This window comes from Ammospiza nelsoni, chromosome W, assembly GCF_027579445.1.
Source record: "Ammospiza nelsoni isolate bAmmNel1 chromosome W, bAmmNel1.pri, whole genome shotgun sequence".
NCBI classification, from domain to species: Eukaryota; Metazoa; Chordata; class Aves; order Passeriformes; family Passerellidae; genus Ammospiza; species Ammospiza nelsoni.
In genome coordinates, this window is record NC_080668.1 from 21,388,844 (window position 1) to 21,533,022 (window position 144,179).

Genomic DNA, 144,179 nt, shown 5'->3' on the forward strand with positions numbered 1-144,179 from the left:
TGAACCAATCACAGGAGCACCTGCTACATTTCACAGCAGCCGATAACAATTGTTTACATTCTTCTTCTGGGGCCTTTGCTTCCCAGAAGATGCACAAATCCCAAAGAAAGGATTTCTGTGAAAAAATGTCTGTGACAACTAGCCAATTGGGATTGAACGCACAGTTTTTGAAAACCATGTAAATATGAGCTGTGAACAATAAAGATAGCTATTGCTGCTTGAACCTTGGAGTGTTGTGTCTGTCTCTACTGTGGCAAGCAGGGGCTTCACCCCTCTGGAGACAGAGATAACTCCTTTACCAGACACATACCCAGCCTGGGTTAACTCATCCATCCATTCATGTGAGGGTGAGAATGCCTGAAACTATCGCACCAGCTGATGGACAGATAAGCTCTTTGTGGTAGGGGGAATGTTCTGCCACACTTACTAATTCCCTGAGCAGCCTGAAATGAGCTCTCCTCATGTCCAGAGCTGAGGTTTTGCTGAACCTTTTCTTCCTGTCACCAGAGATTTTAAACTCGATTGCTTCATGGTCACTGCAACCAAGATGGCCACCAATCACCACTTCACTCACAAGACCCTCTCCACTAACAAGAAACAAATCAAAGAGGGGCCTTTCCTAGTCAGCTCCTTTAGTGCCTGTACCACAAAGTTATCATCCAGGTGTTTTAGGAATCTTCTGGATCTGTTTGTGCCAGCTGTGTGGTGTTCCCACTTAACATCTGGTAAGTTTGAGTCCCCCATAAGCACAAAGGCAGTTTTGTAGGTGCCCCTTTGTTCCTTGAAGTAATGCCTTGAGAAGGCTGACCTAGAACAGAAGCTAGACAGAGTTAAAGAATAAAATAGGTATTTATTAAAAGGCCTTAATGGATACACTTTGGGCAGTACAAGAGCTTGGCCAGGGCTACACTCAAGATGAACCCAAAATGGGCACAAAATGGATGACTGGTCACAAGGTCTCTGTCAAGATCTGCTCATGCAAGCAGGGGGTCCTGATGGTTCCTTAACTGATCTCAGAGTGCAAAAACAACACGGAGGGGATTTCAGTATTGATCAAAAACAAATACACCTTTTATTGAATGACCACAGCAAATGCGATAGAAGGATTAGAAAAGAGATAAAAGATAAAGAGAGAGAGAGAGAGAAAGGGGGTATAGCTACCAAATGTAGAGACGAAATCCTCATGATCCAGGTCGATGGAAATTCGCCTTGTGACATGGGGGAGAATCTCAAAATCCTGGTTAACGCAGGGGTCTATTAGAGTCCTTCGCCAAGGGGGGAACAGGTAAAAGACAATAAAGAATAAGTCTCTTGAAATTTCTGAGGTGGAACAGGTATTGAAAATGGGTACAGACAGTCCATGTTCTCAGCAGTGAACGAGAGTCATTGTTTTCTTGGTCCAACAACCACACCTGGGCAAACATATCAGGCAAGTCCCCCCCTCCCCGCCCCGTTAGGATTATAGGGGTCTCAGTCTGAGTCCTTGGGAGGAGGCTTCAATCTCTGTCCGTCACAGTGGTTGTGAGGCAGATGAAGGATTTTCTGTGGGGGACCACCAAAGTTACCCCAGAAAGTTCATTTGGCCGAGAGGTTGGGAAATTCATGGGCCATTGTTGTGAAGCAGGTGCAAGCATATAGGGCAAGTCACTCCTTGGCAGACCCTGCTAGAAGCAGTAAACCATGGTGGCACTGTAAACACAGCTGCGAACAATCACTTGGCGAGCATCCACCTCAACCAGGCCAGAACTCCGATCAGGGTCCTCAGTGGTCCCGGTCTCTGTCCTTGCGACGGTCATGAGGCAAAAATGAGGGAAACTTTGGACGCTCTCTTACAGGTCTCAAACTTTTATAAGTTTTGGTCCATTTGCATACTGGGGTTAATTGTCCAATTACAGCTTCAGATTATGAAGCCCCATCCATCTTGTTTTCTCTCTTCAGTCCACTGCTGTTTATGCTCTTGAGCCTGAAACTTGCATCAGTTGTCCTTGGTCCCAAGCTAGAAAAGGAATTGTTTTGCCTACCTACTCAGTGAAAAGAGCTTACTAACAATTAAAATGAAGCTGAGAACTACACACTAAAGCAGCACAGAATCTGAAAAATATAAAAGCTAAAACTTAAGGCATCAGAAGAATAATTCAATGGCATCATCATCCTGGCTAGGTGGTTGTCCTGGTTCAGGGCAAATTTGGGAGAGAACCCCCAAAGGGCTTCCGCTAGAAAAGCAGATTCAATTGGCCCCTCCCCCCAACTGGTTCGGGAGATAATACCTCCTTGGAGAAAAGTGGAAAAAACTGTTTATTAAACAATAAAACCTCTTGCTGCTCCAAAAGAGATGACAAACTCAGAAAAGTTCCCTCCCCGAGTTGCAGCTTGGCTCACTCAGTCTCTTATCAGTCCCTCTGGTGCTGGAAATGTCACGGCCCAGGCCTGGCCCGGTGAGCCACAGGTGCGAGCTGCCAGTGCTCTTCTGGGTGGTCAGTCCAGAGCAGATTTAATCAGGTCCAAAAAAAAAAGGAAAAAAAACCAAACCACAGTTCAGGGAACGTTTTTGCCTCAGCTAGCTAAAACTAACTAAAACAAAGGAGAGTTCTGTGTCGCTGTCTGTCCATCCGCAGACAACACAGTCCAGGAGCAGGAATGTGGAGGAGTGTGTCCAGTGTCTGAAAAAAAACTGCACACTTCTCTCCCCCCTTCACTCTCTGGAACAAGTCTTAAAGGTGCAAAACTTATTATTCAGCATAAACAGAACAAGACAATTGTGGATAAAAGCATCATATAGTCAACCCAGGACAGCGGTCTATAGTAGACTCCCACAATGACACCCGCATTGTTTGTTCCTTAATCCTTACCCAGAGGCCCTCAACTGTGCCATCGCCAACTGCAAGCTCCATACATTCTAGCCCCTCCATTACATACAATTCCACCCTCCTTCCCTCTCTCTCTCCCTCCCTCCCTCCCTCCCTCCCACCTGTGGCAAGACCTTTCACCTCCTGCTATGGCAGAAACGTATCTCCCCGCCATATATGGCTAAGTCAGACCAGAATGATTTGCCATGTGATAAATAGTCCCAGCTGAAAACCTCCTTAGCCAGCAATACACATCCTGTCTTGGTGTGAGAAAGGAAAACCTAAAAATAGTGACCGCAGAATACAAGCACTTCTGCAACTATAGAAGACCACTAGGATTTTCATGAAATCAGAAATCTCTTATACATGTCTGAATGTGTAGAGAGTTCTCCTCGACATGAAGATGTTCATGTTGAGTTACTTCCCAAAGATTGAAAGGAATTAAGGAGATTCTCTGCACACCACTATCATTCATTGGTAAGTGACCTTGACTCCTAATCCATACTATTTCTTTGCTAGCTGTTACATAGGTACCTCTATCATGCACTGTATGTCATCCACTAGCAGTGTTTCTTTTGTTTTTCCTGTGTAGTAAGTCTGTTTAAGTCTTATGTTTGTTTCCTTGGCCTATTCAAATAAATAATTCATGTTGTAATAGGCCTGATTGGACATTTTTAAGAACTTGCCAGCGAGAATGGGTTTTGGGCTGCTGGCCACCTCAATAAAGCTGCTGTCTACTGCCAGAAAGGCAGGGCAAAGGCAGGGACTTGTCTAAGCTCTCCCCTCTCCATTTGTAACACCACCTCACCTGCCTTGCCTATCCCTCCTGAAAAGCCTGTAAGCATCCAACAGGGCATTCCAGCCACAGGACTCATCCCACCAGGTTTCACTTATGTCAGTGATATATTTCTGGGACTGGACCAAGGCTTCAAGCTCCTTTTGTATGTTCCTCATGCTGCATGTGTTGGTATAGAAACATTTCAAGTGTGGTTTGTTGTAGCTGACACCCTGGGGAGCAGATTGAGGGATGTCACTAGCACTCAGTTCCTCAAGTTTTGGCCTGACATTCCATTGCTTATCACTGGCAAGCCTGGTTTTGTCTCTTTCTCCCTTCCAATCTAGTTTAAAACTCTCCCAATTAGCCCTGCTAACTCCTGAGCTAAGATCCCTGTTCTCCTTTGAGACAAGTGAACCCTGTTTGTTGCCAGCAGTCTCACTGTTGTCTAAATGGACCCATGGTCAAAAAGCCCCAAAATTTTGCTGGTAAAACCAATTTCTGCATGATCTTCTGATGCAAACACTGGAGTCCTTAGCTAGCTCTTTTAGAATACCAGCAGCCATGCCAAGGTGCATGGAACAACTCTAGGATAAATTCACCAATAGCTGAACTTCAGAGCTGCAACTCTACAGTGGGATTAGCTTTACCAGCATCAGGGAGAAAAGTAAAAGAGTCAACAGATGCTCTCTGCCCAATATTCCAGAAAGTCTTTAATCCAGAGATTCAGAAGCGAAAGAGCTCAGCTCTGCAGTGGTTTATATACAGGCCAAAACTGGTGGGTGGGTACAAACAGCCAGCACACAGGATAACTTTAGGGGAGGAGTAAGGGGAGTGGTTTACAGCCAATGAGAGCAAAGGGGAGGGGTTTACATCAGGGGTGGATACAACTTAGGGAGAAACCAACTTGGAACAACATAGGGAGGGTTTTGGAAGCAACCATTATCAGAGAACCTGGATCACAAAACTGAAAACTGGGGTAACACAAACACTAACTGCAACAATCTTCCTGTTTCTTGCCCCATCATTCCCTGCAACTGGCAGGACAGAAAAGAACACAACTTGTGCTCCAGATCCTTTGACCAGTTGAACCAAGGCCCTGATTGTTTGCAGCCTTATTGTTGGGACTTCATTGGTACTCACCTGGAAAATCAGTCGAGGGTAATAATCAGTGGGCCATACCAAGCTGAGAAGTTTCTTTGTGATGTCCCTTACCTGGGCCCCTGGGAGGCAACACACCTCCCTATGAGTTGGGTCTGGTCAGCATATTGGGCTCTCCATTCCTCTCAAAAGGGAGTCACAAATGACTACTAGACTTCTTTTATTCTTAACTGAGGAGGTCATGATGCAGGTGCTAGGCTGCTCTGCCCTGGGTGTGAAAAACACCAATCACTTGTTTTAAAATTTTAAAAGTTTTATAGTAATAAAATAGTTATAAAATTAGTAATAAAAATTAGAGCATTAAGAATTTGGACAATCAGAGTTAGGACAATAAAAACAAAGAACTACGGACGTCCGGATGCTTCTTGGGCACTAAGCCCCAAAAAGCATGGCTCGCTAACAAAGGATGAACCTTTAAAAGCAATAGCCTGTTGCATAATCATATATTTCGTACAGAATTCAAAAATTCTTTTCAAACAAAGGGTGTTTTCTGCTTAACTTCAGCTTCCCCCCTCATCTTATAAATCAGTCTTCTCTGGTTCCTCAGAGTCTGGGCCTTCCCGATAAGGAGGCAATAATTATTTTCTTGGAATCCTGTTGTATCTCCATCCAGGGAGGATAATGAGAAGAATTTCTTGGTTATCTTTTCCATTCCTTGGATCAGTTACAAAAAGTATCTTACATCAGATAGTTTCTATTTTAATATTATGCTATAGCCTAAAAACTATATTTACTATACTACTTAAAAGAAATTAATACAACATAACTTTCCAACATAACACATATAGTATTGATTTTAATATTTGCAAAGAGCCAATCATATAATATGCATTTTTCACACTGGGTGACACTTATATCCCAGAAGAACCTTCATCCATGTTTCCCTGGTCCTCAGATTCCAGGGCTTCATACCTATCATATAAGGGTACCTGGGAAAGTGAGGTAGATTGGGAGTAGATTTGCCTGCCACCCCAAGCAGAAACCTGTTTCCATTCCCCTTCAGCTGTAAGGTCCCCTCCTTCCACCTGGTGGTGAGAGGGTAGGGGGATCCATTGCTTCCTGTGAAGTGGACAGCAGGTCCCTTTTTCTAAGGCATGGTAGAGTGCAGCTCCACCAGTCAATCTCCTCCTCAGAGTTCCTGATACTTTAGTCTTTCTACTTCATGTCTCATCTCTGCCACCAGGCTGACCAGATCGTCCACCTGATCACACCTCACACTGCTGTTCTCCTTGCTGTCCTCTGAGAGCAGCACCAGGCTCTGGCACTCCCTGCAGACTGAGACCTGGACCTCTGCATGCTTTCGTGGGTGGGTCACCATGTCCTTTCTGGTGTGCACAGAGGAAGCAACTTTTATCCAAGTGGACACCATATCTGAGCTTCCTCAGCAAGGGTGATGACTACCAGCTGAGCTAACTACTTGAGATGCAGCACCCTACCATGCCTTTGTTGGCCTGCTACATTCACCACATTCCAAGCCGCTCATGATCCCTGGGGGAGGGTTTTGTACGGGTGGGGGTGAGCACTGTCCCTGCTGACACTGCCCACACTGAGTCACAGTCACTTCTGAGTCACGGCTCCACCGCTTTCCCCTCGGGACAGGGGCTGGGGGGCCTTTCTCTGCTCTGGTATCAAGGTATTGTAGAGTAGGAAAGCTCTCCTCGCTCCCTCAGCGTGATCCTTGGCTCTAAAGCACCTCTGTTCGTGCAGTTCATCTTGGAGTCTTCGCTGAAATGGCTCTGGGAATCTTTCTCCTACCTCTGAAAAGGTAAACTGTCCACAGGGAAGAATTCAAAATATCCCACTACAGTTCTGGAACAAAATAGGAAAATCTAAGTGTTCAGCTTCAGAAAGTGGTCAGGGTTCACATAAAAATGGCAAGACACTCACCAGCCTGTGAGCATTCACTGTTGCACCCGTTAGGCAACCCCAGAGTTTTGGCTTGGTTACGCATCTCTGTCTGTGAGCTGACTACGCTGGTTCACCCTTCGGAAAAGGGTGCAAGAGCAAAACAGCAGAACTGATAAAGCTGCCTTGCTCCTAGGATAATACTAAAGCTACCTCTTCAGACTACTTTAAACAAGTTTATATTGGCTCAACAATTTGTATGATTGCCCTGGTTTTGTCTGGGATAGAGGTAATTTTCTTCTCAGCAGCTGCTACGGTGCTGTATTTTGGAATTCAGTATGAGAATAATGTTGATAACACACTGATGTTTTACTTGTTGCTAAGTAGTGCTCAACTTAAGTCAAGGACTTTTCAGTGACTCATGCTCTGCCAGTGAGGAGGTTTCCAAAAAGCTGGAAGGCAACATGGCCAGGACAGCCGACCTGAACTGGCCCAACAGATATTCCATACCATAGAATGTCGTGTTCAGTAGATAAACTGGGGGGAGTTGATAGGGAGTCACCAGTCACTGCTCAGGGATGGGCTGGGCATTGGTCTAGTGGGTGGTGAGCAACTGTATTGTGCATCACTTGTTTGTCTTGGGTTTTATTCCTCTCTCCTTTTCATTGCAATTATTATTGTTGTTATTATAATTGGCATTATTAGTATTATTATTGTAGATTACTTTGTTTCAATTATTAAACTGTTCTTATCTCAACCCACAAGTTTTAATTTTTTTCTGATTCTCCTCCCCACCGGGGTGGAGGGAGGGAGCATCTGCATCGTACTTAGTTGCCAGATGGAGTTAAAGCACAATAATGATGGAAACAAGAGATTGAGATTCAGCAATCAGCACACTGAAACTGGATTTATTATCTTGCAAAACCAGGGCTTCATTGATTGTAAGAAAGAGAAAGAAAGATTAAATAGGAGCCTGCACATAGCAGATTTTGAGAGTTCTGAATGCTGCTGTTATTTCTGCCATTTCTCCTATCTTCTCCACGCTTTTTTTCTTTTAAATTAAAGCAAAAAAAAAGATATTGGGGAATATTGTGGTTCACGACCTTTAAGTATTATATGGAAATGCCTGATTATCACACTTCTCTTTTTTCTCTCCTAAGTTAAAATATTTTCAACATTTTTCAAGTAAATCTGTCTGCTGTAGAACCTAGAAAAAATGTTCTAACTATTTTAAATTCTTCTAAGAGCTGTTGTCAAATAACTCTTCAGGTAGTTTTACCTAACAGACTAAGTGCCTTCTCCCTAAACTTTCAGGAAGACTTTAAATCCAGTATCTGCATATAATCTAATTTGAAGTTGTACCTTGCACTTACACTACCATGGAGTTTTCGTGCTTCTTTCTTCTACACGACTTTCTAGCAATTGGTCAATCTTCCATGCCATTCATTTTGCGTCACTTCTGTAACAGAACCTTAGATAAGTGCTCACATAGCAACATTGCACATTGACATTCTCCATCCCTCTTTATTCTAACAAGTATGCTTGCATTTGATACTGCATAGACTTCTCCATTTTAATGAAAGGAAACATTTTTTCAGAAGTTATTTGTTACAGCTTGGTTTTATTTTTTGAAGGTACATCCTCTGTAAAACTGTGATTTACTTGATTGGGACAGAGATATGTTCAAGACATCACTTGATTGCCTACTCAGCATTCAAGCATTTTGGATTGAGAAAAACCTGATGGATTTTCACAGAATCAAAGAATCACTAGGTTGGAAGAGACCTTCAAGATCATTGAGTCCATTTCCTCTCAGTTGATCTGAACACTCCTTACCACCACCTGAGGTTGGCATAAACATTGTAAATTCCACAAGTGATAGAAAATTGAGAGAACCAGGATTTGGCTTAAGTTTCCTCACACAAGATTTTTTATACACAAGCATACAAATACAGTACTTGCACAAGCACTTGAAATCTACTGTTTGTTGAAGTTTAAACTCTTCTTTCTGAGAAAATGCCCAATTCAGATTAAGACAATTTTGTTTGCTAAGAAGGCAATTATTTCCGAATTATTGAAAATCACTGAATGAAGCCAATTCTTTGAGGCTGGGTATTTTTTATTTAAACTCACCCATTCAATAGTGGAACTTATTTTTCAATGAACTTATTAGCATATTAAAAATCAAATGGATGTATTTATGAGCTATATCTTGTACAAAAATTAGAAATGGTTAATTGCAAGTAGGAAGTTCTTACCTAGCCCAAAAAGAGAAATTCTACTCTTTGGAAAGCAAGGTGTAGAAAGAACTTGTTGAGAGGAGACAGCCTGGGCTAATCATGTATCTTTTCTAATTGTGAAACTCCTCCTTGGGAGTTGGGCACCTGAATTGCTCCCACTGAAGTCACCGGATTACATGAGTCACTAGAGCTACGTATATAAGAGCTAAAACTCTTCCAACCTCTACTCTATCTTGCTCGCCCTGGGAGTGGGAGCTTTTTTCTCTTCCAGGGCGCTTCCGCTCCGCAATCTCGCTTCCGGTGCAGCCATTTTGTTCTTTGGCTTGTTGGGGTTGGACTTCGGTCGCAGCAGTTGGTGATAGCGGCTCCCCAGTGATTGTAGCGACCCGCTTGCGCCTGCCATGTCGGACTTCGACAACAATCCTTTTGCAGACCCGGACCTCAATAATCCTTTCAAGGTGAAGCAGCGGGGGACAGGGATGCCGTGAGCCTTCCTCAGTGCCGCGGCGGGAGCAGAACAAGCTGCGTGAAGCTACGGGTGTCCTAGAGGGGAGTGTTTTCGGCTCTGCTGTGTGCTGGGAGGTCGCTCTCAGCCGCGGTGGGTCAGGAAGGCGCAGCGCTGTGGGGTAGTGCTGGCCTCGGGAGGAGGGAACAGTTTTATATAATGAGATTATTTCTTTTCTTTACCTTTGAAGCTGCTTCGTGTGCTTGTGTAAAATCACAGATGGTGTGCAAAAAATTCACGTCGCTAGAGGTTAGTGTCCACAATCTCCCAGCAGATTGACACAATACGTTTGTAAAGACAGATTCATCTTATTCCTGTCATTAGTATGGCAGGGAAAGGAGAGGGGAGCATCATGTGGAAGAGTTATTGCCAAGGTCTAAAGATAGATGCAGTTTTTTTGTTTAATATTTTAGTTTTACTTATTTTTTGTGATCTACTTTGTGAGATTTCCGTGTCTATTCTCATGCCTTTTAATAAAAAGATTACAGCAGATATTCTTACTTGATGTTGAATCAAAAAATATGTTCTCTGGGAAGATAAAGCTTAAGCAGAAACCTCTAGTTTGCTCAGTATTTTGGGTAGTTAATTCTTTTGGAAGTCTAAAAGGAAATTATTTTTCAGTTTTGGTATCTCCTGAAAGTAAAAAAAATTAGTTGATAAAACAGAACTTCTTTTTTCAAGTATTTGCTGGCTTGGATTGATCATAAAATATTGTTGGTTTTGAGTCAGTGGCTATTTAATTTATCTCTCTTTTAACAATTATTATTATTCAGATGTGATACTTTTCACCACAGGCTGCAGGGGAATCTCAGCTCCGGCGCCTGGAACACCTCCTCCCCTTCCTTTTTCACTGACCTTGGTGTCTGCAGAGTTTCTCACATGTTCTCACTTATGGCTGCCCTTGCACAGCAGTTTGCCTCCCAGGCCCCCTTCTTAAATATGTTATCCCAGAGGCACTACCACCATTACTGATTGGGTTAGCCTTGGACAGCAGCGGGTCTGTATGCACTAGCATAGGAGACATTTTTAATAGTTCTATATGTTTGAGATATATGTGCTGTGGTTTTCTGGTTTTCTTTTGTTTGGTTTTGGGGTTTTTTTCTGACTTTTTTTTTTTTATGTAAACACTGGGGTGCTGCTTGTACCCGACTCCTCATTATACCAAGTGTGATACTAATCTTTGCTTTTGAGATTGATATTATGGGGAAGGGACTGCAAGGAGCAAATAAAATTAAAGATTAGATGGAAAATAATTAATTAGGTTGTGCTGATTTGTTAAAATTCCGGTCTCCTGAACTAATTCAGATCCTTAAAATGTCATCTGAAATGACTGTATGTGACTTCAGTGCACCAATAGCTACAATATCTGGTTATGAAAAATGGCCTATACTTAAATTATGCTCTGATTGGTAGGACTAATAATTAAATTAAAAGACCAGAAACTCAAGGTGCTGAATTGGCAGAAGCTTAGGAGAGATAAGGCTGGAGAAGGACTTGTGAACTGGAAGGAGTGAACAAGAAGTTGAGTGAGCAAGATGATAATTAGTGGGATCAACACTCTTAAGGAGCAGGGACTGGAAATGGCTAGGTGGCTGAAGACAACCAGGTTGTGGCAAGGAGTTAGTGCAAAGGCAGGTCCATTTCGGGTAGAAGTACTGGTCCACTAGGACATAGCATTCTCAGTCTCAGATTGGACAAGGCATTTTACAGTTGTTGCATTCAGCAGCTGACATCAGATATTTAAAATCTTTCTTAGAAATTCCCTATTTTCTGTATTTGCAGAGGGTAGCTGAATTTTTAATCACTTAAATCATGCAGCGGGTTGAGGTCTCTGGATATTTGGTGGTTCCAGCAATGCTGCAGCTTTGTGTTGGTGTCTGTATATTATCACCTATTGGAACTTGTATTTGTGGCATTTTTCTCTTTCTTTATATTCAAAAAAGCCGTAAAAAAAGAATGCATTTTAACTTTATTATCTAGGTGAAATATCAAATATGGAAAAATAAGTTATGCCAATGTACACTTACTTATTCCAATAGAATATCATAGTTATCACTTTTTTAACCACTAGGATACATGCCATGACATACAAATTTGATAGCATTCATTTAAATGCCACTTTTTCTTTGAGCATGTGGTCCTGCACAGCATTTGTTCTACATGTTCATTACTCACATCCTGATTAACTTATAAATTCAGTGTTTTATTATTCTGCAGCAATAAGTAGGAGTGCTTTGTAGTTATTCTTGCTGCATTTAGATGAGTTTGCATTGGCTCCATTTTTAAAGTGAGATGCAACGTGTGTAAGGTGAATGGTTCACAGTAATTCTGTGTATTCCTTGGGATATCAAGTCTAATTTTTTAGAAATATTTTAAGTAGTTTTGAATTATGAAGTGCAGTTCCTGTTGGCATCAGTTGTTCACTGATGTGTTCAGAACAATTCCAAGTCCAGCAGCCTACACCTGGACATCCAGGTAGTCTATCCATTCTTATGTTCTGAAGATGCAAACACCTTAAATTAAGCCACAGAAGCAATGTAGTGAAACCAGGCATCACGTGAAATAAGTACAATTTTTCTTCTTAGGAAGTTAGTGTGGTCTATGATAGTGGGTACTTTGGCTCTTCTGCAGAATCAAGCCAGCCTCTCTCTAGCACAGAAAAATATTTAATTCTTGAAGTTGTTTTCTCAAGCTAAACCTTAAGCATTTTTTTTTATTTTACTGTAGAGTTCATTGGAGGAAAAAATTACATCTTTTTGTTAATATTACCAGTTCAGGTAGAAGCTGAAGCAGAGGTGCTTTTGATATTATGGGACACTGTTTCCTCAGCTTCATTTTTCTGAAATCCTTTTCCTATTGCTGAAGGTGTTGGAGGTACTTCTGGGTAGGGAAACCAAGAGTTTACAGAAAACTTTTTTTTTGCTGTGTTCTTTGGATGTACAATTGTGGAGTCCAATGGTCAACAAAGAAAGACAGTTGTCTTCCCTTATTTGTTGAGAGCATTTTCCCCTTAAAAATCAAATGTATGACATGGTGTTTCTGTTAGACTGTGTTAATCTAGTTTTATAAGAATCATAGAGTCATTAAAATTGGAAAATCATTTTGTCCAACCTTTGACCAAATACCACCATACCCACTAAACCATAAAGTGAAGTGTCATTTCTATTCCTTTTTTGAACACTTCCAGGGATGGTGTTGGGGATTAAAATAAGTTTACTTATAGAATATTAGAAATTAATTGTGTAGGTTTAAGATGAATTGCTACTTGCTTACAGCTTAGCATGAGCATGCCCTACTCAGAAGTTAGCATAGGTGAACTCTAAATGAACTCTGTCAGCATGAATGGCTAAGCAGGGGAGGAAACAGAGAAAGACTGGATACCTTCAAATAAGGGTTGAGACCCTGGCCTCAAGGCTGGCCCAAGCTGGAAGATAAGAGCAGTTAATGGTCTGCCCACATGGACATGGAGAAAGAATCCAGTGAGGTGTTAGAAGATCCGAGACCTGAAATCGCTGTCGGACCAAGAGATGCATGCAGAGCGTGTGAAGATAGGGTGCACGGACTTTAAGGGCATCAAGGCCCAGGGATTTCTTTGTTCTGTTGCCCAGAAATAGAACAAACCTTCCCAAACAATGTTAGAATGATAATATAAAAGCAAACCTTTGCTTAAAAGCCTTCAAGTAGACAATATGGCAAAACCCACATGAGATACAGTATTTCTACAACTTTTATAAGGTTAGTTGATTAGTAAACCTATCATATATTGTCCAATTAGAAGTTTAGTATGTTTGGTAATATTTCCCCGGGTACTACCCCAATGAAATTGGTTCAGGGGCTTCTTTACTCCACTTTGTTATGTCTTTCCAGGTTCTGGTTGGAAAATAGAATGCCTTTGCACTTGGTTCTCTTCTTCAAAATAAGACAAAACAGTATTTTAGGAATGTGTTAGAAGGTTAGCTTATTGTTCCAAAATGTAAGGAAAAAGTGTAGGAAAAGTACTAGGAGCTACAACCATGCATTAGCAATCTACAAAGCTACAAATATATAATAAATATTAAAAAACTAAAAATCTTTGGATATCAGTTTAGGGTCCCTCTCTGAAGGCACCCAGCTCGAGCTGTAATAAACTGACTGCCTCAGAACCTAGGGTTCCAACTATTCCTTAACAGGTGGTGACTCTACCACTTCCCTGGGGAGCCTGTTTCAATGCTTTAACATTCTTTTAGTGAAGAAATTATTCCTAATATCCAACCTGAACCTCCCCTGGCACAACTTTAGGTCATTTTCCCTTTTCCCATTGCTAGTTGCCTGGGAGAAGAGGCCGACCTCCACTGTGCCACAGCCTCATTTCAGGTAGTTGTTGAGTGATTAGGTTTCCCCTGAGCCTCCTTTTCTCCAGGTTAAACAACCCCAGCTACCTCAGCTGCTCCTTCTAATACTTACGTTCCAGACCCTTCATCAGCTTTGTTGCCCTTCTTTGGACATGCTCCAGCACCTCAATGCCCTGTAGAGTGAGGGGCCCAGAACTGGACACAGTGTTCAAGGTGTGGCCTTACCTATATTGAGGACAGGGGAGCAATCACTTCCCTAGCCCTGCTGGTCACACTATTTCTGATACAAGCCAGGATGCCATTGGCCTTATTGGCCACCTGGGCACACGCTGGCTCACGTTCTGCTGGCTACCAATCAGCAGCCCCAGGGCCTTTTCTGCTGGGCAGCTTTCCAGCCACTCTTCCCCAAGCCTGTAGTGCTGCAGGGGGTTATTGTGACCCAAGTGCAGAACACAGCACTTGGCCTTGTTGAACTTCATACAATTGGTCTGGGCTCATTGATCCAACCTGTCTAGATCCTTCTGCCAGAGCCTTCCTACCCTCAAGCAGATCAGTATCCAACTTGGTGATGTCTGCAAACTTAGGGTAAGCTCAATCCCCTCATTCAGATTATGGATAAAGGTATTTAACAAGCTCAGGATGATGTAGTTTTGGAGACAGAGATGGATTTTTTTTTTTTTTGTGAAAATAAACTTTTTTAGAGTTTTATACGATATGATGATATCTGTTGACTTGTTGCTTGTATACATATGCATACATTTACAGAACTGTTTTCCCTTCTAGGATCCTTCTGTTACACAAGTGACAAGAAATGTTCCACCAGGACTAGATGAGTACAATCCTTTCTCTGATTCAAGTACAGTAAGCGCATTTATTTATTAATAATACCATTTATCTTTTTAGGTAAGATTTGTAGGATATTGTTTTAAGTGTTTGGGACTGATGTAAAACATCCAAACTGGGGGAAGAGAGGCCCTGTGGAAAGAGATCTGTAAGTTTGGATTGATGGCAAGTTGATTATGAGTCAACCATGTGCCCTGGCAACCAAAAGGGACAAGCGTGTCCTGAGGTGTATCAAGCACTGCATTTCTGTCTGGTTGAGGGAGATGATTGTCCCCCTTTACACTGCACTGGTGCAGCTTCACCTTGAGTACTTTGTGTCGCAGACATTTCTCCACAGAAATCCTTCCTTTCATATTTCTGTGTCTTCGGGAGCCAGAGGCCCCCGAAGAGAAGGTAAACAATTATTATCAGCTGCTGTGGAATGCAATAGGATTCACCTTGATTGGCTCATTTTCTATGTTTATAATTAAGAGCCAATCACCAGTTCAAGCCAGGGGACTGAGTCCTTGGCCACAACTTTGTTGTGGGTTCTTTTCTATCTCTTCCTAGCTTAGCTAGCTGCTCTGCAAACCTCTCTCTATATTCTTTTAGTATAATTATAATGTATTATATCATATCTTAATAAATTCAGCCTTCTGATCAAGAAACAAGATTCACCGTCTCTCTCTCACCAACTGCGACCCACACAGGTCGCGGTAATATCTGGTGACCCCTCGTGTAAGAGCAAAAATTAATCTGATAAGACCAGAGGAGCAAAATTGCTGCACTGGGTAAAAATCCTGTATGTGTAGCATTTGATGGTTGCTTTGAAGTGACCTCAGAAAGTGGATTCAAGCCAGGAGCTGAAGAACTGAAGATTTGGACAGAGTTCACAGCCAAGGCTGACCACAAAGAGAATCTTTCTTCTGGAAAATCATCAGGAAAGATGATGGAAAAGAGCAGCAGACCTGTGGAGCTGGCCAGAGCAAGCTGGACTCTTTCAAAAGGTACTGTTCACTTTTCTATCCCTGATGAACCAGCCCTTCGTAGCTTGTGGCTGTTCGTATGGCAGACCCATGCCTTGCCAGAAGAGATTCAATTCTCCTCTTCAGAGGAAAAGCTTATTGCCCTCTGGAACTATTGGTGCAGAGAAGATGGTTGTTTTTTGTCAAAAACAGATATCTATGGGTTCTTTCGATGGGCAAAGCTTTTTGGGTTCTTTACTGATATTCTGTATGCTTTGGATGTTTTTGTCTGGGAGTGCATGGACTCGATTATCCAGTGCGTCTACCTGGAGGGACGCGTGTTGCCTTCCATCTACCCAGCATTTATAAAGCTTTTCCCAGTCCTGAAGCGCAGAGCAGCTTGTTTTCAATGGATATCTAACTGTTATGGCCAAGCTCCGTTTCCACCACCCTTGGCAGAAGACCCGGTGGGGGAGGACTTTGGGTTTTTTCCCCCCCCCGCTTCGCGGCGGGGGGGGCCGAAACTTCGCGGCGCGAAGAAGTTTTTTTTACTCTTGCTCCGGAGCATGCTCAGATGGAGTGTTCTCCTTCCCCCCCTTCTCTCTCTCCGGGGGGATGGGAGCGGCCGCTCAAGCCAGCGCCGGCCTCTCAGACTCCGCCTTCAGAAACGGGGGCGGCACCGGTCTCCGAGGTTTCCTCCACAGCCCTGCTAGAGCCGTCACTCCAGGAGATCCCGTCTCCGCCTCTCCAGGAGGTCCCGCCCGCGGTTTCACCGGCCTCCCTGCCCCCGCCAGAGCCTGTGTCGGAGAAGGCCGAAGAGACAGCACTTCCGTCGATTGACCTGTTGCTAAGCAACGGCGACGCTCCGCTGTCTCTCCCAGCTCCGCTGCTGCCGGTTTGCACTGCGACGGCGACTGCGACTGCGCCTCCGCAGAGGACCCCGGAGTCAGCAGCAGAAAACGGAGTTGAACCTGCGGGACCCTCGAAGCAGCCCGCGGCTGATCCCACGCTCAGCGCGGTTCCCCCCCCGGTTCCGGCTCCCTCCCCGGTTCCGGCTCCGTCCCCGCTGCTTCCACCGGACGTCCCAGCAGCCGCCCTGGAGGCTGGTCTCTCCTTCAGTGGAGCAGGGGCTGCCCGCCAGCTCACTGTTGTGGCAGTCCGGCTGCCGGCTTTCAAGCTCGGCGGTTTGGGGGGTGGTTTTTCGGGGATTGTCCCATGGAGGCCGCCGCCTCTCTTGTGCCCTAGCGGCGAGGGGGAGGGGGCTCCCGAAAGTTTTGCCTTTGGTCCCCAGCCCAGTGGGGGTGGTGCCGTGATGCTGTGGGAAACAAACATTCCCAGACCCGAGATGAAGATTCTCGGGGCAGCTTCTATTTCCCTGCTGCTGGCATGCCTCAGTGGTTTAGGGGAAAGGAAGCGTCTCACTGCCCGTGCTGCCATTGTGCTAGCAGCAAAGTTCAGGCCTGCCGGAATGCGCAGCCTTCCTTATGGGTTTGGCCTGGGATGCTGGGCTCAGGAAATTCCTGGGCCGGGCCCACTGCGAGGCCTCTTGACGTTTTTGGGGATTCTGGTTTGTCCTACTGGTCCGGGTCCCCCTGTGTGAGCCAGTTTTGGGGTTCCTGGTCCAGTATGGGCCAGGGCCCCCAGGCAGGGCCTTTCCTTCTCTGGCATTGCTCTGCTCGGCTGCTGCTCTTTTGCTTTTTGATCAAAAAAAAAAAAAAAAAAAAAAAAAAAAAAGAGGGCAGCAGCTCTGAAGCACTGAAAGGCCAGAAAGGACATTTCAAAATTGTTCAAGTTGTTTCAAATTGTTTCAAATTGTATTAAGACTGTCAATGGTTTTTGATAACTATTGATGGAACTCCTTTTGCAGCAAGTTGTTTTCAGGACCAAAAAGGACTCTCAGATGTCCAAAAGAAACAACTTCAGCTGATGGACTGTTCCTGAAACTCAGCTGCATGGACTTGAATTCTCTTTGCATTGTTTCTTGCAATTTTCTTATACTGTAGGATTGTTTTAGTGAATTATTAGTATTCTATATTTTATAGGTGAAGGAATTTCCTGTTCATTCCACATCAGCATTTTTCTTTTATTTTTATACAATTTAGAAAGGTGAGATGTCGCAGACATTTCTCCACAGAAATCCTTCCTTTCATATTTCTGTGTCTTCGGGAGCCAGAGGCCCCCGAAGAGAAGGTAAACAATTATTATCAGCTGCTGTGGAATGCAATAGGATTCACCTTGATTGGCTCATTTTCTATGTTTATAATTAAGAGCCAATCACCAGTTCAAGCCAGGGGACTGAGTCCTTGGCCACAACTTTGTTGTGGGTTCTTTTCTATCTCTTCCTAGCTTAGCTAGCTGCTCTGTAAACCTCTCTCTATATTCTTTTAGTATAATTATAATGTATTATATCATATCTTAATAAATTCAGCCTTCTGATCAAGAAACAAGATTCACCGTCTCTCTCTCACCAACTGCGACCCACACAGGTCGCGGTAATAACTTTGTGCATTTTGGGGCACTTCAATATTAAGAAGGACATCAAACTATTAGACTGCATCCAGAAAAGGGCACCAAGATGGTAAGAGGTCTTGAGGGCAAGACTTATGAGGAACAGCTGAGGTCACTTGGTTTGTTCAGCTTGGAGAACAGAAGGCAGATGACCTTGTTGCAGTCTACAACTTCCTCAAGGTCAGGTAGCAAGGAAGAGGTGATCTCATCTCTGGTGACCAGTGATAGGATGCCTGGAAATGGAATGCATCTGTATGACAGGAAGTTCAGATTGGGCCTTAGGAAAAGGTTCTTCACTGAGGGGCTGGTTGATCCCTGGAACAGGCTCCCCAGGGAAGTGGTCACAGCACCAAGCCTGCCAGAGTTCAAGGAGCATCTGGACAATGCCCTCAAGTCATATGGTTTGGTTTTAGGTAGTCCTGTGAGGAGCAGAGAGTTGGACTTAATGATCCTTATGGATCCCTTCCAATTTGAGATAGTCTATGTTAAGAGCTACCTAGAGGTAATGGAAAATGTGTAAGGATAGATAGTCCCTTCAAGTATTTGGAGGATTCTTGGATAGGTTGATTTAAATGATCTTTGACCCTTACAGGAAAGGTGACTTGCTGAAAGGGGCCCAAAACAGAATTGAGTTTTGTCTTGCTGTGAATGGAATGATGCACTTCACTTAGAGAAGCAACAATAATTTTATTTATTGATATAAAACACTGAGTTAACGAGATTTAATGGTAAATGTGACTGGTTTGACAAGATTTGATGGCAAGGTACACTTGATTATTTACTGCATAGAGGACACAGTCAGATAAAGTGGTTGAGAAGACCCTTCCATTGAGTCATGAGGTTCAGAAAGGACTCCTTTGCTTTCTGAACTCCTCAGAGAGGAGTCTAGGTTCAGTGGAATCCAATCCTAGTCTCAGACTTGATCAACAGTTTATGTCTAAAGGATTATATGTGCAGAATCAGTCTTTTGTATCACTTAGCTAAGATTTCAAAGTTTAGCATGCTATTAATCACCAAGCATCTATTGTGGTAAGGTGTGGAAATCACATATCCTCTAAACAGAGAGAGACATAGCTCTCTCCCAGGGTTTTCCTGGGAAGCTGTGAGAAGATCAGAGAAAAGAATGAGAAACAATTCTTATCTTCACTTGCTGCACCTGTTGTTGTGCACATGTGGAATGTGTTATTGAGATTTGTTTACCAAAGGGTGATTTCTTAATTGGACACTGGTGATGGTATTTGGATTTGATTGACCAATCTGGTAGAAGTCTGTATCGGACTATCTGCAAGGGTGATGGTTTTTTTAATAGTATAGTAGAATAAAGCAATTTATCAGCTTTCTGTAATCATGGAGTCAATGCTCATTATTCCCAATTCAGGGGCTCGCTGCTACAATAGTAAGGAATCTTTCAACCTCAAGGAGTAACCTTGAAAGGTGTCCCTACTTAAGGGGAGATCCAGGTGTGCAGCCCGCTGCCATGCAGGAGAGCTCAATGGGCCATGGGCTGTCCACTATTTATTAAGTAAGATGATGGACTTATATGAAAGCACACTGTCACTGTGTGAGTTAATGCAGGCAGGCAGCTGGAACAACCACAAAACCACAGCTCATATGCAAAGAGTAATTTTATTTCATTACCTCGCTAGCTGGAGGAGACACACAAGCAGGAATGCAGGCAACTGTTAGACTCATTCCATGCTAGTGGGTGGCGGGGCTGCTGTTTGCACCCATTTATCAGGGGCCCACGCACATGTAGTTTTACCACCATGCTGTGATCTGTGCTTTGATCTCTCTCCCAAGACAGAGCTCAGGCATGTCCATGAGAGAGCTTCCAAGTCTCTCCAAACACCTATGTTATCCCTACACAGAGATTCTACTTCTCATAGCAGACATAGGATAAACAGCAGTAGGCATAATATATGGCGTTTCCTAGCTATTATTTCCAGGGTTTAGCATTCCCAGCTGCAAGGTCATTTGATTGAATCTACTGTCCTCTGCCATCCTTCTGGCCATTCTTCCACTTTTAACCCTTTCCTCCCAACAGTCATACTCCAACCCATGACTATAGTCAATTCATCTTGCCTTCACAGAATGGTCTTGCCTCTGTGCCATAAATTGTATAATTGATGGTTGTGGCAGCAGCTCTCTGGCCACAGAGAGCAACACACAACTTTCCCAGGCATTGTCCTGGGAAAGGCTGTGAGAAGATCAGAGAAAAGAATGAGAAACAATTCTTATCTTAACTTGCTGCACCTGATATTGTGAACATGTAGAATGTGTTATGGAGATTTGTTTACCAAAGAGTGGTTTCTTAATTAGCCAATGGTGATGGGTTTTGATTGAAGGACCAATCAATTCCACCTGTGTTGTAACTGTCTATAAAAGCAATGGGTTTCTTAATCAAGATGGTTTGATCAGCCTTCTGTGAATTGTGGAGTCAATGCTAATTATTACCCGTTCGGGGATGCCATGCAACGACAGATGGTTTGTGTAGTGATAGATCCATGGTAAGTAGATAGTGAAGCACTGTTATTTGTTATTCATTGATTTGTATGTTTTGGGTGGTTGAAGTTGTGTTATTTGTTTTATCATGTACTAAAGCTTTATATGCAATATAATTATAAGCAATATACATATCAGAGTTGGAGTCAGCAAAATCACAACTGAGTGACGTATAAGATTAAACACTCCTGTTGCTGTTGGTGACCATCCAAGAAGAGTTTCCCAACAAGGTGTTTTTCATCCTTCTTCACTCTTTCTAAAACATGGTGTATCCCTTCCATATCATGATAAACCATGATTAGAGTTTTGTGTCCATCGTTTTGGACATGTTCTAGCAGTTGACACGGGTCATCATGCTGTAGTAGTTTCTTCACCAATGTAAGATTCATTCTGATGGGAGTTGGCAATAAATCTTCGCTCAACATATAATTAGATTGTAACAATTGATAAGAACTAACAGGAGATGAGTCACATCCAATAACTTAACTAAAGTTACAAACGTGAGTCATTTGAGTGATTGTTTACATCTACAGTAATGTTATCCACAAAAATGAAATCACAAAGGGTTTTCATACAAACACATCCTTATCCAACATATATGAGTACAGTTTCAAGGGTTTCATCAGGATGTATTTCAAAATGACAAACATTTTGTTCAGTGTCAAGACAAATGTCTTGGGCTTTGGTGTTACTCTCACAAATAAATCCTTGTTGTCTTCATATAATGCATGCATTAACATCATTAGTTTGCCATTTATTTCTGTTTTGTTAGGCTCATGCTCTATGTTCTAATGGCTAGAACAGCTTCATGGTGATTTAATACTAGCACAATGATCAGGTATATGGTATATGCTAAAACATTGTGTATGGTTAAGACAAATGCTGTGGCCTTATTGTTGATGGGGTCATAAGTGAAATTTACTAAATACTACCAGAATTAGAATTCCCTTTCAAATTCAGCTGCATTATCCCAGATTTTCTTTCAAATTTCAGTGAGTAAGGTGCTTGCTTTACCTTTTCTTATAATTGATGGTACCATAGATTGCATCCACAGTTGAGCTTGGATTCAACTAAGAGCTAGCATTCACTTAGCTGGTGATCCTTTTTGTCAATCCTCTCCTGTTGAGGTAATATATCTGATAAGAGCCATTGGGTAGTTCCTAATGCTAGTAAGGAAGATTGTAATAGATGTTCCAATTGGTACAAATCACTTGTTACTGAGTTTATTTTGTTTGCTAGGACTTCAGCATCCATGCTATTACTCCTAATCCTGTCCTCAGGATACTGGTCACATCTCTCCTGGATCGTTTTGGAGAGGTGAGGGTCCATCCATGCAGCCATGCTGACCACCCTGCATAGGATGTAGAGAGGAGTGGTGAGCAGGCAGGTTTAATTGCAGAGATATTGATCTGTATTGACATTTCTACTCATTTGAGGGACCATGAAGGATTAAATAGCACTTATTGCTGGCCTGTATATTTGATGGCATAGGGTCCAATTTTAGAAATCTGTGGGGATAAGGTTTCGGTAGTCTTATTGGGGGTCTCAGAGGTAGCAAAATGCATTGTGGAGGCTAAGTTAGTTTTTGTTGTGCCGATATACATTATCCCAACTACAGTTGTGGCTATATTGCCACGTGTGTACTACTTCCTTTTCTATATTCTGTTTTAATATAACACTTATTGAACAGTTACTGGCCTTGTAACACCTATTCCATTTTTTGAAGGAGGTATTGAGAGGGATCAATCTGATTTTTGTTTATGCCTCAACATATGTTACACATGAAGTGGGAGATTCCTATAGGGACTGTGCATGTACTGGCAGTCCTGTACCCAGGGAGACTTTGCCTGGCAGCCAATCAGGGCAGAGAAAGCCTCCAGGATTGGACTGCGAGTGACCCCCTTACTTGCTGACAGGGAAAATGCCCGGATGCCCACGAAGAATGCATGCAAAAAGTGCCCACAAAAAATGCTCGAGAAGTTGGGCTATGGGAGGAGCCTTAGCACATAAAAGCAGCTAGCTGCAACACAACAGGAGCCATTTTTCTTTGGGTACCTTGGAGGGAGCAGGGGCTCACCTGTAGGGTCTGCTTGCCCCCCCTTGCTTTTTCCTCCCTGTGGTCCTGCTTTCCTGCCTGTACCTGCTTTGCCCTGCTTCACTCTTCCTGCAAACCAGCTTGTCATCGCAACGACCTCACGCTCCTCTGTCTCCCCGACAGTGGGTGCCACTGCAGCCAGCCACCTCTGCTGCGTTTCCCGTGCACAGCCACTGCCACTGTGTTTCCTGCGCTGCCTGCCGTACCAACCTGCTGTAGCAGTAACCGTAGCAACCAATTTGTCACTGCTGCTTGCACTCAGCTGTGCCTGCAGCCGCAGTGCCTCGACCCTGAGAACACACCGCTGCTCCAGGAGCGCACCCATGGCCACAGCAGCCTGTTCTCCCTGATGGAAGGAACACACAGCCTGCTGCTGTTTGGAAATAGCATCCAGCTCGCCATGGGAGCTATGCAGACATACCGCGGTTCACAGCACACATTTAGCCCATTCTTTCACTTCCTTACAGGAGAAATGTGCACCATTATCACTTTGGATGGTATCTGGGGTAGTCAAGCTTGAAAGCCAACAGCCTCCATACTGCATTTCATCCAAATGCCTTTTTTTTGGCCTTATGGCTCTTAGTTGCCATATGTAGGCTGGAGACCACTTTCACTCCTGTGAGGATGTATTGATATCCTGCAGATGGTTTGAATGGCCGGATAGAATCAATTTGCCGGGTAGACCACCTTTACTCTGTTCAGCAAAGTAAATTGCTTCTCTACCAAGTGTGACCTAATTTCTGATGCAGTCATTCTCCCAATTGATACCACTCAGAATTTAAGTGGTCCTCTTTTTATCTCACTGATATTAGTCAGTTCATCCACCTTTTGATTCCAATGTGTGACTGGTTTATCATTCTTGGCATAAACTTTCACCTATCCCATCTTGAATGGTGTTTTTCTGCCTATATATAGCACTAATTTCCAATCTTGAGTTCTTCAAACCAGAAATCTGTTTACATCCCAGTTCAGTGATTCCCATTGACAGAGTCACTGTGTGGTGCCAGCCCAAACAGCATAGGAGTCTACATACATCAGTTTTTCTCCGTTCTCAGCTGCAAGAACAACCATTTCTATTTCTCCTACTTGTGCATGTTGCAGAAAATGATCTGTTTGTCGGGGATGAGCTATTTGTTGGTGAGGGGAGACTCGGACACTCAATATGAGTGATAAGCAAGTTCTTTTTATTGAAGAGAGCATTAAACACTTATACAGCAAATAATAAGCTTATGAATATTCTGTAAGCTAAGCGATTTATTGGTTAACTATACTATCAACTCTTCTTCATTCTTTTGGGCTTACATACTCTATTTCTCACGTCTCTCTGTCTACTCATTATTATACTCAGCTAGGCTTAAGGATATGCTATCTTGCAGGTGCAAAAACTCAAACTAGTTGTGTTCGGTACTTTCTCAGCTCCTGGTCGGCTAACAAGCGAATGTCTACATGACTTCTGTCATGTAGCTATTTCTCTACATGTGCACTACCTTCACCTTCTTCTCTTACTTGTTTGCCTGTGTTAATGTTTAATGCAGTAGCCTTGTATTGGCATTTACCATTTATCCTACTTGCTGAGGCACCAGTGAAACAGATATCTAGATATCTCCTGCCAGTGTTTGTTAAAGGGAGGTGCATTTAAAATTGGTGAGGATTTGAAAGGTTGGTGTAATGCTAATGGGTCTGCATTTATAAGCATTTGAAATGTGGTTGTTTTAGCTTGTCCTTCAGTTAATTCTATTCCCTCTGCAATTCCTGTCAAGTAGGCATACTATTTCCTGCATGTAGATTTTTGTGCAATTCCTTCTAGGGGAGGACTACCCTTTAGGATTACTTCCAGCAAGTTAAAGGGTCCTCTGGTTTGCACAGGTTGTTCCTGATGCATTTTTTTCAGCTTGTATTACTGCTCAGACTAAAGATAAAAGCCCCTTTTCCCACTTGGAATATCTCTGTTCTGTTTCTTTAAAAGTAGTCAAACTGAACATTAAAGGTCTCTTGGGTCTATCTGGGCCGCTTTAAAACAGGTTACAGTAGGTACAATGCTCAACAAAATCCCAATCTTCTATAATGGGGTCCCGGAGATGTACTGGTCACAGCAACTGATAGATTCTTAATTCCTGTATTAGGGTTTTAACCGCCTCCTCATGTTCTGTATTCCACATCTACGGTTTTCCCTTTTGTAAAAGTGAATGGGGGGGGCACAATGATAAAAAATCCAGGTACATTCTTGTATTGGGTTTGCATGGCCTGGTTTTAGGTAGCAGGGGGGCTACAGGGGTGGCTCTTGTGAGGAACTGCTAGAAGCTTCCTCAGTGTCCAGCAGAGACAACCCCTGGTGGCTCCAAAGATGGACAGGCTGCTGGCCAAGGCTGGGCCAGTTAGAAGTGGTGGTAATGCCTCTGTGATAACGAATTTAAGAAGAAATCCAAACAAAAAGTTGGGGCGCAGTTTTAATTACGGCCAGAGAACAGCAGAGTGAGAACATGTGAGAAGAGCAACTCTGCAGACACCAAGGTCAGTGAAGAAGGAGGGGGAGGAGGTGCTCCAGGCACCAGAGTTGATTTCTTTGCAGGCTGTGGTGGGGGACCATGGTGAAGCAGCTGTCTCCCTGCAGCCCAAGGAGGGCCACAGGAATGCAGAGATCCACTGGGATGCAGCTTGTGGAGGAGCCTCATGCCGAAGCAAGTGAATGCCTGGAGGAGGCTGTGAGCCCATGGGAGACCCATGGAGAGAGGGTTCCTACTCCCATTCTGGAGCAGCCTGTCCTTGAAGGACTGCACCCCGTGGAAGAGTGACCCATGCCACAGCAGTTTGGAGAGAACTGCTGCCTGTGGGATGAACTCACATTGCAGCAGGTCGCAGAGAGCTGCTGCTCTTGAGATGGAGCATCATCCGAGAAGTGCGTGGAGAACTGTCTCCTGTGGGAGGGACCCCATGGTACAACAGGGGAACGACTCCTCTCCCTGAGCAGCAGGAGAAACCATGGTTGATGAACTGACCATAACCCCCATTCCCTGTTGTCACAGTTTGACATGGGAGGAATTCAGGGAAGTAAAGCAAAAACTTTTTGTGTAACTGACAATCTGTTAAACCACTAAGAAGCTGAACATGCTTCTGTGAAAGACACATGTTAAAGATGAAAAACCTGGAACTTCTCTCTTTCTTTTCCAGTCAGCAAAGAGGTACCAGGCCCAGGCCCTAGCCCCACCCGTCTCAGCCAGGCCAGGCTGGGCAGCCCTGCCCTGGGCCGGGTATTGAAGTGAAGGGAGACGACCATCCGATTGATGCATCGAACTCCGATTTATTGATCAATCAGCCACTTTATATAACAGTGTTAATTAACTTCATGCATATTGCAAAATCCAAGCTCACAATAGGTTAACAGAGAAAACTCTAACCCCTCCTTTTGTTTTACAATACCTATGATTGTTTATTAAAAACAGGACTAGCGTTCCCACTGTGATATGAAAAGTTCCCAAAACTTCCACATCTGTTCCCAGGGAGCTATCTTTTCCCAGAGAGCCCAAGGACAGAGTGTTTTGCCTGTTATGGGAAGACTGTCTGAGAACCTTATTGTTTATAAAGTGATGCTTGAGAGAGTCTAATTGTTTATAGAATCAAGCCTGGGAACTGCTTTACAACTACCTTTTACTTTTCCCTCAACTGTATGCCTTCATGGCCTTTTTCTTTAAGCCATGCTTAAACCAAACTCTCCACAGCCGGGCCCCTTTTCCTGGGCTGCCCGCTGCCCCCCCCCCCCCCATCGGCCCCCGTTCTGGCCAGGCCGGGCTCTCAGCAGCTTCCGGCAGGAAGGGGTGGGAGGCTGCAGAGCCCTAGCCAGAACAGGGCTTAATGCGGCCTTCACTGGGTTTTAGGGTATCCTCATCTGGCCGTTGCTGCTCTGGATAGCGCAGCCTTGTTCAGCACAGCTTGCCTGGGCTCCCAGGCAGTTCCCAGCCGCAGGCTACCTTAGCAAGCTTAGGTGATATCAGTTCTTTTGTGATTATCAGCTCATTTTGTGATTTCAGTTCTTTAGCTTGCTAAGTGCCTTAGGCAGACACAGGGAGATAGAGGAGAACGCTGCATGTGGTTCCACAAGAATGTCTTTATTGGCAGCCTCTGCGAAGGTCTCAGGGACAGTCTTCTGCTGAACTAGGCAAAAGTAGCTCTTTATATAGGGTATAGGAGTTTTAGAAATTGTCCAATAGTAAGGGTCAAAAGGAAAGTGACCTATAGTCTTACAGAGAGAGAAGCAAGGGTCTGAAGGCAGAAAAGGGGCTTCTTAGGTCCAATCATCATGACTAGGCATTTCCTATCTTAAACTGCTGATCACCAGGGAGGCCTTGCAGGCCCTGTGCCTGCTACAACTCCACTTTCTGTATTTAGAAAAAAGGTGTTCCCTGTAGTTCTTTTGAAACAATGAACAAGGCATGAGAACATAGCTAATACAATAACAACTACAAGGAGAACCCACAGCATTCCCTTAACCAAACATTCAACCCATCCTGTTAATCCCCATTGACTGAAAAGGTCATTGATCCAGTTTGGGTTGTTTTCTACTTTTAAGTCCTTCACAAGTTCCTTCAATTTCTGGATGTTTGCGTGGATGGATTCCAAGTGTGAAGAGAGATCGAAGCAGCACATCCCTTCAAAGTCTTGGCAGCTGTGTCCATGGGCAAGCAGCAGGAAGTCAGTTGGTGCTTGATTTTGAACTGATGCGTGTCTTGTGGTATCTTCTTCCTTTAAGAGATCGCTCAGGGCAGCCGATGTAGCGTTAGCTTGCTTACTGAGCCAGCACCCGAGGTGATTTATTTCACCAAGGGCTTTAACTGCAGCTACCCATGGTTAGAACAGGGAGACAGCAATCTTTATTGGTTTGTTCCAATCGTATAATTTGGGATCACAATTTTCATCAAATTCAGTGTAGGACTGTTTGTGGCGTTTTAATTCACGTTCTTTTTTCCAGTTATGTAACAGGGTGATATATGGAGTGAGGGTAGAAAGTTTTCCAAGGGTACAGGGACCTCCCTGGAGATGTGGGGGGATCCTAGCCCATACTCTGTCACCACAGATGAGAAACGTTCCCTTGGGTAATACTTTGGGGTGGAGAGAGGACACAGAGATCACACAAGCCGTGTAATTACATCAGTCGGGATAGTTATAGGCTTTGTTAATGGGCGATATGTCTTTTTGGTATGTATTTTTTGTCTGGTCAATTTCTGGCCAATTATTTTTCGAATGTCTAAAGTAAAATTTGACGCAGTATGTAGCCTTGGAGGACCCCAACAGGTCCAATTCTTGGGGTTCCTCTAGAGCATTGGGCAACATTTTTGTCCACTTGTCCCAAGTATCTACCAGGTTGGGTCTCTTACCTGTGGTGTGAAGGAGCTCTGAGTTATAGACAGGCCAGTCATCTGATACGAAGGGAATTCCTACTAGACATGTGGAAAGTGGGTTATCAGTGCTTCCCATGGACACGCACATGTTATCCTGCTTTAATGTCTTTGCTAAGGTTACTCAAACATTATGGCTAGGCTGTGGGCTAATCCAGCCGAAGGCATGCGGTACGGTGAAGAACATCCAGGTAGCAGTGAGGACAGCACCAACGGAGATATTTTTCATCTTTGGACAGGAATGGGGCTTCTGATAGGGAATATAAGCAAAACTTGTTATCTTTGTGATGGGAGGGGAGGGTTAGGGTTTTCTGCCTTGTTCCTTTCCTCCGTTTCTTCCCCCCCCCCCCGCCCCCAATCTCTGCTGGTCTGAGTGACTCTGAGATACATACAAGCCTCTTTTTCCCAGCCCGGCAGTCGAAGAAGCAGTCAGGATTTTTCTGTTCTCGTTCCCAAGTTTGTTTATTATTTCTTATCTATAACATTCTTTCTCTGACCCGCTGCAGGTCTGTCTGGCAGGTCGGGTTGAGGCACACTGGCTGCCCTCAGGGCAATGTTATCATTTTATACTAAAAACTACGTGTACATTATTTACCATAACTTCCCAATACCTATCACCTATGTTAGACAGTGAGTTTCGACCTTCTTAAACCAATCCAAAAGGGCCAGCATCACCCGGAACATGGAGGCTAGGAAGCAGAAAGAAGAAGGACAGGGCACGCCCAAATTCCTCCATTTTGGGACTCTGACCCCCGATTCTAAAAACCCCAAAAATCTATTTTTCACCCCGTGACAAACTAACCATTACTCTACTTAAATTCTCTTGACTTGTAATTCTTCATATAAAACTGGTGATTTGCTCCATGGGTCAAAGTAAAAGTCACCGGTGTCTTGGGCTCTGTGCCAAGGTCTCTGAGCCCCCTGGCAGGGTCTTGAGCCATCCAGAACAGCCAGAGGCATGTCCTGGGTCACGACACCCCCCCCTTTTTTATTTTCTAAGCTGAGGATGGGGGAGTGGGTATAAGGTTATGGGTTTTTGGTAAGAGTTGAGAAAGGGGAATAATACGTTTTTTTAGGGTAAAAAAGGGGTAATAAGATATAATTCAGAAAACAGTTTTGTGTTCTGGCTGTGTCTGGCTTATGGCTTGATGCAGCAGTATGTTGTTCAGCTTTCTATTTTGTCTGCTGTCGTGTGATGGGATGGTCTTTTCTGCATGTGGACATTCGGCGACCTCTTTGTCTCCAGGCAGAACTGGTTTGGTTTTGAGGAGGTCTTGTGTTTGACTCAGGGGAATTTTTGTCAGTATTTATAGGAGTAGTGTTTGCAGTGCCTGGGTATGGTTTTATGTTTTCTCCTGGGTACCATCTTGGACCAGATGGTAGTAGAACACACGCATACCCTCTTCCCCAAGTAATCAATTGGAAAGGCCCAGAAATTTGGTGTGTTTCTGGGTCCTTTACTAGCCCAGGTGGTTTCTCAGTGAGCTTTGCTTGGGTGGTATTTGCGAAGCGGCGAAGTACTGGGGGGTCAGGCTCTGATGTTGTACAATTAAGGAAGTTGATGACGTAGAGAGCCTTGCAAAGTCTTACAACTGGAGATATGGTTCTTGTTTCTCTGCGCTGCTGATTGAGGACTCTTTTGAGGGTTTGATGTGTCCTTTCTACGATGGATTGTCCTGTAGGATTTGCAGGTATGCCTGTCTTGTGTTCTATTCCCCACTCACTGAGGAACTCTTTTAACTTACGGGAGGTATAGGCAGGTCCATTATCTGTTTTGATCTCCTTTGGTACTCCTAGGGTAGTAAAGGCAAGGAGGAAGTGTTTAATGGTGTGCTGTGTAGTTTCTCTTGGATGTGATGATGCAAATACTGCTCCTGAAAATGTGTTGACTGATACGTGCACATATTTTGACCTCCCAAAAGGTGGGAAGTGAGTCACATCTGTCTGCCACGGCTGGCAGCTGTTCAGATCTCGGGGATTGACTCCCATCCCCATAGATGGCATCTGGTAGTTTTGACAGGTTGGACATGTGGTGACAATAGCTTTTGCTTGATCTTTCGAGAGCTTGAACATTCTGATAAGGGCAGGCACATTTTGATGAAAAAATGTGTGTGACAACTTTGCCTGGGCAAAGATGTTAGGAACATTAGCAGTTTCTACTGCCATGGCTAATGCATCCGCTTTCCTGTTCCCTTCTGTGATGATACCTGGGAGGTTAGTGTGTGACCTCATATGCATTATATGGTAAGGTTGCTTTCTTTGGGAGATTAGGTGTATTAATTTAGAAATCAATTGGTATAACTTTGGATTGGAAACCTCTTTGAAAGGAGCGTGTTCTGCTCTCATAGCTATACCAGCAACATAAGCTGAATCTGTGACCAGATTAAAGGGTTCTTCTTTGAATTTCCCAAAGGCTCTGACAACAGCTGCTAACTCTGCAATCTGTGGCGATCTCTCCACTATTTGGATGTCAGATTCTCATTTTTGGGTCTTAGGGTCTTTCCATGTCATTACAGACTTGTGGGAAGACCCTGAGCCATCTGTAAAGATGGTTAGAGCTTTGAGAGCTGTTTTACTTTGGACTACTTTTGGGGACAGATGAAAGGCTACATCACAATTAAAAAGTTTGTGTTGTGGGATATGAACTGAAATTTGGCCTGTATAGCTATCTAGGGCAAACTGGAGATTTTCATTGGTCTGGAGCAAATGCTCCAGGTCCCTAGTGGTCAGTGGCAAGTATATGCATGTGAACTCACACCCTGCAAGAGAGCGGAGGCAAATTCTAGCCTTTTTTATTAGATGTGCCATGATTTCCTGGAAGGTGGTAATTGTCTTTGAAGGTTGGTTGTTTGTAAAGATCCATTCCAGTATTAGTAAAGGGTCTCGAAGTTGAGTGTCCCATTGGAAAATCAGTCCATAGGATCGAGGTGCTTTTCCCAGAATGACAAACTGGAAAGGCAGGCTGGGCTCAAAGCGATGGGCTTTGCGTGAAGACAGGGCTTCTTGGACCTTGGTGATGGCATCTCGGGCTTCTGCTGTGAGAGTGCATGGAGAGTCCAGGTCTTCGTTGCCATGGAGAAGGTTGAACAGGGGAGCAAGGTTCTCTGTTGTAATTCCTAGCAGTGGACGTAGCCCGTTGATGGATCCGCACAGACTTTGTAAGTCTCTCAGCGTTTTTGGGTCATCTCGGATGGCAAGCTGCTGGGGTACAATGGTCCTTTCCCGGATATGGACTCCAAGGTAAGTCCATGGGTTGGTGTACTGTATTTTGTCCTCACGGATCTTGAATCCTGCCTTTTCTATGGTTTCAATGGTCTTTTTAAGCGCTTTGTCTAAGTAAGCTTTTTCTGATGCACAAACAGAATATCATCCATATAGTGGTGGATGATTGCATCTGGGAATAGGTTCCGAACAGGAGACAGGATGTGAGCAACGTAACACTGGCCTATAGTGGGACTGTTCTTTAGTCCTTGGGGAAGAAAATGCCAATGATATCTTTTGAGTGGAGCCTCTCTGCTTAGAGTGGGAACAGAGAAAGCAACTGTGGAGCGTCCTGGGGGTGCAGTGGAATGCTGAAGAAGCAGTCCTTAATATCTATGATAGCAAGTGTCCAGTCTCTAGGCAGCATCGATGGTGCAGATAGGCCAGGCTGGAGGGGCCCCATGTCCTCGATGACCTCGTTGATTTTGCGAAGGTCATGGAGGAGCCTTCACCTGTTCGTTCCAGGTTTTTGCAGTACGAAGACTGGAGAGTTCCAAGGGCTGGTAGTCTTGACGATGTGGCCTTTGGCAAACTGTTCTTCCACAAGGGCTTGTAGTACCTGCAGTTTGACTTTAGAGAGAGGCCACTGTTCGATCCAGATCAGGTCATGGTATTTCCAGGTGAGCTGAGGGGTATCTGGCAGTGCACGCTCCTCAGTGGCCCCGATTAGAAATCCCAACTGGGAATACGTAGGGAAGCTCCCCATTGGGATAGAATGTTCCTGCCCCAAAGGCTGATGGGGGCTCTTACCAGGAATGGGCGGATGGTTGCCAACTTTCCTTCAGGCCCTTCGACGAGGATGTTCTTGCTTTGCATGGATACTGTATCTCCACCAATCCCTGAAATCATGCCTGCTACAGGTTGTAGTTCCCAGTGTGCTGGCCATTCTCAGCGGGCGATGATGGGTCACGTCAGCACCCGTGTCCAGCATCCCCGGTAGGTGGATCTTCTCTCCTCTGCAGGTAAGACCACACTCGATGGTAGGCTTGCTTGGTCCCACAACTTGTGCCCGCATTGCTGTAAGGTTGAGAGGAATCTGTTCCCTGTGATTCTTTGGGAGTAGAAAGGCTGGTGCGATTGGAGTTCCCCTTGAAAGGAAAAATGGTAAGTCCGTGCAGTACATCTGGACAGAGATTTCTTGTCCCGAGTGCACTGTTTGTACTTCTGGAACAACGAAGATTTCCTTTGGGCTATGGAGAGTGTCACCTATAATTAAGATGTCAGAAGGACCACCTTTTGGCCCATATTTGCCTGTGGGAACACGAAAAACATTCTCATTATAAAGTCAATGAACAGAGCAGTTACCAGCTGGTACTGGGTTCCCATCTGTATCGCTCTGTGTCTTGGATCCTCTTCATGTGGTCCGGAATCTCCTGGGATGATGTGTGGTTGGATCGGGACGGCTTTTGATTTGTTGTCTTTGCGCGGGGCCTCACCGTGCTCCACTGGAAGTTTCCTGAACGCTGCTGGTAGTGCTGCTGATTCTGGGGTCTTTGATAGGTGTTACGGGGGTTTTGGGTAGGTGACCTGTCTGGACAGTCCTTTATAAAATGTCCAAAGTGTCCACAGTGAAAGCAGCGGATCTGGTCTTTAAAAGCCACTACTGCATATGCACCAGAAACTCCTTCAGCAATACCCTTAGCAACTGCTTGGGCCACTGTATTTTCAGTGGACAAATGACATGTGCAGCTTTCCAGCATTTTCTCTATGGTAGGTTCTGTATCCTAGGGTAGGGCCCTCAGAATTGTTTTACATTGTTCGTTCGAGTTACTCATGGCAAGTTTGCACAACAGTTCTTTTTTCCCTCTGTGCTCTCTACCTGTTTTTCCAGAGAATGCTTAATTCTGTCCACAAATTTGATAAATCTTTCATCTACTCCTTGTTTAATATTAGAAATGTGTTGGGCAGGAATAGAGTCATCTGGGGTAAGAAGTAAGGAGGTTTTTGCTGCAATAGCCAAGTCTTGTAGTGCTGCCTTAGGTAAGGTGTTCGCTTGGTCAGGGTGTTTCTGTAAATCCCCTTTCCCAGCCAGCTGTTTGACTGTAAAATCTGGCCTCTGTAGCATAGGTGTCTGATAATGTTTCTAATTGTCTTTTCCAATGCCTTTCCCATAATGTATATTCTGCTGGGGAAAGAAGGCTGTGGGCAATATTTTTAATATCGTGGGATACTAAAACATGTGCTGAGAACATAGTTTCTAGGAAATTTCTAAAAATATGTGAACTTCCACCATGTTCTTTGGCTATATTTCATAGTTGTATAAGTTCTTTATTTGTGTTAGGTTCCCATGTCTTTCTAGTAGTGGCCCCACCTCTTTTTCCCTTTATATAAGTTACTGGGAAGGCTGAAATTTTCTGAGCCATTTCCCAATCCCCTGCCTGAGTTGCTTCCATTTTTATTAGAGCCCATGGATCAATGTCCTCTGTATCAGAATCAGAGTCACTGTCACTGCTGTCCTTAGAGGAGGACTGGGAGTGACCAGGCAGTGCTGTATGCTTTTTATGGCATGTTGGAGCGAGATTTTGCAGGGGTGTATGGGACTGGTGGGAATTTGAAGAAGCACATGGCGGGGCTTGGCTAGAGGGAGGCAGCAGTGGAGCTGGAATGGCAGCACCATAAGTGGCACAGCATGCACAGGACTGGAGCATGTGGGGAAGTGGGTGCCACCGTGGGGACCCTTGGGGCTTCTGTTCGGGGGACACTGTGGGTGGATGGGTGGCTGCAGAGCCTGGGGATGGGGGCAAGAGAGAAGCGAGGGAGAGGAGGAGGTATTTTTAAGGGCTTATTTTAGTTCTCATTATCCTACTCTGATTTTGTTAGTAATAAATTCACTTCATATCTCTAATTAGAGCCTGTTTTGCACGTAATGCTATTCAATGAGCGATCTCTCCCAGTCCTTATCTCAACCAATGAACTCTTCATTAAATTTTCTCTCCTCCATCCAGCTGCAGAGAGGAGTGAGCGAGTAACTGTTTGGGTGCCTGGAATCCAGGTAGCATCAACCCACAACAGTGCTTTCTCCAGTATCCTAATGTTCCCACTAACTGTTGTAATTTCTTCCTAGATCGGGGCATCTGTAGCTGTTCTAATTTTTGTGTCTGGAGGAATCACCGCACTTCCTGCTATCCACCCAAAGACTTTATACTACTTTACTTGGCCCTTGATATTTCTCAGGGGTAACTCAACTCCTATTTCTTGAAGTGCTTGCTGTACTGCTGTTGCAGCTTTCCCTACTTTTTCAGGGGTGTCTCCTCCAAATAGAATGTCATCTATATTTTGATATTTATATAATTTTACATCTGGAGGAAGTGAGATTGCCTGTAAAAGTTTTGCAAGTGCAAACATGAGCAATCATGGGTGAATGGACTCCTTCTGAGGGAGTCTGTTAAAGGTGTACTGTACACCTTTCCAAGTAAAAGCAAATTTCTTTCTATCCGTTTCCTGTAAAGGAATTATAAAGAACTCATCTTTTAGATCTAGTGTTGCCATTCATTAGTGTGCAGCTGCTTGTATTGTGGCTATTAGGTTTGCGTTATTGGGTACTGCAGCTGTTAGTGAGGTTGTGTTGGTATTTAAATGATGGTGATGAACTGTTAATTGCCACCTCATGTCTGGTTTTTGGACTGGCCAAAACAATGAGTTATATGGTGTGGTGGGTTTAGTTTTAAACTGGGTGGAAATACTAATTTTGTGTAGTGATTTTGGTTTGTTAATTGGAGATTTTAAAACCTCTTGCACTTCTGAAGAGATGACAAACTCAGAAAGTTCATGTCGTGGGGTGTAGCTCCGCTCGCTCAGTCTCTTATCAGTTCTTCTTGCGCTGGAAAATGACGTGTTCCAGGCCCCAGTGGCCCACAGGTGTGAGCTACTGGTGTTTTTCTGAGTTTTCAGTCCAGAGCAGATTTGAACAGTTCCAAGAAGAAGAAAAGCCACCATCTAGAGAACTTCTCTGCCTCAGCTAGCTAAAAACTAACTAAAAAGCAAAGGAAAGCTCTCTCCCACTGTCCGTGCTGCAGACAACACAGTCTGTGTGAAGAGAAAAATGCAGGGGAACAAGTGCAGTTTCTGAAAACAAATTCTGTGCTTTTCTGTGTCTTGGTTTGAAAAGACAGGTGTCTTTTAAGGAAGGCAGGAACCTTCCTAGAAATGGAAAATGTAAACCCCCTCCTTCAAAATCATTATCATTTTTAAATTAAGGGGCTCTTAGGTAAAGATATGAGAATAGGAATAACAGTTCATTACTAGGAAAATTGAAAATACAAATGCAATAGTACAAAAAAAAGCAAAAAAAGAAAACAAACCACTGGCAGAGTCAGAATATGACCTGCCACCCTGTTGGTCAGGGTGTTGGTAACAATCCAATTAAATGGTGGCTGCAGTCCTCCTGGAGTGACAGATGTGGCTCTGTTGAAGCAGTGATCTTGTAAAAGGGTGTAGTTTCCTTCTGAAGATCCAGTGGTGGTGTAGATGGGCTTGGTCTTCCTCTGGGAATCTAGTGGAGAAAACAGCTGCTCCTCTGGGAATCTAGTGGGGAAAGGCTGCTGTGGTGTTCTAAATATCAGATTATATCCAGGTAGGGATGCTTGGCTCCTCCCCCTGGGTGGAGCATCTCACAATGGGATGATGTAATTTTATCAGTCATGCAGTGAGATTCCATGGCTTATTAACAGAAGATATCTCCCTGGAGGGAGGATTGGTTTGTGAAAGAGATAAAGAAAACTGTCTAATTAACAGAAGATAACTGCCCCACCTCTAACAGATAGGAATAGAATACACACCCCCATTTCCAACCTAAGTCACCGATAGCACTTGGACAGCAAACCAACACCCCATGGACAGACAGGTATGACAAAATGAGTGCCAAGTAATAGGTTGCAAGGGATCTCTGCAGGTTGTCTTTTTCAGTCCTTCCCTATTCAGAGTTGGTCACTAAGTCACATTGCTCAGCATCTTGTCCTAGTGAATTTTGAATATACCCAGGGATAGACATCCTGTGACATCATTGGGCTACCTGTTTGTGTTTGGCCATTCTTGCAGTGATTTTTTTCCTCCTAATATCTAATTAGCTTGCTGTATTCCAACAAGAATCATGCTGTGTAAGAAAAACAGCATCGTGTCCCACCAATCCCATATGTATACTGATCAATAAGGGACTCAAAATGTACCTGTTTTATTTCTTATACAAGGTAAATTATGTATAATTAGGGTAGAATTCTACAGCATTACCCTGATATGTGGATAAGACAGACTGTGCTTCGGTAAGTATGAGGTTAGAAAATGAAAGAATTCTTACAGGGTGACTGTGACATTTTTCTTGGGTAAAAAACATTGATCAAGTCTTGTTTTAAAAATTTAATTATGCCTGATCATGGAATCATTAAGGTTGGAAAATGCCTCCAAGATCATCAAGTCCAACTTTCAACCTAATACCACCAATGCCCACTAAACCATATGGCAAAGTGCCACAGCCATATGTTTTTTTGAACACTTCCAGGGATGGTGACTCCACCACTTTCCTGGGGAGCCTGTTCCAATGTTTAACCACTCTTTAAGTGAAGAAATTATTCCTAATATCCAACCTGAATCTCCCCTGATGTAACTTGAGGCCATTTCCTCTTGTGCTATTGCTGATTGCCTGGGAGAAGAAGCCAACCTCCACCTTGCCACAGTGTCGTTTCAAGTTGTTGTAGAAGGCAATAAAGTCTTCCCTGAGCCTCTTTTTCTCCAGATTAAACAACTGCAGCTCCCTCAGCTGCTCCTCATATGGCTTACTCTCTAGACCCTTCACCAGCTTCCTTGCCCTTCTCTTGAATACTCTCCAGCAGCTCAATGTCTTTCTTGTCATGAGGGACCCAAAACTGGACACAGGATTTGAAGTGCAGCCTCACCAGTGCTGAATATTGAGGGACCATTACTTCCCTGGTCCTGCTGGCCACACTATTCCTCATACAAGCCAGGATGCCATTGGCCTTCTTAGCCACCTGGGCACATGCTGGCTCATGTTCAGCCAGCTGTCAACCAGCATGCTGTTACGAATGGAGATGAGAGCTTAGACAAGTCCTGCCTTTGACTCAGATTTCTGACAGTAGCTCTGTTTGGGGCAGCCTGAACCCCAAATGTCTCTCGTTTGCAAGTTCTTAATAATGGCCAATTAGGTCTATTACAAAATGGATTATTTATTGAATGGACACAAGGTAAAACAGACATAAGACTTTAACAGGCTTACCTTACTACAAAGGATAAACAAAAGAAACACTACTAGTAGGTTTATAAGATGGTGAACAATAATAAAGGTACTTATGTTACAGCTAGCAAAGAAATAGTATAGATTAGGAGCCAATGTCACTTACCAACAAATGATAGTGTTGTACAGAAGTCTCCTTTCACTCAACTTCCAGAAGAGTAACTCAATACCAACATCTCCACTGTTGCCACATTTCTCCTCACAGAGAGGAGCAAGGCACAATTCTTCCCAAGAATATTTCTGGGTTTCACATTCTCTGAACCTCAGAGAAAGGAAAAACAATTCTTATCATTTGCTGTGCCTGTGTTTGTGTCAAAGTAGAATGCAATATGGAGATTGTTTACCCAAGGTGATGGTGTTTTGTTTCCTTGGCCTATCAGGGCCAAGTGTGTGTGTGTGTCAGGACTGTCGGCTGACAGTCATGAAGTTCTGTGCAGTTGTGTGCAGAGTTGAGTGCTTGGCAGATTCAGTTTAGATGTAATGTAATATAGTGTAATGTAATATAGTATAGGATAATATAGTATAATAAAGTAATTAGCCTTCTGATAAGATGGAGTCCTCCTCATCATTCTCCCCCTCGTCAGGGGTCGTCCTGCAAATTCTATACTCCACTTCGAGGAGAACCCCCCACACACACTGTGTGTAAGAGATTTCTGATTTTATGAAAATTATAGTGGTCTTTTATCGTTTGCAAAAGCGCTGTGTCTGTCAGTCACTGATTTTTGCTTATCCTTTCCCATGCATTCAGGACAGGATGTTTATTGCTGGCTAAGGATGTTTTTCAGCCATTGTTGGGAAAGCTGAAAGTTTGACAAGAAAGTTTCACAGATATATATGCTTGACAGAAAGATCTCTGAATGTAGAATCTGAGAACAGAATAGAAATGGAAGCAAGTTTTGATATAGAAGAACAATAGATATATAAATTGACAATTGCTGAGCCAGTCATTACTGGACAACTAAGAAAGCAAAGGTTAAGTCGAGTTGGAAGGAGGCTTTATGACTAGAATAAAGGATATGTTGACCACAATCAAAAAGATGCTTTTACCAAGCAGAAATAGGTCTTAGGAAAAGCAGAACGATACCATCGGCAAACAAGCATGCCACTGTGGAAGTAAAAAATGTCTAAGAATTTTCCACTGCAAGAAAACTGAAAAACAACTTTAAGCTTAAACCGTAACATACTAACTCATGTGATTGGATAGTATTGACCATAATATGGTAATGATAGTAGTTATGATAGGCTATAGGTAATAGTAAAGGTGTTGATTGGTTGTTATGTATTAAGATGCTCAGCAAAGAAAATATATAATGCAATGTAACCAAAACTAAAGCATCTTCAGGCTCGTCTATAGCTGCAGCTGACTGCTGTAGGTGTGGCTCTGTCACCCACGACTCAAGACTGCTATAAAATCTACGATACAATAAACAGCATTTTGAAGAGCTGCCTGGAGTCCCGCTCTTACTAGCCATGATAATTCACCACAAGGCAAACTATCCCAACTTGACTGAGCCATGGGGGTAAAACTAATAAGCTTTTGCTGTGTCAGGGGTGAAAGGTCTTGTCACACACACCCAGGTCCTTTTCTGCTGGGAGCTTTCCAGCTACTCTGTGTGGGGCCAAGTCTTCTATGTTCCAGAAGAATGGATTGAATTGTTAAATTTGAGGGGAGAAAGAAGAGTCTTGACTTCTGCTGCCCTAAAGACACCTTAGAAGCTTATGTCTACCCATCTACTTCTGAGACTGAAGAAGGCGCGGTAGTTTTTGGGATGCTGTGGTATAAACTGCATAAGAAATTCATCAAGATAAAGGAGTTACCTGACAAATGTCAGTCACTGTTTTATTTCAGAACTGTGTCAGGATTTTTACTTTCTAGAAATCCTATGTGTTGCATAATGAGGCCTTTGTCGGGGATGAGCCATTTGTTGGTGAGGAGAGACTCGGACACTCAATATGAGTGATAAGCAAGTTCCGTTTATTGAAGAGAGCATCAGACACTTATACAGCAAATAATAAGCTTATGAATATTCTGTAAGCCAAGCGATCTATTGGTCAAACTATACCATCAACTCTTCCTCATTCCTTTGGGCCTACATTCTCTATTTCCCACGTCTCTCTGTCCACTTGTTATCATACCCAGCTAGGCCCAAGGACACGCTATCTTGCAGGTGCAAAAACTCAAACTAGCTGTGTTCGGTACTTTCTCAGCTCCTGGTCGGCTAACAAGCGAATGTCTACATGACTTCTGTCATGTAGCCATTTCTCCACACCTATGTAAATAAACAACAGAGACACAAAAGTATACCAAACAATGTGAATTTCTGTTCAAAATATTTAATAGTTATGTATCTGTGTCTTTATGAAATGTCCATTACATCTCAAAACTAGTTCCTGTAGTTACCTAATTTGATACTTCCAGGATCTTAATAGTTATTGACCAAGTGTCTTTATTTCACTTGCATCTTTTATGCTGGTAAAATATTTGACGTGACCTTAGAAAGTGGATGTTTACTTTTGTTTGTAAATAGCAAATAGGTCCTATAACTAGCTGTAATCTGACCACTTGGTAATAGTCTTTCCTCAATAACATTTATACTTACTATATAGAATTTTTGTCTGTTTTAAATTTATTTCCCTTGCCAACCTCTTTAAAACAAATCTAAGCTATTGCTTTCCATAATGGTTTTAAAATACCTCAAATTTTAGACTTCTTGCATCTTGTAGAACAGCACTTATGTAATTTCACACAATTTTTCAATACAGCAGCTTGCAAATACTTTTCCATTTCAGATTGTAAAGAACCTACTATATGCTAACTAACATGCCAGTAAGGATTTATCTTTATGATTGTTTTGGAGTTTTTTATAAAATTATCTTAGTTCTTAATAATGGAGTTAGCTAAATTCCTAATTTACTTACTTGCTGGCTGGAATACCTTTGCAAATTCAGTCAGCTTTATCCGGAGCCTGGCTCAGAAGCCTATACACAAGTGCACATAGTATGGGGAAGAAATGAGGATTTAGAGACATGCACATACCTGCATGAATATGATATTAATAGCATCACGGACATGGTGGGATAGCTCCTATGACTGGAGCCTTGGAATGGAAGGTTATAGGCTTTTTAGGAATTACACACTAGGGAGATGAGGAGGGAGTGTAGCCAGCTGGCACAGGCTTGGTGATGTCCTCCGGCTAGCCCCCACCTCCTGGCTCGTGCCAAGAGTGGCTGCTCCCTATCTGCCCCTCGGGCCAGTCTGGGTGGCAGTAGAGCAGAGCTGCCTAACTCCCAGAGGCAGCAAAGCTGCTCTGTGCAGCTGCTGATAGGAATCCCGAGTCAAGGAAGCCAGAACAAAGGAGACAAGAGGAACCACTTGTATAAGTTCCCAAGAAAGTTTAATCTCCTAGAGGGTCCAGGGACAAGTGACAGCTCCAACAGGGTAACAGCAACTTAGGAACAGGGGAGGGTACTAGGGGAGGATACAAATCTTAACCAATAGTAGAACAGCAGGGGAAGAACATAGGGAGGGGATCAGATTCTAGGTAATCAATAGGGGATAACGTGGGAGGGGATCAGGCCTGGCAGACCAATGGAACTTTGAGGGAAGGGTGATAGACAAGGAAGGTTCTAGAGAAAGGGGTGGGATGGGGTTACATTTGATGAATAAAGGAAGAGGGCAGTACTTCCAGGATTGGCAGGGAAGGGTCGGGAAATCAGGGAAGTGCAAGGGAGATTGACATGGGGACTGAGATAAGATTAGGTGGGAAAATAGCAGTAAACAGCTTCAGGGCAAAACCATTGGGGAAACTGAACAGGGTATATGGAACAAACCACTATAAACTCACAATAAGGAACACCTTAAGATTACAACAGAAAAACAGTCTAACACAGCCCTCTATGTCAATGACCAGTTGGAATATATAGGAACGCTGCCTGGGGATGGATGAGGAGCTGACTGGGAGCTTGTGGGTCAAAATTAAAGGGAGGACAGGGACAGGGGATGTTATAGTGGGGGTCTGCTACAGGCCACACAATCAGGAGGTTAGAGTGGATGAAGCCCTATATAGACAGATTGGAGCAGCCTCGTGCTTGCAAGCCCTAGTCCTCATGGGGGATTCCAACTACTCCGATGTCTGTTGGAGGGACAACATGGCAGGGCACAAGCAATCCAGGAAGTTCCTCAAATGTGTTGATGACAACTTCCTCCAAGTGATAGAAGAGCCAACAAGGAGAAGTGCCATGCTGGACCTTGTGCTCACCATCAGGGAGGAACTGGTGGGTGTGTCAGTTTTGCACAGCCTGGTTCTTGGTAGCAGGGGGCCACAGAGGTGGCTTCTGTGAGAAGCTGCTGGAAGCTTCCATCATGTCCAGCAGAGCCAATCCCTGATGGGTCTCAGAATGGACATGCCACTGGTCAAGACTGGGGCAATTAGAGATGGTGGTAATTATTGGAATAAATCACATGAGACTCCATTTTCTTCATGGTGGAAAAAGCCCATTCTTTATTCACGTAACTTGTTTTTATACAGTTTTACAGACCTCGTGTGTGACTTCAATTGATAAGTAGCTTTCTTGACAAATACTTTATTGGTTTGTAAAAGGTATGTGACTTGTCTATCAAATCTCTCTACTCTTCAATTTTTTACATATTTTCTTCACTGGTTCTCTAGGATAGATTTAATGTTTATTCAGGTGCTAGTTGTTTTTCACCCAGGAATAGATTGTTATGTTAATGAACTGCTCACAACAGGATTGCTTTCACATGGGAACTTGAGGAAGCGAAGGGAGCCGACCCATCTTAATTGATCAGCATTGAACTCCGATTTATTGATCCAGTATGCACACTTTTATAACAGTGTTAATTAAGTTCATAGATATTGCAAAACCCGAGCTCATTAATGGCTACAGATTACACACCAACCCCTCCTCTTGTTTTCAATACCTGTGGTTTCTTATTGAGACCAAAACTTGTTTTTCTCATCCTGTTATTGACTGTTCTCAAGGCCTCCATGTTTGTCACTCTGCTTTCCCATCACTATCCAAGGACAAGGTATTTACTTGTTATTAAAAAACAAGCCTGAGAACTTTGCTGTTTACAGGAACGAGCCTGAGAACTTGCTGCTTACAGCTGCCTTTTACTTTTTAACCAGCTATATGTGATTATGGCATGTCTGAACAAAACTTTATAAGCCATGTCTGAACAAAATTCTCCAACAGGAACTTACAAAGTGCTAGCTTGACAAGGACAGCCATCTATCTAACAGAGCAGGCCTGATTTTATGAGTCCTTTCTTTTATAATTTTTCTACCTTACTGCAACAGGTAATGCCTCTGTGATAACATATTGTCATGGGTTAGCACTGGCACAGTGCCAGTGCACCCACGAAAATATGTTTTTCTCAAATGGCTACTGTGAGATGAGACCAGAAACAGAGCAGGGCAGGCTCAAGCTTAGAAATAAAGAAAAAAACTTTATTAACCTACACTATAAATAACAGGAACACACAAAATTCGGAATGAAAGCTTTCCAAAACATTCCTCCTCCCCCCACCCAATTTCCACCAAAGCACAGTGAGATAAAACCTTGGCTTCTCAGTGAAGTTATCACCTCTCAGATAATCAATTCTCAGTTCATCCAGGGAGAGAGGAGTCTCTCTTGTGCCATAGTCTTCCACAGGAAACACAATTGAAACCTATGTTTCCATGTCACACATGGCACCACCCGGAGAAAATCTGCCATCATGACATCCTCCTTCCGTGTACAGTGCTCTCACCACCGTCCATGGACCAAAACTGCTCATAGGGCTCCTTTTAAGGATGCTTTGCCAAGTACCAAAAACAACAGTTGCTCATTTTGGGACAACAGTCCCCCTCATTTTCACCTCCCCTGGGGCCGAGGGTCTTGAGAACAGAGATCTTCCCTGAAGACAGAGGGCACCAGCACACCCTCCTCATCTTTCTCTGTTCACTCCTGCACATGGCGTCACTGCAGCATGTCACTCTCTCTCCTGCATGGGCAATCACTACAGCAGTAGTCTCTTGGCTCAAACCACTGCATCCCCCTAAATGCAGTCTCTGTATTACAGGAAAATTGGTTCAGTCTATGGCTATTCAAGAAAAAGTCCAGCCAAAGGCCACTCCATCCTCTCTTCCCACCTAGGATTCTTTCCCATCTTTTTCTGACATCTCAGGTCCCAGGCTGTCTCTCTTCTCTTTCAGATCAAGGAGGATTAGTGTTTTGCAAAGTTTTCTTTGTCTAAGAAAGGGTTAAAATCTCAGGCTCTGCTGCCTGGGACTCCCACCCAGGACTCCCACGGCTGGGCACCTTCCCTCCCCTTCTCTTTCTCCTCTGCCTGTGTGCTGCCAGCACACGATTTCAAATTTCAAGGTGGCACAGGCTCTCTCTCCCTAGGAGGGAGGCGGGGGGGGCTGCCTGGGACATCCCAGTGTTTCTCCACCCCTCCATCCTGCAGGGGCCAGCCCAGTTCCATTCCCTTCACCCCCCTTTTCTGCCCGGGGCTTCTGGCCTACCTCAGCCTAGGCCACATGGCTTCCCCTCCCCCACCCAGCCTGTGGCTGGGTGGGTTAGGTCTGAACTCTTCACTGGAACAAAAAGAGAAAGTTCCTCTGGGAGTTCTCTGCTTTTAACCCCTTGTGTTCTCAGAGGCGTATCCATGTCTTCAGTGGTTACACCAGGTGTCAATATTCAAATCTGACCACTGATTGGTTTGGCTATAACTTCCCGAGAAAACTCACTTCCTTGTCAACCTGCAACACATATTTAAGAAGAAATCAAAACAAAGTTTGGGGAGCAGTTTTAATTCCAGATAGAACAGCTAGAAAAGAGGAGGAGGTGAGAACATGTGAGGGAAACAACATGGAGACACCAAGGTCTGTGGAGAAGGAAGGGGAGGAGGTGCTCCAGGCGTTGGAGCCGAGATTCCTCTGCAGGCCATGGTGATGACCATGGTGAAGCAGGTTGACCCCCTGCAGCCAATGGGATCCACAGGGGATGCAGAGATCCACTCAGCTCATGGGGGAGGTACCCACGCTGGAGTGGGTGGATGCCTGGAGGAGGCTGTGGACCAGTGGGAGACCTGTGGAGAGAGGGGGCCCTGCTCCCAGGCTGGGGCAGCCTGTCCTTAGAGGACTGCACCCTGTGGAAGAGTGACCCACACCACAGCAGTTTTGGGAGGACAGCTGCCCGTGTGAGATTGGTGCCATGTCAGAAAGGTTAGTGGAGAACTGTCTCCCATGGGAGGGACCCCCTCCCACAGTGCAGCAGGGGAGCAACTCCTCTCCCTGAGCAGTAGAAGGAAACCTTAGGTGACGAACTGACCAAAGCCCTGTCTCCCGTTGCTGTGGGTGGGAAGGAGGGAGGGGTTGGGGGAAAAAGAGGTATTTTTAAGGCCTTATTTTTGAAGCCCCAAAACAGATAGCCCTCAAGAAATAATGAGTTAAAACATAGAATGTGAGGCATTTGAAAAAGGCATAGTATTAGGAAACACATAGAGCAATTAATCAGCTAAAACATGAAACACAATGACAGGACAGATAGGGATAGGAGAAGTGATGGGCTAAGCATGATCAGAGCCAACAATGTCAAACTGACCCTAAGAACTTTGCCAAGCCATAGAGACCAAGCCAAGTACACCGGGAATTGACCAAATTAGGAAAGAAGTTCAAAAGTTTAAAGAGGAAGACTCATCAGGAGACCCCAGCCCATGATGAAGGCAACCGGAACGACCACCAAGAAGATCCTCAAAAGAAGTGTCCCCGCCCACACTCCGCCTGCGCCACGCCCCATATGAATATTCATGCAAAGATATGATTATGTATATGATCTGATGCAATCTTATATCCAAAACTGTATAAAAGCTTGCTTTTGTTACGGGAAACTCGGAAATCCACTTTGTGATTTCCCCAACGCGTCACAATAAAATACCTCCTGCTTATTAGACTTAAGCTGAGTCTCTTAGGCAGTTATTCTCGCCTTTTTGGGCAAAATTCGGCATCATTTCTGGCGACCCAGATGGGACCAGACAGGAGATCCAAGCTCTAAGAGGTCCTCCCGGGCCGAGTCTGGGGTCGGGACTCTCTGGGCGCCCTGACGAATTTTTGTCGGAAGAGACTCCCCCCCCCGGACCAGCGCTTTCGGTGGACGAAGGGTTCCCTGCATCTCCTGCTCCAATTAAGAGGTATTTTAATTGTTTATTGGTTTTGGGATAAAGCGCTTTGTTGGGAAACGGGGGTCAGACGTGACCGCCCGAAGGGAAAGCTGGGGGACGCCCCAGTAAAGAATCCCACGCAGGTTAAAGTCCTGCCACACTGGGTTAGAGTCCCGGTAATAGAAATGCAGGTTATTAGAGTCCCGGTAATAAAAACACAGGGTAAAAAAAAAAAAAAACCAAAAAAAAACCAAAAAAAAAAAAAAAACCAAAAAGAGAGAAAACGCAGGTTAAAGTCCTGCTGGAAGGAGTATTTGTTTGTCTTGGTATCTTTGGTTTGTTTTTATTGCGTGGGAAACTGTTTTAGCATTGTGTTTAATGTTTTAATACTATGAGTTAAGGGTTAAGAACTGAGACTGCTCTCCAAGAGGTCTGTCAGCCGGTGATCTTCTTGTGTTTGTTCTATGTGTCTGTTGCAAAATCTTACAGGAAACATCTTGCCGCTCTCTCTGTAATCTTTTAGAAGAGAATCAGTTGATAGACATCCGGAAGAAAATTGTCACCCCCTGCAATTGTTATACTGTCTACGGTTTCGATTGCATGAATCTGGCAAACCGGTATCTCACGGTGTGGTGGTTTGACCAGAAAGAAGGGGGAATTCTGGGATGTTGTGGTCAAACCAATGGGTGCTTGGATTTTGATATTGGCACCTGGGGTAGCCAGTGGGTTTTAGGACACACCTCCGAGAACACCCAGGGGTTAAAAGCAGAGCTTCGGCCCTGGGAGGCTCTCTTGGGACTTCAAGGGACGGAGGTCGGAGCTCTCCCCCGTTCAGCCGCTGCCGCTGGGCGGGGGAGGGGCAGCCATGCGGTAGGCCTGGGCCTGGACAGACATGGGAGTGAGGAGGCCCTGGAGGATGGAAGGGTGGAGGAAGAGCCCCAAGAGACATCAGACAGCCTTCTTCCCCCCCCCGGAGACAGATAGAGAGAGAGAGAGAGTGCAGACTGTGTTGTTACCTTGAAATTCAGTAAATATGTGCTGGCAGCAGGCAGCCCAGCTGAGGAGATGGGGGGGGGGTGCAGCCAGGAGTCCAGCCGCCTGGAGGAGTTTTTAACCCCTTTTGGACAATGAAAACCCTACAGAACATTAACCCTTCCTAGACGTGTGATAAGAGTGGAGGAGGACGAAGGAAATGAACGAGTGATGGGGGTCTGGACCAGAGAGAGAGAGAGTGAGAGATGTTGAAAGAAGGGAGAAGATGGAGTGGCATTTTATGCTGGACTCTTTTGTGTAGCCATGGACAGAGCCATGTTTCCGTGAGATACAGAGACTGAGTCCAGGGGGAGAAATGTCCCAGTGCCAGAGAAGATTCAGTGTGGGTACCCCTCGGCCCCAGGGGGTATATAAAATAGGGGGGGGACGGATGTCCCAAAGGTGAGAAGGTGAGATACTGTGTTTTTCTGGAACTGGACAAAGCATCCTTAAAAAAAGACAACCCTGGAAGCAGCCCTGATCCCTGTTCGGTGGTGAGAGCACCGGAACAAGGACGGAAGAGGCCACCATGACACACGGAAGGACTCCCTCTCCTCTTGAGGAGCTGAAAGTCTGAGCAATCTGAAGGGTGGTGTTGGACCTAGAATTGGTGATTTTGGAGGATGTATTGTATTGGGAATTTAGGGGGGAAGGAGGGGGAGAGTGTTTTTTTGTGAGGTTTTCATTTTCCTCGTGTTTTTTTTTTTTTCTTTCTTTCTTTCTTTCTTTCTTTCTTTCTTTCTTTCTTTCTTTCTTTCTTTCTTTCTTTCTTTCTTCTTTTGTGTGTAGTTTAGTAATTGTTTGTGTGTAGCTTAGTTAATAAAATTTTCTTTAAGTTTGGAGCCTGCTTTGCTTATTCCTGGTCACATCTCACAGCAGACACCGGGGAGAGGGTGTACTCATGGGGGCTCTGGCTTTGCCAGGCCCAAACCATAACACACGGTCTGTAGGCGACCTCTCGTGACCAAACCTGGTAAAACAGTCTGTTCTGATATAGACCATAAGGTAGGAATTATTTTATAAAGGTGTGTGGGTATGGCTGAGAGTGAATGAGACGCAGCATCGCTGCGAAGCGAGAGGGAGTCCCGCTCCGCATTTCCTGGACTTCGCGAGAAGCCAGGAAAAGGACAAAGCGACTGAAAATCGTGTGTGTGAAGCGTCACAATAAATTAGCATACAGTACTTGCGAGAAGGAGACTGATCGAGTTAAACCGACACAGGGGATAACTATGGGAGGTCAACAGAGTAAGGACGTAAATATGAAAACCCCCTTAGGATGTATCTTAAAGCACTGGAAGGACTTGGGAGGGATTCCAGGGGGAAACATAAATAAAAAGACACTCCTTAAATATTGTACACAGTGGTGGCCGTTGTATAAGTTAGATGACAATGAGAAATGGCCACCGGAGGGAACAATTAATTATAACACTATTTTACAACTGATGCTCTTCCTCCGCCGACTTAATAAATGGGATGAAGTGATGTATGCTGACATGTTCTTTACCCTAAGAAATGAACCAGAGTGGCAAAGAGAGTGCGGGGTAAACGTAGCACCTCAGGACCCCCTGGTACTCGCCCTGGAAAAGGATAGGAAAGGTTCAAAGCCTAAAGAACGTTGCTGTGATGCATGTAGCATTGGGCAACAATGTCTTAAATTAACAAGAAGGGATAGTGGAAAGGAGAGCGAAATAAGCCTGTGGGAATACCATCCATTCGCCCCAGGACGGGAAGGGCCTCTTCCCAGGCCAAAAGAGGAACAAGGGGATCCTAGCCCATTAAAGGAACTGGAACGATGGTGGAAATCCAGGTTTGGGCACAGTCCTCAGAGACTAGACAACAGTTGGGGGGAGGATAGCCCATTAAAATCGGGGATTGACAGGAGGGAAAGCAGCCCGCAGGGATCGGATAGTCCACAGGGGTCGGGGAGCTACAGGGATGCTGACAGCCCACCCAGACTAGAAGCTGAGAGGGAAGAAGGCAGTCCACATGGAGCAGAGAGCCGAGGGGAGACACGCAGCCTGCCCGAACTAAGCCCATGTGGGGATAGTAGCACACCTAGGAATGGGAGTCTAAGGAAATCAGGTTCCTGTAGAATAGAAATCAGCACGCTGAGGACTGGAGACAAAAGTAACTCACTGGGAGGCGGCGTCTCTAAGTTGAAATATAGTGAGAAGAATGACAATGAGACATGCGAAAGGGAGGCAGAGAACAACTCACAGAAGTTGAATATAGTAATTCAGATAGAGGATAAGAGAAATGGAAGGGGAACAGAAGATGAGGAGGACAGCAGCCCGGAACAGGATAGGCGCCGGCAGATGCGGGAAGAAAGGCGACAGATGCAGAGTGAGAGGCGGTTGGACTGTGTAAACCATGTTAGGGGAGTAGTAGGAAAAGAGTTAACAGAAATAGAAGATGAAGATGAAGAACAGGGAAAGAGAAAAGAGAAGAGAATGAATAGGGAAGACATTGAGGCACAGGAAGAAGATCCCAGGGAGGGGACCAGTCACTCGTATTATACCAGATCTGTAGCACGGAGGGAAGCAAAGCAAAGAGAGGAAGGGAACCATACAATAGCTCCTCTCTGACAACTCATGCCAATGGTAGGGGAAAGGACCAGGGTAAAGGTGCCGTTCTCCATGAGTGACCGGAACAATTGGAGGGATGAAGCAAGGAACTTCAGGAGGAATCCAGAGGGAGTAGCGAAGAGGTTTGAATTAATGGCAAGGAATTTAGATATTGATTGGGAAGATATAGAGGTAATGCTGTCAGAATTGACAGATACAGAAAGGGAACTCGTATTGGAGACAGGAAAACGACATGCTCAAGTATTATCAGGGAGACTAGAAGATAATTTCCCCAGCAGTAAACCAGAATGGGACCCGGGCAACGAAGAGCACTATCGGCGACTGGTGCAGTATAGAAAACTGATAGCGATGGGCTTGCGTAATGCGATCCCTAAGGCTATCAATTGGTCGATGCTATATGACATCAGGCAGGGAAAGGATGAGACCCCATCAGAGTTTTTGGATAGACTTAGGGCAGCCATGAGACAATACACACCCCTGGACCCAGCAACGGAAAAAGGGAAACAACACCTGTTAGGATTAATGATGGGACAGAGTAACCCAGACATCAGGAAGAAATTACAAAAGCTTGAACATCCAGAAAATAAAAACCTGGAGACGTTGCTGAATGAGGCATGGAAGGTATATAATAATAGAGAAGTTGAGGAGAAGAAAAAGGAAGACAGGAGGATAGCTCGAGTAGTGGCTGTGGCAGTGGCAGCTCAGAAGACAGGTTACTCGGAACCTGGAACCAGGGGAAGAGGTAGAGGCAACCCAGTAGGAGGGGGAGGGAGGTTCCAACCCCACCCAACTAGAGTAGGGCCAAATCAATGTGCGCATTGCCTACAGATAGGACACTGGAAGCGAGAATGCCCCCAACTAAGGGAAAAGCTAATGGCCACTACTACTACCACACATCAGGACAGTGAATGAGGGGGACCGGTGGGCCGTACCCTAGCAGACCCACTGGTTAAAATGGAGCTAGGGGAAGGTAAAAAGGAATTGGACTTTTTGATTGATACGGGAGCAACTTTTTCGGTTTTAAATCAGGAATTGGTACCTAAAAGTGATGAATTTGTACAAGTTGTGGGAGCAACAGGCCAACCAGAAAAGGCTTACTTTTTGAAACCCATTAAATACAAAATTGGGAAACAAATGGGAATTCATCAGTTCTTGTATTTACCAAATTCACCAAAACCCTTATTGGGAAGAGACCTATTGGAGAACTTGGGAGCCATAATAAAGTTCAACAAAGACAAATTGGAATTTCAAGTAAATGAGGAACGACTGATTACAGCCCTAAGCCTAACAATCAGTTGTGTGGAACCTAAACCTGAGAATCACAACTTCGAGCGAATCCTGAGCGAGACATACCCATTAGTGTAGGCTACTGATATACCTGGAAAATCAAAACAAGCAGCACCGATTGTTGTCGAACTTGAAATCGGGGCAAGACCGGTGGTAAGAAAACAATACCCTTTGAGGATAGAAGACAGGAAGGGGATTGAGCCCATAATCAAAAGGTTTCTGGAACTGGGGTTATTGGTAGAATGTGAATCGGATTTTAATACACCAATCCTGCCAGTAAAGAAACCTAATGGAGCTTATAGACTAGTTCAGGATCTGAGAGCAGTGAACGAAATAACCAAGACATTACATCCGGTAGTTGCTAATCCATACACACTTTTAACTAGACTGAAGGATAACTTGGCCTGGTTCACCGTATTAGACCTAAAGGATGCATTCTTCTGCCTTCCCTTGGCTCCCGAGAGTCAAAAGATTTTTGCCTTTGAGTGGGAATCTGTAGATAAAGGAAGAAAGACCCAACTTACCTGGACGGTATTGCCCCAAGGATGGACCAATTCTCCCACGATTTTTGGGAATCAGTTAGCCAAAGAATTAGAACAATGGGAAAGGCCGCTGGGAGATGGCACCCTTCTGCAGTACGTAGACGACCTCCTAATAGCAACGGTGACAGAGAAAGAATGCATTGAATGGACTATTTCCTTGTTAAATTTCCTGGGTTTAAGTGGATATCGAGTCTCTCAACAGAAAGCACAGCTGGTGCAAAAAGAAGTGGTGTACCTGGGATACGAAGTCTCCAGAGGACAGCGATCCCTGGGAGCAGCTAGGAAAGAGGCCATCTGTCAGATGCCTAAACCAGAGACAGTGAGAGATCTGCGTGCCTTTCTGGGGATGACAGGCTGGTGTCGGCTATGGATCTACCAATACGGGATACTCGCTAAACCACTGTATGATTTGTTGAAGGAAACTAAGGACGTTCTAGTTTGGACTCCCGAGGCAGAAGGGGCCTTCAGGAAGTTGAAACTGGAGCTAATGAGAGCACCAGCCTTAGGTCTCCCAGATGTATCAAAACCATTCTGGCTGTTCTCCCATGAACGACAAGGGGTGGCCCTGGGAATCCTAGCACAGCAGCTGGGACCACCCAAGAGAGCTGTGGCCTACTTCTCCAAGCGATTGGATGAAGTAAGTAAAGGATGGCCAGGCTGCCTGAGGGCAGTGGCCGCAGTGATAATTAACATAGAGGAGGCCAGGAAGCTCACGTTGGGCCAAAAGGTGACTGTGTTAGTATCTCACACTGTGTTGGCTGTGCTGGAACAGAAAGGCAACCATTGGTTGTCGCCTTCCAGATTCCTAAAATACCAGGCCATCTTGGCTGAATCAGATGACGTAACCATTCAGGTAACTAACATTGTGAACCCAGCTTCATTTCTAGAAGGAAGAGCCCCAGCAGAACCCATCGAACATGACTGCCTAGAAACAATTGAAGCCGTCTACTCCAGTCGCCCAGATCTCAAAGAAGAGCCGCTCGAAGATGCGGACAACTGGTTCTCGGATGGCAGCAGCTTCGTGAAGCGAGGAGTAAGAATGGCTGGCTATGCAATCACTACTACAGAAAGGGTAATTGAGTCGAACCCCTTGCCTGCAGGGACTTCAGCTCAAAAGGCAGAGTTGATAGCTCTGACTCGAGCCCTGGAATTGGCGGAGAATATGCAAATTAATATACGGACAGACTCTAAGTATGCCTTTTCTGTTGTACATGCTCATGGAGCCATCTGGAAAGAAAGAGGACTGTTGACTACACAAGGAAAAACAGTCAAACATGCAGAGGAAGTTCTGCAATTACTAGAGGCGGTCCAACTCCCAGCACAAGTGGCCATAATGCATTGTAAGGGACATCTGAAAGGTAACACTATTCCAGAAATAGGGAACAGGAAGGCAGATACAGAAGCTAAATTGGCTGCCACAAAAACTAGGGAAGTGGAAATAGTAGCCCTAATACCAGGAGAGCTGGATACCGATATCCAGCCAGATTACCAGGAATCAGATCATAGATGGATTCAAAGAAATAAGGGCAAAATATTAGAAAATGGTTGGGGTCAATTGGAAACAGGACAGTTAGTAATACCAGGAAACGTGATGTGGCAGTTTGTAAAAGCAGAACATGAGAAGGCCCACTGGGGTCTAGATCCGCTTTACCAATATTTACAAACCAGGATAGCAGGACCGAAATTATTTACTACTATAAAACACGTTACGTCCCAGTGCAAACGATGTCTGAAAAACAACCCGAATACGGGAACCAAGGTACACCAAGGAGCCATAAATCGAGGTAAATTTCCAGGTGAAGTATGGCAAATTGATTTTTCTGAACTCCCAAGAAAAGGGGGGTTTCGGTATTTGTTGGTATTGACTGATACATTTTCTGGGTGGCCTGAAGCATTCCCTTGTAGGACAAATAAGGAAAGAGAGGTAACTAAAGTACTGTTGAATGAAATTATTCCATGGTTTGGGGTACCAAAGAGCATTTCTTCGGATAGGGGTACACATTTCTGTGCAAAAGTAGTGAGAGCAATAAGTAAAGCATTACAAATCAAATGGCAATTACACACGCCTTACCGTCCACAGGCCAGTGGGCAAGTGGAAAAGATGAATCATCTTATCAAACAGCAAATTGCCAAAATATGCCAGGAGACTAATTTGCAGTGGTATCAAGCTTTGCCTATTGCTCTGCTGAGGCTGAGTCAAACCAAGATCAAAAGAGAAGTTAAGCCCATTTGAAATTTTGTATGGTAGACCTTATGCTATGCAAGTTGTAAATGGGGACGCCATAGACCAAATTGGTAATCAATACATTTATGATTATGTAATTACGGTAGGGAAACAGTTTGATAAAAATGCTACTGTGATGATAGAGCACCAACCTAAACAACCTAATTGCAAATTGCATCCGTTTGATCCCGGTGATTGGGTGTATGTTAAGAATTTTTTTAGGAAAACCCCCACAAGAGAAGTGGGAGAGACCTTTCCAAGTGCTGCTGACTACCTTCACTGCGGTTTGGATCAAGGAGTGACCCACGTGGATCCACTCTCACGGGTCAAGAAAGCTCCGGAGAACAAACAAGAGGAGCAGACATCATAATTCTGACTCCACCTCAAACCTTTACAACTTTGATCATTGAGCTCTCGAGGGACTCTCTGGATACCTGCTAAATGGGTGAAGCCTTACGTATCTGGGATGTCGGGTGGCGGAATAGAATCACAGCAGGAGATGAAGGACGACGACTGCTAAGAAAGCTTTTCTTTAATGTACAACAGGACCTTCAGCGTCTCGCGCAATATAGTGAACCAGCTGCCAGAGCCCTGACGAACCCACCACAAGATTGGATAAACTGGGTTATTACCACGCAATTTGATGAATCCAAACCACTGAACAGTACAGCCTGTTGTGCTTGTAGTAATTTGTTTTGCTGTGCTTGGGTTGCTCTAAAGTGTGCTGGGTGCGGGTGTACTTACTGGTATGATCAGGCACTTGTGTGGCAAATTTGGTGTTGGGGGTGTCGTGGCCAATGGGCAAGAGAACATAGCTGGATTAGAGTGTTAAGTAAATTTACAGGTTTGCCAGGAAGGGAGAGACTTAATTTGTATGAGAGTGCAGAACAAATAATTACTGCTTTTGTGAGGTGGCGTTTAAATCACGAACTAAAGGGACTAGAAATAAGGAGAAATTCTCACATTGTGGCTGCCCGGTGTAGACAACAAGTCCCACTGACCCAAACATCTGTGGTAGGGCCCTTTGAGGGAGATCCTGACCAAGCATTGGATCAGTGCATCGAGAACCTTCAGAGATTGAGGGTAGGAAAGTGGGGAACAGCAAAACTCAAAAGAAAGAAGGGAAAAAAGAAGTGAAAGCTACACGAGATGCATTTCATTGCTGATGTTGTATTATTGCTAGTGAGCTAAACAATTGGGATGTTGGGCCAAAGATGGGCTAAATAAAACGACAGAAGTTTTAGACATATTAATTACAAGTGTACAAAGTGTTAAGCAGCTATAGACTTTTGCTTTAGCGCAAGGCCATGATTGTGAAGAGTTCGAAAAATGTGTTGCATGGGAATGTGTTGCATGAGTCCTTCTGATCATTCTGTAAAAAGAAGAAGAAGAGCTAAGAATCGATAAATGGCTAAAGAGTTTAGAACTTGGGCTATGGTACAAGCGTGTCAACGCCCTATAGGATCAGAATTTAACGAAAGAATTCGTAAGTTATAAGAAAAGGGAGGAATGAAGCCCCAAAACAGATAGCCCTCAAGAAATAATGAGTTAAAACATAGAATGTGAGGCATTTGAAAAAGGCATAGTATTAGGAAACACACAGAGCAATTAATCAGCTAAAACATGAAACACAATGACAGGACAGAGATAGGGATAGGAGAAGTGATGGGCTAAGCATGATCAGAGCCAACAATGTCAAACTGACCCTAAGAACTTTGCCAAGCCATAGAGACCAAGCCAAGTACACCGGGAATTGACCAAATTAGGAAAGAAGTTCAAAAGTTTAAAGAGGAAGACTCATCAGGAGACCCCAGCCCATGATGAAGGCAACCGGAACGACCACCAAGAAGATCCTCAAAAGAAGTGTCCCCGCCCACGCTCCGCCTACACCACACCCCATATGAATATTCATGCAAAAGATATGATTACGTATATGATCTGATGAAATCTTATATCCAAAACTGTATAAAAGCTTGCTTTTGTTACGGGAAACTCGGAAATCCACTTTGTGATTTCCCCGACGCTTAGCAATAAAATACCTCCTGCTTATTAGACTTAAGCTGAGTCTCTTAGGCAGTTATTCTCGCCTTTTGGGGCAAAATTCGGCATCATTTTACTTCTCATTATCCTCCTCTGATTCTGTTAGTAATAAATTCACTTAATATCTCTAAGAGCCTGTTTTACCCTTGATGGTAATTGATGAGTGTTTTCTCCCAGTCCTTAACTCATGAACCCTTCATTAAATTTTCTTTTTTCTGTGCAGTTGCAGAGGAGGGCGAGTGAGCACCTTTCATAGGTGCCTGGTGTCCAGCCAGTGCCAAATCACAACATGCTATATAGTGATCCAAGGCAGGCTTGTCTGCAGTGGTCATGAGATGGTGGAATTTGAGATCCTCAGGGCAGTGAGGAGGGCACTGTCCTGATTTAGGGCAAACTTGGGAGAAAACCTCCAAAAGGGGGCCCCTCCAAAAAGCAAACCCACACGGCCCCTCCCCCCAACTGGTTCGGGAAAGATTCCTCGGAGAGAAGTGGAAAAAACCTGTTTATTTAACAGGCAAAACACCCCCCAGCACACAAAATGAACAATACCAGATGACAACACTCTTGCGCTGCTCTGAAAAAGATGACAAATTCAGAAAGTCTCTATTGGGAGTGGTTGCACTGGAGGTAGCTGCTGCAGCCACAAGGTGCAAACTCTTGGTGTTTCCCAGGTCCCAGTCTGGAGCAGGTTCGAGGAGATCCAAAAAAGGGAAAGAAAAACAGTCCAGGGAAAAATTTGGACTGCTTAGCTAAACTAACTAATGAGCAGAAGCAAAAAGAAAGAGCAAAGCAGGAGCAAAGCAGAAGCAAGCACAAGAGCAAAGCAAAAAGCCAAGCAAAAAGCAAAAGCCGCACTATGTACTGCCCCATCTCTGTGTCCCGCCAGCCGTGGGGGAGCAGGCTGATAACAAAACCAAAACAAAACTTTCGCTCTTCAGAGACAGTCGTGAAGGCACAGAACATAATATCCAGCATAAACAGAACACACAAATGGGGATACAAGCATCATAACGTCACCCTAGGAGAGGCACGCAGCAAACTCACTGCCTTGGACTTCAAAAAAGCAGACTTTGGTTTCTTCGAGGACCTACTCAGTAGAGTCCCATGGGATAGAGCCCTGGAGGGCAGAGGGGCCGAAGAATTCTGGCTGATATTCGAGGATCACTTCCTCCAGGCTCAGGAGTGACATATTCTAACAAGGAGCAAATCAGGCAAAAAGGCCAGGAGTCCTCCATGGATGAATAAGGAACTACTGTGAGCAAACTCAGAGCAAAAAAAGATTTCAGAAGGTAGAAATGAGGACAGGTAGCCTGGGAGGAATACAGGGAAATTGTATGGGAAGCTAGGGATAAAGTCAGGGAAACAAGGCCCAGTTAGAGTTAAATCTGGCCAGGGATCTCAAGGATAACAGGAAGAGCTTTTAGAGGTATGATGCAAACAAAAAAAAAAAAAAAAAATTGGGGTAATGTGGGCCCTCTCCAGAAGGAAATGGGAGGCCTGGCTGCCTTGGATAAAGAGAAGGCTGAGGTTCTCAATGACTTCTGTGCCTGTCTTCAGTGGCAAATGCTCCAGTCATGCTGCCCAAGTCATGAAAGGCAAATGCAGGGACTGGGAGAAGGAAGACCATAAGCCAACTGGAGAATCAGGTTCAAGACCATCTAGGGAACCTGAATGTGCACAAGTCCATGGAACCTGATGAGATTCATCCACAGGTCCTGAGGGAACTGGCAGATGAAGTTGATAAACCACTATTCATCATACTTGAGAAGTCATGACTGTCAGGTGAAGTTCCCAATGACTGGAAAATGGGAAATATAACCCCCATTTTTAAAAAGGGGGAAATGGAAGACCTGGGGAACTACAGACCAGTCAGTGTCACCTCTGTGCCAGGTAAGATCATGGAGCACAATCTCCTGGAGACTGTGCTAAGGCACATGGAAAACAAAGAGGTAATTGGTGGCAACCAACATGGCTTCACTAAGGGCAAATAATGCCTAACAAATTTGGTGGCTGCCTATGATGGGGCTACAGCACTGATGGATAGGCAAAGCAACTGACATCATCTACCTGGACTTGTGCAAAGTATTTGATGCTGTCCTGCATGACATCCTTGTCTCTAAATTGGAGAGACATGGATTTGATGGATGGACCACTCAGTGGATAAAGAACTGTCTGGATGGCCACATGCTAAGAGTTCTGGTCAATGGCTCATTGTCCACATGGACACCAGTGATGAGTGGTGTCCCTCAGGGGTCAATGCTGGGGCTGATACTGTTCAACATCTTTGTCAGGGCCATGGACAGTGGGATTGAGTGCACTCTCAACAAGTTCACTAATTACACCAGGCTGTGTGGTGCAATCAACACACTGCAGGGAAGGAATGCCATCCGGAGGGACCTGGACAAGCTTGAGAGGTGGGTCTGTGGAAACCTCATGAAGTACAACAAAGCAAAGTTCAAGTTCCTACACCTGGGTCATGGCAATCCCAAGCACAGAATCACAGAATGGGTCAGGTTGGAAGGGACCAGTGGGCCATCTGGTCTGACCTCCCTCCTCAAGCATGGTCATCCTAGAGTACGTGGCACAGGATTGCGTCCAGATGGCTCTTGAATATCTCCGGTGAGGGAGACTAGAACCTCTCTGGGCAATCTATCCCTGTGCTCAATCACCTGCACAGTAAAGAAGTTTTTCTTATGTTCAGGTGGATCTTCCTGTGTTCCAGTTTCTGCTCATTGCCTCTTGTCCTATTTGTTGGCACCTCCAAGAAGAGCCTTGTAAGGTTTCATTTTTTCTCCTGGCTGATTTACGACTGGAGATATCTCAGGGACGCTACTTGTAAGGTTTTCGGCTGTTTAGGTGGCCTGGAAAGGCCCAGGGATGGCCTTGAAGAGCCGACGCTTCAAAGGACGAGGAGAGACTTCTGATCTTGTCTCGGTCTTAGTGTTTATTAATTGTTTATCTAAAAGATTTTCTTCCAGCCCGACAGAGGTCTGCACAGCAAGTCAGCCATGGGCACACTCCGCAAGCCCCCGGGCGGTCACTTATCTTTATACTCTAAGTTACGTGTACAATATTTATCATTTCTCTCTAATACCTTCTACTCTTATTAACCGGTGCACTTTTAGTAATGACTAATCTCAAAGTGCCACTACTACTACAGAAGATGGAGGCCACGAAGAAGAAGAAGAAGGACAGGACACGCCCTAATTCTTCTATCTTACTTCTTTAGACCCCCCTGTACTAAAATCTTAAACCTTGTGTTTTACACTTTAACTAACTTACCCCTTCACCATTCACCCAGTGAATTCCTCCCAGTCCTCATACAGGTCTCGTCTCTTGTGTAGGATCAAAATCTTGCCACTAGACACTTCTAGCAACATTTTAGGATTCTCGAGCCCCCCAAGGGTGGTCTCGGCCTCTCTGCACCTCCATCCTGAGGTGCTGAGATCTCACAGAGCCTGGCTCCATCCTCTTGACATCCTCCCTTCAGATACTTATAGACATTGATGAGGTCCCCTCTCAGTCATTCCTTCTTGAGGCTAAACAGGCCCAGCTCCCTCAGTCTTTCGTCATAAGAGAGGACCTCCATGTCTCTTTTGTACTGACGGGACTAGAAATGGACACAGCACTCCAGATTAGGCCTCACCAGGGCTGAGTAGAGGGGCAAGATCACCTCCCTTGACCTGTTGGCAATGCTCTTCCTAATGCACCCCAGGATTCTGTTGGCCTTCTTGGCTACACTGTCATGGGTCATGGACAGTTTGCTGTCCACTAGGACCCCCAGGTCCTTCCCCACAGAACTGCTTTCCAGCAGGTCGGCCCCCACCCTGTACTGGTACCCAGGCTTGTTCCTCCCCATGTGCAGGACCCTGCACTTGCCTTTGTTGAATTTCAGACAGTTCTTTTCTGCCCATCTCTCCAAACTGTCAAAGTCCTTCTGAAGGGCTGCACAGCACACTGGGGTATTGACCACTCCTCCTAGTTTTGTATCATCAGTGAACTTGCTGTCTGAAACAAAACATCGAAATACAAAAATAGGCTGTATACTTAGCATAACACATGCTAAGGGTGCATGTTAAAAGTAACAGCAGGAAACAAAAGAAATTTTTTTTTTCATCTACTGTATCAATAACATTCTTGTGAATTTTTTCTACATTAAATTTTTAGAAACATCTTAATTTCACTGACATGGTTGCAAGAATCTATTAAGCTAAGTTATGACTGAACCCCCTTCCCTCCAAATTATTATCACTTTGAAATTACAGGGCTTTCAGGCAAATATATGGGAAAAGAAATAGCAGTTCTTTACATATATATGTATAACAAGGCAAATAAACAATAACAACAGTAGCAACAACAAACAGAAAAGAAACCCAGAGACCCAATAACAACCGTCTCTCAGCTGCCAAGCACTTTCCCCTCTGGTATAGTTATGGCCTCTGGTGGCTTCCAGCTGGGCAGGGCAGGTGCGATGATTCCCTCATGGCTGCAGAGGGCGCTGTGGCACAAACTCAGCCGCCTCTCTGCACGTGGGTAATGGAGGCTCAGTCAGCCGAAGAGATAGAAAAGGGGCTTCCCTTACAAACTCTCAGGGGCAATCAATCCCAGTGCCCCTCCGGATGGCAGAATGGGCTGTAGTAGGAACCTCGGAGCAGCAGGCACCTCAGACCAGCAGGCTGGAACAGCAGAGGCAGGCACAACTGGGGTGGCAGACAAAATGTAGCAGAAACTCTGCAGCCACAGCAGGAGCTGCGGGGGTCGGGCAGGCAGGGAGTGTTGGGTTAAAGTGTAGTGAGGAACCAAAAGCAGCGGCAGAAAAACAGAGGGGCTGGGCAGTGGAAGCCGGGCTCCTGGAGCCAGGCTCCTGCAAACATCTGGGAGATGTGCACTCAGAGTGGGGAGGGGGTCGGGGACCCAGGTTTTCCCCTGAGTAGATGGTGAGTGTTATAGATGGGTAATGCGGTGGTTGGCTCTCACAATTAAGGGATGAATATTACGTGTATGTTAAGAGGTTTTTTTGATGTATAGTTATGTTATTGTGATTTGTTGTTTGGAAGTCCTCTGTTCTCCCCATAGTCCCCTTTCTCCCCCCTGTATGGTTGCCAAGGAAAAGACTTGGTAGTCATGACATGTGGCGGGAGGGCGTGTACCTGTGCCCCTTGCATGGGGCATTTGGGAGGAGGGAAGGCTTGTTACTAGAAGTTGTGGCATGATGACATCTGACCTCCAAGTTGCAAGAAAGTAGTGTCCACCAATGGATGGCAAGGAAGAGTTGACTGGCAGACATTATGAGGGGCCAGGGTTACCTAATACAACCCCAGGGGTATAAAAGGTGGAGCAGCCATTTTGTGCATGAGCACATGGGGTTTAGTTTCACGCTACCAGCGCTGCTCTTCTATTTCCTTATTAAGTCCTCTGTTGTATTTTAAGGTTTAATAAACCTTTGAAATTTTTAAAGTGAGCAGTCATTTCTCACAGTGAGGGTCCTTCCCAGTGAGATCGGGTGTTGATAAGGTCCCAGTGCAATGGCCGCTCTTACAAGCAAAGCCTCACTCATGGTAGGAGAAGCAGTAAAAGACAGAACTCCATGGTGGCAGCGAATTCTTCCCACAGTAACCGCAACTGACTGTCTCCCCTCCTACCTGAGAGAGAGAGCGAGCCTGCATGTGCGCAAAGAGATGAGCCTAGCCCCTCACCCCCCAGCCAAAATTTCTCAGTATCTCTGCACTTTGCTAGAGAAAGCCTCAGAGCTAAGACTCCAGCCAGCTGTGCTCTTCTCCCTCTTTCTCCTCTCAGCCACATCTTTTGTCTCTCTTAAGTATCATCATTATCATCTCTTAGGCAACAAATGTGAGAAAATTCCCTGAGGTAAAGAAAAAAAAGGAAAAAATCCTAACCCCCAACACTGGTACAGCTATGGTTTGGATTTAGTATGAGAATAATCACACTGACATTTTGATTGTTGATAAGTAGTGCTTACCCTAAGTTTTCCAGTGTCTCATGCTCTGCCAGTGGGCAGGTGCACAAGAAACTTTGAGGGAACATGGCCAGGACAGCTGACCTGAACTGGACAAATGGATATTCTCTTCTATAGAATGTCATACTCAGTATATAAACTGGGTGGAACTGGCCAGTGTAATGGGTTAAAACTTTAAGTTTGTTCATCAAAACTGACAAAGTTATTCCAGTAAGACTGTTGCACCATCTCTAGTTTGTTTAAGTAAATTTCCAGACTTTAAAGGATAAGGAAGATGAAACCAAAAGACAATGGGTTTCACAAACATTTGTTTATCTGTTTAGTAAACTGTTAATATGGGTGGGGCGTTTGCTATGATTGATAACACAGTATCAGCTTATCTGCTCAGTAAACCTAGGATTCCAGGAACTCAGCAGATTGAGCCTAAAAATTCCAGGAATCAGACAAAGGAAAATTACCAACCTTCATCTTCAGACCCCGGCAGGTGGACTATGACCACCTAAACACAAAAGAAGAATACGCAGAGTACTACACATCAGCCCAGAAGAAGGACTGTATAAGAACTCCACGGAAAATCAGAAGAGTGCAGCAGTGTTAGAGCGGAGACTCTCCTGTCGCCCAGCGTGCCTGGGGCGCTGACTTTGCCTATTATCGCTTGCTCTATCAATTAATAAATTTCATTTTATTTGGACTTATTAGTCAGTGATTCATTCCCCACCGCAACTAACCTATAACAGCCAGAAGCCACGAATCGTTACTCAGAGACAGGATGGGCATTGATCAGTAGGTGGTGAGCAACTGTTTTGCATCACTTGTTTTCCTTGGGTTTTATTTCTCTTTTCCTCGCCGTTACTTGTATTATCATTATTATAATTATTATAATATTTTATTTAAATTATTAAACTGCTCTTATCTCTGCCCATGAGGTTTAGGTTTTTGTCTGATTCTCCTCTCCACCCAGAGGGGGAGGTTAGATTGAGTGAGTGGGGGTGTGATACTTAGTTGCCAGATGGGCTTAAACCATGACAACAGGCTCTTACCTAGGCATGTGTATCATGGACAGCAATTCTATCAGCATATAGGTTGCCAGCTAGCATATAGTGGAATTTCAGCAGAATTGTGAATCCCAATAATCTTGTACATAATGCGTTAGTTATATTAATCTCATCTATCATATATGCTGTTGGCTAGCATGTTTCATTACGTATCTCTAATGAGATTTCTGATGGGTTCCTTTATTCTTAAGCATATATGCATGTTCCACTCATTAGCAGCACTGTAGGCTATTTGGACAAAGTGTCTTTCAAGAATAGGTATATCTTAATACATTGTTCAAATATTTTCTAGCCTGCCAATCCACCTTTAAATACTATTACAGGTGTCTGTGAAGGCCTACCGGAGTCCTTACTGGAGACTGTGGGTGTGAAAAATGTGTATTATATGATTGGCTTTTTGCAAATATTAAAATGGATATTATATGTGTTTTGTTAGAAAGTTATGCTGTATTAATTTTCTTAAGTAGTGTGTTAAATATAGTTTTAGGTTATAACATAATGTTAAACTAGAAACTATGCTATTCAAGATAGTTTTTTTAAAGAGAGGACTCCCACCGAGATAGCAGCCACAGGACACCTAAATCTTTCAGAGAAAAAGAATTTATTGCTCTCCTATCAGAAGAAACTAACTTCTTCCCACCTTGCTCAGCCCTGAAGATGCTGTCAGGATTAAGAGGAAGAAGATGACACTGACCAGACAGAATCCTGTGTTTGAATGGAATTTATGCACCATGTATGAGGTGTATGAATATGCAATAGGCTATTGTTTTTAAGGGTTAATCCTCTGTAAACGTGTGTCCTTTTTCGGGCTTATTTTGTCCAGAAAAAGGTACCCAGACTGTCCGTAACTCTTTCTTTTTATTGTCTCGTATTGTCCTAAATCCTAATTGTCCAAATTTTTGTTACTCTAATTATATTACTATTTTTATAACCATTTCATTACTATAAACTTTTAAAATTTTAAAACAAGTGATTGGCGTTTTTCACAGTGGGCAATATTGTTTATTAGTCTAGCAGGCAGCTGTAAGACCCCAAAACTCACTCAATAAAAAGGTTGTCGCAGTCGAGGCGGTCACGACACAAAGCAGAGACCACAAAGCAGTCTCAGTTGGCAACACTTTATTAATGAACATGGCTGATCTTTTATACACTTTCCAGTTGTTTACCCTTCTTCTACCTTAACTATTGGCCACAATAAGTCAATACCATGCCATTGGTGAAAAGTTATAGTGACTCCACCTAACTTTCTAAAAATGCTTCGTCCAGCTGCAAAGTGCTCTTATCTTTCTTCTCTCCATCTCCTTGGTTACAGCCTTGGAGAAAGCTCCTTATCAGCTTCTTCTTACTTCTCGGCTTCTTCTCGCTCCTTTAGCTAACAGGCCTGCTGTTAGCCCCTTCCACAAAGGTTTATGGTTTTTGATGTACCCTGAGTTAGACACGCAGAAGAAATACCAACAAGATAGTCTCAAGAGATCAAGACAAAAAAAACGTTAGTGGCAACTTCAGAAAATCAGAGAACTTTGGCAAAAGTTTAGAGCAGCATTCAATCAACACAAAACATTTCACAAAGCATTAACTAAGCCCATTCAACTTAGCAAACTCCAAGCCTATCCAATTTTATGTTACTCAGAACGCCACAAAGAGGGAATTAGAAGAAGGAGAAAGAGAGAAACGATGTCAAAAAGAACAAATATACCTACCACTCCTAGTTTCCAGTGGTGTCTCAGCTGATATAAAATCCAAGGAAAGGTAGGATCAAGACATTCTTGCCTCCTGTTCTTGATTAAGTACCCTTTGACTTTCCTGGCCCTTCCCCCAGGTGAGAATTCTGGTCATCTGGTCACTCAGAAGGTGGGTTAGGGGCTCCAGAGGCAGGGTGTAGAGCAGTCTCCTGTGTGCCAGTGATTGGCAGCCACTGCGAGGGTGGTGTATGCAAGGCAGGGCATTGCCTCCCCAGGGCAAGGCCCTACCTGCACATTCCCCCACACACATGCCCAAATTGTTTTGAGCCAGCAATCCTTCCAGTCTCTCACAGCAGCTTCTTAGCAATTATGCATTCAAAGTTACTGTTACCTTAGCCATAGAGCTACAGGGGGGCTTTTGCAGCATTGTTCTAGCCTACAATGCATAATGCCTTTTTGTTCAGTAGCTATTACTTTGGTACAGGGTTTGTATTTCATGTTTAAATCAGATGATAAGACTCTTGATGGTTGTCTAGTTTTTATAGGAGTTATCATATAAGAGACCTTTGTCCTCATCACAGAACGCTCCAACATAAGGAATAGCAATACCGACAGTCTTTAACCGACTTTGTGTGTCTTTGTCTGGGTTTGAAAGACAGGTCTCTGCTAAGGAAAGCAGGACTCTCCTTAGGAATGGAAAATATGACCCCTTTCCCTCTGAATTATTATAACTTTGAAATTATGGGGTTTTCAGGCAAAGCTATGGGAAAAGGAATAACAGTTCTTTACTAGTGTGTGTATGTATAACAAGGCAAATAAACAACAATGGCAACAACAACAAACAGAACCAGAAACCCAGTAACAGCCTTCTCTCAGCTGTCAAGCACTTTCTGCTTTGGTGTAGGGATGGTCACAGCTGGCAGGGGCGCTGGTGGCTCCCAGCCGGGCAGGGTAGGTGCAATGATTCCCTCGCGGCTGTATGGGGCGCTGTGGCATGAATTCAGTTATCTCACGTGGTAATGGCGGACGTGCCAGTGAAACGGATGGAAAAGGGGCTTCCTTTACAAACTTCCAGGGGCAATCAATCCCGGTGCCCCCTCTGGGTAGTGAAAGGAGCTGTAGCAGGAACCTCAGAAACAGCAAGCTGGAATGGCAGGGACGAGCAAAACCTCAGAGTGGTAGGCGAGATGTATCAGAAACTGGGCAGCTGTAGCTGGAACCATAGGGTGTCCTGGCAGGCAGGGGGTGTGGGGCCTACAGTGTAGCAAAAAAAAAAACCCCAAACCCAGAGCAGTGGCAGAGGAACAGCAGGGGCAGTGCAGCGGCAGCCCAGCTGCCAAACACGACAGAGAGAGGCTCCCTGGGAGGGGTGTTTTGCGGAGAAAAGAAGAAACCTCACAACTTCGTAAAAGTTGTAAAGTCCGGTATGCTTTATTACAGCGCGCGCCGGACGCAAGCCTCCCCAATAGGCAAGCGTACCTCTGAAGACCTCAGGTCGTCTTTTATCCCCCTCCCAAATGCATATGCATACAGTTTCACAATAAGTTCATACATATTCATTCCGCGTGACATTTAGCACCAGTTCTTCTTTATCAGAGGAATTCCTAGGTCTGGGGCAGATCGACCTTGCGGTAATTTCTGTTTTTCTTTCTCTGTCTCCTTGCTGTCTCTGGAATGCGGCCTTTCCTTCAGCTTTGGCCCTACAGACCTCTCACCTCTTCCAGGCACTTCACCTAATTCAGAATGGATCCCCACTTCGTCTCATTCCCCCCTTTCCTAGGAAATAAGTAAATTTTTTTACTTAAGGAAAACCCCCGCGACGATAAGTGTCTTTTAATGCTTCACCATGCACGTTTGACAAAGAGGTTAGTACAGCTATTCGTTGTAGCATCCTACAGTTCCAAATTAACAATGTAATAGATAGTCCTAAACTTATCCCAACTAATATTAGTAAAACTACAATGGGGTGACACAACTTATTAAAGATTCCATTAGCAGTTGGTGACCACCCAAAGATCACATCCCACCAGTGATGATCTATATTCTGTTTTATTCTTTGTAGAACCCTGGTTATCTCCTTTGTATCGTGTTGGACAGTAATTAAGGTTTTCTTTCCACTTTCTTGGATTTCCTTCAGGATTTCCAATAAGTCTTGGTGCTCAATTAATTGTTTCACTAATGTAAGGTTCATCCCAATAGGGGTAGGTGGTAGTCTGTGATACATTGTGTAATTAGCTTTAATCAGCTGGTGGGATGTCACTGGGGCCAAGTACGAAAAATCACACCCGATAATCTTAACAAAATTACAAATACAGAAGTTAGAGTGATTTTTACTAGACAGAATAACATCATTGCTATCAATATTTACTGCAGCACAGGCAGTCCTCAGACACACACACCCTTTTCCAGTATATCCTGGCGTCACTCCTCAAGAGGTTTCTGGGCCTTCTTCACCCGAGAGTGATGAATCCAGGCGTTCTGCTCCTTGATTTTGATTGCAGTGAAGGTGGTGAGAAGCACTTGGAATGGTCCTTCCCACTGTGGTTCCAAGGTCTTTTCTGTAAGAGACTTAACATATACATAATCTCCAGGTTGTATATTATGTACTGGCCCATCTAATTCCCTGCTCCGAGTTCCAGCCACATGTTTCTCAATTTCTCTGAGCTGTTTGCTTAAGGCCACCATGTAGGTGGCTAGTGTTACCTCTCCAATATGAGTGGACACTCCCTTTTGTATTCCATATGGTCTTCCATAGAGTATTTCAAAAGGGCTTAACTTTTCTTTAGCTCGAGGTTTTGTTCGAATTCGCAACAGTGCTATTGGAAGAGCCTGGGGCCAAGGTAGATTAGCTTCCTGCCCCAGTCTTATGATTTGCTGTTTAATCAAATGATTCATCTTCTCCACCTGGCCGCTTGATTGGGGGTGGTATGGGGTGTGGAGTTCCCAGTCTATGCCTAGGTGGCTACTAATCTGTTGTACTATTTTGGAAACGAAATGTGATCCTCTATCTGAGGATATTGTGGCTGGAACTCCGAAGCGTGGTATTATTTCTTGTAATAATACTCTGGTCACTTCTCTAGCTTTGACAGTTCTGGTGGGGAACGCTTCTGGCCACCCTGAAAATGTGTCTGTCAATACCAGCAAATACCGATACCCCCCTTTCCTTGGGAGCTCTGAAAAGTCAATTTGCCACTGTTGTCCAGGCCCATGGCCTCTCCCAATCTGTCCGAGTTTCGGTCTGGGGGTATTTTTGGGGTTAGTCTGGAGGCAAAGATCACACTGTCGGGTCACCTGAGTAATAGTGGCATATAAATTTCTAGCAACAATTCTTTCAATCAGGTAGGTGTATAGGGCATCTATTCCCTAGTGTGTTTTCTGGTGTTCCTCCCTTACTAGTGACCACAATAGATGGGAAGGGATTACCAGCTTCTTTTCAATGGTAGCCCACCCTTGTTGGTTATACATCCCTTTTTGATCTTTGATTAATTTCCTATCTCTCTTGTTGTATTCTGGCTTACCTTCAAGGGAGATTTGTCCATCTGGAATAAGGGCTCCTTCAGTAGCTACCTCACCTTTTGCTGCTTCTTTTGCCTCTCTATCCGCCAGCTCATTTCCTTCTTCCAATTCTGAGCTCACTTTTTGGTGTGCCTTAATATGCATAATTGCTACCTTTTCAGGCAGCTGAACTGCTTCCAGCAGCTGGATTATCTCTTGTGCATGTTTGATGTTCTTTCCCTGTGAGGTAAGCAGTCCTCTCTCCTTCCAGATGGCCCCATGTGCATGTACAACTCCGAATGCGTACCTCGAGTCTGTGTAGATGTTTATTCTCCTCCCTTTTGCCCTTTCCAAGGCACGGGTCAGGGCAATTATCTCAGCCTTCTGCGCAGAGGTACCTGTTGGTAAGGGTCCAGACTCGATTACCTCTCTGCAGGTGGTCACTGCATACCCAGCATGTCGCTTCCCATTGGTAACATAGCTGCTCCCGTCAGTGAACCAGGTTTCTGCATCCTCCAGAGGGGTGTCCTTTAGGTCTGGGTGGCTGGAGTAGGTCGCTTCGATGGTCTCCAGGCAATCATGGTGTACTGCTTCTCCTTGGTTTCCACTGAGAAAAGAAGCTGGGTTGACAATATTAGTCACCACAATCTCTACATCATCTTGCTCTACCATGATGGCCTGGTATTTCAGAAATCTCTGTGGCGAAAGCCAGTGGCCACCCTTTACTTCCAGCACTGCAGATACAGTGTGGGACACTAGCACAGTCAATTTTTGTCCCAGGGTAAACTTGTGTGCCTCTTGAATGTTCAGCACAACTGCTGCTACAGCTCTGAGGCAACCTGGCCATCCTTTGGCTGTTGCATCTAGTTGTTTAGAGAGGTAAGCAACTGCCCTCCGGTATGGACCCAAGTCCTGAGCCAGTATTCCCAGGGCAATTCCCTGTTTCTCATGGGAAAATAGGAAGAATGGTTTACTCACATCTGGAAGTCCCAAAGCTGGAGCTGACATGAGGGCATTCTTCAGCTGGTGAAAGGCCCGTGTGGCTTCTTTTGTCCACTGGAGATCTCTGCTTCCATCGGCAATCAGGGCATAGAGGGGTCTGACAAGCAGTCCATAGTTATAAACCCACCGCCAGCACCATCCTGCCATGCCTAAGAAGGTTCGGAGCTCTTTTATGGTCTGGAGTTTCGGGGTTTGGCATATGGCTTCCTTGCAAGCCTGCCCTAAAGTCCATTGCCCAGCACTCACCTCGTACCCCAGGTAGATAACTTTCTGTTTCACTACCTGTGCCTTTTTCTTTGATACTCTGTATCCTTGGAGTCCTAGGAAATTCAAAAGGCTTACCGTCCAGGCCACACATGCTTCCCTCGTCCGAGTGGCCACTAGAAGATCATCCACATACTGCAAAAGCCTTCCTTCTTCCTGTGGAGCTTCCCAGGACTCCAGATCCTTTGCAAGTTGCTCCCCGAACAAAGTGGGGGAATTTTTCCAGCCTTGGGGTAGTCTGGTCCATGTGAGCTGGGTTTTGCGCCCACTCTTAGGGCTTTCCCATTCAAATGCAAAAATTTTTTGGCTGGCTTCATGGATGGGGAGGCAAAAGAAGGCATCCTTTAGATCTAAAACAGTAAACCAGGTTAGCTCAGGTGTTAGGCAAATTAATAAAGTGTATGGATTGGCTGCCACTGGATACAGATCTTCTGTTATTTTATTGACAGCCCTCAAATCCTGTACTATCCGGTATGACCCATCAGGTTTCCGAACAGGTAAGATGGGGGTATTGAAATCAGATTGGCATTCTTTCAGTAATCCTAACCGCAGAAAATTTTCGATTATTGGGCTGATTCCTTCCCTATCCTCTTTCTTTAGGGGGTACTGCTTGATTCTCACTGGTTGCGCCCCCTCCTTGAGTTTGATTATTATGGGAGAGGCATTTTTCGCCCTCCCTGGCACATCAGAGGCCTACACCCCGGGAAATACCTGACCTAGTATTTCTTCATCAATTTCTTCCTTAATGCCAATAGCTGTCAGAGTTAAACTTAATAACTCTATGTACTTTTGATCATTCACCTCCAGAGTAATTTCCCCCTTTTTGAATGTAATGGTTGCTTGTAACTGTTCCAATAAATCTCTCCCTAAGAGTGCTCTTGGTGAGTTAGGCATGTACAAGAATTTATGAATACCCCATTGTTTTCCCAATTTATACCTCAAAGGTTTACAAAAATATGCCCTTTCAGACTGGCCAGTTGCCCCCTGCACTACAACATAATCATTTTCCACAGGTACTAAAGCCTTATTTAAAACTGAATATGTAGCCCCCGTGTCAACCAAAAATTCCACCCTTTTCCCTTCTTCCCCCAGCCTCATTGTTATAACCAGTGGATCCGCTGGGGTAGAATCCCCCGGTCCTCTTCAGTTGTCTTGCACGTGTGCAGCCATCTGTTGGCCACTCCTTCTTCATTCTGGGCATTGGCCTTTCCAGTGACCAATTCTTTTGCAGATTGCACACTGGTTCCTGCCCAGCCGAGGTGGTCCTTGTCTCGGTGGTCCCTGGTTGTATTTCCTCTGCCTTTCCTCCTGTACCGCTGCCACCAACCTTTTCATTCCTTGTTTATATCCTTCCTCCCGGTTACTAAATACTCTCCAGGCTTCCTCTAACAAGGCTTCAAGATTCCTCCCATCTGGTCCCCGAATTTTCTGAAGTTTACGCCTGATATCTCCAGCAGACTGCCCCAAAAATGAATTAACTAGTTGATTTGTCCCTATCTCAGACTCCAGATCTAATGATGTATGACGACGCATAGCATCCCTCAAACGCTCTAGAAATTCAGATGGAGTCTCAGAAGGCCCCTGCTTAAGGGAATATAAGGCAGACCAGTTTATGGTTTTTGGAATAGCTCTTTCTACCCCTGTTGCTATCCACTCTTGATACTCTGTTAATTTCTTTACCTCTGCCGACACATTAGGATCCCATTCTGGATCTTGGAGGGGGAAATGTTCTTTTACATCCAGCTGTGTGGCCTTACAGTAATCCTCTGCCAAATTCCCTGCTGTCTTTAAGATCAGCTGTTTCTCTGTTTCACTGAAAGCATCTAGTAGTAGCTGGATGTCAGCCCAGTCTGGATTGTGTTGTTTGATAACATATCGTAGGCGTTTGGCAGTGAGTATCGGGTCAACACGATAATTCCTTGCAATCCTTTCCCATGCTTCTAAATCAAGGGTGGTAAATGGCACTTTGATCATTAATTTGGCCCCTTCTGGTCCCACTGCCTGTCGCAGAGGGGCCTGTAGCACTACTTGCCTCCTAGTTCTAGATGCAACTGGACTCCCATGCGTAGGGTGGGTTCTAGTAGATGTGCCCTCCCCACCTGAGTCCTCCTCCTTTTTGGGGAAGTTCCCTTCCTCCTCATCCTCAGTTTCAGCCTCAACCTCCTCCGCCTCCCCCCCCCCCGGGGAGGAGCTGGAGGAGCTTTCACCCACTCAAATGTGTCCCGTTCTTGCTCCTCAGAACGATAGACCTTATCTGATCTCATACACCGTTGTCCTATACTGCATGCTGAACAACAGCGTTTGATTTGCCCTCTCTTTGCCTTGTTATCTTTTTCAAGGGCCAAGACCAGTGGGTCTGAGGGTGATTTAATCCCACAGTCCTTTTGCCACTCTTGGTGATTCCTTAAAACAAAAAACATATCAGCATATGAGACCTCATCCCATTTACCTTCCCGTCTTAAAAACAACATTAACTGCAGTAAAGTATTATAGTCCAGGGTTCCAGTGGGTGGCCACCTTGCTCTGTCCCCTAACCTGTACAAGGGCCACCAGCGTGTGCAATACTGGATTAAATCCTTTTTATTCTCAGAGCCCCCCCGGCTAGTGACTTCCTTCCAGTGGGCCAAGATGCACCCTAAGGGGCTGGCCCGTGGAACTTCCTTGCTCTGGTTAGTTCCCATTATTTCCTTCTTGCCCTCTCTCGCTTCCACCCAAACCTCTTTTCACAGGACTTCACAGTAGCTTCCCAGTCCTCCTCCCACACACTCCAAGTGGCAGGTACCAGATGCGATCTCCCACACAAAAGCTTTAAGATCTTAGACTCTGAATTAGTTCTATGAGAAACCTCTAACTTACACTTGGGGCAAGTGCCCCGCCGCCTGCTGGAACAGCAATACCAGCGTTTCCCACAAACTATGCACTGTAATAATACCCACGCAGCGTGCCAGCCCCTTGATGCACCAAAGGCTACCAGAAATTTCCCGCAAAGGCAAGCTATTCCATTTATTACAGGGAGCTCTAAATCCTCTACAGCAAGCTGTTCCCAGTCCAGACTTACGAGAGCGCCAGCTGAAGTCCGGTAGAGCCCCTCTAAATGAACTCGTTCGTCTCCCCTATCTATCCAATAATCCACCGGATTCACAAACTCCCAGGGGTCGAGTCCAAACCACTGAGGCAGAGGAACCCCTCGGGTTCGTCTAGCCACAGTGAGAGCGTGCACAACCTACACCACAATTTACCACCTTTATCCAATAACCGTCCTCACCCACACTTTTCTACAGTTTACTCTGTTTTCCTCTGTTTTCTCTGTCGGGCGCTCCCCGCCCCCACAGCCTGCTTCGGCCGGCGTTTACTCTGCCTCTCCAGCGGCGGGTAGGACTCCCCTCCCCCGCGCAGTAGAGCACTATGGATCTACTCTCTTTTATACAACATACACTTCATACACTTGCACAATTGCAAATACAGCGCGCTGATCACTCAATGCAACATACAGCCACACAGTATCCGGACACCACTCACACACACACGCAAAGAAAACACACGCGGGTCCAGATCTGCCCTATCAGAACAATGAACCCCAATACACGCATACACAGGTTCACCCAGCCCACCCCCAGAGCTGCTGGCGGTTCCGCTCTATCAGAACGATGAACCCCGTCTCTAATACAGTTTTCAGCTGCTCTATCAGCTGAACTCAGCTGCTCTATCAGCTGAACCCAGACGTCTCTGGGTCTCTGGGTGATTTACTCTCTTGCTCTTCTTCCTCCCCCCCCGGGGGCCCCTCAGTACATACCGTATCCTCCTCCGCAGGCCAGCAGGTCCTTGTCTGTCCCAGCAGGAGGCAAGCCGAGACGAGCGGAGCCCCACCAGGAAAATCCTGGGGCGCGCCTAGGAGTCCGTCGGTCCCCTCCCTGCCCCTGCGGGGACAGAGATGGAGACGAAAAGTATCTCCTTCTCCTGGCTGGCTCGCCAAGAATGTTTTGCGGAGAAAAGAAGAAACCTCACAACTTCGTAAAAGTTGTAAAGTCCGGTATGCTTTATTACAGCGCGCGCCGGACGCAAGCCTCCCCAATAGGCAAGCGTACCTCTGAAGACCTCAGGTCGTCTTTTATCCCCCTCCCAAATGCATATGCATACAGTTTCACAATAAGTTCATACATATTCATTCCGCGTGACATTTAGCACCAGTTCTTCTTTATCAGAGGAATTCCTAGGTCTGGGGCAGATCGACCTTGCGGTAATTTCTGTTTTTCTTTCTCTGTCTCCTTGCTGTCTCTGGAATGCGGCCTTTCCTTCAGCTTTGGCCCCACAGACCTCTCACCTCTTCCAGGCACTTCACCTAATTCAGAATGGATCCCCACTTCGTCTCAGGGGGAAAGGGTTCAGGATCCTGGGGTTTCCCCTGAGTAACCTGAGCAGATGGTGAAAGTCCCTTTTTTACTGAGGTAGGGTGTTAATAAGGTCCAAGTTCAGTGGCTGCTCTCACAAGCAAAGGCTCACCCACAGCAGAAGAAGCAGGACAGGGTTACGCTCTGGCAACAGCGGCGAATTCCCCTCCCAATTAGCAGCAACTCCGCTATCTCCCCTGAAACCTAGAGAGCAGGAGAAAGCTTGGAGATGCACCCAACCCCTTCCCCCAGGCCAAATCGTGCAATATCTCTGCTCTTCCCAGAGAAACCCCCAGGTAGAGAGAGCAGCCAGCTGCACCGGTCCCCTGTCCCCTGAGCTGTGGCAACTTCTTTTGTCTCTCTTAAATACCTAGTTGTTATTGTTCGTTAGCAACAAAATAGGAGAAAATTCCCTGAGAGAAAGAATCAAAAGGAAAAATTCCTAAAACCCAACAGTCTTCATCCTGGAATAATGAGTAATCCTTTTTTATGATGAAAAGCTTAAATCACGAAATATTTTTGAGGAATGAGACTTCTCTGATATTTCAGTATTCTGTTAGGAGTTGATATGAAAGATGGAAAGATGATTTTGAAATGTTGCACTATTATACACAGATGTGATAGATGAATAATGTGATGGTTGACTCTCACAATTAAAAGGCAAATATCATGTACATATGTTAAGAGAAGTTTTATAGACTTATAGTTATGTTTTGCCCCCCCCCGCATTGTTATCAGGGGGTGGACTGGGTTTGGGACATGTGGGAGGGCCAGCTTGTTACTTGTAACATATGTTAGAAATAATTCATGCTATAAAAGAATGTATTTTATAAAGATTGTGAAATCCAAACGAGTCTCTGACCACAAGCAGCCTGAGAGGCGGATGTCTATTCAGACTCCAAAATTCCTGGAGTCGGGGCTAGATAATGATCGGCATTTAGCCCAAGAATAGACGTACCCAGCGTGATGATCACCGCGATGATCACCGTTATCCTGAGTCATCCGAAGACGCCTAAGAGCAATCATTGCCCTGTGGATAACATCGATCAAGATAGCCGACGCCAGGAAGATACATGTGAATACGCGACTTCCCGGGATTCCATCAACGCTGGCTATCAACCAGGAGACAGTCTTTGTCCAGTTCTGCACAGTGAAAGAACCAACTATGAATGTGAAGAGTTACAAAAGAAACTGGGACTCCTTCACCTCAGGCACAATAAACTGTATAAAACATCTCAGCTAGAAGCGACTCTCATGAATGAGAGGGGATTCAATGCAATAGAGGTCAGATCTAGGTTCACCCAGCGCTGATCTCAGGCTCGACGCTGTCTCTTTGGCTGTGGGGGTTTTGAGGACCATATTTTGGTCACAGAAAAAGATAAATAAATATTTTCACATTTTTGATAATTTGGCTTTTGATTGATCATTTATAACATTATTGAAGCGAAACGCAGAATTAATAGACTCCACAACCTGGTGTAGTTAGGAAGTAGTTATGTCAGCACTTGGCACAAGCGAGATAGCTCTCATGAAAACTTGTGCCCCGAGCCCTGGTCTGACCCTCATCTTTATTCACAAAAATGTTCCATATGCATTACTTTGCACAACCTTTCAATGCATGTTCAGCCCCTGGCCCCGCCTGTCCTAGCCTTGCATGGTAATTAGATCCACGCCCTTCTGAGCATGCATTGTTTGCTGTGGTGTTCGCACGGGGGTCTTTGGTGGTCTCTGAGGCCAAAGGCTGTGGTCTTCATGATTGAACTTTTGAACTTTCCTCCTTTGTGCACGCGCTTTGGTCCCTTGGTGCTTATCTGAGTACGTCTGTCGGTATTGATGAGCTTGGAGACAGGGGAGCCTCTTTCTCTATGTTTCTTGCATTCCTTGGTCTTCTCACGGTTTTGTTCTTTATCGCAAGAAGCTTCAGAAATGTTTCATTTTTCTATGCCCTTTGTACTATGGCAGAGATTTCTTAAGTAAAAGGCTAAAATTCAACACACAAGTCTACAAGCTATAATTTAAATGTGTAAATCATATTGCTAACTTAAGTGAACCACCAAAACCTCCATTTCATTACTATGACAACATCTGACCTCCAATCAAGATTTAAGGACATACACCCCACCACTGGACAGCAAAGAAGGAGTCGATGGACAGAACTTTGGGAGGGGCTAAAGGGTTAAAAGGCCAAATCGCCATTGTGTGGATGAGCACGTGGTGGGAAAAAATCCTTTGCTCCCAGCCCAGTAATATTTTCTATATTCAGTCATATATTATATTTTTGCTAAGGTTTTAATAAACCTTTTAAACTTTTGAAAGTGAGTATCATTTCTTGCACAGAGGTGGAGTTTGCTCAGGCATGATGCTTTCTCCTCTGTGCATTCCAAAAGATGGTTGGTGTATTGGCTTTCCACTACAAGGTTTTGGTATCTGGGGAGTACCAGGGTGGCTTCTGTGAAAAGCTGCCAGAAGTCAGAGCCAATACCAGACAACTTCAAGACAGACCCACCACTGGCCAAGGCCAGGCCAATCAGCAATGGTGGTGTGACTTCCCACTCTTAAGGGGAAGGGAACACCCAAGATTCATAGATGCTCACAGTTGAAAGGAATGATGAAAGCCAGAGGGTCTGCAAAAGCTTGCATCATTGTGGAGAGCCTGGTTCAAGCATGGCTTAAAGAAAGAGGCCATGAAGGTATACAGCTGAGGGAAAAGTAAAAGGTAGAGATAAAGCAGCATTTCCCAGGCTTGATTCTATAAATAATTAGGCTCTCTCAAGCACCACTTTATAAACAATAAGATTCTCAGACAGTCTTCCCATAACAGGCAAAACATTCTGTCCTTGGGCTCTCTGGGAACAGATAGCTGCTCTGGGAACAGATATGAAGGTTTTGAGAACTTTTCATATCACAGTGAGAACGCTGGTCCTGTTTTCAATAAACAAACCACAGGTATTGTAAAACAAAAGGAGGGGTTAGAGTTTTCTCTGTAACCTATCGTGAGCTCGAATTTTGCAATATGCATGAAGTTAATTAACACTGTTATATAAAGTGGCTGATTTAATCAATAAATTGGAGTCAATGCTGATCAACAACAAGATGGGTTGGCTCCCTTTGCTTTCAACGCATCATTTTATTAGTTAATTACATACTTAGCATGGAATAGGTATGTTAGTCCCTAACCTACTATGTAAACACATGGCAGTGGGTTTTGGATAAAGGGGTAGAGAAGACAGAAAGAGATTAATTATAGAGGGAATCGGGAAGGAAGGAAGGAAGGGAGGGAGGGGAGGGAGGGAAGGGAAGGAAGGGAAGGAAGTTGTCTTATATAGCACGAGTTCTATTATCAATATAGTGCACAGATTTCATAGCCTCAGATTTTCATACCTCCTCAATGTTTCTCGTAGGCAGCTCCACTGAGCACTGCCTGTTCCTAATCCTTGCAGCAGCTAACTCCTCCAACTCCTCTTCCTATCAGTCCACTCTTTTATACCACTAGTTCTTATTTGCTACAGGTGTTGCCTGTTATCATCTGGCCTGCTCCTAATGTTTAGTAATAGGGTCCAGCTGCAATTTGTTGGGAGATAAGATTACATTCTATATTACCCATACTGTGTCCTCCTACAGGGAGGGAACATCACATCACCAGTCCTGGCTATTAATGTTTGTGACACGCACAGTAGCCCCCTTATCTTCCAAGCTTCTACAGATGGTAGTGCCTCTGGGATAGCATCTTGGGGAAGGGGGGGGGGAGGGATTGCTGCACAAGAGCAGCTGTGAGAGGAGTGAGAATATGTGAGAGAAACAACTGCTGACACCAAGGTCAGTGGAGAAGGAAGGGGAGGAGGTGCTCCAGGCACTAGAGCAGATTCCCCTGCAGCCTGTGATGAAGACCATTGTGGGGCAAGTTTTCTCCATGTACCCCATGGAAATTAATGGTGGAGCAGCCTGTGGAGGACCCCGTATCAGAGCAAGTGGATGTGCCCAGAAGAGGTTGTGACCCTGTGGGAAGCCCATGCTGGAGCAGGCTCCTATCAGGACCTGTGACCCTGTGGTGGACAGTAGTGTTTTGACCTTGGCTGGGTGCCAGGTGCCCTGTAAGCCAGGGCATCCGCCTGCTCTGGCATGGAGCTCCTCCACAGGCTGTAGGTGGATCTCTGCATCCCTGTGGATCTCCATGGGCTGCCAGGGCACATCTTCTTCACCATGAGCTGCAGAGGAATCTCAGCTCTGGGGCCTGGAGCACCTCCCCCTCCTCTTTTTTCACTGATCTTGGTATCTGCAGAGCTGTTCTTCTCAGATGTTCTCACCCTGGTCTTCTCTGGCTGCAATTACAACTGCGCAACAACTTTTCTTTCTTCTTAATGATGTTATCACAGAGGCTTTCCTACCATTGCTAATTGGCCCAGCCTTGACCAGCTGCACATCCATCTTTGGAGCCACCTGGGATTGGCTCTGCCAGACATGAAGGAAGCTTCTAGTAGCTTCTCATAGAAGCGACCCCTGTAGCCCCCCTGCTACCAAAAATCAGGCCCTGCAAACCCAATACAGCCACAAGGGCTTATTGCTGACTCATGGACAGTTTGTTGTACACCAGTGTCCCCAGGTCCTTTTCTGCAGTGCTACTTTCCAGCAGGTCACCCCTCGCTTGTACTGGTGCCTGGGGTTATTCCTACCCAGGTGCAAGACCCTGCATTTTCCTTTGTAGACTTTGAGAAGCTTTTTATGTCCATCTCTCCAACCTGTTGAGATCTTTCTAAATGTCAGCACAGCACTCTGGGATTTTGGCCACTCCTCCCAGCTTTGTATCATCAGTGGACTTGCTGAGGAGGCATCTACCCCTTCATCCGTCTTTGATGAACAAGTTAAACAATACTGAGCCCAGCATTGAATCTTGGGGCGCACCACTAGTGACAGGCCTCCAACTAGACTGCAACTGATCACAACACTCTTGTCCTAGGGTGGCGTTATGATGCTTGCATTCCCATTCATGTGTTCTGTTAAGGTTAGATATTATGTTCTGTACTTTTAAGACTGGCTCTGAACAGTGAAAGTTTTGTTTTGGGTTTCTTATCAGCCTGGCAGGACACAGAGACTGCAGCTTTTGCTTTTTCTGCTTTTGCTTTTCGCTTTGCTCTCTCTCTCGCTTTTGCTTGCTTTGCTTCTGTTGAAGTGACGGGGAGAACGACCATCCTTTAATGCATCGAACTCCGATTTATTCATCGATCAGTCCCTTTAAATAACAGTGTTAATTAACTTCATGCATATTCCAGAATCCAGGTTCACGATAGGCTAACAGAGAAAACTCTAACCACTCCCTTTGTTTTACAATACCGATAATTGTTTACACAAAACAAAACCAGTGTTCCCACTGTGATACGAAAGGTTCCCAAAACTTCCACATCTGTTCCCAGGGTGCCATCTTTTCCCAGAGAGGGTGTTACACTTGTTATGGGAAGACTGCCTGAGAACCTTATTGTTTATAAAGTGATGCCTGAGAGAGTCTAATTATTTATAGAAATCAGGCTGGGAACTGCTTTTGGAACTGCTTTACAACTACCTTTTACTTTTCTCTCACTGTATGCCTTCATGGCCTTTTTCTTTAAGCCATGCTTGAACTAAACTCCCGACATGCTTCTGCTTGCTTTTGCTTTTGCTCATTAGCTAGTTTAGCTAAACACTCCAAATTTCTTCCTGGACTGTTTCTCCTTTCTTTTTTTTTCGACCATTTCGAACCTGCTCTGGACTGGGACCTGGGAAAACCAAGAGTTTGCACCTTGTAGCCTGCAGCAGCTGCCCCAGCGCCGGAGGTACTGAGCACAGAGCGACCACCCCCAAGAGAGACTTTCTGAATTTGTCATCTTTTTTTAGAGTGGTGTCGTCCGGTATTGTTCATTTTGTGTACTGGGGAGTGCTGTGCCTGTTTAATAAACAGGTTCTTTCCACTTCTCTCTGAGGAATTCTTCCCAAACTGGTTGGGTGAGGGGCCCTGTGGGTTTGCTTTCTGGAGGGGCCCTCCTTTGGATATTCTCTACCAAATTTGCCCTAAACCAGGACAAAATCTTGGCACCCGACGTGGGGTGAGAGAGAGAGTGGAAAAACCCTGTTTTGAGTGCATTTTGGTTGCCATTACTCTCTGTTTGTTCAAAGCAGCTAATAGCCATGCTTTCTGAATTCATAATGTCTGTTGGGGTGAAGGCTTGCATGTATTTCTGGTCCCTAGGGTTTTTTGAGATCTTAATACCTCTGTGGTCCGTAGGTTTATTTTCTTATCCAGAAATAGTTCTAGTATTGTCCTTAATACATAGTTTTTATAGCAGAGGGGCAGTGACCAGAATAGCTATCCTGCTGGGCTTGGTGGCAATGATTTGTAAGTTTATAAACATGCTGGGGTCTGCTATGGGTATGAATGGTTCCTGGCTATGGTTATGCATTCAATTTGTTAGAGGAGGAGCAGCAGGGAATGCTGCCTTTCAGATAGTTCTCTATTACCGCGCCTGTGTGGGCGCTGGTGGTGAGAGAGAGACGGTGAATCTTGTTTCTTGACTCAGAAGGCTTGATTTATTGATATATCATATATAATACATTAAGACTATACTAATAAGAATATAGAGAGAGGTTTGCAGAGCTGCTAAGCTAGGCTAGCAATAGATAGAAAGAAATCTATAACAAAATTGTGTTCAAGGACTGAGTCCCTGGCTTACACTTTGTGATTGGCCCTTAATTATAAACAAAGAAAATGAGCCAATCAAGGTGCGTCCCATTACATTCCACAGCAGCTGATAATAATTGTTTACCTTGTCTTCCGAGGCCTCTGGCCTCCAGAAGACACAGAAATCCGAAAGAAAGGATTTCTGTGAGGAAATGTCTGCGACAGTTCTCAATCTACCTCTCTGTCCACTCATCCAACCCACACTTCCTGAGTTTGCCTATGAGGATGCTGTGAGAAAATGCCAAAAGCCTTGATGAAGTCCAGGTAGACAGTATACACTGCTGTCCCCTCATCTATCCAGGTAGTTGTTTTGTCATAGAAGGCAATAAGCTTGGTTAAGCATAATTTCTCTTCAGTGAATCCATGCTGACTATTGATCACCTTCTTGTCATCCATGGGGATAGACATGGCCTCCAGAGTGAGGTGCTCCATCACTTTTCCAGGGATTCAGGTGAAGCTGAGTGGTCTATAGTTCCCTGGGTCCTCTTTCTTGCCCTTTTTGAATACGGGCACATTGCTTCTCTGGTTAACCTTTGTGAAGTAGATAGCTCTGGAAGACATTATTAATAAATTGTATCATGTTTGAGAATAGGAGCAGATCACTGTTAAATGCTGCTATTCTTTTAAATAATAACTGTCCTTATTGGTATTCATGTCTGAACAAAATTAAAATTCTTTTTACTTTCTGTTAATGTATAAAATTCCATGTTGTGTTTATGGAAAATAGTGCAGTGTAAAAACAAACAAGTGAAACACTGCATCACAGAGTATATGTTATAACCTAAAAATTATAAGTATTGCACAGAGCATATCAGATTTTCAGTTCCTGGAAAGGAGTTAAGGGGGAATGCACCATCACAATCAGTAAAAGTTCCTTTAAAACAACTGGATTCATTCTTTCAGAGTTAATGAAAAGATGCTTATTAGAATAGGAGATTGTTTGCCTATAATTGTATCTTGTTTTCTTAGCCTCCTCCAGGAAATGTGAGAATGACTCATGTACCCAGTACCCAGCCAGCAATAATGAAACCAACAGAAGAATCACCTGCTTACACACAAATTTCAAAGGTTTGTTTATAACTTTCAGGCACTAGGTTCCTTTCAATTATAGTAATATAAATACACTTCTGAAGTTGTGTATGTTATAAATAAACATTGTTTTCCTAATAATTTATGAAAATGAATACCGCCTTTAAGTAATCAGTTACTGCATGAATTTGTGTAATATTAGGTTGATCTTCATAACTGGAGATGTTAAATTTTGGAAAATAGACTTGGAATATTAATTTTGTGTTTGTATGTTTTTAATTGCTAAAAATGCTTATTTTGTTCAGGAGCATGCCTTGGCCCAGGCAGAACTGCTAAAGCGTCAAGAAGAAGTGGAAAGAAAAGCAGCTGAATTAGATCGCAAAGAAAGGGAAATGCAGAGTGTAAATCAGCAGGGGGGTATGCATAAAAATGTTTTTTTTTTTAATTACAGAAATTTCACTTTTTCTTAGAAACTGTTTTAGTTTTACAGTGTTACTGTAGTGAAACAGATCAAAGGGGATTTTATAACCTCCTCAGGAAAAGAAAATTTATTTCCTTTGGAACAATGCAGGGAATAAAAACTGGCCTGTGCAGATTTTCACAGCAAAAATTTTAAATGAGGCCTATGTTACATGTTACTCTCTGCTATCAGCTATTTTTATTCTAGGTTAATATCCAAGTAATACTGTTGAATAGAAATGGAGCAGTTTGAGAAGTAACTTCATAAGTAACATCTCTTTGATTTCTCTTCTGTCAGTATTTATAGCTGTAGGAGAATTTTGCTCTTTTGAAACATTTTTTTATCTTTTGGCTATGTTTCAGACATTATTATATGCTAATTGCAGAAAGATTTATTTTATTATTAATATTCTATTAATTTTTCATATGTTGCTTTGTAACCCATAGTTAAGATCTGTATCTCATTTTGCCACAACATTTAAGTAACCTTCAGTTTTTATACTGCAGTTTCACATATGGAATTTACATCCTCTTAACTGAAGATACTTTGCTAGAATTAGATCTACTGGAAAAATTTTAGACTGAAATTAAAAAACCTCAAACAAACCAAAACACCATGCAAGGTTGACTTTGCATGTTCTTTTCACTTGTATCTAGAAATCTGACTGTTGTATTTCCAAATGTGCTGAGATGTTTTTGCTGCTGTGGTTATTGGAATATACAGCAGCACAATTCCAGATTGCAAGACCACTTAGTAATTCAAATTCTTAGAAACTTTATGCCACTCATCTGCTAGGATCTGGGAATAAGGAATAGCTATTCTTCTAAGGAAAAGAATCATGATGATATTGTCCCTACATGAAACAATTTTTATTTTCTCAGTATTTATTCTTTTCAATGTCTCTATTAAATCTCTGTACCTCTTCTCCCAGATAATTTTTTGCTTGCTTGCTTTTTATTATTCTTCTCCATATATTGCTCTTCATCTAATTTCACTGACTTATATTGATGATCTGAATTGATCACTTGTCTCTTTCAGGCTTCAGGGACAGTCTTGTTCATCTATATCATAGGAAACAACTCTGATACTGCATGCATGTTTCATGATATTTCTAAAATGGATATTTAGTGTTTTATTATGTTGCAGTTGTCTCCTAGTTTTGGCCAGAACAGAGTTAATTTTTCTTTTCTGCAGTAATGTGGCTGTGGGAGTGTCTAGGAGGTTATTCCATACTACCTTATGTCATTTGCCAGGGGTGGGGGAAAAGGACTTTCTCTCTTGCTTCTGAGAAGAAGGGTGCTCCTTCCACGGGGAAAAAGCATGGCTGGTAAAATGGTTGGTATTGCCACAGACTTTCTGTGTAAATAGTTTCTTTGTCTTATACCTTTTTTTATTACCATTGTTGCTGTTACTGTTCATTTTCTTATCTCATTGCTGTTTCCAGTAAATTGTTTTTCTCAACCTGTCATCTTTGCCTTTTGTGCTTACTAGAGGGGGAAGGGAAGTGAGTGCTGTCATGGTTACAGTGGGAGCACTGAACTGGGGAATATCATTCCTAAACCCTGACAAGTTGTTCACATCCAAGTGCTTGGAGAGTCCATGAAGAATCTAAAGGATTCTTTGGGAAGGTTGAATAGGGAAGAGAGAGCTCTGAAAGCTTGAAAGAGAATATTGGGGTTTTGCCAAATGACTGCATAAAAGGTACTGCACATGAGAAATTGTATGTTATGAATGAGGAGAACAATATTCCTTTCCTTCTGATTTTTTTCTTGTCATACTCATGCAAACTCCTTTGGAAACATTTTAGAGATACTTTGATTGGACGACAAAGTCTTTTGCAATAGTACTCCAGCTATTTGCATTCAAGATGCTGGCTGCACATTTAGGACACTTGTCATATGCAACTGACAAAAATGAAAAGATCTTCAAGCTGGTAGGTCTGCTCAGCAATAGGTCTAGGGAGGTGATTCTCCCCCTCTACTCTGCTCTTGTAAGACCCCACTTGGAGTACTGCACCCAGCCCTGGGGCCCCCAACATAAGAAGGATGGGGACCTGGTGCTGTTGGAGCAAGTCTAGAGGAGGCCACGAAGATGCTCAGAGGGCTGAAGCACCTCTGCTATGGAGACAGGCTGAGAGTTGGGGCCGTTTAGCCTGGAGAAGAGAAGGGTCCATGAAGACCTTTTAGCAGCTTTCCAGTACCTAAAGGGGGCCAACAAGAGAGCTGGAGAGGGACTTTTCACAAGGGTATGTTGTAAGCGGACAAGGGGAAATGGCTTTAAACTGAAGGAGGGTAGGTTTAGATTAGATAGTAAAAAGAAATTTTTTACCAAAAGGGGGGTCAGGCACTGGGACAGTTGCCCAGAGAAGTTGTAGATGAGTGTAGTGGGTTGACCTTGGCCAGGTGCCCGGTGCCCACTAACCCACTGTATCACTCCCTTTCCCAGTGGAACAGGGGAGACAATAAGATGGAGAACAAACAGTGGGTGAGATAAGGGAGTTTTATTACCATGAAAGAAAGAAAGAAGTGAGTCTGTGTGCGCATAAGCGAAGGGAAAAGTCCATCTCTACTTCCCATCAGCAGCGATGATCGGACACTTCCTGGGAAGCAGGGCTTCAGCACTTGTGATTGTTCCTCCAGGAAGGCAAACATTGAAAACTCACGAATACCCCTCCTTCCTCCTCCCTCCCTTAGCTTTATATATCTGAGCTGACGTTATATGGTTGTGTCCCCTCCCAGGATTTTGCCCACTCATCCCTTTGATGGGGGAAGGAATGTCAGAGGGACAGCCCTACCCAGCAGTAGCCAAAACACTGGTCTGTTAACACCTGTCAGCTTCTAATGCAAAGCACAGCACTGTGAGGGCTGTGAACTTTATCTCAGTCAGACCCAATACAATACCCCATCCCTGGAGACATTCAAGGCCAGGTTGGAAGGGGCTTTGAGCAACCTGGTCTAGTGGAAGGCATCACTGCTCATTTCAGGGGGCTGGAGCTAAATGATCTTGAAGGTCTCTTCCAACCCAAACCATTCTATGATGTCCTCAGTTTTCTCTTTTCAGTTTCTACGCAGTATTGCACTTGAGTTTATGTAAGGACCTGATAATAAGAAAAATGCCTCAAAAATTGCTTAGTCATTGTGTCTAATTATCATAATCTCTTTTAACACCTGAAGACTATGTGCGGGATGGACTGTGAGCTGCCTTGAGGTCCAGAAAAAGAAGGGCAAAAACTGGGCTAAATCAGGAGGCGAGAGAGAGAGGTGTCGCCATTATATTTTCTGAAAAATCCCTTCCTGGGAAGCTGAGAAACCCCAGAGAAAAATGAAAACAATAATTATCTGATCTTCTTCTGTGTTTTGCTGCTTTGGAATGTGGTTTGGACATTGTTTATCAACTGGTCATTGTTTGATTGGTTTCATGTGAATTGTTTTGACTTAATGACCAATCACGGTCCAGCTGTGTCGAGGCTCTGGTGAGTCACGAGTTTTTTATTAGTATCTTCTTAAGCCTTCTGTAAGTATCCTTTCTCTATTCTTTAGTATAGTTTAGTATAGCATAATATAATATAATATAATATAATAATAAATTAGCCTTCTAAGAACATGGAGTCAGATTCATAATTTCCTTCCTGCCACAGGGGACCCTGAAAATACCACAGAGAGGGACAAAAACTCTGCCCTTTGCCTCCTCACCCTGCTGCCTGCCAAAGCCTTTTTACAGCTGTGAAAACAACCTGAAGCCTCCCAGAGCTGAGACACTGCCAACCTGGGGAACACCCTTTCCTCCTCCCGCCCCCCCCCCCCCCCATCCTGCATCTTTGGAGTGACCAGCACAAGTGGATCGGAGCCACGCATGAGCTGTAGGGACCATGCATTGCATCTGCATTTCAGAAGGCATTCCAGCTAAGCTGTCAACTCCAAATGCAGATAAACTACTTCAAGTGGCAGGGGAAAAAAAAAGGCAAAAAGTGCTTGCCCCCCCCCACCTCAGCAGAAAAGTACCAGTGTTGTGGTAAACTATCCTATGCTTTTAAAATAACCTTAGCTTTTTCCAACTTTTCTCTACTTTTTCCCTTTTTTCTCTTTGCCTCTTTTACAGTTAATAAAGTGAAAATATCTTTTTTTTTTTGTATCAACATTTAACTTTGTTTGAGTTTTTATCTCATTTCAGGGAATATTCAAACCTGAAGCTCTTTCTGCAGTTCACAGAGAGCTCTCTCTGCTCCTCTGCCATTAAACAGATTGTAACATCTTATTAATGTGTGCTGCTTCCTTTTTCAGCTAGTTCATTTTGGCATGCCTGAAAATCCCTTCCTGGGGTTCCATGAAGCTAGTTTGTGGGTAACTGCATTCATAGTGTAGGCGTGCCAATAATGTTATGTTAATAGGCCTTGAGATGGTAACTTGTGTGGAATGAAAAAACTCAGCTAGGTTTTTGCTTATCAAGATACAGTCTTGGAATATGAGTATCCAACGTGTATTTAGAAAAAGGCCACTTGGTTTTTGATCTTAAACCAACTCATCAATCTATCTTTCTATCTAAGTTGAAAATTTTGAAACTTGTGCCACAGGAATGTGAAGACACATCAGATAACATTCTTCATTAAGAATTTGAACCATTATAAGATGTCTGATTTTTATGTGACTGTCTTGAAACTGTCAGTCCTGAAAGAAGTAACCATATACTGCAGAATGAAGATCTGAATTATTATCAGATATGTTTCATGTAAGGAATCCCCAAGAAGATTTTAATATGGATGGGAATATTGCTTGGTTACCTTCTGTATGCTCCCTCTGTAAATACCCTGCTCTAAAAGGCTTAATAAAAATGGTGTCGGGGGGGTGATGCTGGCCAAATGCCAGTGCATTCACGAAAAATCATTCACTTATTCTCCTCTGCTATAGTTAAGCAAAAGAGGGGGAAAGAACAATTTTTAAAAAAGCTCATGGGGTGAGATAACAATTAGGAGGAAACACTTTAAGGGCAAAATAGGCTCAAAACTTGAAAAGATATGAAGAAAAATTTATTAACAGAATTAAAAAGAGGATAATGAGAACTAAAATAAACCTTTAGAACATCTTCGCCCACCCCCAGTCCTACTTTCTTTCCCACCGACAGCGCAGGGAGACAAAAACGTGGTCTTTTTAGTCCTTTTGTCACTTCTAAAAATCTTTCTTCAATTCACTTGAAGAGAAGAGTCTCTTCTGCTATGCCATGGGGTACTTCCCATGGGAGACAGTTCTCTGTGAACTTTTCTATTGTGGTTCTAATTTGCACAAGTAGCAGTCCCGCCCAAATCTGCTGCAATGTGAAATCCCTCCCACGGACAAAGCAGTCTTCCCACAACTGCTTTTTTTCCATGGGCCATTTAGTTAATGGGGTTTTGTTTTTAAGGATGAGCTATTCTAGTATAAAAGCAAGGGTCTTCGTCTTCTGTCTCTGGAAGCAAGGGTTCTCTCTGTACAAGCCTCTCTCCAGATCACAGCTTCTCAGCATCCACACGCTCCAGCATGAAAACCTTTTTCTCGTGGGCTGCAGGTGAATTCTGCATCCCTCCATGCACTTCATGAATTACAGGGAAACTGTTGTATTATAGTCCTCACTATGGCTTGCAGAAAAATCTCAGCTCTGATGCTCGGAGCACTTCCTTCTCCCCCTCCCTCTATTGCACTGACCTTAGTGTCACCATGTTGTTTTTCTCATATGTCTTCATTTTTTTCTTTTCTCTGATTTGGGAGAGAATTGGTCTTTGTCTGGTCTCAAGTTCTATCAATTGAAAAGTTTTTATAGAGTTCTGCATCACTGAAAAGTTGATTCTGTCCAGGCTCTGCATTGGGGAATTGCTCGTCATGTCTCTCATTGCTCATCACGTGGTCTTCACCAGCATCGTACTAACTGTGCAGGCTGCTGGCTCCACTCCACACTTTTCCTCATGTGGGGCACTGAAAAAATAAAAGCAAACAAAGTTCATTGCGAGCCATGCCGAGGTAGCCGTGGCTGCGTGGTGCTGCCCTGGCTGCCCCGATCTTGGCAACGCATTCCCGGCCACGTGGCCCCAGCCATGTGGTCGCTCCTGGCGCTGGTTTTGGCCGCATGGCTGTTCACGGTGCCAGGATGGTCCCTGGCGGCATGGCCTAGCGGCGCCGCCAAAAAAGAGACCAGCTGGCTCCACAGGGAAGGGGCCCGGCTGGCCCCCTCACCACTCCTTGGAGGCGAGGGAAAAAGAGAGCTTCCTGTGGTTTTGTCTTTCTTAAATATGTTATCATAGAGGTGTTACCAGCTTCTCTAATTGGGTTGGCAGCATGCCTATTCTCATGAAGCAATATGCGGAATAAATAGACTCCACAACCTGATGTAGTTATGAAGTAGGTATGTATGTCAGCGCCCGGCACAAGCGAGATAGCTCTCATGAAAGCTTGTGCCCCGAGTCCTGGTCTGACCCACATCTTTATTCACTAAGATGTTCCATATGCATTACATTACACAACCTTTTCATACATATTCAACCCCTGGCCCTGCCTGTCCTTTCCTCGCATGGTAATAAGATCCACACCATTGTGGGCATGCTTGCTTGCTGTGGTGGTCACATGGGGGTCTTTGGCGGTCTCTGAGGCCGAAGATTGTGGTCTTCCTCATGATTGAACTTTTGAACTTTTCTCCCATTGTGCGTGCGTTGTGGTCCCTTGGTGCTTATCTGAGTACGTCTGTCGCTCTTGATGAGCTTGGAGACAGGGGAGCCTCTTTATCTGGGTTTCTTGCATTCCTTGGTCTTCACCCGGTTTTGTTCTTTATGCAAGAAGCTTCAGAAATGTTTCATTTTCCTATGCCCTTTGTACTATGGCAGAGGTTTCTTAAGTAAAAGGATAAAATTCAACACATAATTCTACAACCTAAAATTTAAATGCTTAATTCATATTGCTAACTCAAGTGAACTCCAAGAACCTCCATTTCACTCAGAGCCAGCCAGCGACTAGTTCTGTCAGACATGGAGGAAGTCCCCAGCAGCTTCTCACAGAAAATCGCTTCCGTGGCTGGCTTCCTCCCTCCTCACCAAAAAACAAGCCATATAGAGCCACCACAAATGGTCAGTGGAAGTGGCAGAAAATTTAACAGATAATTAGTGCCTTGTACCTGTTTGGACAGAACTACCAGCTTCATCTTTTCTGAATGGCAAAAGAAATAATGCAAGTGTGTAATTTTTGCAAGTTTTCTGTTCTTATGTGGTGGGTTGACCTTGGCTGGCTGCCAGGTGCCCACCAAGCTGCTCTACCACTCCCCTTCCCAACTGGATAGAGGAGAGAAAATAAGATGGAAAACAACTTGTACGTTGAAATAAGTATTTTTACTAAAGCAAAAGCACAAGTTTGCATGTGCACAAGCAAAGTGAAAAAAAAAAGAGGTTAATTCTCTACTTCCCATCAGTGAACAATGTTCAGCCACTTCCCAGGAAGCAGGACTTCAGCGTGCATAGCAGTTGATCCAGAAGGCAAACACTGCAAACAACAAATACCCCATCTTCTTCTTCCTTTCCTTAGGTTTTATATCTGAGCTGATGTCATATGGTATGGAATATCCCTTTGGTTATTTTGGATCAGCTGGCCTGGTTGTTTCCCTGCCCAGGATCTTGCCCATCCCCCAGCCTACTGACTGGGGGGGAAAATATTGGAGAGACAGCGCTGATGCTGTGCCAGTAGTAGCCAAAACACAAGTGTGTTCTCAACACATTTCCAGTTCCCAATGCAAAGCACAGCACTGGGAGGACTGCTATGGGAAAATGAACTCCAGCTCAGCCCCACCCAATACAGATAAACTGTTAGTAAAGGCATGGTTGAAGATAGCAATTGCAAGCAAAACCTTGTCAGAATTTCAAATAAAGTTTTCTTTAGGTTAGTCCCTAATTCAGCTCCACTTTTTTTAATATGGTAATTAATGTATCTCTTGCATACAGAATTTGAAATACTATGGTAAAGGTTTTTTGTAGTTATCTCAGTTGAATCTCTGAGTCTATGCTTGCATTTACTTGTGTTCTGCAGAATGTATACTCTTATCTGTGAGCAGATTAGCATACAGGAAATCCAAGTGTCTGATACTGTGTTGACCTTTGTGGTATCCTCACTCTGTCACACAACTATATCAAAATATATTGATACTGTAGGGAATCTTCTTGTAACAAAAAGAAGTAGTTTACACCATTTAAATAGCTGCTTTTCTTCAGGCTTACGGGCTTTTAGGTAAAGCTTTGACTGTAAAGTGTATTAGAAACTGGTTCAAAGTGTTAGAGATATCCAGGTATTACAAATATCAGCATTCTGAGAATGAAGAATGTTTTTCAGTCTTTGTGTTCTACAAAGTATGAGAGTATGGTGGGACTTAGAGAAATGCGCATTTAAAACTCAAGGAACCTGAGAAATTGTTTTGTGAAGAATTCTCTTTTCTCGTGACTTTATAGGAACTGTCAGATGCCTGATTAGTCTTTTACATAGATAAAATATTGTACTTTCCTTGATCTGTCTTGTACTTCATTGTATTTTATTTCTGAAGTTTATTTTTAGTATTGTGTGAGCATTGCTAATAAAACTTTGGGGTTTTGGTAGCCCAAGTTATCTATACACTTGTGAAATTTATGTATAAAATTTGAACAAGTCCAAATGCATCTCTTTCTGGCATACAGAGATTAAACTGTATTATAAATCACCTTTTTTTTCTTTCTGATTTGCAGGTAGAAAAAATAACTGGCCACCTCTTCCTGATAATTTTCCAGTAGGTCCGTGTTTCTACCAGGACTTTTCTGTAGACATTCCTATAGAATTCCAGAAGACAGTAAAGGTTATGTACTATTTGTGGATGTGTAAGTATTTTCATTTAAAGAAAAGGCAAAGTGCATATTTGAACTTGATGATACATACTTGCTACTCTTGCTTTTGAAATATCTGTAATGAGATTTTTTTTAAAATTCAGAAGTCAAATGTTGAAATGAAATCTTTTTGTTAGCTTCAGTTTTAAATGTATTGGATTATTTCATAGAAATTTCCACAGGAAAAAAGGAAGAGGATTACCCAATGCAGATTAGCTATGGTATAGTGCAGTTTTTTGTTTTTATTATCCCTGTTTTTGTAAAATGAGCTTTGACCATTTATTAATCTAGAAATAATTTTATTGTTTTCAAAATCAGCTTATATATTAAAAAGTATAATTCACAATCAGTGTTAATAGACTGAGTTTAAGAAGTGTAATATCCATTTGCTTTATAATAACAGTTTTATATGGTTTAAAATCTTTTTAGTTTATAGTGGAGACAATATAATTTTAGTCTGTTTTAAAAAATAGTGTAAATTAAATTAGCTGAAAAATCAGTCCATATTACAACTGTCCTTTGTACACCAAAAATGCTCTACAGTCTTTGTAGGGTTCATTATGCTCTCATTCAGGTGCTATGTTTTGACTGGAGAAATGCTGAATAAACCAAATGTACAAATGCCATGACATTTGTCTCTTCTGCCTTGTCCAGTGTGATGAGCACCTAATAAATACTCTGAGACTGATGAAATTCCAAAGATTTAGGTGCTTTGATGACATTAACATATTTTTATGATAATTAAGGGGATGTAAATTTTAGAACTCTTCTGTATTTTTTTTCAAATCTGCATACTTTTGCCTGGTAATCTGGTAGTCTTATTACTGTGACTTAACCATGTCATTGAGAAACATAAAATGAGCAGTCAGCATTGAAACAAGTGAATTCCACTTCATAGTAATCCACAGCTTTTTATAGTCATTGTTGGATTATTAATCTTTAAACAACTGGATTCACTGTAGAAGGTGGGACTAATCACTCATAAATCTCACAGATATTTAAGTTTTATAGGAAATCTAAGATCAAGTACTCCAAAATTCTAGGATAGTTACTAATTCTGGCCATTTGCCTGACTGAATTCTAAAAAGTGCCATATGTTTCAAACACGAGGTGAAGTTGGGCAGCGAGAATTGGAATATTAAAACTGTTTTTCTTTTTGCTTCTTATGTCAATCAATAAAGGAAGCAGTGATATAGTATTTCAAAATGTATACGAGGTGTGCTCTTATACTAAGATGACAGATTTTCTTCCAGGTAGACTGAGATTTTTAACTGAGTCCTCTTGTTCTTTTCCTTCTTTAGCTTTTGTGCTCGCTGACTTAGGGATTTCTCAGGAAGGAAAGATGGAAAAGGGCATAATAAAGAAAAAGAAAGACAAAATCCATTTCAGGATAAAAAAAATAAAAAGACTGAGTATAGAACTTTGTGCCTTAGGGCTGGATGTTGACTCAATCTTTATGATTTTTATTTCTATGGGATTTGGATCATATATCATTAGAGTGGCTTTGCTTCCTCAGTGGAGGCACTCATTACCATAGCAAACCAACCTGCTTCTCCTTGTTGCTCTACCCTACATTTTATTTCCTCTTCCAGAACTTCCTAGATTTTGTAAGGTCTAGGGGTCAGTGAACATAATCACGTTTGGATAAATCTGCCTGATCAACACTTTGTAAAGTAGGTTAGTTTTCCTCTTCCTTTTTTAGCAGCCCTAAGAACACACCTTTTTATTGAATTTTCATTTTTTGGGTGTTGCTTTTGTTGGTAGTAATTGTTATATCTTTAGTCTTGGTCTGTATGCATCTGAGGAAATTTGCCTGCTTCAGATGTAAATGCTCTTTATCTCTGCTTCTATCCCTATTCTGTGAATTCATCCATCTTTTCTCTATTTGTATCTGAAATCAGAGTTTTCAGATTCCTTGATGTGGTTTTGTCTTTACACAATTATTTTTTTCCCTGGGGAGAGCTTTTCTTTTTTTAACTGACTGACTGCTCCCATGTTTTTATGAACTACAGCAAACAATTAACAATGGCTTCTGTCAGCTGCCAGTGGAGATTTTCTATACTATCTTGTTTTTGCAACTATTGCTGTTCTAGTTACTTGCAGATAGAACAGCAGTTTGCCTGGCTCTGTACATCAAGCACTACTTTTTTGATCTTTTTTTGCTGTTACTACAGAAATGTCTCTTGACTGCTATCTGACACCAAATATTTTTTGGCTGAAAAGCCTGTTTTCCAGCTATTTTCTGTCTAAGGATACAATCAGTAGTACATATAACAGTCTGTTGATATTTGTTTTGCCTGTTCCTGAGAACCTCCAAAAGGATGGACACTTCATAAACTCCCCCCAAGCCTGTTCTAATATGTTGTCATCTTTATCCTTAGAAAATGTTTCCATTATATAATTTAATTTTTCCCTTCCTATGGTTTATATTTCCTGTTCTGTCCACTGTTGTTATAGAGATAGATTTATGCCCATTTGCCATCATCTTTTGTCAAAATTAGCATAGTTCTCTCAGCCTTTCTTTGTACATCATGTTTTCTAGAGATCTGTTTTTTGTTGCTCTCTTACAGATTTGACATTTGGTCTACTCCATATTATTATGGGATTTTTTATGTGTATCATCAAGAACTGGAGAATGTGGGCTATGTCAAATATTTTAGCTGAAGTCCTAATGTACCATGTAGAGTTAAAAAAATGCTTCCACATTTTTGGTAGTATGTTCTTGTGTTCTGTGCTGATCTAAGCTTGTTTCAGAATATATTTTTTTCTGATGAGAAATACTTGTGTCACTTGTAAGGTGTGTTTGCAAATGTCTTTCCCTCTCCACAAAGATCAGAACAGACAAGGAATAAAAGGTTAAACTACATTTGAAACCACTCTGATGTGCTTCAAGGCTGTGTGCAATCAGATTTCGCTAGCTTTATCCTCACTTGCCAGTTTCCATGTGTCTTCAAATCCCTCCATTTTGCAGGTATCCCATTCCCCTTGAGGCAGTCCATTACAGGGTGATAGTCCAGCTGGTTCCTGGAAAGAAGCATTCTTTTGTTGTGTACCCAGTGAGGACTTTGGTTTCCCAGGAATACCATCAATAAAACATTACTGAAATGAAACTTATTACAAAAATCTATTTTCATACAGTCCCAAATGAGACTACAAAATAATCATCTTAATAATGTAGATGCCTAATAGCATAAGTGCAACTTGTGATCTTTATCTACAATTAACTTTCAAACGTTAATGGATTATAAAGTGTAATTAATTAAGACAGGAAATGTATATGTAAGTAGAGTTCTTCTATACAAGGAAGCTTACACTAAGAAAAATGTTCATAGAATCATGGAATCCTAGAATGATTTGAATTGAATGGGAGCTTAAAGATAATCTAGTTCTAACTCCCCTGCCATGGGCAGGGACACCTATTAGACCAGGTTGTCCAGACCTCCATCCACCTCTAGGGATGGGAAAGTCTACAATCTCTCTGGGCAAACTGTTCCAGTGTCTCACCACCCTCACAGCAAACAATTTCTTTCTAATATCTAATTTAAACCTACCCTCCTTCAGTTTAAAGCCATTCACCCTTGTCCTGTCATTACATGCCTTTGTGAAAAGTCCCTCTCCAGACTCCTTCTAAGTCCCCTGTAGGTACTGGAAGGCTGCTCTAAGGTCTCCTTAAAGCCTTCTCTTTTCCAGGCTGAACAATCCCAATTCTCTCAGCCTTTCTTCAATAGAGGTGCTCCATCCCTCTCATTATCTTGGTGGCCCTCCTCTGGACTTGCTCCACCAGGCCAATGTCCTTCCTGTTTTGGTGGGTGTGGGAGACCCCTCTGGGGCCCCCTGCGTGAGAGACCCCTTAATAAATGTTCTATGCCAGGACTGAGAGATGAACTGGACTTTTTTCGGTCTTCAGGTTGCTGTTTATTTTTCTCTTATCAGAAGTTCTGCGCGCTGTCTGCACCAGACTTAACACACACAGAGGAGACAGCCAAAAAGGTCACAAGATGCATAGTTTCAAGGTCTTTTAAAGCTGTTTCATCCAATTAACTCCTAAAATGTACTTTATTTCTACTTTTCTACCAATATCTAATTATTTGTCTGCTACATAGCACCTGCATTGTAGCTCTTTCTAACCAATCACTCTGTGCTACCAACACTTCTTCATGAAGGAGCCTATTTCACACTCTCTTAGATTCTGATTCATCCCAAAGTCTTGGAAGCCCTCTCCATGGACGAAGGTTAAAAGCAGTGTTTTCCTGGGAATCAGGACCTGTCAGGACAACCAGGGAAATATTCCCCATGCCCTGAGTTCCAACAGGGGGGCTCAGAGCTGGACACAGTACTCCAGGTGGGGCCTCACAAGAGTGGAGTAGACAGGCAGAATCGCCTCTCTGATCCCACTGCTCTGGATGCAGCCCAGGATACGATTGGCTTTCTGAGTTGCAAGTGCACATTGCGAGCTCATGTCCAGCCTCTCATCTACCAGCATTCACCTCCAAGTCCTTCTCAGCAGGGCTGCTCTCAACCTGTTCATTTCTCAGCCTGTATTGATACTGGGGGTTGCCCTGACCCGGGTGCAGCACCTTGTACTTGATCTTGTTGAACCTCATGAGATCCCCATGGGCCACTTGTTGAGCTTGTCCAGGTCCCTCTAGAGCAACTCATGAGTGACTTTTTTTTTTATTGACCTCACCTGCTTCCACAGCTGAATTAGAATCAGGCTTTCTTAGATCATTTCAGTGAGTGCTGTATTGGTATAGCTGTGAAATTATTGTCATGTAGACATTGCATGATGCAGATTTCTGCTAAAGCCTTAGGCCATTTCAGCTCTCAGGTGGTCATTATCTCTAATAACTTGTATCACTGTTAAATTTGAAGAGAGAAGTAGATGGAAGGTATTTAAACCATTACCCTGAACATGAAAACACCTGTGTATTCATACAACCACAAAGCTTATCTAGGTGACTTGATGGCATTGGCTTGCAGCAGGTATAGAGAAGAGTGAATAGAGTGAAGGGAGACTTGTCAGTGAATTCTTGTCTTAGTCTGTAGCTTGCTAATACTCAATTTTTATGACTGAGATTCTCTGTGACAGTAGTGAAGTAGACCCCTATGTTGCCAGGGTTATTGTGCTAGTATCAGTAGTGGGTGAGACGTTTCTTCAACCCTCTTCTGCAGTGATGGTATTCTTTTAAAACTTGTCCTGTTTTTGTAACTGCAGTTACAAAAAAAGTAATAATTTTGGAAAGGTCAAATTCCTTCAGAATGGGGACTTTTCTATTAATCTTGGGCATCTCCCTATTTTCCAGTATTGACTAGAAAAAGTGAGAATACCCCTTTGTAAATTTTTTTCATATTCATCAAAAGAAGGTAGGAATTTGGATTTATATCCATTCTTGGGCTTTATGCAGTAGGCACATACAAATTCTGAAATTAGTTGCTTTCCTAACCTCTTGGAGCAGTGCCAAGTTGTAGATACATTAAATGTTCTTTGTTTAAAAATATGCAGTTTTCTGTTTCTGGTGACTTGTTGGTTATGGAGAGAGACGGGGAAGACTGATTCAGTGATCAGAATCCGATTTTATTGTGGGATACAAATGCTTATATACTATTTCAGGGAGACTAGTAATGTGTACTACAATGATACTAAAATCACATACACAAACTTATGCATATTACAACATCTCTTGCTTGCAGAGTTTAATGAGATTTTCTTTTTCCAGTAAACCTGTCGGATTTAATCTTCTTGCAATCTAGATCTAATTTTCAAAGTTGCTTTTGCTTTTGCCAAGGCATCCTGTTATCGCATCTCTTATGTTAACCAGGTCCAAAGTCCATCATCTGTCTTGTGTCTCCCAGCATTCCAACAGAAAATAGGTGGAGGGACAGAAAGAGAGTGACAGAGACAGAATAAGGAAAATATCACCTCCTGTGAATCCTAACAATGTTCCATTGATCCTCTCCAGCTGGTCTTCTTAGTGGTGAAGGTCCCCCCAAAAAGCATAGAATCCCATGGGTTAATATATGCTCAGACTAGGTAGGAAAACCCAGGCACCTCGGGGGGGGGGGAATTTGCCATTGTCTCTTACTATGGACTCTGGGTTTGTTGCATCATGTGCAGTACTGTGGTGCAAGGCTTCAGGAATTACTCTAGGGGGCACTTCGGGGGGGGTCTTTAATGGATCTGTGGGGTTGGGGATTCCACAGCTCAGCTGGTTTGTGTAAGGGAGGACAGGTGCTCACTGCCTCTGACCAGAGGTTGCACCCGAAACCTCCTCCCCGCCACCTCATTTCAGGGTGGAGTCTGTGTAAACCTGGCTTCTGGGGGCTGTGGTCTCTCCCACCCCAAACTCAGCCAGGGAAGAATTTCTGCTATGTTTGGCTTTCATGTGGATGCATTCTTCTCCCTCAGGCTTTTTTGCTTTTCCCTAGACCTGAGGTGATTAAACAATAGTGTGTGCTCTTTATCTTATCTAGGCAGCTTAATTCACAGTCCAGAGTTCCTTCCTCGGGGAGGCTTCTGTGGTTGTAGCCTCTTTATACAGTTTTTGCTATAGTGAGCAACACTTCATAACAATGTTTAAGGCATGAACCATTTCAGTTCCTGACAGTGCCAGATAGCATGAAAGCAGTATCTGTAATGTTGCTTACTACTGTTGTATCTTTTTTGTTCCAAGAGGTAAAGATATTTGAAATAACCTGTGAGGTTTTAATACCAATGCATTTTCTTTAGTAGAAATTCAGTAGTTAACCTGTAACTAGATCTGCCAATGCAAAAATGTCGGTATTAAGAGCTGAGAACCAAAAAAAGCAGATGTTTAGGACCAATATTATAAGAAATATTTGAGTATTCAACATGTATTAAAGGATCTAGAATAGGTTCTTGCAGATCTTGTTTTACTGAGAAGCATTTTTCCTTAGCTGACTTTTTTTTTTTCTCTATTACATGTAAAACAAAGAGCTTCTCATTAAAAGGGGGGGAGGGTTGGAAAATTTTCCTTTTGTATTTAATATTAAGGCTGACAGTCCTGCACTCATTTAGTTGCCTGATTGTAAGAGAAAAAAAATAACTAGCATGTTAAAAAAAGTACAAATATCCAGTAATTACTGTAGAAGTAGCAGTTATTGCAACTGTAGAAGCCTCTTTTTTCATCATTTTAGGTTTGAAAATATTTGATGACTGATTTTTTTCCTTGCTACATGCCTGATATTACTTGAATTTTATTGTTCACTACTTTCAGCTGTGAATATTTAGCCTTAAGCTTAAAAAACTATAAAAATCAGCATAATGCTGAGAGAGGATATTGATTTATTGTCAGCCTGCTTATGTTTTGTTTAAAAATGCACAGTTTAAGTATTACTTTAACAATTGTAATAATTTATTTTATGAACATAATTTAACTAAGATTTTTCTTTGCTTATGCTTCTACAGTCCATACAGTGACACTGTTTCTTAATATCTTTGGATGTTTGGCCTGGTTTTACATTGATGCTACACGAGGGGTTGATTTTGTATTGAGCATCCTCTGGTTCTTGCTTTTTACCCCTTGTTCTTTTGTCTGCTGGTACAGACCACTTTATGGAGCTTTCAGGTAAGAACTTCAGCTTGAATTAAGATCTTTAAAAAAAATACTTCACTTGTTGAAATGCATTAACATTCCAGAATTTGTTTATCATTAAGATAATCCTTCAATGTAATTTCATTAGAAACAAGTAGAACAATTACCATTAATTCAGTTGCTGTATCTGAAATGCTGATGGCAATAGTTAGGAATATTATAGAATATATTTTAAAATATTTAAAAACCATTAGCTCCTGAGAGCACTGAAGGTCCAGGAATGCATCTGAAATGAAATGTTTGTACATCAATTCACATAGTTTGAGAAACAAGCAAGGTTAACTGGAAGCATCAGCTCCCAGAGCTATGATATCACTGGTATTAGTGGGACTTGGTGGAATGAGTCTGAAGACTGGATTGCCGAAATTGAGAGCTACAGGCTGTTCAGGAGGAATAAGCAGAGCAGGCCAGGTGAAGGAGTTGCATTGTATGTAAGGAAGAGGTTTGATTGTACAGACCTTAGTGTTAGGGATGATGTGGTTGAGAGCCTCTGGGTGAGAATGAGGAGGATGAAAAACAGATGTATTGGGTGTCTACTACTGATCACCCAGCCAGGATGTAAGCCGTGATGACTTATTCTATAGGCAATTAGGAGAAATCTCTGGATTGGTAGCCCTTGTCCTTATGAGGAAATTTCAACTTCCCAGATATCAACTGGGAATACCATATTGCTGTGACAAGCAACCATGGGAAATTCCTGAAGTTCGTGAAAGAACTTTTTAACACAAGGCCTCAGGGAGCCCTCTAGGAAAGATGCCCTCCTAGACTTGTTTGTGAATACAGAAGGACTCATGGGAGATGTGATGATTGGTGATTGTCTTGGCAACACTGACCCTGAAATGGTTGAGTTTAAAATTTTCAATGTAGCAAGAAACCATGTCAGCAGAGTTCTAAGCTATTCAGGGAGCTACCTAGCAGAGTACCCTGATTTTGAAGGCTTATGAGTCCACGAGTGTTGGTCAGTTTTTGAGAACCACCTTTTAAAAGTACAGGAGCAGGCAATTCCACTGCATCAAAAGCCAAGCAAGTGAGGCAGAAGAACATGAGCTCCTTGTGGAACTCAAGAGGAAAAAGAAATTGTATGATCTCTGGAAGAAAGGTCAGGCTTAGCAGCAAAATTACCCAGCCATGGTTCTCATATGCAGCAAGAGGACATGAAATGCCAAAGCTGAGCTAGAATTTAAACTGGGAAGTGTTTTATCAGACAAGAAGGGCTTTTCAAAGTACGCCAATAGCAAGAGGAGGGCTAAAGAAAATATTGGACTGCTACTTGATGATGATGGTCACTTGAATAATAGGGATAAAGTAAAAGCAGAGGCATAAAATGTTTTTATTGTCTTATTTTTTAATAAGACTGAGTCAGAGGACTGTGAGTGTGGTAACAGTCACTTTCCATTTGTGGACACTGAAATTGTGAGGGACCAGCTGTATCAGTTGAATGTTCACAAGTCTGTGGGGCCTTAGAGGGTCTGTGGGGCTCTGATACAGGGTATTGAAGGAGCTAGCAGATGTTATGGCAGGATCCCTCTCAATAATCTACCAAAGATCTTTGGAGTCTGGGGGGGTCCCTGCTGACTGGAAGCTAGGCAATGCTATTCCAATTTACAGAAAAGGCATGAGAGAAGACCCAGGGAACTACAGATGTGTTGTTAGTCTAGCCTCAGTGCCTGGAAAAATTATGGAGATTACACTGGGTGCTATTGAAAAGCATTTAGAAAACAATGCAATCATCAGGCACAATGTGGGTTCACAAAGAAAAAATCCTATTTAACTAATTTGATATCTTTCTATGATAAATGTCACTTGCTGTCACTCTTGCGCCGAGAATGACACAGGAACAGGTGAGAGGCAGTATTGTAGAAAGAGCAAAAGAAGGTTTTATTCAAGAGAACTGCACAGTTTATATAGAGTGATACAATACATTCTATTTGATTGGCTAGTTAACACCATTCTCATACACCATCCTTGAGAAGAACAGAAAGACGAAGTAGAAAAATACCACCTGCAGATTGTTTATACTAACAAGTTATCACATTCTTACAACTCCCTGAAAATTCTCACAAGCCGCTGTGAGAAACACTTGCCGTTTCTCTCTCTCTGTCCCATGGCATCCACAACTTGCCTAGTGGATGAAAAGAAGGCAGTGGATGTATTTTTTTCTCAATTTTAGGAAGGCCATTGATACTGTCCCTCACAGCATCCTTCTGGACAAGTTGTCCAACTGTGGGATGAGCAGGTTCATGGTGTGCTGGGTGAAGAACTGATGTAAGGGCAGCGCTCAAAGGTTTGTAGTGAATGGAGCTACATCTGCCTGGTCACTATTCACTAGTGGTATCCCTCAGGGTTCAATTTTAAAGCTAGTCAGTCCTGTTCAATATTTTTATCAATGATCTGGATGCAGGAGTTGAATGCACCATTATCAAATTTGCTGATGATACCAAACTGAGAGGGGCTGTTGGCTCTCTTGAAGGACAATAGGCCTTGAAGAGGGATCTAGATAGGTTGGAGCATCGGGCAACCATCAGTGGCATGAAATTTAACAAGTCCAAGTGCCAGATCCTGTACCTGGGATAGAGTAATGCTGGGCACAAGTATAGATTGGGAGAGGAGTGTGTGAAAAGCAGCCCTGCAGGAAGGGATCTGGGGGCTCTGGTCAGCAGCAGGCTCAGTATAAGTCAGCAGTGAACCCTGGCAGCCAAGAGAGCAAACTCCATCCTGGGGTCATCAAACACAGTAGAACCAGTTGGTCAAAAGAGGTGATGATCCTGCTGTATTCACTGCTGATGTGGCCTCACCTTGAGTACTGTGTGCAGTTGCGGGCCCCACAACTTAAGAAGGATGTGAAAGTCCTTGAATGTATTCAGAGAAGGGCAACCAAGCTGGTGAAAGGGCTGGAAGAAATGTCCTGTGTGGAGCAGCTGAGGACACTGGGTTTGCCTAGTTTGGAGAAAAAGAAGCTGAGGGGTGACCTCATGGCTCTCTGCAGCTTCCTGGGGAGGGGAAGTGGAGAGGGAGGTGCTGAGCTCTTCTCCCTAAGATCAGTGACAGGACGCATGGGAGTGGTTCAAAGCTGGGGCAGGGGAGGTTCAGAGCTGACAGTAGGAAGCATTTCTTTACTGAGAGGGTGGTCAGACACTGGAACAGGCTTCCTAGAGAGGTGGTCGATGCCCCAAGCCTGTCAGTGTTCAAGAGGCATTTGGACAATGCCCTTAATAACATGCTTTAACTTTTGGTCAGCCCTGAAGTGGTCAAGCAGTTGGACTGAATGATCATTGTAGGTCGCTTCCAACTGAAAATGTCCTGTTTGATTCTATTTATAGCTTTTACCATTGACATAGTATTTGTAGGAAATATTTAATTTTGTATTGAGCTGATAACAGTTTTAAGGAAAATTTTCATTAAATCTGTATCCCTTCATGGGCAGGTTAATAGTTAACGATGTCTTTAATATTTGGCTTCCTGAATGAACTTCATAAAACCATAGACTTAAAAAATCTTATGCTGCTAAGTGACCTGTAGTGTCTGTAATTGAAGGAGGCTGATAGTCTTAAAAATTAGTAGATCAGGTATGTATTGATTAAATTCTAATATTTTCCTAGTTTTTAGCAGTCTGAATTTTGAAAACCTTGACAAGCTTGACAGGTGGTATCTTAGTCTTGAAAAATTGAATGGTTGGTTTGACTGCAAAATTGAACTCTTTTTTTTTTTTTGGTGAAAATCAGCATGTAGAGATTCTAAAAAAATACTCTGAGAGTATGGGAGTTTATTTCCTTTTCAGATTGAAAAGAATCTGGATGTTCTCAGTTTAAATGCACTAATTTTTTTTAGAGATAGACTGATAGCCATAAATTGCAGTTGAGCATTGAGCATAACTTTTAGACTAAATGAGATGTTTCTTTTTGCTAGCCAAGAAGATATTGCTGTACCTACACATCTTTGAGGAATCATATAGTCTAACTTGCATTTATTTGTACACTAAATTCTTACATTCTTAAGGCTAAAAATGAGAAGAGTATTTTTAATTTTGGTCTAACTTTTGTTGATGACTGGTTACAATGTGGGTAGAAATTGAGATAAATTAAAAATACAGAGAGTTGCCAGTATTTTAAAATTATACTATTTCATTTTCATCATAAATATTGCATGTTCTCTCTTAGTAGTGTTCTTTTATATGAAATTATTATTCCTGATGTGGTGGAATTCAGTGTCATGTTATTTTTCAGGGTTTTAGATTTAGTAAATCCTTAGCATTTCTTAGTGACTATTTATTGTTTGGAAAAGGAAAACTACTACTTGCATATTTAATTTTCAATCATCTGTTCAGCTGAAATAGGGTGAACTTGTTGAATAAATAGAAAATAACAAATTCCCTTCTGCAGAATGACCTATTACTGGCAAATTCTTGTTCAGTGACTTAAGTGATCTTTAGTTCCTTTAGAAATTTGGTAGAAAGCATGTAATGCAGGTATTAGTTTTCATAGTAATACATTGAGGTCTTTGAGATTCTGCCTGCATGTTTATATTTGGGGATTTTTTACAAGCTATTTGTCAGGCTAACATTTTAGTAATTTAAACAGAAAACATATCTTGTATATTTTGTTTTTAAACAACAACTGCTTCAGTATTCTGATCCACATTGTGTTTCAGCGATTCCATATTAGTTTTTATTGCTTCTTACAAGTAAAATATTTTCTTCCCATCATGCTAGCACTGTGAACTTCAGTTTAAAAGTGGACTTCTGTTCTTTATGCATTGTAGCAGAAGTTGTATGTTTAGTCTGAGGCCCTGCTGTGTGCTGAACAGAACACTAAAGAATAGTATCTTGCTGTTATTCTCACCTCTGTGAGAAGTGCAAATGGCAAAAGTACTATATTAAAGAAGTAGCAACAGCTCATATATAAACACTCTACAAAATCACAGAATTACTGGAACTTCAAGTCACCATCAATAAAATATAAAAGCACTTTTTCTTTAGTTAATGCAGAAAAAAAAATGTAGATTGGTACTACAATATTTGTGAAAAGTAATACATTTCCTAACTGCTTTAATTTCCCCCCCCCCCCTCTTTCAGGAGTGACAGTTCATTCAGGTTCTTTGTGTTCTTCTTTGTATATATCTGTCAGTTTGCTGTACATGTACTTCAAGCTGCAGGATTTCAAAGATGGGGAAACTGGTGAGTATTCTGTTTTCTGTAGCATTGTATTGTCTGTAAGACAAACTCATATTTGATATAGCAGCTGCAACCAGTCCATGGTTTTAAAAGAAAAAATAATCTTGTGTTCACTGGAATTCTTACATTTAGCAGTCAAAAAAGCATTTTTGGAGTGCTCTTAGCTAGAAAAAGTATGTGAAACATATCCCAAGAGTATGAGATACTTCTGTTACTAGACTGGTCAAAATTCTGTCTTTCAGTGTAAGCCACAGTCGTGGTTTAACCCCAACCAGCCCTCAAGGCCCCCACAGCTGCTTGCTCACTCCCCCACCAGTGGGATCAGGAAGAGAATCAGAAGGGTAAAAGCTATAAAACTCCTGGGTTTAGATAAAGACAGTTTAACAGGCAAAACAAAAGCCACACACACAAGCAAAGCAAACCAAGGAATTAATGTACTGCCTCTCATACACCAGCAGGTATCCAGCCATCTCCAGGAGAGCAGGGCCCCATCACACATAATGGTTACTTGGGAAGACAAATGCCATCACTGCAAACTTCCTCCCCCTTCCTCCTTATTCCTCCCACTTCATATACTGAGCATGATATCACATGGTCTGGACTATCCCTTTGGTCAGTTGGAGTCATCTGCCCCAGCTGTGTCTCCTCCCACGCACCCCCAGCCTCCTCGACAGCTTGGCAGTATGAAAAGCAGCAAAGTCCTTGCCTCTGTGCAAGCCTTGCTCAGCAATAAGAAAAACATCCCTATATTATCAACACTGTGTTCAGCACAAATCCAAAACACAGTCCCATACCAGCCACTGGGAAGAAAATTAATTCTACCCCAGCCAAAACCAGCTCAGCCACTTCATACTGCTCTTTTATTTATTACCTCTCCTCTTTTAGTGGTGTGTGGAGAACTTATTTGCTCTATATTTAGGATAAAGAAATAAGCAAAACTTAAAAAAATGTAAATAATTTAGGCTATAATAATTTACTGTTTGAATATTATTTTGTATAATTTGTTATTTCTAATAATATTAATATACTTACTAATAAAATTTATTGCTAAAATTGGAAGAATTAATCAACAATGTATTTCAGTGAATATAGTGCTATATCTTTGATATTATTTAAAAAGCTGCTTTGTCCAAGTCAGCTTTTTATTCAGTAATAGTTGATTTTCATTTTGATGCTTATAAATATATAAGCTTTTACTTGAACTTTTTATGTAGATATAGCTTTGTTTATATAGATATAGCTTTATTTGAAGCTACAAGGTCTAATATTAGGATTTTACAAGGAAAAGCTATTGGGAATCACTCACCCTTCTTGGGGGAAAAAAAAAACAAAACAAGGACAAACTTGAATTAACAAAAAGCATGGTTGTAGTAGCCAGCTATAACTGGCAATAATGTAGCTGGGTAATGACATTTCCGTGTATCAGCAGTTTTCTGTTAACCTCCAAATGTACGTAAGGCAAAAATAAACATCACTGCTTTAGAACTGGAGTAAAAGGAAAAATCCTGGTTTATTATTTTCACTCTCAAAGCCACTATTTGGCTTTTTCCTAGATAACTTGATTGACATGAACAAAGTGAAAAAGTGATTTTAGAAAACCAACTCTCAAAGTATGGCACGTGTACTTTTAAGGATACCTGGGGAAGTGGCATGAAAAATAGCCAGATCATCATCAAACGCTAATTGCAATTTTGATTTTGGAGTTCTGTGCTAGAGTCCAATTGAACATAGGGGACATCATAGCAATTTAAAACAAGTAGAAGAAAGTTTTAAGGTTGTTTCAGTTTACATAAATGTTTTGCTCTTTTTGGTGAAAGAATCTTTTCTATCTTAATGTGTTATTTTTATTAGGGCAACGTGCTCTTTTGTGACTTCAAGTTTATGTTGATGTTTCAAATTTGAAGAAAGGGGAAATATTTGAAGTAATATTGATGTAGCAATCTGCTCTCTTAATTAATCTGACACTACCTACTTAAAAAAAATATAATAATCACAGTTGAGAAGGCATCATTGTGTGGTTACAGTAAAATTAATTTTCCCACATAAAAGCTCTGTGTGTGTGTGCCATATTTTTGGTTTTCTTTTGTAAAAAGTTAGAAGTTATCTTTTTAGGGATGTTTTCTCTTCCACAAAATCATGTTGTCTTAAATTATTCTCAAATTACAGTATGACAAAAAAAAAAAAACCAAAAAGTGATGAGCAACTCTAATGTCTCAATTTCCTCACAGCTCTCCTGAAGGATAATCATCTTTGCTAAAATTTTTCTTATAGTTTCACTGCATGAATTGGGAAAAATGGCAACTAAGCTGTAAAAGCTTATAGAACAGAAATATGCTCATATATAATTTTCATGAGGTTTTCTTCAAAAATATTCAGTTGATCAGAACCAGGGTGTTATAAAGCTTCCCTTGATGTGGATAACTGTGGTTGAACGGTTCATGTGCTGTGCTAGTCAAGTTTGTATTTTCTTTTTCCTTCAGTGGGTGGATTTCATCTCTTACTAGTCTTAATAAGAGTATCCCTGTTGGCATTATGATGACAATCATAGCTGCACTTTTCACAGCATCTGCTGTTATTTCATTAATTATGTTTAAAAAGGTAAGTTACTTATTATTCCCCTCTTCTGTTTTCTATGTTCTGGAATTTGCTTTCCTGCTTGAGAGGCAATCTCTCTCAAAGTAATGGGGATTAAATTATATTCTTGCACATGTGCTTGTGCCTTACCTTTTAACAACTGTGCTTCAGTAGTATTTTTTTGCTTATACTGTCATGGAGTTATGAAATGCTGTTGTTACAGTGCACTTATTTCTGCAAATTAAATGGGGAAGGATAGCTTTGAATAAGAGAAGCTGGGAGGTGAGCCCACAATTAAAGGGTAGGTGAATGCACTGGACACTAAGGTAGGACTTGTAGATGCGAGGTTGCAATTTCCAAATCTGTGGTGATTCATCAGGCTGAGTGAAGCATGATTCAAATGATTACTAAGTTTCAGCTCTTATAAAAATTATTCCTCATTAAAATCAATAGAAGTGTGAGATGCATAGCACCTTGGAAAGTTATTTTTATTTCTCTGCTTGGATTATTTTAACATTTTGCTGTCAATTAATGATTGCATAGCATAAAACCTCAAAGATGCTGTTCTCCCTTGGTTTCTTTTTGTGAATTTCCATCCGGAAAGCCTAAGTTTAGATAATAATGTGCTAGTAAGCCTTTTATGTTGTTTCAATTAAATGTAAGTGATAATTCTGCTGCTGATATGCTGGTAATTCTAATAATTCAACTGCAGTTACAGTTCCACTTAAAGGTCTTCATGTACCCAAACTCTACTGGCCTATTTATAGTAAGGTAGAAACTTCCTTTCTCCTTATTTGTTTTTTTGCATAAATACTCAGGCATAGGAGAAAGAAACAAATGAAAAATATGTATGGTGAGCATTTTTTACACTCTTTCTATCACATGAATCTGAATTCTTTTCAAAAAACATGTATACTCATATATGATCTGGTGACATTTATAACAAAAAAAAAGTTACATGAATTTTCCTGCTATGCTTATAGAATTATAGAATTGTTAAAGTTGGAAAAGACCTCTAAGATCATCAAGTCCAACCATCAACCCAGCACCACCACCATGTTCACCACTAAACCATGTCTTCAAGTATCCACATGTTTTTTGAACACTTTCAGGGATAGTGACTCTACCACTTGCCTGGGCAGGCATTTCCATTAAGAAATTTTTCCTAATATCTAATCTAAACCTCTCCTGGCACAACTTGATGTCATTTCCTCTTGTCCTATCCCTTGTTACTCAAAAGAAGAGATCAACTCCCACCCTGCTACAGCCTCCTTTCAGGTAGCTGTAGAAAGCAATAAGATCTCCCCATAGCCTCCTTTTCTCCAGGCCAAACACCCCCAGCCCCCTCATCTGCTCCTCATAAGACTTGTGATCCAGCCCCTTCTCCAGCTACATTACTCTTCTGCGGACACACTCCAGCACCTCAATGTCTTTTTTGTAGTGAGGGGCCCAAACCTGAACACAGGATTCAAGGTATGGCCTCACCAGTGCCAAGTACAGGGGGACGATTGCTTCCCTGATCCTGCTTCCCGCACTATTTCTGATACAAGCCAGGATGCCATTGGCCTTATTGGCCACCTGGGCACACGCTGGCTCACGTTCTGCTGGCTACCAATCAGCAGCCCCAGGGCCTTTTCTGCTGGGCAGCTTTCCAGCCACTCTTCCCCAAGCCTGTAGTGCTGCGAGGGGTTGTTGTGGACCCAAGTACAGGTTCTAATGCCTGGCCTTGTTGAATCTCATATATTTGGCCTCAGCCTGTCAATCCAGCCTATCCAGATCCCTCTGTAGACCCTTCCTATCCTCCAGCAGATCAACACTCCCACCCAACTTTGTGTTTTCTGCAAACTTGCTTCAGGCACACTCGATTGCCTCATCCAGATCATCAATAAAGATATTAAACAGGACTGGTCCCAATACTGAGCCGCAGGGAACACCACTCATAACCGGCCACCAGCTGAATGTAACTCCATTTACCACTGTTGTAGCCTTGCTTTTGTATTTCTGAAGTCCCATATTGTCATAATCATATTTCTAAAGTCTCATACCTTCTTGGGGGCAGTTCTTCACAGCTCTGACTTCTTCTCCTGCTTGTTATCAGCTCAACTGGCCAAGCCCAGCCCCTTTTATCCTAGTTATCTTCACTAGCTACAGCTGCAGTCCAATTAAGGACATTGCAGCTGCAGCCCATCAAAACAACCAGGGCTTATCAGGGCAAGGCCTATATACAGATATTCAATATACAATACAGATGTTTTACTAAGACTCCTACTATATACCACCACTCTGGGCCTGGCCATCCAGCCAGTTTTTTACTCAGTGAAGAGTGCATCCCATCCGCACTTTGGGAAATCAGTTTCTCCAGGAGAATGCTGTGAGAAACAGTGTCAAAGGCTTTACTGAAGTCTAGGCAGATGACATTCACAGCCTTTCCGTCATTCACTAAGTGGGTCACCTTGTCGTAGAAGGAGGTCAGGTTCTTCAAGCAGGACCCGCCTTTCCTAAACCCATGCTGGCTGGGCCTGATCCCCTGGCTGTCTTGCACTTGTTGCATGATGACACTCAGGATGATCTGCTCCATGACCTTCCCTGGCATCAAGGTCAGGCTGACAGGCCTGTAACTCACTGGGTCCTCCTGACCCTTCTTTTAGATGGGCATCACATTTGCTCACTTCCAGTCATCTGTGATCTCCCCAGTTGATCAGGACTGCTGGTAAATTATTGAAAAGGACTTAGTGAGTTCTTCCACCAGCTTTCTCAGTACCTTTGGGTGGATCCCATCAGGTCCTATTGGCTTGTGCAGGTCTAAGTGGCATAGCAGGTTGCTAACCATTCCCTCCTGGTTAACAGGGGTTTCATTTTGCACCCTGTCTGTTTTTCAGCTTAGGGGGCTAGATACCCTGAGGACAACTAGTCTTGTTATTGGAGACTGAGGCAAAGAAGACATTACGTACCTCAAACCTTTCCTCATCCTTTGTTACTGTTTCTCATCATATCCAACAAAGGATGGAGATTCTCCTTAGCCCTTCTTTTGTTGCTGGTGTATTTGTAGAAACACTTTTTGTTGTCTATAGTAGTATAGTAGGAGTCCCTGTAAAATCTATGTACTGTATAAGTGGCCTTGCCCCAGTCCTAGTTATTCTAAATAGGCTACAGCTGTGATACCCTTAATTGAGTGGCAGCTGTGGCCAATGAAGGCAACTAGGATAAAAGGGGGTGGGTTGAAGGCCCTGGGGGAGTAACGAGGGGTAGTCCTGCTAAGAAGAGCTGCATGGTAGAAAACCAGCTAGAAGGTACAGACTTGAGAAATAATATAACAACAGTATGGTTGCAACAATTGTCTTTTACAGCAGCAGCCATATTAAGTTCTAGCTGGGCTTTGGACCTTCTAATTTTCACAACATCCTTATAGGCCTCCCAAGCTGCCTGCCCCTTTTTCCAGAGATGGTAAGCTCTCTTTTTGTCCTGATTGCACAGCCAAAGCTCTCTGTTCAGGCTAGCCAGTCTTCTTCCCTGACAGCTTATCTTTTGGCACATGGGGACAAGCTGTTCCTGCACCTTTAATTTTTCCTCCTTAAAGCACATTCAATCTTCCTGGACTCCTTTGCCTTTCAGGACTGCCTCCCAAGGGACTCTCTCAACCAGTCTCCCAAACAGGCCAAAGTCTGCCCTCTGGAAGTCAAAGGTGGCAGTGTTCCTGCCCCCCCCCCATCCTTACTTCTCTGAGAACTGAAAATTCTGTCATTTTGTGATTGCTGTGCCCAAGATGGTCTCCAACCATCACATCACCAACACGTCTTTCTCTGTTCAAAAACAGCACATCCAGCAGGGCTTCTTCCATTTTTGGCTCCCTTACCAGCTGTGTCAGGAGGTTCTCTTCCACACACTTCAGGAACCTCCTGGACTGTTTCCTCTTTACTGCATTGTATTTCCAGCAGACATGTGGTAAGTTTAGTCCCCCATGAGAACAAGGGCTAATGATTGTGAAACTTCTCCCAGCTGCTTGCAGACTATTTCATCTGCATCTTCATTCTGGTTGGGTAGTCTATAACAAACTCCCACCAGGATATCTGCCTTGTTGTCCTTCCCCCTAATTCTTGTCCATAAACACTCAACCCTATCATCACTACCATTAAATTCTAGACAATCAAAACACTCCTTAATATACAGGGCTACCACACCTTCCTTGCCTGTTGCTTCTGAAGTGTCTATAGCCATTCATTGCAACACTCCAGCTGTGAGAGTCATCCCATTGTGTCCGTGATGGCAACTATATTATAGTTTTTCTGCTGCACAATGGCTTCTAGTTCCTCCTGTTTGTTGCCTGTTCTGTATGCATTGGTGTAGATGCACTTCAGTTGTGCTAATCACCCTGATGCCTTTTTTGCATGGAGATGCCCTAATTCCTGCATGACTATTCACAGGTGCTTCTGGGATTTCTAACATCAATAATCCCTGCATACTTGCTGCCATATGGATCTTCATCCCCTGCCTCCACTGATATGGCAGACTGAAGGACCTTGCTAGCTCACTGTCCCTTCAAGCAGTGGTGTGTCACCCCCAGGCTTATCTCTCTCCAGTCTGGCTTTATCCCTGTCCTTCTTCCAATCTAGTTTAAAGCTCTCAAGTAGCCCTGCTCACTGCTGAGCCAAGATTCTTTTTCCCCTTTGACACAGGTAGGCCCCATCTGTTCTCAGCAGGCTCAGGGTCATGTAAACCAACCCATGATCAAACCCCACAAAATTCTGCTGGTAACACCAGTCTCAAAGCCAGATATTCATCTGCATGATCTTCCTGTTTCTTGCCCCATCGTTCCCTGCAACTGGCAGGACAGAAGAGAACACAACTTGTGCTCCAGATCTCTCAACCAGTCATCTCAAGGCCCTCAGGTCCCCCTTGATTGTCCACAGACTTCTTGTTGGACTTCGTTGCTGACCACCTGGAAAGCCAATAGTGGGCCATACCAAGTTGGGAAATTTCTTAGTCATGCCCCTTACCTATGGGTTGGGTCCAGTTGGCATATCCATCCCTCTGTTCTTCTCAGAAGGGATTCACCAATGACAACTACCCTTTATTTCTTAACTGAGGTGGTTGTGATGCAGGGGGTAGGCTGCTCTGCCTTAGGTGAACCCTTCAACCTGGAAGAACCTTCATTCACATTTTCATTTCCCTGGTCCTCAAGTTGCAGCGGGACTGAGCATGCGACTAGCATGTCTTGACCCTACCTCCTCTTGGAATTTCTATCTGAACACTGCTGGAACCCAGGTGTTGGTAGCTATGTTTGTTCTTTTCTATATCTTTTCTGTCTCTCTTCTTCTTCTAATTCCTTCTTCTCAGAATTTTTGAGTAACTTAAAATCAAATGGGCTTGGAGTTTGCTAAGTTGAATGGGCAAAGGTAATGCTTTGGGAAGTGTTTCATATTGATTGAATGCTGCTCTAAACCTTTTGCCAAAGTTCTTTGATTTTCTACAGTTGCCAGTAGGTTGTTGTTTTTTTTTTTTGACCTCTTGAGAACATCTTGTTAGTATTTCTCCCATGCCTCTAACTCAGAGTACATGAACGACCACAAGCCCTTTTAAAAGTCTCATTGAGCAAGGATTTTTGGGCCTTATATCCCCACAATTTATATACTGGGTGTATGTTCCATGGTATGGAATATCCCTTTGACCAGTTCAGGTCACCTGTCCTGGCTATGCTCCCTCCAAGCTTCTTGTGCATCTCCTCCCTGGCAGAGCATGAGACATTGAAGACATTGAAAAGTGCTTGACTCAGGGTAAGCACTGCTCAGTGACAACCAAAACACTAGTGTATTATCTGCATTATTCTCATACTGAATCCTAAACACAACACTGTAGCAGCTACTGAGAAGAAAACTAACTCTCCCAGCAGAAACCAGGACAAATGTTCAGTCATAACTTAATAGGCACTTGCAACCATGTCAATCAGTAAAATTAAGATTGTATTATGTAAAAAAGTTCACTGGAATGTTATTGACACAGTAGATTCAAAAATATTTTTTTCTTTTTGTTTCTTGCTGTTACTTTTAACAAGCACCCTTAGCATATGTTATGCCAAGGATACAGTCTATTTGTGTATTTAAATGTGTTGTTTCAGACAGTAGATAGCACACATGTAAACTTGGAAAAAGGTACAGGCATCCTACGGTCAAACTGCACGCACAGCAGGGCAATCAGAAGTTGTAGAATTTGTGGGGGAGAAAAATTCTGTTTATTCATTTTCAGATTATCCCAAACATATGAACAAACCAGATTTTTCTACCACACGGCTCTACTTCATGTTTGAGACTTTGCTATTACTCTACCAAGAAATTGAAGCTTCAGCATGCTTTTTTACTACTTTTCCACCTCCCTAGGTGCATGGTCTCTACCACATTACTGGCGCTAGTTTTGAGAAAGCGCAGCAGGAGTTTGCAACAGGAGTGATGTCCAACAAAACTGTACAAACTGCTGCAGCCAACGCTGCATCAACAGCAGCAACCAGTGCAGCTCAGAATGTGTTCAAGGGTAACTGAATGTAGGGAAATATAAAAAATCATGACAGTTCTCTTCCATTGTACTTTATTTTCCAGTCACTTATTATATTCCCTAAAAACATATATCAGGATACATACAGCATATTTGTTTCTTCTGCAGCAGTGCATAGGTAAAATGGGAAATGTTTGTTTATTTTATAATTTGCTTATTTTTAAAAGATAACCATTCTCTGTGCTTATTTGAAATGTTGCATTTTGGAATAATAAACTTTCCTTATTTAGGGAGGATAAGTGGTTTCAACAACTGAATGAGAATGAATTGTTGTATACAATGATCAAATATATTAAGAATTTGGAGAGTTTTTTAGTGGTTCATCTTGGTGGGTTTTTTTAACTTCAGGAAAGAACTTTGGCTAAATTGTTTTCCTTTGTAAAAACTGTTTTCCCTATTTCTGCTATAAATGGGGTAGACCGAGAGATGTAAAAAGTTAGGTTTGGCTATGCTTTTGCAATTTCAGCAGCTGCTGGAGGACAAATACAATTAGAATAGATATAAATTATTTTCTTGGGTTGTTTTTAGGATAAGTCTTTTGATAGAAACCTGTAATTTTGCATGAATACTGTCATCTGTACTTGTTTAAATAGTGTTTTGGTCCAGAATTTGCCTGCACAAAGTTATATCATTTGTTTCTATCTATTTTCATGGAGTGTTCTCTACCTGTGAGAAATTACTATGATGCAGAAACATTCTCTGTAATAGAATGTACAATGCACTATATAGTTTAAGGAAGTTAACTGATGATTTCAATCACAGATCTAAATTATTATATATTTTCTATTTTTAATTTCAGTATTCATGTCTTGGGGCAGTCATTTTGTTGGAAAAGAAACAAATATTGACCTCTAGAACACTAGTTTCATGCCACACTTCCCTCTTAACATGCAGTGGTGTTTTTGTTGTGTTTGGGATGTGTAGATTTGTATTTAACAGTGGTAGTAAATCTCCCGCCTTATCAGTCACAATGTTTACTGCTTGTCCAAAAATCAAAATATACAGTATATAATTTCCTAAAATTATGCTTTTTAAGCAATGGCATTTAACAGATACATGCTTTCATTTTAACTCAGCTATTTCTGTGATTTCATTTAAGATGGAAGGAAAAACAGCTTTTAAACTTTTGAATTAGAAAAGTGAGAAATCTTCATCTTTCACAAAGCTAATTTTAGCTCATTGAACTGGAGGCCTAAGAGGTTAAATTGGTGCTGTGGAACTGAACAGTGCATACTATCAAAATATTCTAGAATTGAATCAGATCTTTCTATTAAGTGCCATTTCTCTCCTTTGATGGCTATTTGATATTCTTGGATTGCCTCATGAGTCTTATGCACAATACTTGGGCTTTTTTTAAACTCTGTTTTAGAAAATTAAAACAGGAAGGGACCCTATCCCATAACCTGTATAAGTACACACTGTAGATGAAATTAATTCAGCTCTTAAGGTGTATTACCTTTAGTAAAAGGTAAAAATTCTGAGGCCCCTCCATGTTCTGAATGTGAACAGACTTTGATAGATTTTTTTTTCACTGCAGTGTATTTATTATAGCATAATAGTATTACAAAAAAGAAAATCTGTCGCTTAATCCCCTGATCAGGACTGTACTGTTAGCATGAAGTCCCTACTAGTATCCTTTCTTTTACCAGTTTCATTAAATCCATCTTGAATTTGGACTAATGCAGTAGTTTCACCTATGCTGAAGTTTATATTACTGAATATACTTATTTCTAAATATTCTCTGCATCATGAAGTTAAAATTAATTTAAATATTCTGTGTAATAGGGGCTCTACAATTCTATGCTAACACTAAACTTACATTTGGGTGGAATGTTATTAAACACTTTCCAGACAGAAGTCACAATTTTCTGTTGAGATCAGGCATCACACCTCTAGCAGCTGTATCTCAAAATCGTTCTTTTCATAATCTTTTTTATTTAACTTGAGGGTTGTATCTAGGAACTCTACTATGGTTACTTTTGAGTTGAATTTAAGAAGTTCTCTTGGATATCTTTTGGATATGAATCCCAGACACATCATCCTTGCAATTTAATTTAAGTTCTAAGATTGCATAATAGCATACATTACCAAAATATATTATGAAAGAAACATTAGGAATAAAACCTGAATTTGACAGTTAGATTCCCCCCTCCCCTCAAAGTTTAACTGTTCATTGAGAAAACATATTTAATGTTTTTTATATATATATGTATGGATTGTTGATTTGCAATGTCATGGGTTGAATGTACAGATTTTAACCTCCTAAGTGAAATTCAAGGTTCAATTACATGTGAATTATTCAAACCAGAAATCTCTGATGTTTTGCAGCCCTAAAGGGAGGGAGGTGGTGTTTGAGTTTACCTTTGACAACAGAAGGTTGATATTTGTTAGAATATTTTGTACCTAACTAAAACTAGATTTTACACTTATTAATTAATCAGAGTATGGTGCCCACTTAAGTTGTCATTTTGTAGTGTTGTAGCAAATTGAGTTCACAGCATGAAGTTTAAACACTGGAGTGTCTGTAGTCATTGATTTGTAATTTAGGAGTTGATTTTATTTATCTGGGGATGTTTGTATATTTTGTAAATTACTAATAATGCTCTGCCATCCTGATGAATGTCATAGTTCTCTACAAATGCACTTCTGTCCTTCTGTTGCATGCCTGAGTAGTTCAGAAGCTTTGTATACTTATTGTATTAACCCAGTGTCATAGAATAAAAAAAAGATTTCTTTTTCTGAATGTTTGATCTGTATAGTTTTGAACAATATAGGGATTTTTCTTTTGAAAGTCAGGATAAACATGCAGGGCAGATTGTCTACTTACAAGTGCTCTCAGGCACATGGTGTGATTCCGGGGTGTTTTGTGCAAGGCCGGAAGCTGGACTCTGATCCTCATGGGTCCCTTCCAACTCAGGATATTCTATGAATTGTAAAAACCAAATGAATAGAACATGCAGTAGGAACAGAACAGGACCTGTAAATTTATTTTATATGTATACCCACAAAACAATAGTTATAATTTCTGGAACACTACTGATCATGTAAAACAGAGTTAAAAGGCTCAACAGTTTATAGTTAATACAGGGATAATTTATTCCCTATATATTGTATAGAGACATGATAACACTGCAGTTTCTGTGGGAGATGTTTGAAAAAGTTTTTCTGAAGTCTTGGTTTATCATGCCTCATTGTCTATGTGCAATCTGTGTCATTAGGGAAATGTGACTATGACATGAGAATAAAATTACTGCCTCTGGCTACAACAAACTCAGCATTCTATGTCAGAGAAGCTCAAACAGTAGTTTGAATTGCTAGAGTCAACCTGCATGCATGCAAGCACATCTGCTTTCAGTGAAGGTACAGTGTTGTGTCCCCTGCTTTTCTCTACTAGTACAGTATTTAATTCCTAATTGCAGCTTTGGGTAACCACAGTGATTAAACACAGCAGTCACAAAGAACTATCCAGGAACATTGATTCTAGCAGAGCTACAGGTCAAAAAGTCTCTGGAATTTGCCTGAAGTATCAGGATCAAATTTCAGGTTTACCACCTTTACACATTCATAGTGCAGGGAGTATTCTTCTTTCTGCAGCATTAAAATAGGCTACTGACCCAAACTAAAAGGACCATCTCTTTATGCTTCTGGTGTCCTGTAGTTTGTTCTTCTGTTCTCCCCCATGAAAAATCATTAATGAACACTAGTCAGGAAATGAGAAGATGAAAAAAGAATATACAAATATTTTACAAATGCTTTATGATATTTCCATAACAAACTATTTATTCCAATGGTTAGTGCACTTTAAATACGATTTTTGCATTCCTAGATGAATCCTTGGAATTTATGTGAATAAGGATGGTGACATAGGTAGGCAAATGAAATATAATCTAAGACACATGAATAAAGACATTGATACACCAAACTGTCAGATATGTGAACAGCAGACTCTTGAATGGGTCTAAATTTGGAGGAAAAGAACAGCAGTATAAATAAAGTATCAGCCCGAATCTTATTAAAACCCAGGCAAATAGTTTTTACCACTAGAATACACTATTAGTATTATCAAGCTCACAGCAGTTTGCATGACACAGTCAAAAACCTAAACCACTCTGTTTTTTACTTAGAATCATTGTTATAGCTAGGTAATGTGATGGATTTGCTCTCGCAAATAAAGGATGAAAATTGTATATATGTTAAAAGAAGTTTTATTGATATGTAGATATGTTATCACAGTCTTGTTGTTTAGACATCCTCTGTTCTCCCCATAGTCCCCTTTCCCCCTCGGTATCATTGCCACCAGACAGCCTTGGTTGTGAAAGACTTGTGAAGGGAGGGCGTGTACATGTGCCTCTTGCATGAGATGGTGTCCTGGTTTAGAGCAAATTTGGGAGAGAATCCCCAAAGGGGCTCTGGTAGGAAAGCAAATTCAATCGGCCTCTCCCCCCAATCAGTCTGAGAGAAAATACCTCCTTGGAGAAAACTGGAAAAAAACTGTTTATTAAACAATAAAACCCCTTGCCGCTCCAAAAGACCTAACAAACTGAGAAAACCCCGTCCCCAGGTTGCGGCTCAGCTCACTCAGTCTCTGATCAGTCCCTCTGGTGCTGGAATTGTCGCAGGCCAGGCCCGGCCCGGTGGGCCACAGGTGCAGCTGCCAGTGCTCCCCTGGGTGTTCAGTCCAGAGCAGGTTTCAAGAGGTCCAAAGAAAAAGGAAAAAAAACAGTCCAGGGAACTACTTTGCCTCAGCTAGCTAAACTAACTAAAACCAAAAAAGAGCTCTGTCCCGCTGTCTGTCCATCCACAGACAACACAGTCCAGGAGCAGCAAAGTGTAGGAGTTAGAGCAGTGTCTGAAAAAAAGCTGTGTGCTTCTTCTCTCCCCCCTGCACTCTCTGCAACAAGACTTAAAGGTGCAAAACTTATTACTCAGCATAGACAAAACGAGATGATCGGGGTAAAAGCATCATATAGTCAACCCAGGACATTCCACCCCATATCGTCTGCTTACTACTAAAACTAATATAAATTCTAATTCTACAAACACATATACTATACCTCCATTATGCAGCTATACACAGACAATGGTAATAGCATTCAGCAAACAGTGATCATTACACATAGGTCTCACCCAACAATCAGATCTCCCTGAGGTACACGTGTTCTTCGATCTTTTCCATTATCCACCATGTGCAACCTGGTCCCTGAGCAAAAACAACCCCACGAATGGGTTTGTATTTGAGGCAGGATTAATCCAAACTGTCTTCCCTAACAAACCTTTGACATGTACCACTGGGACTTTGTCTCCATCTACTCTGTGCAAAGGCTCAGATTGGGCAGGGCCCACTCGGTTAGTAGAGCCTCGGGTGTGAACTAACCAGGTGGCTTTTGCCAGATGCTGCTCCCAGTTTTTGAAAGCTCCCCCACCTAATGCTTTCAATGTGGTTTTTAACAGTCCGTTGTACCTCTCCACTTTTCCTGCAGCTGGTGCATGGTAGGGGATATGGTACACCCACTCAATGCCATGTTCCCTAGCCCAGGTGTTGATAAGGTGGTTCTTGAAATGAGTCCCATTGTCTGACTCGATCCTCTCAGGGCTGCCATGTCTCCACAGAACTTGCTTTTCCAGGCCCAGGATGGTGTTCTGGGCTGTAGCATGAGACACAGGGTAGGTTTCCAACCATCCAGTGGTGGCCTCCACCATGGTCAGCACGTAGCGCTTGCCCTGGCGTGTCTGGGGCAGTGTGATGGAGTCAATCTGCCAGGCCTCCCCGTACTTGTACTTGGACCACCGCCCACCGTACCACAGGGGCTTCACTCGCTTGGCCTGCTTGATGGCAGCACACGTCTCACAGTCATGGATAACCTGAGAAATACTGTCCATGGTTAGATCCACCCCTCGGTCTCGTGCCCACTTACAGGTGGCATCCCTGCCCTGATGGCCTGAGGCATCGTGGGCCCATCAAGCTAGGAATAACTCTCCTTTATGTTTCCAATCTAAGTCTATCTTTGACACTTCTATCTTTGCAGCCTGATCTACCTGCTCCTTGTTTTGGCGCTCCTCATTAGCTCTACTCTTTGGGAACATGAGCATCCACATGGTGGACCTTCACAGGTAGCCTCCCTACCCTGGTAGCAATGTCTTTCCACTCATCAGCAGTCGCAATTGGTTTTCTTCTACGTTGCCAGTTAGCCTGTTTCCAGCTCTCCAGCCATCCCCACAGAGCATTGGCTACCATCCATGAATCAGTATAAAGGTAGAGCTTTGGCCACTTCTCTCTCTCAGCAATGTCCAGGGCCAGTTGAACAGCTTTGAGTTCAGCAAGTTGGCTTGACCCACCTTCTCCTTCAGTGGCCTCTGCCACCTGTCGTGTGGGGCTCCATACGGCTGCTTTCCACTTTCGGTTCATTCCCACAATGCGGCCAAAACCATCAGTAAAACGAGCATATCGTGTATCTTCTGCTGGCAGTTGGTTGTATGGTGGAGCTTCCTCAGCCCGTGTCGCTTCTTGTTCCCCTTCATCAGCGAGACCAAAGTTTTCACCTTCTGGCCAGTTTGTAATTATTTCCAGAATCCCAGGGAGATTCAGATTTCCAATACAGGCATGCTGTGTGATAACTGCAATCCATTTGCTCCATGTAGCACTGGTGGCATGGTGTGTAGAGGGAACTTTTGCTTTGAACATCCACCCCAGTACTGGTAGTCGAGGTGCCAGGAGGAGTTGTGCTTCAGTGCCTATTACCTCTGAGGCAGCCTGGACTCCTTCGTAGGCAGCCAAGATTTCTTTCTCTGTGGGAGTGTAGTTGGCTTCAGAGCCTCTGTAGCTTTGACTCCAAAATCCCAGTGGTCGGCCTCGAGTCTCCCCAGGCACCTTCTGCCAAAGGCTCCAGGACAAGCCATGGTTCCCAGCTGCAGAGTAGAGCACGTTCTTCACCTCTGGTCCTGTCCTGACTGGGCCAAGGGCTACTGCATGAGCGATCTCCTGCTTGATCTGTGCAAAGGCTTGTTGCTGCTCAGGGCCCCACTGGAAAGTGTTCTTCTTACGGGTGACCAGGTAGAGAGGGCTCACGATCTGACTGTACTCAGGAATGTGCATCCTCCAAAAACCTATGGTGCCTAGGACCTAGGAAAGCTTGTGTTTCTTTCTTGCTGGATGGTGGAGACATTGCTGTGATCTTGTTGATGACATCGGTGGGAATCTGACGCCATCCGTCTTGCCACTTCACTCCCAGAAACTGGATCTCTCAGGCAGGTCCCTTGACTTTGCTCTTCTTGATGGCAAAGCCAGCTTTTAGGAGAATCTGGATGATTTTCTCCCCTTTCTCAAACACTTCTGCTGCTGTCTTCCCCCACACAATGATGTCATCAATACATTGCAGGTGTTCTGGAGCCTCACCCTTTTCCAGTGCAGCCTGGATCAGTCCATGGCAGATGGTGGGGCTGTGCTTCCACCCCTGGGGCAGTCGGTTCCAGGTGTACTGCACGCCTCTCCAGGTGAAGGCAAACTGAGGCCTGCATTCTGCTGCCAGAGGAATGGAGAAAAATGCATTGGCAATGTCTATAGTGGCGTACCACCTTGCTGCCTTGGACTCCAGCTCGTACTGGAGTTCCAGCCTGTCCGGCACAGCAGCGCTCAGTGGTGGAGTCACTTCATTCAAGGCACGATAGTCCACAGTCAATCTCCATTCTCCTTCAGATTTACGCACAGGCCAGATGGGGCTGTTGAAGGGTGAGTGGGTCTTGCTGAGCACCCCTTGGCTCTCCAGCTCATGGATCATTTTGTGCATGGGGATCACAGCATCTCGATTAGTTCGGTACTGTCGGCGGTGCACTGTTGAGGTGGCAATTGGCACTCATTGCTCTTCTACCTTCAGGAGTCCTACTGCAGATGGGCTTTCTGACAGTCCAGGAAAACTGTTCAACTGCTTGACACCCTCTGTCTCTACAGCAGCTCTTCCAAATGCCCATCTGAGTCCCTTTGGGTCTTTGAAATACCCACTTCGGAGGAAGTCTGTGCCTAAAATGCAGGAGACCTCTGGGCCACATCACAATAGGGTGTTTCTTCCACTCATTTCCAGTCAGGCTCACCTCAGCTTCCACCAAAGTAAAATCCTGTGATCCCCCTGTCACACCAGCAATAGAAACAGACTGTGTCCCCACATGTCTTAATGGGATTAATGTGCATTGAGCACCAGTGTCAACCAAAGCTTTGTATTCTTGTGGTTCAGATGTGCCAGGCCAACGAATCCACACAGTCCAAAAACCACAGTTTTCCCCAGCCTCTACGTGGCCAGAGGCAGGGCCCCTCTAAGCCTGGTTATCCTTCTTTCCCTGGGCATATGCCTTGGAGGTTCCTTCAAGGGGATCAAAAATATTGTCATTATCATCATATGTGACAGTTCGGTTACTGGCCACTGGAGCTGCTTCCCTTTAGGAACTTCCTCTCTGAGTCTTCAGTTCTCGCACCCGTTGTACCAGAGCAGCGGTAGGTTTTCTATGCCATCTCCCCATGTCTTCTCCACAATCACGCAGGTAGAACCACAGCTCAGCTTGTGAGGTGTTCCTTCTCTCGCCATCTGGGGAATGTCTGCGTTGGGTACCAGAACCTCTGATCTGTACTGCTGAGATTTGGAGAAAGCCCTCTTTAATCTCCTCCCTCAGTTTCTTATGACTCTCCTCCATCTTGTCCTCTAATTTCTGCAGACATGTTTCCACCGCTGCAATTCTGGCATGTGTTGGGCCATGCACAGCACCTGCATATGCTCGGAGCTTCTTTGCCATATCCAGCACAGTCTCCTCACCATCATCCCGCTTCATTATGGCTAACGCAGAAACATATTCTCGTGACCCAAGTCATACAAGTTTTCTCCACATCACAGATGTGCATGGTACCAAGTCTGGATTTACAGTGTTTCCATCATCTGAGAAGACAATCTCAGCCACTGCCATTTCCCTCAAGCGTTGAATCCCTTGTTCTATGGTTTTCCACTGGGTTTGCTGCATATAGAGATGGTCTGTGCACAGGTATCTTTCTGCTACACTTCTTAGGACCCGTTCCCAGAGGCTGTGAGGGTTAGCCCCGCTCATCATTCCTTGGTCAATGACAGGATCCTGTGACAGGGATCCCAAATGCCTGGCTTCAGTGCCATCCAGAATTGTAGCCTCGCCTGCAGCATCCCAGAGATGGACCAGCCAACTAATTATGGATTCATCAGGTCTTCGAGTGTATTCCTTCCTTAGGCCACGAAGGTCCTTCAGGGAATAAGACTCAATATTGGCTTCTGATGCTGTGTCAATTGCGTTAACTTTGGCTTTTGTATCAGTTGGTGTTGAGGGTCCTTCCCCTGGGTCATCATCGTCAGTCACTGGCCGATTGGTTTTGCTCGTGTGCTTTTTTCCTGCAGCAACTGCCAGTGGCTTAGGCTCATTATCTGGTTTGGCTGCTGGCTTTGAGCCTGGGCTGTTGGCTACAGCTTGAGTGACTGGGATACATGATTTATCTCCCTGCCCCCCTGCCTCTGTCTGCTGCCCTGCACTATCTAACAAAGTGCGATAAGCATAGGCCAGGGCCCAGCTTATTGCAATGAGCCTTTTCTCCTTAGAATCGTCATGGCACTTCTCTTTTAGGTATTTCCCCACCTCTGCTGCGTTCTGAATTTGTTCCCGTGGAAAATCCCAGTCTACAGGATCAGAAAATTCCTTCAGGGTTTGGCCTATATTTTCCCATTCTCCACCCCACTCAGGATTTTTCACACCTGCATCTGCTTCTGGGTCAGGGGTCTCACCAACTCCTCTGGATATCTCAGCCTCATTCTAGAGAAGCTGCAGACCATATAGAGGAAGCTTTTCAGATTAAATACCAGAAAGATGGTCTCTTTAACATTCAGGGGAAACTGAATGTTCTCAAAAAGTGACATAACAGATTCAAAGGAGAAGAAGGAAAGGAAAGGAGGGAAAGCCTTATTCCCGGCTCCGCCTCTAACAAACTGGGTGCAATTACTAATAAATTCCCAAAACATACTACTGGAACTGGGATGCAGGGTAGGATGAAGAAACCATAAACCATAAATATCCTAAACAGACGCCAGTATCTTTGTAAACGCCATATAAATCATTACCACCAGGGCCAGCACAACGGCTATTCCAATCCGTGCCACTCTACCGTAAAAATTACGTGTTATGGACAATAATCCTAGTGACCAGAAAGGTATTGAAACCTCAAAAAGGTCTAGAGACCAGAACCACATGAAGGCCTCCACCCCAAGAGACATTACGAATTCAAGCAGCATGGCTACTGACTGCTTTAACTCACTCGAGAGTGAGCACAACCAACACACAATCAATAGAGCTGTTTTCTACCTTCTCGAGCCACGCGTTGGGCACCAATAGATGTATTTGTCCTGGTTTAGAGCAAATTTGGGGAAGAATCCCCAAAGGGGCTCCGGTAGGAAAGCAAATTCAATCGGCCTCTCCCCCCAATCAGTCTGGGAGAAAATACCTCCTTGGAGAAAAGTGAAAAAATACTGTTTATTAAACAATAAAACCTAAACAATATTAAACAATAAAACCCCTTGCCGCTCCAAAAGACCTAACAAACTGAGAAAACCCCGTCCCCAGGTTGCGGCTCAGCTCACTCAGTCTCTGATCAGTCCCTCTGGTGCTGGAATTTTCGCAGGCCAGGCCCAGCCCAGTGGGCCACAGGTGCAGCTGCCAGTGCTCCCCTGGGTGTTCAGTCCAGAGCAGGTTTCAAGAGGTCCAAAGAAAAGGGGAAAAACCACAGTCCAGGAACTTCTTTGCCTCAGCTAGCTAAACTAACTAAAACCAAAAAAGAGCTCTGTCCCGCTGTCTGTCCATCCACAGACAACACAGTCCAGGAGCAGCAAAGTGTAGGAGTTAGAGCAGTGTCTGAAAAAAAGCTGTGTGCTTCTTCTCTCCCCCCTCCTTTCTCTGCAACAAGTCTTAAAGGTGAAGCAAAGTGAAAATTTTCCAGGATAGAAATCCATTTTAATTTAGGTGAAATGTACATTTTTGAGTTGAGTCTGTGGTTAGAAATTGTAGTTATTTAGCCAGACTGCAAGGCCTAAGCTCAGTGAAGTTACTTCAACGAAGGACAGAGAGAAAGGGGAGGAGACAGAAGATGATAGAGAGAGGCAGGGATTGCTGTAAGGGCAAGTCAGCCTGACCTCGGAATTGTTTCTGATAAGAAAGGAACTAGTGGTAAAAGTCACACGAAACCCATAAAAATGAATATGTATGAACTTATTGTGAAACTGTATGCATATGTATTGGAGAGGGGGACAAAAGGAGATCTGAAGTTCTCAGAGGTACGCATGCCTTTTAAGGAGAGCATTCTCCGCATGTGTCCGGCGCCATAATAAACACACCGAGCTTTACAACTTTTATAAAGTTGTGAGGTTTCTTCTTTTCTCCGCAAAACAAAGGTGCAAAACTTATTATTCAGCATAAACAAAACAAGATGATTTGGGATAAAAGCATCATATAGTCAACCCAGGACAGATGGGAAAAGCTTGTTGGTGGGGGCGTGGCATGGCAACACCTCACCTCCAGTCAAGTTGCACTAAAGTAGTCTCCACCAATGGACGGCGAGGAAGAGTTGACAGACTTTGGGAGGGGCCAGGGTTGGCTGATGCAACCCCAGGGATATAAAAGGCATTTTGTAGACGAGCACATGGCAATTTGGTTCCATGCTCCCAGCACTGCAATTTGTTCTTATTCAGTCTTTTGTTTTACTTCTGTTAAGGTTTAATAAACCTTTGGAATTTTAAAAGTGAGTGTCATTTCTCACAAATGGGGACTCATCCAGGATAAACACCTTGTCTCCGTGGCCCTAGGAGATTTCACAAGAAAAGCGCACCCAGCTGAAAGTTTGGCGGCTCAATTGACTTCTCCTGGGACCATTGGTGGTTGCAGGTCAACACCCCAGAAAGCAGGAGGACAGCAAAATGGTGGGATGCAAGTAAAAGGGGCAGAGAAACTGTGGGTAGGACACGAAGAAAAAGGGAGGTGGGAGACCCATGGCTGGCGGGACACGAAAGAAAGAGGGGTAGCAAAAGCTGCGGGTGGGGTTGCTGGGATGCTGACTGGAAGGTAGCCATCTTGGCTACCAAAAGCCCAAAACAATAGGCCGTGCTGGTCAGCTGAAAAACCGGCTCTTCTGCCAAGAGACAAACTTCTTCCAAGGAAGAGAGTTAGGGTTCATCTGAGTTTGAGGATGAGCCTGAAGACCCCTGGCAGAAGATACAGAAGGCAGCAGTCAAGGAGGGGGATTGGGAGCTGGTATCAAAAATCCAAGTGGCACCAGTGCGGTATCGCAGGCGAGCTAACCCGTGATGGGAATCCATCTCCCACGGAGAAATGAAGGACCTTTGTAAGGCTGCAAAAGACCATAGGAGGAACTCGTCCTATTTTAGCAACCTACTAAATGCTGTGTTTGCGCCCCATGTTATGGTGCCCCATGACTTAAGACACTTTATGCACATCCTACTCTCCCCCACTGAATTCATCCTGTTGGGGGGAGTATGGAAGAAACAACTACAGCAACTATTAAAAGACTATGCTCAAGAAGATGGGTGGGCACATTTAACATTATACCATTTAGCCGGGGAGGGAGATTTCACAAAGCCAGGAGATCAGTCAATAGACCTCCCCCGAGCCGTGTTAGAAGACATAAAAGGCGCCGCAAAAACAGCATTCTTACAAACACTGGACAAGACAACAGCAAACATTGACTTTACTGACATTCGTCAGGGACTGGATGAGACTTTCATATAATTTGTTGACCGTCTTACACAGGCAATAAACAAACAAATAGAGCATCCAAAAGCTCGGCAAGAGCTACTTCTACACCTAGCTGAAGCCAATGTAAACACCAAGTGGAGAGATATTCTACGTTCTCGTCCCTTCAACCCCAAGCCAACCATCTCTCAGATGGTCGAGGCTTGCACCATCAGAGCGAAGGCAGACCAAGATGTCACCTTAGTCAAAGCTGCCTGTGAGGGAACCATAGAAGCACTCGTTGCTGCACAAATAATCCCTCACAGACCCAATAACAACAGGAAAAAGGGACCATGCTTTAACTGTGGGGAAATGGGACACTATGAAGGTAACTGTTATAATAAAGGTAATAATCAATCCTGATCCTAGGGGTGCCCTAAGTGTCAGTGTCCTCAATGTTGCTAATGTCGAAGTGCTTACCACCACCCACAAAATCACCAGCCCTTAGGAAACTCCTTGCAGAGCACGGGGCGGCCTCATGCGATGACACCAAATGCACGGCTGCTTCATTCCACTCTCCCAACCATCGTGGAGAATCAGTGTGCTGAGCTTCTCCAGTCTATCACAACAGCTCCATCACCGCAGAGGAGCTCAACATGCGACAAGAACCCAGAGGCCACTGGTAAGTGCTCTTTCCATTCAAACTGAAGACACTTTTGTACACCACCTTCCAACAGGCAAATATGGGCCTGAGGATTGACCTAGGGATGTTTTAGTAATTTGGGACACCAGAGAGGGGATGGAAGGACTCATTGTCCTACCTGAAGTTTTAACAGTAACATGCCTACAAGAAATCCTGGTCCAAGTACTGTGCTTAAACCCCCCCCTTTTCATCCCTAAAGGGACAGTTATTGCCCAAGCTTATTTATTACCAAACTTTACCACAACACCTGATGACCCACTAGTAATGTGGGCCCAAATTCTAGGCTGCAACAGACCTGTGATAGAGTGTGTGCTGTCCCAGAAAGGAAAAAAGATCCACCTTTCAGGACTCTTCGACACTGGAGCGGATGTCACCATCATTTCCCGCTCTGAGTGGCCAAGAGATTGGCCCCTTGTCTCAGCAGCTGGGGTCATCTCAGGCATCGGGGGAGCCACAACCAGTTTCAGAAGCCAAAAATACATATGCTTTGAGGGATGTGAAGGCAGAATTGCCATGGCAAGACCTTTTATAACTCAGGCACAAGTGACACTCTGGGGCAGGGAGCTTTTGTCTCAATGGGGACGAGACTAGAAATCCTAACACCACAGGATTTCTAGTCGGAGCCACTGAGCAGCGTGCCACCCTCCAGCTGACTTGGAAGACTGATAACCCCATATGGGTGGATCAGTCATCCCTTCCAGAGAAGAAATTAAAGGCACTGCAGTCCCCCGTGCAAGACCAGCCATCCAAGGGTCATATAGTACTATCCACTAGCCCTTGGAACACACCTGTCTTTGTCATTCAAAAACAAGGCAAAGAGAGGTGGCAGCTCTTGCAAGACCTCAGAAAGATCAATGAGGTCATTGAAGACATGGGTCCCCTCCAGCCTGGCTTACCCTGAGCTTCAATGCTGCCTCGAGACTGGCAGATGGTCATTGTCGACCTTAAAGACTGCTTTTTAATATTCCACTACATCCGGAAGATGCTCCCTGTTTCTTTCTCAGTGTCATCCCTAAACCAACAGGCACCTCTACAGAGATACCATTGCACAGTTATACCTCAGGTCATGAAGAACTCACCCACCATCTGCCAATGGTTCACGGCCCAAATTCTCTCACCAATCTGACAGAGACACCAAAATGCCATCATTTTTCACTACGTGGATGACATTCTTATTTGTGCGGAAACCCAAATTGGTTTAGACTGTGCAGTTTGAGATGTTATTGATGCTGTACAAAGCCAAGGATTCGAAATCGCAGAGGATAAGATACATCAGACTGCTCCTTGGAAGTACCTTGGCCTCAAAATCGTGGAAAGGACCATCACAACCCAGCCTCTGCAGATTAAGGATGACCCCAGGACCCTGCGGGAATTACATCAACTCTGTGGAAGCATCAACTGGATTTGTTCACTGCTGGGGATTACCACCGAGGACCTTGTGCCATTGTTCCACCTTCTGAAGGACAACAAGGAACTCGACACTCTGTGATCATTAACACCGGAGGCCAGGTTGGCAATACAAAAGGTAGCTCAAGCAATACAAGAAAAATAGGCACACAGGTACCACCCCAGCATACCTTCTTCTTTAACCATCCTGGGTACAAGTCCAAGGTATCATGCATTGCTTTTTCAGTGGGATCAAAAATCTTCAGATCCCTTGATAATCATTCAATGGGTTTTAGAACCCACCAGCCCAACAAGACAATCACTACACCACAGGAAGTATTGGTTCACCTAATCATGAAGGCTAGAGTGCGTCTGTATTCCCTCACAGGAATAAACCTTGCCAATATATATTTGCCCCTTACTACCAAACAACTTTAATTGGCTGTTACAAACATCTGAGTCACTGCAGTACGCCTTAGACAGTTACCCCGGACAAATTTCTATCTATTTTCCAAAGCATAAATTATTCAATTTGGCCCCCAAACCCTTAAAAAGTCCAATTCCATTGAAAGCTCTGAACGTCTTTACAGACGGATCTGGGAGTTCCCATAAATCAGTTGTTACTTGGAAAAACCCAACTACCCGGCAATGGGAGTCAGACATTGACATCGTCCATGGGTCCCCGCAGATTGCCGAATTGGCTGGAGTAGTCAGAGCTTTTTCTAAATTCAAGGAACCAATTAATTTAATTGCAGATTCGGCCTATGTCTATGGCATAGTCCAGTGAGTTGAAAATTCAATACTAAAAGATATCCCTAACCCCCAGTTATCTGATTTACTCTCTCGTTTGATTTGTATTCTATCCCACAGAGAATATCCCTACTAAATTATGCACACAAGGTCCCATACCACCCTTCTTGGTTTTATCACAGAGGGAAATAGGAGAGCAGATGCTCTAGCCATGGTAGTCCAAAACACCCTTCCCAGTATTTTCAAACAGGCTAAGATTAGCCATCAATTTTTCCATCAAAATGTCCCTGCTTTGGTTGGGATGTTTAAAATCACTAGGGACCAAGCAAGATCTATTATAGTAACATGCCCTGATTGTCAATCTTATGCCCTTCCCTGTGTTGAAGCAGGAGTCAATCCAAGAGAATTGCAGAGTCTCCAGCTCTGGCAGACAGAAGTGACACATTGCGCCCCCTTTGGGCGGTTGGAATATATCCATGTGTCCATTGACACTTTCTCTGGTGCCGTCTTTGCTTCTGCACACACTGGGGAAAAGACAAAAGATGTCATCAAACATCATTTACTAGCATTTTCCACCTTGGGCATTCCACAGAAGATAAAAACAGATAACGACCCTGCTTACACCTCACCCCAGTTCCATCAGTTTTTAAATCAGTGGGGTGTACGACATTACACAGGCATACCACACAACCCTACAGGGCAGTCCATTGTTGAAAGGGCCCACCGTTCCATCAAGAGGGTCCTTGACCAACAGAGAGGGGGACTCCAGACCTTTTCTCCTATTGAAAGGCTGGCAAAGGCTCTTTATGTTTTCCCTTTTTTGAACAATTCATTTAGGGAGCCTACTCCCCCGATCATCAGGCATTTCACCAATTCGACCAACCCACAGCTAAAAGAAAAACCACCTGTGTTCATCAAAGGCCCAGAGATCAAACAAATTATGGGCCCCTTTTCATTAATAACCTGGGGCAGAGGGTATGCTTGTGTTTCCACAGTGTCCGGCCCAAGGTGGATCCCAGCAAAGAACATAAAGCCATTCTTAGAAGCAGCAAAACCAACATTGGAACGACCAGAAAAAGATCAGAACAGACCAACAGAAAGAATGGCAGAAGCTTGGAAAAATGGAAAAAGAAGCCTGAAGGAGACCACCCAGACAATCTCGACAATACCAGTCAGGACCCGATTTTGGACTTATGAGTATCATGCCAGCATCACCACCCTCATAAACTATATTTAATGTTTTGAGACTGTTAAACAAGTTTTATTCTTTCATTTATTATTTATTCATTTTCATAATGTATTATTTATTTACTTTCAGGCCACCTAAGCCCCACAACGGCCAAAGCCAACCATGGCCAAAGGACTGTCAATTGTCATCACATTTGGATGCTCCTTGCTATGCCACATGCCTTGTGATGGGTGATCCCTCAACCTGCCCACAACATTTGGGTCACTCTAGCCAGAACCTTGAAGCAAGACAACATGTGCCTGTCTGTGGGAAGCCCCGATGACCCACTCTCTACATATTTAGTGGGGATGCCCATCAATGAGTGGCTGATAACTGTGGATGCCATGAATGGAAAGCAAGGTAGCTCCCCCTGAACATCTATAAGGAATACAACCCGGCAGACAACTGGGACCACTGGACTTTAAGGCTGGAATATGCATTTGAAGAGCCCCAAGAATTAGATCTATTGGGGACTTCAGAAATGAATTATTGCATGAGATTGTATTTTAAGCCTAAGGTGGGAGAGTGGGGAATTTTAAGTCCAGGAAAAGAAAAAGCTATCCCTAGGAAGGATGTTACCCCCCACTGTGCCATCTATAAAAACCCAGAAAATTGGTTCAAATACACCTTGCTCATTGTATCAGTGTCTGGCACACATCCCAAGAAGTTGTTGAAGGGTATATCCCTTATATGTGGGGATCGAGCATGGAATGGAATCCCAACATTCCTAAAAGGGGGTCCCTGTAGCATTGAACGGCTTGCTATTCTCAGTCCCAATATTACCATAATTCATTACTGGAAAGATAAATCAGGCCACCAAAAGAGATCACTCGATAAATTCAGCTAAAATTGTGATGACCAAATTAAGAATTTGAGTTATGGAAAGAAAGTCGTAGCCTCCATTTTTCTACTCTGGGTGGCTGCAGAAAAGGCTCTCAGAGAATTAACCCATTTAGAGTGCTGGATTAGCAAGCAGTCCAATGCTATATCCATCACTTTAACCAATTTGCTTGAGGACAAAGAAACAATTTGACATGCTACCTTGCAAAACAGAGCAGCCATTGATTACGTGCTGCTTGCCCACAGACATGGCTGTCAGGAGTTTGAAGGCATGTGTTGCTTCAACCCATGAGATCACAGTGAGTCGATACACCAAAGCATCTAATTCTTAAAAGACCAAGTAAACAAAATTCAGAAGGCAACAATGACTGGCTCTCCAAGTTATTCAAAGACTGGCAGCTCAAGGGATGGCTTTCATCTTTAGTTAAAACTATTTTATGGACCTTGTTTGTCATTGTTGTTGTGTTGATTGTGTTGTTGCATTTTGTTAAGTGCTTGCAGAGGTCTGTAGTGGAGGCCTTTTTAGTAAACAAAACAGGGGGAGTTGTGGAGGCTCCAAGGCCTAACACTCAGGCTATAGCACTTCAACTCTGGAGGGGCAGAAACAAGCTAGGAGAAACATCCCTCTAAGGTTAGGGTGAGAAAAGCCTCCCTCCCATGGGCCTCTGCAGGCACATGTTAATGTTTCAAGTTTCATTGGTTCTCCCAGATGTTCCACCCCTGTTCAGCCCCCATTCACCACATATGTATATCCCCTAGAATGTTCTCCCCTTTCTCCATCCCTATTTGCCCCAGTTTGCTGCAGTGTTCCACCCCTGTTATCCCATTGGTTCCCCTAGCTTGCTGCCTCTCCCCTGCACCACTTTTCCCTGTTCCCATTGGTCCTTGACCCTCAGATCCACTCCTTTTGTCCCATATTTAACCCTGCGCCCTCCACCCTGCTGGGTCTTTGTCCCTGGACCCTCTTTGAAGCAATGAACAGCCTTCAGATCTCCAAACAAAGACCTGTCCTTTACCTTTCATTGTTAGCTCCTTTTTGCAAACGTGCTCCAGGCCCTGAAAGTGCAGGTCACTTTCAGGGACTTGTTGAAGCGCGCTGCTTCAAAAAGATTCACAATAAAGTTACCTTATTAAAGCTATGGGATATAAAGGCTAGCAAACAGGCAAAGCTAGCACAATTCTGTCTGATTTTACACTGGAGTTTTGTGCTCTAACTATATCTAATTCTCGAATAGCTGCTGCAGATAAGGCTCAGGGTTTGCCTTCAAGTGAGAAAAGGAGCCAGCACGGATTTAGGAGGGGTAGATCATGTCTAACTAACCTGATCACTTTTTATGATCAGGTAACCCGGCTAGTGGATGCAGGGAAGGCTGTAGATGTTGTTTTTCTGGATTTCAGAAAGGCCTTCGACACTGTTTCCCATAGCATACTCCTACACAAGCTAGCTGGCCGTGGTCTGGATAGGAATACCCTTTGCTGGGTTCAAAACTGGCTGGATGGCCGGGCCCAAAGAGTGCTGGTGAATGGTGTCACATCTAGCTGGCGACCAGTCACAAGTGGTGTCCCTCAGGGTTCTGTGTTGGGACCAGTTTTGTTCAATATTTTTATTGACGATATGGATGAGGGCTTAGAGTCTTTTATTAGTAGTTTCGCTGATGATACCAAATTGGGTATGAGTGTAGATCAACTAGAGGGGTGTAGGGCTCTCCAGAGAGACTTGGAACGGCTGGACAAATGGACAGAATCAAATGGGATGAACTTCAATAAGTCCAAGTGCCGAGTATTGCACTTCGGCCATAATAATCCCCTGTACCGATACAAGCTGGGGATGGAGTGGCTGGATAGTGCCCAGGTGGAAAGGGACCTGGGGGTGCTGGTTGACAGTCGATTGAATATGAGCCAGCAGTGTGCCCAGGTAGCCAAGAGGGCCAATGCCATCCTGGCCAGTATCAGAAATGGTATGGCCAGCAGGAACAGAGAGGTCATTCTTCCCCTGTACTCGGCACTGGTGAGGCCTCACTTGGAGTATTGTATCCAGTTCTGGGCCCCTCACTTTAAGAGGGACGTTGAGTTACTTGAGCGTGTCCAGAGGAGAGCAACGAAACTAATAAGGGGCTTGGAACACAAGCCATATGAAGAGCGACTGAGGGAGCTGGGGTTGTTCAGCCTGGAGAAAAGGAGACTCAGGGGTGACCTCATCACTCTCTACAACTTCCTGAAGGGTGGCTGTAGTGAGCTGGGGGTCGGCCTCTTTCTCCGGGCGACAACGGATAGAACAAGAGGACACAGTCTCAAGTTGCGTCAAGCTAGATGTAAGTTAGAAGTAAGAAGGAAATACTTCACAGAAAGAGTGGTAAGAAACTGGAATCATTTACCCAGTGAGGTGGTAGAGGCATCATCCCTTGAAGAATTTAAAAAAAGACTGGATGTGGCACTTGCTGCCATGATCTAGCTGAACAGTTAGAGCATCGGCTGGACTAGATGATCTTATAGGTCTCTTCCAGTCTTGAAAATTCTGTGATTCTGTGATTCTGTGAACGCCTAATTTATGACCCAGCTAATTGCTCCCAGTAACTGCTATGAATCATGCATTGTGCTGACACCAGGCTTGAAAGTTAATCGCTGTTCCCTTAATATCCACCCAAAAGATGCCTGAGCCATGCAGGACTCATGGTAATCTGAAAACCAAATCATATATTGTGTCATAGTTAAGACCATTTTCATTATGTTTTTCCAATCAGAAGGTGCGAAAACTTAGGCAGCACTTACAGTCTCTAAGCAAGCTATAACATGTTCAGAAGACACACCACTTTCCTGCACCAGTCTCTGCAATTCTCTCACAATAGTGTAGTCTACGCCTGTAAGCTGCTGGTTGACCTTCTTTACAGATAACCAGGCACTCAGTAATAACTGAGGGGTCTCAGTCCTGTTTTCATGTAGAGTATAACTATCGCTTGGGCATTATTTATGTGTACCGGGTCTGAAGGATAGGCTGATTCAGGATAGTTATCCAAGGTAATCATCTCCTCAGGGGGTGGCATGCCCACGGAGCCAGCCAGCAGCTTTTAGCAAGTCTTAGGCAGGGGGGCTGTTTCAGCTGGGGGCCCCAGAGGGACTGGGGGAACTGCAGCATTCTGGGAGCCAAGCAAGGGCAGAGGGTTACAAAGACCCAGGGTCCATTCATGCCTGGGGGACCAATACCAGCCGAGGTGGCTACCACTAGCAAAGTAGCCATGGGGGATGTTGTGCCGGGGGGGGGGGGGGGGGGGGCAGGCGGTGAAGGAGTTACTGTGGGAGGAGCAGGCAGTGAAGAAGCAGCGGTGGAGGGGAAGGGGTGGGCAGTGGAGGAGCCGCAGAACCCTGCAGAGCCTCTGATGTGGGGGAGGCATAATGCAAAGGGGCCGCACTGTGGGAAGCCAGTGCCAGCAGAGACAGCAGTCTGAGGGAGTGTCGTGGTTTTACATTGACAGGAAGTAGTTTGTTTTTTTTTTGGGATATGCTGTGGTCACCAACAGGTGTTCAGATTTTAATATTGGCACCTGGTTTAGCCACTGAAGTTCGGACACGCCTCTGAGAACACACAGCGGTTAAAAAGTAAAGCTGCTCCTCTGGGAGGCTCTTTGGGACTTGGGCGGAAAAGAGGTCAGATCTCCCTCCCCCATTCAGCTGCTGCTGCTGGGCGGGGGAGGGGCAGCCATGCGGTAGGCCTGGGCCTGGACAGAGATGGGAGGTGACGAGGCCCTTGAGGATGGAAGGGTGGAGGAGCACCAAGAGACATCGGGCAGCCCCCCCCCCCCTCCCCCCCAGGGGAGAGAGAGAGGGAGAGCCGGCATCTGAATTTGATAGGGGCCGACCCAGGAGGAGAAGGGGGGGGTGAGGCGAGAAGGTGCCTGGCAGGGCAGTGTGGGAGTTCCGGAGCTCTGGGACAGGCAGAGACTGAAATTTTTAACCCTTTTCTTGCATGATAGAAACCTTGCAAATGATGATCCTCCTGGAGCTGAATGAGAAGAGAGATAAGAGATGAGATAAGAGGGAATGGGCCACGAGGGAAGTGCAGAAGACTCTTGAGTGGGGGGAGAGATGATGGAGTGGCCTTTTGGCTGGACTTTTCTTGTGTGGCCATAGACTGAACCATTTTTTTTTCCTGCAACACAGACACTGCACTTAGGGGGAGGCAGTGCCTCCGAACCAGGAGGGTTCATTGTGGGGACCCCTCGGCCCCAGGGGGTGAAAAATTGGGGGGGACAGATGTCCCAAAGGAGAGACCATGCCTTTTTTTGGAATGAGACAAGGCATCCTTGAAAGACAGCCTTAGAAGCAGCTCTGGTCCATGCACAGTGGTGAGAGCACTGGGCATGGAGGGAAGATGTCATGATGGCAAAGGATTTCCGGGCGGTGCCGAGTGACATGGAAACACACAAGGTTTCAACGTGTTTCCAGGGGAAGCCTATGGTACAAGAAAGACTCCTCTCCTCTTGATGAACTGAAGATTGAGTATTCTAAAGGGTGGTGCCGGACTGAGAGTTGGTGAAATGCTTTTGTAAGGTTTTCATTCTCCTTGTGTTTTTTTCTTTCTTTTCTTGTAGTTTAGTTAATAAAGTTTTCTTTATTTCTAAGTAGGAGCCTGCTTTGCTTATTCCTGGTCACAGCTCACAGCAGACACCAGGGAGAGGGTATTCTCATGGGGGCACTGGCTCTGTGCCAGTGTCAAACCATGACAGGGAGGCAGCCTCTGAAGGAAGCTGAGAACACGAGTCTGTGTGAGTTTAAGAGTTGCTATAATAATTCCCCAAATTGTGAGGTGCCTAGACGCATCGACATCACCAGCACTCACAATTTCGAAAAGTTTGTGTCCTACTACCTGCCAGGAGTCTAGATGAAAAATTCTGGCTGAGGGGAAGTCTTTTACATGCGTGGAAATACAATCCAGCAAAGCAAGAAATTTTGCATCGGGAATGTCTCTGTTGTGCCCTTGTAAAAGCCGCTGTAAATTCTCTAGGGTCTGCTTTTGCTCAACTGACAGCTTTGCTCCCATGATCTACCCTGTTGCTCACCTTAAAGTGATGAATGCGTGCGCTTCGATTTTGTAAGGTGAAGGTGAAAGTCTCTCAGAGTGTCTGGGTCTGCCGCCTGAGTCCACTATCAGGATGTGCTGCCTGGGTCTGCTGCCGATATCTGCTGCCTGGGGCAGTTCCTTGGGTCTGCAGAGCTTCGTTCTCAGTCACAGTCTGCCCTTCACTGTAGGTCGATCTTCCGCATTCAGGCATCAATTGTGGGTGAGGATCCAAAGTGACACAGAGTCCCCAGGCAGGTGCAAAGGAGAGCTGCTTTCTCAGGATCTTTTGCTGGTCACCGTGACCCCGAGATATGTTAAAAGTCTCTTTACCCAGCCCGAGCACTTGAAGAATGAGTCAGAGATCTTCAGTTCTCGGTCTCAAGGTTGTTTATTGCGTCTTATCTATAAAAAATTTTCTCCTGCCCTGCCGAGGTCCCTCCAGCAGGACAGTTCCAGGCACATTGCCTGCCCCCGGGGCGGTATTAAGCCTTTATACTAAAAACTACATATACAATGTTTACAATTACTTTCCAATACCTATCACCTGTGTTAGACAGTGAGCTTCTACTCTAAACCAATCTGTAAGTGCCAACATCACAGCTGAAGATGGAGGCCAAGAAGAAGAAGGAGAAAGGCTGAACACACCCAGATCTCTCCATCTTGCCTCCTGAACCCCCATTCTAGAAACCCCAAAATTTACTTTTTCACTCTGTGATAACTTCACTAATATTCTACTTAAACTGTTGTGGCTTGCTGATCTTCATATAAGGTTGGTAACTTGCTCCAGGGGTCATAATCAAAACCACAGGTGTTTTGGGTTCTGTGCCAGGGCTTCTGAGCCCCCTGGCATGGGTCCTGGCCATCCTGGACAGCCAGAGGGATGTCCTGGGTTCCCACATCCCCCCCTTCTGTTTGCACCAAAACCACCTCTTTTGCAACTTTGTCCATGGCCCGCCGCATGCACACAAAGATGCATGGTAAAATGAGCAGAACCACAAGCCCTATCAAAATGTAACAACCTATCCTGAAAAGTTCCTTTGACAATGGTGAAAGGTTAAAAAATCCAACCACATCATCCATCCAGGATCCAGTGACCTCCCCAAGTTTGTTAACACCTTGTTAACTTTTTCATGTTTTCATAAATCAATTTTGAATGATCTGACATGTTCATGCAGCACATCCCTTCAAATTCTTCACACCCGTGTCCATGTGCCAGCAGCAGATAGTCAATTGCTGCCCCATTTTGGAGAGTTGCTCGTCTTACACTGTCAATGTCTGTTAACATGTCACTCAGTGTAAGAGAAACAGCTCGAGCATGCTTGCTCAGCCAGCAACCCATATGATCCAATTGAGTAAAGGCCACCCGTGATGCTGCCTGTGGGGAGAAAATGGCAACAGCAATTTTCCGAGCCTTGTCCCATGTATGCACATTATCATCACAATTTGGACTGTATTGTTCCACTGATCTTTTCCCTTTATGTGTTTGCTCTTTCAAAAATTCTCAAATCGGGTGTTAGCAATGAAATTCTTCCAATGCTGCATGGACCACCTTTGACATTTGCAGGGATAGCAGGCCAAATTCTGTCCCCACAAATGAAAAAAGATTCCCTGTGGCAATTGTGCTGAAACCTGGAGTGATGCTTTGGCTGTCACCTTGGTGTATTTGCACCAAGCAGATGCATTTCTATAACAAGGATGATTTGGAGCGACATCAATTGTCTTATTTTCTGTTTGTGTCACTTCCAGAAGTTCGAATTTTATACAAAAATTCATTTTTGCTGACCCAAGAATTTCCAGTTCCTGAGGTTCAAAAGGAGCCACAGGGAGGAACTGTGTCCAAAGACACCATTCATTCACAGGATTTGAAATGACCTGTGAAATCTTTATAGGAGTATTTTTTGGAATTGGCCATTCATTCACTGGCAAGCCCACCAAGCATGTTGAAAATAGTTTCCCTGGCCTTAAATGTATCAAGCAGATGCTGTCTAAACCTGCTGCATTGGCCAAAGCTTCCCAAACCTTTTGTTTGGGCTGGACCATGGGCAAATCTGCCCCATTACCTAAGGCAATAGATGGAAGAATGAGGCACATGAGCAACACTTGATCGAATCTCAAGCTCATGGCTTCACTCCTTGTGAGGAGCTTTGCCATGTCATGACACCCAAGCCCCTGAGAGAAACCCCAAGTCCTTGAACCCTTTATGAGTTGTTCAAGGAGATGTCCACGGTCTTGTCTTCTGCCTCTGTTTGCGTGCTCACCTCTTGGGTTCCGGAATCCGTGTCTTCCTGCATCCAAGTCCGGTAGGGCTTCACGTGTCTCGCCAACACCCTCTTCAGACCTCACCCTGTGGAAACACAAGTTAAACCCTTGCCCCATGTGATTAGTTTGAAAGGGCCTTCAATCTGTCCTGTTTCTGGATTTATGAACAAAACTAAAGGATTCTACCTTAGTTTTGCCTGGATAATGTTAGAAAAAATGCCTGAGAATTGGTGGATTGGGTTTTGAAAAAGGAGCTGTTGAGAACGTATCAATTGAGACATGGATATTTCTGAGCTTCCCAAAGATGGATATTTCGTGACTTCAGCTTGCCACAACTGGAGGCTTTGCAATCCTCTTGGATTGACTGCTCCTGTGGATGCAGGTGGCTGCACAATCTGACAGTCTGGGCAAGCAGTAATGATTTCCCTCGCTTGGCTTTTTGAGATGCAAAAGGTTTCCATCAGTGCCTGTGCATTTTAATGAAAAAATGCATGGCTCAACCTTGCCTGCTCAAAAATATCTGGTAAAGTCTGAAAAATGGGCATGGTTAGTTTGTCTGCCTGGGCAGTCCCTTCTGCTAAGAATCCTGGGAGGGATGAGTGTGCCCTAATGTGAGTAAGGAAATATTTATGTTCCCTGTTTTCCAGCAGTGTTTTCATACATGATAAGTATGAATATAAGATGTCAGTGCTTGTTTCTTTCAAAAGTGAACCTTCCAATCGTTTGACCATATTTGCAACATATGCTGAATCTGTGATTAGATTGAGAGGTTGCTGGAACAATTGAAAGACTCTGACCACTGCTGCCAATTCCACAATTTGTGGTGAGCCTTGGACTATTTTTATGTCTGAGTCCCATTCCCCTGTTACCGAATTCTGCCACGTGATTACTGATTTGTGGGTCTTCCCTGAACCATCAGTAAATACTGTTATCCCGTCCAATGGTTCCTCACTCTTGGCTTTTCCCTGTAGCAAATTTTTGATTTCAGCAATCCGTGACCTGGAAAATGAATCGTACAAATGTCTGGGTATCCTAACAACGCAATTAAAAAATCTTTTGATTTTTGCATCACCCAGTCAAAATAATCTTTTTTCAATGGTAAATAGATTGTGGAAAAATCCCTGCCTGACATTGTCAGCAACCTTGTTCTTGCTTTTATGATAATTTGTGATGCCATCTCCAGATCCATGAGAATTGCCTTTGGAGACCTGTAAGACAAAAAAAAATCCACTCTGTGATTAAAAGAGGGTCTCTTTGAGATGAATCCCACTTGAAAATCAGACCATGAAACTGTACTTTTTCCCCCAGCACTGCCATTTGAAAGGGAAGTGCCTCTACAAAACAATGTGCCTGTTTCTGTTGAATGACCTCCATAACTTTCTCGAGTTCTTTCCCGGCTTAAGGTGTGAGAGTTCTGGGAGATCTGATGTCACTGTCCCCTCTCAAAAGATCGAGCAATGATGGGATGTCATCATTTGTGATCCCCAAGATTGGTCTCATCCAGTTGATTTCTCCCAGAAGCTGTTGCAGATCATGCAAATTGCTGACTTTGGAGCTGACTTCCATCTTCTGTGGTCTTACTGTTCTCTCTGAGATCTTCCTGCCTAGGTATTTCCATGGTGGGATCTCCTGAATCTTGGAAACACTGATTTCCAGTCCTGCCTTCTGCACCTCTGCAATCACATAGTCGCAAGCTTCTCGCAGCTCCTGTTGTGTTGGGGCTGCAATGAGCAAATCATCCATGTATGTGGTAGATAGGGACAGGCGATTGGAAGATCACGCGATGTGACGGAAAGCGGCAGGATTCCTTTTCCCCTAATCCCCTGAGATAAGAGATCACCCTAGGAATGTAACTAGGAATGTAGCCCCCCTAACGATAGTAATGCTGGTAACTTTCCACTCCTTACTAACCATAGATGGTACTGCAGACCCCTCTGACGTAGAGAGACCCCTTAGACTATAAAACCCCACGAGAAGAGATAATAAAGGCCTTTGACCGTCTACCACATTGGTGTCTGCGAGCTCTTTGGCCCGAGCGACCCTGGTGAGTTTGGGTCACTGTGCTGCTCCTCGAAACCAGGTCACCTTGCCTTATATCACAAGGCAACAACTGTTGCCGAGACCCGGGAGGGAGCTCAGGTAACGGGATTCGCCTGGACGAGAGACAGCGGCTGCAGCGGCAGGACCATCTGCAGCGGGGGGGGGACGCCCCCGGACCAGCGTGGACCATGGAATCCACAGCGAAGGTCGTAAGTCAGGCTCATGAGCGATGGGGAATTAAAGGTGAGCTCAGGAACTCTAATCTTGCTATTGCAAGGCTCCTAGAGCTGGGGACGATCGAATGTCCGGTAAATATATTATATTGGGAAGCGCGGGAGAAGTGCACTGCCGCCTCAGCAGAGGACTCTAAGTCCGCAGGCAGCGGTAAAAACCTCAAAGCGTGGGGGAAAGTAGAAGAGGCCCTACGCAAGATGTTAGAAGAACAGGAGACGTGGGAAGCTGCGCGTACACGTTTATTAGCTACACCAAAGCTGGGGGTGGGAGCAGCAACGCAAACCACCTCTGAGAGCGATTGGATTGAAGGCGGGAATACGCGGGGGCCGGGCGCATTCCACCCCTGCCCGAGCCCAGACCCCCCAGAGCCCCCAGGGCACCCCCCGACCTTCCCGCGGAGCCCGCCGGGTCCTGGCCCCCCCGCGGAACCGTCCGAAAAATCGGCGCTCTCTCTACCCGTCCCTTCCCCGCCGGTCACCGATCCGACACAGGGGGCAGAGCAGTGCACGCGATCCTTTCGGGGGGATCTCGCGGAGCAAGCCCGAGATGCCGAGAAGGTGGCTAGCGCGGACACGGGGGTGGCGGCGCAGCCGCCCCCATACACGGCTGTCCCGTCTCGGCTAGTTCTAATGGCCTGGAAAGGCTCTGGATGGCCTTGGGGCAGCCCGCGCTCCAAAGGACGAAAGTAGTCTTCAGGTTTTTCAGTTCTTCAGTGTTGTTTATTCATTCTTATCTACAATATTTTCTCCCGGTCTGACAGAGGTCCGCACAGCAAGCCAGCCATGAGCACACTGACCTCCTCCAGGGCGGCCGCTTATTTTTATACCAAAAACTACGTGTAGGATATTTACCTTTTCCTCCCAATACCTTTCACCCTTATTGACAAGTGCACATTCAGTAAGAACCAATCTCAAAGTGCCGCCACCACCATCGAACATGGATGACAAGAAGAAGAAGAAGAAGAAGAAGAAGAAGAAGAAGAAGGACAGGACACGCCCTAATTCCTCCATCTTGTCTCCTAGAACCCCCCTGTACCGAGATTCTAAAACCTGTGTTTCACTCTATAACTAATCTATCCCTTCACCATTTATCCCTGTGTGATCCTCCCATCCTCATACAGGTGTTGCGTCCAGTGCAGGATCAAAGTCCAACCACCAAACACTTCTGGCAATGTTCCAGGACTTCTAAACCCCCCCAAGGGTTGTCTCGGCGACTCTGCACATCAGGAATGATGTGCTGAGTTCCCACACATGGCAAAACATGGCGCCGGCAACTCAGGGGAGGGGCGGGGCGTGCGAATCCGCGGCGGGAAAACCCCGGAGGCGCGAGTAGTCGCAGATGCTCATGCGCGGGAGACCAGCACAGAGCTCATGCTCAGTCTAGAGCCGCGGGTCCCCACAAGTGCGCATGTGCGGGGGAGCGACAAAGAGCGCATATTCGATCAAGAGCCGCACACAATGCTGCTACCATATAAGGGAGAGATCCCTCCCTCCGGGAGGCAGGGCAAGCCCAGGGGGTGGGAGCGGCACCACCCCCAAAGGGAGGAGCGAGGTCGAAGCCGCACAAAACGGCATGGAGCGCCGGAAATGTACCGGCAGTCAACTTCCGGCTCAGAGTCAGACAACAGCTGCTCAGACAGCTCAGAAGAGCCGACCGAGCCCAGCTGGGACTCGGAAACCGAGAGAGCAGAATTAATGAGGTTTCGAGCGAAACTGAGTAAAGCTTTAAGCGATATCGGGAAACAACCGCAACACAAACTCACCGATTGGGGAAAAATAAAAATAGCTTGTGTGGACTGGGCACCGGCAACAAGGGACATATACCCTGGTAAACCCCAAAGATGTACAAACGATTGTCAAAGCAATTTCAGAAAAAGGGATCAGCTCAGCTGTAGTATCCACTCTTGTGGATGGCCTTTTTAGCAATGACGATCTGCTCCCTTTTGATATTACGCAAATAAGCCGCATGCTTTTTTATAGGGCGGGGCGGATTGTATTTAGGCAGGAATGGCGGGATCATTGCACAACCACGCTAGCCCAGGCTTCTGGGGAAGGGCAGCAACTACACGGCTCGAGCCTGTCCAGACTGCTAGGGAAGAGAAGAACAACTGACACCCATTCAAGCAGCCGTCCTCACCCTAACCAGTGCAATGGCTTGCTTTAAATGTGGTCAGGCAGGCCATGTCACAGCAAGCTGTCCCCTGCCGGCACAGCTTTCCCTGGCAGCACCCCCACTCCCAGCACACCCGAGAGGGATCTGTTGGAGCTGCGGGAAGAAAGGGCACCTCGCTAGGGACTGTAGATCCCGGCCCCGGGGAAACGGGAGAGGGAGGGGGCGCGTGGGCCATACTCAGCCTCCTCCCGCTGCAAATGCAAGACGGCCCATCTATGCCAACCCCCAGTGGGGCAGGGGACCCTCATACCCCATGCCCCCACAGGGAGCAGTCAGTTTCGCACCCCTGCCAGCAGCACAATGGCAGAGTTGCGCAGCACCGCCGGCAGTACTTTCGCATTCTCCACCGCCACAAGCCGCGCCGGTGCCACAGGGCCAGCAGGGGACGCCCCACAGCGGGACCCCTGGGTGGCCCTGGCCATGAAAATAGGGAAGGAACCCCTGATGGTGTGGGGGACATGCCGCCTTCACGGCAGCCAGGACCCCCACGTCATAGGGTTTCAGTTTTGGGCGGACACGGGATCAGACCGCACGATTTTTCCCCAAGCACATTGGCCCGGCCATTGGCAATTCAAAGAAGTCCCTCCAGTAAACGGAGTGGGGGGGCAGTCCCGGGCATGGAAAAGCACCCAGCCGGTGGCTATAACACTTCACACGAAAAAGGGACCAGAAAAGACAGTAGCAATCTACCCCTACATTTTGCAAAATTCTCCACCACCCCTGATAGGAAGAGACGTCCTTGCTATGCTCAGATTCCGGATTACAAATTTATCCTGAGGGCCACTGCCGTACACCCTCCGCTGCCAATCAAACTGACTTGGAAATCATCAGACCCTGTATGGGTTGAGCAGTGGCCCCTGACAGAGCCTCGAATGGCAGCCTTGCTGGAACTGGTCGACCGTGAACTGCAAAAGGGTCACATAGAACCCTCCACCAGCCCATGGAACACCCCTGTATTCGTGATCCCCAAAAGGTCCGGACAAGGCTATCGTCTCGTCCACGACCTGAGAGAGGTGAACAAGACGATCCGACCCTTGGGTCCGGTCCAGACACTGCTACCCGCGAACTCAGCCATCCCCACAGGGCAGCCGTGCGCAGTGCTGGATATCAAGGACTGCTTCTTCTCAATACCCCTGCACCCTGAGGACAGAGAACTAGCCGACAAGCATCCACCTTCCGTTTCGCAAGCAGCCGACCTCGGAGTCAGCCACAATATCGGAGTACCTGGCCCTTGCTCTTTCCGGCTTCGGAGGAGAAATCTCCTACTCCTCCAAGCCACCCTGGACTCAGCTGCTGACCGTAGTCGACATGGACATGCCGCCAAAGGTCATGGACCGACCGCAGCCAGGACCAACGGTCTTCACAGACGCTTCCTCCACGACTTCAACCGCAGCAGCAGTGTGGCAGGCAGGAGAGCAATGGCACTGCGTCAAAGCGTGTGACCCCACACTGTCAGTGCAACAGCTGGAGGCAGCAGCAGTGGTTTTGGCGTGCGGACTCTTCCAAGATGAACACCTCAACATCATAACGGACTCCATATTCGTGGCAAGGCTCTGCCTAGCCATGGCAGGACCAGGAGTGTAAACATCTGCAGCAGCCCTAATGCTGGAAGAAGCGCTTTCCTCGCGACAGGGCACCGTGTCAGTCATCCACATCAACAGCCATGACCCAGTCAAAGGTTACTTCCAGATCGGCAACGACAAAGCGGACGCCGCAGCAAAAGGCATTTGGACCTTGCAAAGAGCTCGTCAACTGCACGAGTCGCTTCACATCGGAGCCAAAGCACTGGCGAAGAGATGCGGAATCTCGACGGCGGACGCAAAACATGTGGTGGCCACCTGCCCTCATTGCCAGAAGTCACCACTTTGGACCTGCAGGGTCAACCCGAGAGGTCTCAAGCCCTCAGAAATCTGGCAGTCGGACTTCACCTGGTGCGAACTGCTGAAGCCCCGAGCATGGCTTGCAGTGACAGTGGACACTTATAGCGGGACGATCATAGCCACACAGCACCCCAAAACTAACTCCAAAAACACAATTCAGCACTGGCTGACAGCCATGGCTTGGCTTGGTATCCCCAAGCAGATCAAAACGGACAATGGCTCCAATTTCACCTCCAAACCAGTGCAAGAATTCGCCTCGAAATGGGGCATCACGTTAGTGCAAGGCATCCCATATAACAGTACCGGGCAGGCCATAGTTGAGAGAGCAAACCAGACCCTGAAAACCAAGATAGAAGTGTTGGCAAAAGCAGAGGGCTTTGCCAATGCCATTCCCCCAGGAGATCAGGCACGTATGCTGGCAACCGCTTTGCTGGCACTGAATCAGTTCCCTAGGGGAGATGAAACAAACAGTCCCGTCCAAAAACACTGGGCCACCCGAGCGCAAGAGGAGGGCCCACAGGTGGTAATCAGAAATGAGCTGGGCGAGTGGGAATGGGGTTGGAGGCTGATGCTCACGGGGAGAGGGTACGCGGCTGTCAAAAAGGACGGCAAAATCAGGTGGTGTCCACTCAAGTCAATCAAGCCCGACCTTCACAACGAGCAGAATGAGACTGACGAGAATTGCGAGTCTTTGTTTACAGGACCTGCTCGTGGGACATC

The 144,179-nt window shown here is 44.1% G+C and overlaps 1 protein-coding gene across 3 annotated transcripts; it reads left to right on the plus strand.

Moving 5' to 3' along the window:
• The first annotated feature begins 9,192 nt into the window (after positions 1–9,192).
• On the plus strand, positions 9,193–114,894 carry LOC132086173 (secretory carrier-associated membrane protein 1-like). 3 transcript variants are annotated; one of them, XM_059491642.1, is made up of 9 exons: positions 9,193–9,325; positions 14,487–14,564; positions 80,906–81,004; positions 81,271–81,382; positions 90,145–90,273; positions 97,706–97,865; positions 102,964–103,065; positions 105,543–105,660; positions 112,008–114,894. In XM_059491642.1, the coding sequence occupies exons 1-9, from the start codon at positions 9,269–9,271 to the stop codon at positions 112,164–112,166; spliced, it is 1,014 nt and encodes a 337-aa protein (XP_059347625.1). In that variant the 5' UTR covers positions 9,193–9,268; the 3' UTR covers positions 112,167–114,894. The 3 variants fall into 3 exon arrangements, with proteins under 3 accessions (XP_059347625.1, XP_059347626.1, XP_059347624.1); XM_059491643.1 differs by lacking the exon at positions 112,008–114,894 and adding an exon at positions 111,877–111,999; XM_059491641.1 differs by lacking the exons at positions 80,906–81,004; positions 81,271–81,382; positions 90,145–90,273; ... (2 more) ...; positions 105,543–105,660; positions 112,008–114,894 and adding an exon at positions 15,178–17,913 and having other exon boundaries at positions 9,219–9,325.
• Positions 114,895–144,179: the final 29,285 nt, after the last annotated feature.

Bases quoted from the DNA above. Each gene is read 5' to 3' on its own strand.
- LOC132086173 (XM_059491641.1), top strand. From the start codon at position 16,065: ATGGAGTGTTCTCCTTCCCCCCCTTCTCTCTCTCCGGGGGGATGGGAG.